The sequence below is a fragment of the Phyllobates terribilis genome, unplaced genomic scaffold, assembly GCF_046119375.1.
Source record: "Phyllobates terribilis strain yellow unplaced genomic scaffold, ASM4611937v1 Scaffold_342__1_contigs__length_2020279, whole genome shotgun sequence".
In the NCBI taxonomy this organism is placed as follows: Eukaryota; Metazoa; Chordata; class Amphibia; order Anura; family Dendrobatidae; genus Phyllobates; species Phyllobates terribilis.
In genome coordinates this window covers 679,067-822,639 of record NW_027363102.1, presented here as the reverse complement: position 1 = coordinate 822,639, position 143,573 = coordinate 679,067, and the positions used below count along the sequence as shown (strand labels likewise).

The 143,573-nt window shown below is 47.0% G+C and overlaps 22 non-coding genes and 5 pseudogenes across 22 annotated transcripts; all 27 read right to left on the bottom strand.

Annotated features, from left to right (window-relative positions):
• Positions 1–33,411: 33,411 nt before the first annotated feature.
• On the bottom strand, positions 33,412–33,610 carry LOC141222148 (U2 spliceosomal RNA). Its single transcript, XR_012290012.1, has one exon. It is a non-coding gene; the product is annotated as a U2 spliceosomal RNA (small nuclear RNA).
• A 6,097-nt stretch (positions 33,611–39,707) lies between these two features.
• On the bottom strand, positions 39,708–39,898 carry LOC141222176 (U2 spliceosomal RNA). The gene has a single exon (XR_012290026.1). It is a non-coding gene; the product is annotated as a U2 spliceosomal RNA (small nuclear RNA).
• A 1,109-nt stretch (positions 39,899–41,007) lies between these two features.
• On the bottom strand, positions 41,008–41,199 carry LOC141222151 (U2 spliceosomal RNA). The gene has a single exon (XR_012290014.1). It is a non-coding gene; the product is annotated as a U2 spliceosomal RNA (small nuclear RNA).
• A 2,439-nt stretch (positions 41,200–43,638) lies between these two features.
• On the bottom strand, positions 43,639–43,836 carry LOC141222152 (U2 spliceosomal RNA). The gene has a single exon (XR_012290015.1). It is a non-coding gene; the product is annotated as a U2 spliceosomal RNA (small nuclear RNA).
• A 2,439-nt stretch (positions 43,837–46,275) lies between these two features.
• Positions 46,276–46,493, bottom strand: LOC141222150 (U2 spliceosomal RNA; annotated as a pseudogene).
• A 6,104-nt stretch (positions 46,494–52,597) lies between these two features.
• LOC141222145 (U2 spliceosomal RNA) lies at positions 52,598–52,794 on the bottom strand. The gene has a single exon (XR_012290010.1). It is a non-coding gene; the product is annotated as a U2 spliceosomal RNA (small nuclear RNA).
• A 6,100-nt stretch (positions 52,795–58,894) lies between these two features.
• On the bottom strand, positions 58,895–59,085 carry LOC141222175 (U2 spliceosomal RNA). The gene has a single exon (XR_012290025.1). It is a non-coding gene; the product is annotated as a U2 spliceosomal RNA (small nuclear RNA).
• A 1,115-nt stretch (positions 59,086–60,200) lies between these two features.
• LOC141222215 (U2 spliceosomal RNA) lies at positions 60,201–60,391 on the bottom strand. The gene has a single exon (XR_012290062.1). It is a non-coding gene; the product is annotated as a U2 spliceosomal RNA (small nuclear RNA).
• Positions 60,392–61,509: 1,118 nt separating this feature from the next.
• On the bottom strand, positions 61,510–61,700 carry LOC141222214 (U2 spliceosomal RNA). The gene has a single exon (XR_012290061.1). It is a non-coding gene; the product is annotated as a U2 spliceosomal RNA (small nuclear RNA).
• Positions 61,701–62,816: 1,116 nt separating this feature from the next.
• Positions 62,817–63,007, bottom strand: LOC141222174 (U2 spliceosomal RNA). The gene has a single exon (XR_012290024.1). It is a non-coding gene; the product is annotated as a U2 spliceosomal RNA (small nuclear RNA).
• Positions 63,008–64,122: 1,115 nt separating this feature from the next.
• LOC141222161 (U2 spliceosomal RNA) lies at positions 64,123–64,301 on the bottom strand (annotated as a pseudogene).
• A 794-nt stretch (positions 64,302–65,095) lies between these two features.
• Positions 65,096–65,187, bottom strand: LOC141222169 (U2 spliceosomal RNA; annotated as a pseudogene).
• A 1,112-nt stretch (positions 65,188–66,299) lies between these two features.
• Positions 66,300–66,502, bottom strand: LOC141222154 (U2 spliceosomal RNA; annotated as a pseudogene).
• A 6,154-nt stretch (positions 66,503–72,656) lies between these two features.
• On the bottom strand, positions 72,657–72,847 carry LOC141222173 (U2 spliceosomal RNA). Its single transcript, XR_012290023.1, has one exon. It is a non-coding gene; the product is annotated as a U2 spliceosomal RNA (small nuclear RNA).
• A 1,115-nt stretch (positions 72,848–73,962) lies between these two features.
• Positions 73,963–74,153, bottom strand: LOC141222172 (U2 spliceosomal RNA). The gene has a single exon (XR_012290022.1). It is a non-coding gene; the product is annotated as a U2 spliceosomal RNA (small nuclear RNA).
• Positions 74,154–75,268: 1,115 nt separating this feature from the next.
• Positions 75,269–75,459, bottom strand: LOC141222171 (U2 spliceosomal RNA). Its single transcript, XR_012290021.1, has one exon. It is a non-coding gene; the product is annotated as a U2 spliceosomal RNA (small nuclear RNA).
• Positions 75,460–76,574: 1,115 nt separating this feature from the next.
• On the bottom strand, positions 76,575–76,765 carry LOC141222170 (U2 spliceosomal RNA). Its single transcript, XR_012290020.1, has one exon. It is a non-coding gene; the product is annotated as a U2 spliceosomal RNA (small nuclear RNA).
• A 1,115-nt stretch (positions 76,766–77,880) lies between these two features.
• On the bottom strand, positions 77,881–78,071 carry LOC141222158 (U2 spliceosomal RNA). The gene has a single exon (XR_012290017.1). It is a non-coding gene; the product is annotated as a U2 spliceosomal RNA (small nuclear RNA).
• Positions 78,072–79,186: 1,115 nt separating this feature from the next.
• LOC141222153 (U2 spliceosomal RNA) lies at positions 79,187–79,371 on the bottom strand. Its single transcript, XR_012290016.1, has one exon. It is a non-coding gene; the product is annotated as a U2 spliceosomal RNA (small nuclear RNA).
• A 799-nt stretch (positions 79,372–80,170) lies between these two features.
• Positions 80,171–80,262, bottom strand: LOC141222166 (U2 spliceosomal RNA; annotated as a pseudogene).
• A 1,115-nt stretch (positions 80,263–81,377) lies between these two features.
• LOC141222147 (U2 spliceosomal RNA) lies at positions 81,378–81,568 on the bottom strand. Its single transcript, XR_012290011.1, has one exon. It is a non-coding gene; the product is annotated as a U2 spliceosomal RNA (small nuclear RNA).
• A 1,112-nt stretch (positions 81,569–82,680) lies between these two features.
• On the bottom strand, positions 82,681–82,871 carry LOC141222135 (U2 spliceosomal RNA). Its single transcript, XR_012290001.1, has one exon. It is a non-coding gene; the product is annotated as a U2 spliceosomal RNA (small nuclear RNA).
• Positions 82,872–83,986: 1,115 nt separating this feature from the next.
• On the bottom strand, positions 83,987–84,177 carry LOC141222213 (U2 spliceosomal RNA). The gene has a single exon (XR_012290060.1). It is a non-coding gene; the product is annotated as a U2 spliceosomal RNA (small nuclear RNA).
• A 1,115-nt stretch (positions 84,178–85,292) lies between these two features.
• LOC141222201 (U2 spliceosomal RNA) lies at positions 85,293–85,483 on the bottom strand. The gene has a single exon (XR_012290049.1). It is a non-coding gene; the product is annotated as a U2 spliceosomal RNA (small nuclear RNA).
• A 1,115-nt stretch (positions 85,484–86,598) lies between these two features.
• LOC141222189 (U2 spliceosomal RNA) lies at positions 86,599–86,789 on the bottom strand. The gene has a single exon (XR_012290038.1). It is a non-coding gene; the product is annotated as a U2 spliceosomal RNA (small nuclear RNA).
• A 1,115-nt stretch (positions 86,790–87,904) lies between these two features.
• LOC141222177 (U2 spliceosomal RNA) lies at positions 87,905–88,095 on the bottom strand. Its single transcript, XR_012290027.1, has one exon. It is a non-coding gene; the product is annotated as a U2 spliceosomal RNA (small nuclear RNA).
• Positions 88,096–89,210: 1,115 nt separating this feature from the next.
• LOC141222129 (U2 spliceosomal RNA) lies at positions 89,211–89,401 on the bottom strand. Its single transcript, XR_012289999.1, has one exon. It is a non-coding gene; the product is annotated as a U2 spliceosomal RNA (small nuclear RNA).
• Positions 89,402–143,573: the final 54,172 nt, after the last annotated feature.

Sequence of the window (143,573 nt, the reverse complement as noted above, 5' to 3'; positions counted from 1 at the left end):
GCAGCATATACACAAGGATGGGGGGGGCAGCATATATACAAGGATGGGGGAGAAACATATATACAAGGATGGGGGAGCAGCATATCTACAAGGATGGGGGGCAGCATATATACAAGGATGGGGGAACAACATATCTACAAGGATGGGGGAGCAACATATATACAAGGATGGGGGAGCAACATATATACAAGGATGGGGGAGCAACGTATATACAAGGATAGGGGAGCAGCATATATACAAGGATAGGGGAGCAGCATATATACAAGGATGGGGGAGCAGCATATATACAAGGATGGGGGAGCAGCGTATATACAAGGATGGGGGAGCAGCATATATACAAGGATGGGGGAGCAGCATATCTACAAGGATAGGGGGCAGCATATATACAAGGATGGGGGAACAACATATCTACAAGGATGGGGGAGCAACATATATACAAGGATGGGGGAGCAACATATATACAAGGATGGGGGAGCAACGTATATACAAGGATAGGGGAGCAGCATATATACAAGGATAGGGGAGCAGCATATATACAAGGATGGGGGAGCAGCATATATACAAGGATGGGGGAGCAGCGTATATACAAGGATGGGGGAGCAGCGTATATACAAGGATGGGGGAGCAGCATATATACAAGGATGGGGGAGCAGCATATATACAAGGATGGGGGAACAACATATCTACAAGGATGGGGGAGCAACATATATACAAGGATGAGGGAGCAGCATATATACAAGGATGGGGGAGCAACATATATACAAGGATGGGGGAGCAGCATATATACAAGGATGGGGGAGCAGCATATATACAAGGATGGGGAAGCAGGATATATACAAGGATGGGGGAGCAGCATATATACAAGGATGGGGGAGCAGCATATATACAAGGATGGGGGGGCAGCATATATACAAGGATGGGGGAGAAACATATATACAAGGATGGGGGAGCAGCATATCTACAAGGATGGGGGGCAGCATATATACAAGGATGGGGGAGCAACATATCTACAAGGATGGGGGAGCAACATATATACAAGGATGGGGGAGCAACATATATACAAGGATGGGGGAGCAACGTATATACAAGGATAGGGGAGCAGCATATATACAAGGATAGGGGAGCAGCATATATACAAGGATTGGGGAGCAGCATATATACAAGGATGGGGGAGCAGCGTATATACAAGGATGGGGGAGCAGCATATATACAAGGATGGGGGAGCAGCATATCTACAAGGATGGGGGGCAGCATATCTACAAGGATGGGGGAGCAACATATATACAAGGATGAGGGAGCAGCATATATACAAGGATGGGGGAGCAACATATATACAAGGATGGGGGAGCAGCATATATACAAGGATGGGGGAGCAGCATATATACAAGGATGGGGGAGCAAGATATATACAAGGATGGGGGAGCAGCATATATACAAGGATGGGGGAGAAACATATCTACAAGGATGGGGGAGCAACATATCTACAAGGATGGGGAAGCAGGATATATACAAGGATGGGGGAGCAGCATATATACAAGGATGGGGGAGCAGCATATATACAAGGATGGGGGAGCAGCATATCTACAAGGATGGGGGAGAAATGAGATGGAGGGAGGGAGATGAAAAGGAAGAGAGGGGGGAGGAAACAAAAAATGGAAAAATACATATAAATACATGAGGACACATACAACAAAACAGATAATAACAATGACACCATGATAAATAAACCGATATACTGTTGCAAGTCGCTCCTCCATAAATGGTTGTTCATTTTTTTCTTTTTTGATTTATTTAAGGATTTTTTTTGGAATTTTTTCCTAATGTTCGGATATCAGATGCTTCAGAACTCTCCTAAACAACGATCGATTGAATATTTGTATACGTTATGGAGGAGCGACTTGCAACAGTATATCGGTTTATTTATCATGGCGTCGTTGTTATTATCTGTTTTGTTGTATGTGTGCTCATGTATTTATATGTATTTTTCCATTTTTTGTTTCCTCCCCCCTCTCTTCCTTTTCATCTCCCTCTCATGTCTGTATACTCATTTCTTATCCCTCGTATATGTGGCCGGATCTATTCACATTCCCCTTTATTCTTGTACTGCATGACAGTCTTTATTAGTACGGAGCGGTACTTCTTTAGAGTGCTGTATGGGGAACCGTCCTCGGAGTCGTACTGTGCACGTGTGCGGGGGATTCACTCCCCCTGCTCTCGCGTCGCCCATCTCTATGGCGCCGATGCGCTTCCCGGATGTAGTCTTTTGACACTTCCGGGTCACGCCGACGTCATGATGGGCGGTGCGGGACCTCGGGGGGCGTTGACTCTCCCAGTGTACGCGCCGCTCGTACCTCTCCGCTGACGGTCATCCTGAACTGTCACATGACCACACATGTGATATATTGAAGGGGCGGAGTTATACATTTAAAAAGGTCCTTGTACCCTTGTTATCTACGCCTCTTGATAAAGCACCCGCGAAACGCGCGTCGAGGCAGCCTCTCTTGACAGACACTGGCCCTCGCTTGTCTCTAGTCACGTGTGATACCTTGGGGTGAGTTTACTTTTACCATGTACTTGATATTTATTGGAATAATGATGCAACTGTGCAGGACTATGGTATATGTACTCCCCATATAATAAGTGTCACACTCTTTGAGGCAGCCCTTTTCTGGTAGATATTGGCCCTCATCTGTCCCTAGCTAGGTGTGATACTTTGGGCTGAGTTACCCCTATTATGCATTTGATACACACTGCAGCAATAGAAACATTGTGCAGGATTATGGTATTTGTGCCCTCTATACATTAAGTGTCACATTATTATTTTTTATTTTGCTCTATCTCACGACTTATTATTTTTGCTTCTTGGATCTGTTTGTCAGCACCTTACTGTCTTATTTATATATGGACTTTAAATATGAAATTATAATAAACTTTTGTATGCCATTATACTTGTGTTTCTCCTGGTTTATTATTTTAATCCAATGTATATGGGGACTGAATCTTTACTTTAAAGCTTTGCTTTTCTATTTTCTCACATAGACACTAATACAAATGGCGCCTGACCCAATACTTTAATGACATTTTTATCATATTGTGCATTTTCGCTTTAGCTTTTTCTTCCTGTCCAAAGACGAAATGCTAGAAATTCTCTCTGAGACTAAAGATCCTCTGCGGTTCCAACCACATCTAAAGAAGGGCTTTGAAGGCATCGCAAAGCTGGAGTTCCTTCCTAACCTGGACATCAAAGCCATGTACAGCACCGAGGGGGAACGCGTAGAGCTCATCCAGACCATCTCCACCTCCGAGGCTCGGGGGGCCGTGGAGAAGTGGCTCATCCAAGGGGAAGATGTCATGTTAAGGAGCATGCATGATGTTATTGCTCGGTCACGAATGGTACGGATCTACCTACAGACCAAAAGCATTAATTGGAACTAATCTAGTACTTTTATATTTGTATAAGATTATTTGGCAGCAGTGAATGATTTGTGGATGATGTATCTCATTGCTATAGAGCCAGGTAGCAGATCTTCTACCTGCAATCGGTAGAAATGAATTTGCTAGATAATACTAGTAAGGTTGTCCCTCTCTTAAATGCTTCTGTCAACGTAATTTAACTTTGTTTTTTAAAAGGCATACCCTGAGACTGCAAGAAAAGACTGGGTGAGGGAATGGCCAGGACAGGTCGTGCTCTGTGTGTCTCAGATGTTCTGGACAAGTGAAGTGCATGAAGCTATCGGCAGTGGCCCAGAGGTACGGCATAAGCTCCTTTACTGATCAAGGTTGCTTCACTATAAACAGTCATGGCCGGAAGTGTTGGCACCCTTGAAGTTGTTCCAGAAAATGAAGTATTTTTCCATGAAATTATTGCAATTGCATGTGTATTTTTGGTTATACACATGTTTATTTCCTTTGTGTGTATTGGAACAACACAAAAAAAAACAGAGATAAAAAAGGCAAATTGGATATAATTTCACACAAAACCCCAAAAATGAGCCGGACAAAATTGTTGGCATCTTTCCAAAATTGTGGGTAAACAATTTTGTTTCAAGCATGTGATGCTCTTTCAAACTCACCTGTGGCAAGTAAAAGGTGTGGGCAATATGAAAATCACACCTGAAACCCGATACAAAGGGGAAAAGTTGACTCAATCTTTGTGTTGTTACATGCCACACTAAGCAGGGAGAACAGAAAGAGGAGAAGAGAACTGTCTGAGGACTTGAGAACCAAAATTGTTGACCAATATCTTCTTTTTGTGTTGTTCCAATACACACAAATGAAATAAACATGTGAACAACAAGATGTGTAATTGTAATAATTTTCTGGGAGAAATACATATATACATTCATAGACAGACTTCATGAGTTCTCCTGCTAATAGACTGTCATACCTAGGGACGCAGCTTATAGGAGTTTCCAGGGGCGGATATACCACTGGTGCAACAGAGGTAAGGGGACCCACATTCACATCAAAAGATGCAAGTAGCTTCTTTCACAGTACGTTGTTAGACTGCGAAGAGCCCATGTACTGTTCTTGCCCAGGGGTCTTCTCCTGGGGGTTGCAGTTGTACAGCGGCTCAATATCTTGAAGGTACCCAAAAGGCTCCATAGTATTGTTGGGATTTTGCATTGATTCATGCATCTTGTCTAGAGATGAGCAACTAAATTTGCAGGACCTTGGTCTAAGAGAGCAGGTTAGTAGTCTGTGGCTGTTGGATGGGAGCCTTGCTAACCGCCTCTTACATGCCGGCATCCCTGGCTCCTCTTTTGATTAGCCGGCCAGGCGTGATGTCATTTGTGCCTCACATCACAGCTATGACATCGACATCAAAAGAGGAGCCGGAGATGCCGGTTCATGGAGCTCCAGTCCTGCGGCCGTGGAATACTGACCCGACTGTTGGACCAGAGTCCTGCAAATCCATTCGCTCATCTCTACTCTCGTCATATCTACCAATAAGGGAAGACATTGTATGGGATTTCCCATAATACCAGCATAAAATGAATCCATCTGCATTGAGTTTTCCATGCTGTTTGTGGCAGGGTTTTATAGAGGTACATCTGGGTATTTGGAGCTCTGGGTTCAATCCAGATCTCCAACTTCTATAAAGATATGTTGTAAAATTGTTGTGTACATTATAAAGTGCCTGCATATTGTGGAGTTCTCAATCTAGTCTGCAGCTTATAATCTGTATAGATTTCAGCGCCCTTGCAATATGTATGTTCTATGAATGTTTCTGCAGATGATTTTGTGGCACCCCAGGGGTCTGGTTTCCACAGTAACGGCAATGTTATGTCTGAGAGCAGGTGGGAGGTCTCTTGGTCAGGAATCCTATGCATGCCACACCTCCTGCCCAGTCCTGGGAGGGGAAGAACTTCCCCTATAAAAACCTGGGGCTGAGGCAGGGTGAGTGAGTAGAGAAGAAGTAGAGACAGAGAAGCAGATATAGGAAAAGAACATCAGGAGCTCTGTGGGAACAGTACTACAAGGAGTCAGGGGCTGGCAGCTGCAGAGCTCGCCCTGACTGAGAAGTTATCACCGGACCCGGAGTCCGAGGCTGTGGGGACTAACTCTTATCCAGCAGCAGAAACCGACCGGCAGGGGATTGCAGGTCCTCTGGCCCAGAAACCCGAAGGCACGCGTGGGACCAGCACCGCCGTCGTGGAGCGGAAGCTACTAGAAAGCCCCGAGTCACCGGCCATATGGGTGAGCACCACACGGTACACTCAGGGACGTGGGCTACTTATACCCGCTTCTAGCAAGGTAGCCAGAAGAGTATCGTTAGTTTGGGAGGCCTACAACTCCGCCTGGCCAAGGGAGATCCCATCTGCTCAAGGACTGACCAGGACCCAATCGCTAGCCAGTACTCCGGGAGGGTCTATCTTTGTCACCAGTAAAGACCCTGAACTACACCGTACCGTCTCCGAGTGGTTCCTGCTACCCCCATCATCCACGTCGGCTGCCCTGAGGCCATACCCCTCCCGTTGGGGGTTATACTATCACGCTGCACAATCCTACCACCGACCTCAGCGGTCTGCCCTGCAGCAGCAGCTCCTTAGCTGTACTCAACGGGTGGCGTAGTCGTCCAACATCTACCGCTAATACAGCGCCACTTAGTCTGACTCCCTGGGCACGGACCGGGTCACCGCCACGAGACTACAACCCTCAACAGATCCGGCTCCGGGTAAGCTCCCGCGTGCGCAACGCTGCGCGACACAGGCCCAGGGGCGCGTCAACTTTTGGCGTAGTCGGGAGGATTTCGTGCCGGCAACCACCGGGTACTGCGTGCCTGAAAAAGACTGTTCAAACTTACCTGTGGTGAAGATTCCCGCTATCCGGCGCCATCTTCCGCTTTCTTCCCGCCATCGGTGGAGTTTTCCCGCCATCCGGCGCCATCTTCGGCCTTCTTCCCGCCATCCGTGGAGTTTTCCCGCCATTGGACGTCATCTTGAGGACGCCGCGTGGGAAGAAGAGGGGCGTGGACTCCGAAAGCGCGCGAGAACTGAAGCCCCGCCTCACGTCCGGACGCTGCGTAAAGTCCTGGAAGGAGCCCAGCAGACGCCGACGTCACAGGAGCGCGACGGAAGGTCCTCAACCCTGACGATCCACTGCGGAGCCGCGGCCTACGGAAGAGGATCATCGCAAGGTAGGCCACAGTCCACTAGGGGGGAGAAGGATGTCGGATACGGAGGAGAGCTTCACCGCTCCAACCCCCGCCAGCGCCACCGCTGTTGCGGTCATGCCTTTCACCATGCCCTATATCCCGGGGGCAGCCTGGCTACCCCAGTACTCAGGGGAGTCACATACCCTGCAGGACTTTAGAGAAAAGCTGGATAGCCTCTTCCAGGTGTACCCCCTCACAGAAGAGCAAAAAGTGAGCATCCTGGTGGCCCAATTAACCGGGGCAGCCCAAAGGGAGGTAAAGTCCTGGCCACCTGGGGGGAGGACTGTCGCAGGGATACTAACCCGGCTGAGGGACACCTTTGATACCCGCACCTCAGCCGAGATCAAGCTTAGATTCTACGGGTGCAAACAGCGGGCACATGAGAGTATAAGGGACTATGCCCTGAACCTACAAGAGGCCCTGAGAGCCGTTAAACAGACCGACCCTGACGGCGTGGGAGACGAGGACAGGCTGTTGACTGAACAATTTATAGAGGGTTTATATTGCAATGCCCACCGAACCCAGTTGCGGGCAATGGCCTTACAGGACCCTCATCTGGGATTTGCACAGTTCAAGGACAGAGCCATCCGGGTGCTCCGAGAACCGGCACCGGGTGGCGTTGTGACCCACAGGCGCCCAGCTATCACTTACCACCAGGAGGCGGCGCCCTTGTCGGCAGGGCCTGTGGGGGCTGATGCGCAGGCTTTGAACAATGACCCGGCTCCAGACCTGCACCATCAGGTCCAAGAGCTAGCTAAAAGCGTTGCTGCGCTAACCCGAACTGTGCAGTCTTTACAGGTTTCCACTCCAGGGAAGATCCAGCTGGCATCCGGACCGGAGGACATCCCGTGGCTTCGACCAAGGAGGACCCCACCGGCCAGAGGAAGACCCAGCGACCGATACAACGAGGACGGACGACCCATCTGCCGCCGCTGCAATCAACCCGGACATATGGCAAGGTACTGTCCTTTAAACTGACACAACCTGGGGTAGAGGGCCAACCCCCAGGAAAAAGATCACCAGGCCCATCGAACTGGCGCGACAAATATGTGGGAGGATGTCCAGTGTTGCCTGTGGTACTGGATGGCATCCCTATGAGTGCCCTACTGGACACCGGGTCACAGGTCACCACCATCCCGTACGTGCTCTTCAAGCAGTACTGGAATGACTCGGATATAACCCGCTACCCTGACGACGACTTGAGTATTATCGCCAGCAATGGTCAACCCGTGCCGCAGATCGGATTTAAAGAGATGACCATCAAAATCGGTAGAGTCGAACTGGCAGCACAGGGACTGATCATTGTAGACATTGACAAACACGAGAGTCACCCAAAGATAACTCTAGGAACTAATGTAATTGAAAATTGTCTTGCAGAGGTGATTTTCCTTTTACAGCAGGTTGCCAAGAACGCCAGCTCCGGCCAGCAGCGAGTGCTCCAGAAAGAGATCCGGGCACTGATGCGACGGCAACAGCTAGAACTCTCCGGTGGTGAGATTGGTAGCGTAAGAATGTGTGACCCTTTCCCTATTGCCATGCCCCCAAAAAGTGAAATGATGATTTGGTGCCGGGCAGCTATTGGTCCGAGAGGTAGAGATTACCAGGCAATGGTAGAACCAGTTTACTCAGACCGTAGGCCCACCATTTTGACAGCACGGGGGGTGGTTAATGTACGCCATGGGAGGGTGCCCGTTCGCCTAATAAATATCGGGAAGAGGGAAGTATACCTACCCCGGTATGCCACGCTAGCCAAATTATATACCATCAACCAAAACTCTATACAGTCTGTGGAACCCTTGCCTCCATCTCACCCGGAGGAAGGTAACGGCTCTAAGAAAGTAATGGAGGATTGGTGTCAGCAACTACACTTGGGAACTGACTCCACTCCCTCCCACCAGAAACAGGGAGTCTACCGGGTGGTTCAAGAGTATGAGAGAGTGTTTAGTAAACACCCGTTAGACTTCGGGCGAGTCAAGGGGGTAGAACACCACATCCTCACGGGAGATCATCCTCCCATAAAAGAGAGGTATCGACCCGTACCCCCTGCACATTACCAACACGCCAAGGGGATGCTTAGAGACATGAAGGAGGCTGGGGTAATCCGGGATAGCTGTAGCCCCTGGGCAGCCCCACTAGTTTTAGTCAAAAAGAAAGACAACACTATGAGGATGTGTGTAGATTACCGGAAAATCAACCGTATCACACACAAGGATGCGTACCCTTTACCAAGGATAGAGGAGTCTTTGGCTGCTTTAAGATCTGCTAACTTCTTCTCTACCTTGGATCTCACTAGCGGGTACTGGCAGGTTCCTGTAGCAGAGGCGGACCGGGAGAAGACCGCATTCACCACCCCGATGGGACTTAGCGAGTTTACCTGCATGCCGTTTGGACTTTGTAACGCACCAGGAACCTTCCAACGATTAATGGAGTGCTGTCTGGGACACAGAAACTTCGAGACGGTCCTGTTGTACCTGGACGATGTCATCGTATATTCCAAGACTTATGAGGACCACCTGAAACATCTGGCGGAAGTGTTCGAAGCCCTGGCAAGTTACGGCCTGAAGGTGAAACCCTCTAAGTGTCACCTCCTGAAGCCAAAGGTGCAGTACCTGGGACACGTGGTGAGCGCTGACGGAGTGGCTCCCGACCCTGATAAGATCACCGCAATTAAGGAATGCCCAAGTCCCTCCAGTGTAAAGGAAGTGCGGCAGTTCCTCGGGTTGGTAGGCTATTACCGCAGATTCATCCCCGGTTTCACCAAAAAGGCAGCTCCTATGCAGGACCTCCTGATAGGCCAGTCCCGGAAGGCCAAGAGCCAGAAGCCGCCCTTCAGATGGCAGAAGTTAGAAGAAGAGTCCTTCCGCCAGCTGAAGATGGCCCTCACGGGGGATGAAATCCTGGCGTACCCTGATTACAGCCAGCCCTTTATCCTCTACACCGACGCAAGTAACATCGGGCTAGGAGCTGTGCTGTCCCAGATCCAGCAGGGGAAAGAACGAGTAATCGCTTACGCCAGCCGAAAACTGCGACCCACCGAGAGAAACCCTGAGAATTACAGCTCATTTAAGCTAGAGTTCCTGGCAGTGGTGTGGGCAGTCACCGAACGCTTTAAGCACTACCTCGCTTCTTCCCGGTTCATTGTGTACACGGATAACAACCCGTTGACACACCTGGACACAGCAAGACTCGGTGCCCTAGAGCAGAGATGGATGGCCCGTCTGTCCAAATACGAGTTCACAATCAAATACCGGGCAGGACGCTCCAATACCAACGCGGACGCCCTGTCCAGGATGCCAAATCTACCGGACGTAGGAGAAGATTCAGAGGGACTGGAAGAAGTCGAACTCCCCGCGGTCCACCGTCATGGGACTATCCAGTATTCCCACCGAGTAAGGAGTAAGCAAGCCGCTACGTTTAATCCCTTGCCTCATTACAACTGGGCGGAAACGCAAGACAGTGACCCTGCCGTCCGGCTGGTAAAGGAGATGCTGACTCGGCCAGAGGCTCGCCTTGACCCAGACGCTCCGGAGGAAGCCAAGCAACTGTGGGCTGAGAAGAGTCGACTGTTCCTTTATAAGGGGAAGTTGTGCCGCCGAATGGTTAACTCCCGGACGCATGAACTAATCTGGCAAGTAGTGGTGCCACGAAGAGACGCAGCCATGGTGATGGAGGCATACCACGACGGGGCTGGACACTTCGGATGGAAGAAGCTGGAGTTCCTGCTGCGCGGGCGGTTCCACTGGGTAGGCATGAGGGGAACCATCGAGAGGTGGTGCAGAGACTGTGGCCCGTGCAACCTAAGAAGGAAGGACCGTGCCAGCCAGAAGACTCCCCTGCAGTCCATCGTCACCTGGCAGCCGTTGGAACTGGTAGCCTTGGATCATGTAAAACTGACCCCAAGCAGAAGTGGCTACGTCTACGCGCTAACCATCGTGGATCATTACTCCCGGTTCTTGGTTGTCGTCCCCGTCAAGGACTTAACGGCTCAAACAGCAGCTAGAGCCTTCCAGCAGCACTTCTGCCGTCCACATGGGTACCCGGACCAAGTGCTGACGGACCAGGGACCTGCCTTTGAAGCGGAGGTCTTCCAGGAATTCTGCAATCTGTATGGCTGCCGGAAGATAAGGACGACACCCTATCATCCGCAAACTAATGGACTTCGTGAGAAAATGAACCAGGTGGTAATGGATCTTCTGAAAACGTTGCCCCTGGAAGAACGCAGTCTGTGGCCTGAGTAGCTGCCCGATCTGGTGGACCTATACAACCACATCCCGGTAGGTTCCACCAACTGTACCCCGGATTACCTAATGAGGGCGAGACCTGGTAAGTTACCTGTTGACCTGGAAATGGGAGTCCTGACACCCGAGGACACTTCACCAGAAGCAGACTGGGACACAGAGAGGCAGCAGCAGTACCAGAAAGTACAGGAGAGTGTGGAGCAAAGTCTCTGTCAAGCTAGGGAAAGACAAGAGAAAACTTACAACCAGTATGCTCCCGCTGTTCCCCTGGTACCCGGAGAGCAGGTCTTGAAGAGGAAAAGACGGCTCCACAAGTTGGACGACCAGTGGGAGAAGGACCCGTACACCGTACTGCCCTCAAGCCACGAGAACCCGAAGGTCTGTACCATCAGTAAAGACGGAGGGGAGACCATAGCCATTGTATCCCGGGATCACCTGAAAAAGTGTCCTGAACAGCTACGGAACCCTGAAGAGGAACAAGAAGACCATCGACCCGTAGAGGAAAGGGAAGATATGGTTAGTACTGTGCTCAGAGACTTCCCTCGGTCTTGGACTCAAGTCAATGGTGCAGTTGTGGTACCCGTACTCACCTTCCTCCAACCATCATCCCAAGCACCTACGGAGCAACAGGTAGAGCTGGAAGAACAGCCGGTCCAGGAGGCAGAAGACCCCACACCAGCAGACCAGGAGGATCAACCCTCTGCTTATAGTGAGCCTGCCATACCTCTAGTGAGCCAAAGGGCCCGTGGACAGCTGCCCAGTTTACCCTTGACAGCTCCTACACCCTGTAGTTCAGGGCCAGACAGTCAGCTCCGTAGGTCCACTAGGGCCACTAGAGGCCAGTTACCCGCACGTTGGAGGATTTGAAGTGTATAAATTGTTTTATTTGTGGTTACTTGTTTATTGTTGCTTGTGTATAATTATGTGTTTCTAGTTATTTTTAGGAGTCCTTGGTGGATTTACCGGGAATCCTTTGTGTATAGTTGGAGCGTAACCCAGGACGGACTAAAGACTGTTAAGGACTCGGGCCAGGACAGACCCCTACCTGGTTACGTCTCCTTGTTTTGGTGAAATGGACACCTTGCTTTTCTTCAAAGACTGCACCCGGTTACGGACACGCCGTGACCATCTTTATGTGTTTTTCTTATTGTATTATTATTGTTATACCTTGTTATGTTTTTCTAGAAATATGTTTAGTCCCGGAGTACTAAATTTCACTAGGGGGGAATGTGGCACCCCAGGGGTCTGGTTTCCACAGTAACGGCAATGTTATGTCTGAGAGCAGGTGGGAGGTCTCTTGGTCAGGAATCCTATGCATGCCACACCTCCTGCCCAGTCCTGGGAGGGGAAGAACTTCCCCTATAAAAACCTGGGGCTGAGGCAGGGTGAGTGAGTAGAGAAGAAGTAGAGACAGAGAAACAGATATAGGAAAAGAACATCAGGAGCTCTGTGGGAACAGTACTACAAGGAGTCAGGGGCTGGCAGCTGCAGAGCTCGCCCTGACTGAGAAGTTATCACCGGACCCGGAGTCCGAGGCTGTGGGGACTAACTCTTATCCAGCAGCAGAAACCGACCGGCAGGGGATTGCAGGTCCTCTGGCCCAGAAACCCGAAGGCACGGTCACACGCGTGGGACCAGCACCGCCGTCGTGGAGCAGAAGCTTCTAGAAGGCCCCGAGTCACCGGCCATACGGGTGAGCACCACACGGTACACTCAGGGACGTGGGCTACTTATACCCGCTTCTAGCAAGGTAGCCAGAAGAGTCTCGTTAGTTTGGGAGGCCTACAACTCCGCCTGGCCAAGGGAGATCCCATCTGCTCAAGGACTGACCAGGCCCCAATCGCTAGCCAGTACTCCGGGAGGGTCTATCTTTGTCACCAGTAAAGACCCTGAACTACACCGTACCGTCTCCGAGTGGTTCCTGCTACCCCCATCATCCACGTCGGCTGCCCTGAGGCCATACCCCTCCCGTTGGGGGTTATACTATCACGCTGCACAATCCTACCACCGGCCTCAGCGGTCTGCCCTGCAGCAGCAGCTCCTTAGCTGTACTCAACGGGTGGCGTAGTCGTCCAACATCTACCGCTAATACAGCGCCACTTAGTCTGACTCCCTGGGCACGGACCGGGTCACCGCCACGAGACTACAACCCTCAACAGATCCGGCTCCGGGTAAGCTCCCGCGTGCGCAACGCTGCGCGACACAGGCCCAGGGGCGCGTCAATTTCACCGTTACATCCTTCTTGTAGGGCCTGAAAAACTCCTATGATAATCTGCAGCTCCAGCTAAATGATATTGTGGAGCTTGTGCGAGGAGGCAAATTGTCCCAGCAGACTCGCACCACATTGGGGGCTCTCGTCACCATAGAAGGGCACGCTCGTGACCTGGTCATGGAAATGATCCAAACAGGTTTGTGCAAACATCATGGCTGGCACCAAACTTTCCAATACCATGTTCTATTTATTATACACTACATGGAGAAAGGTATTGTGCCCCCTCCACATTACACCTACAGGGGCTTTTATGGCCCCCTATTCTAAATCCATATACAGGATGTTAATATGGAGTCTGTCCCTCTACAGATATCACAGCTCAATATGCAGAGCACCTTCATACATTTCACCCCATTCCTATGTTCTTTCCATATCTATGTTATATTCCCCCCTCTTTTCTTTGAGTTTTCATAGGACACAATTGATCTTGTCACAGTAAAGCAATCTTGGGGTGTACTTACAATGACGTCTATGGGGCAGTAGTCATTTATGCATATTGAGATGGTGGTCACTATATAGGAATGTTTTGGCATCTGTAGGTGTCGGCATCCCCTGTATATGACTCATTGCCACAATTGATATTCTTTATAGTCAGTGTTTTGGATGGCCTAGGTGCGGTTTGTAATATTTTCTATCAATGGTGTGTGTGCCCTCCTCTGTGCGGTGTCCTTCCATAACCATGGATGTACTAATAAAGGGTTTTTATGTCAATTCTTTTAATGCCCTTTTGTTCGGTTTCTTTGTAGGTATTATGTAATTCTCTGAATGGTCAGCCATTCTAAGCCTGAGCAGACATATGGCAATGTAATTGATGTGTGACTGACATTGTTCTTCCCTATGTTGCGGTGACATATTTATGCTGCCATTGTGCAGTATTTTTTCTAATTAATCATCCTAAAGGTGTTTAGTGGGGTTGAGGTTGAGAACGTGTGTGAAACAGTTCTGCTCTTCTATTCCCTTAGGGTTGGAAGCTACAATTGTTTAAAATGTCTTGTGCTGAAGCATTAAGATATCTTTTCACTGGAACTAAGGGGCCTAGACCAACCCCTAAAAACAAGGCCATACCCCCACCACCGAACTGTACAGCGGGCACAATGCAGTTAATAGGGTAACGTTCTCCTGGCATTCACCAAATCCAGACTCGTCCATCAGATGCCAGATAGAGAAGTGTGATCCGTCACTGCACAGAACAGGTCTCCTCCAGAGTCCTGTGGTGGCGGCTTCACACCACTCCATCTGACTCTCGGCATCGTGCTTGGTGATGTAAGGCTGCATGCAGCTGCTCGGCCATAAAGCTCCTGGCGGGGACGCAGTGTTTGTGGTGATGTTGTTACCAATGGAGTCAGGAGAGCGTTCTGCCCTCTGCTCCTCAGCACTCAGTGACCCCGCTCTGTAATGTTCCGGGGTCTCCTGAGTTGCTGCAGTTCCTTCTACTCCTTAATAATATCACTCACATGTGATGGGGGAAGATTTAGGAGGGAAGAAATGTAATATCCAGACTTGTTACGCCGGTGGCTCCTATTACAGGACCGCGCTGGCATCAGAGAGCTCTGCACCACCAGCCGTTCTGTCATATGTTAGTAACAGCACACAGCATGGGAGGGCGGATGTTATACACCGGGGGGCGTGGGAATTGATGTTATACACTGGTGGGGGCGAGAGTCTTAATGTTATACAAGGCCGAGGGGCCAGATGTTATACCCTAGGGGTACGAGGGGCTAGATGTTATACATGTCCGAGGGCTGCATGTTATACACTGAGGGGCAAGGGGACGGATATTATACACCAGGGGCGAGGGGACGGATATTATACACCAGGGGCGAGGGGATTGATGTTATACACTGGTGGGGGGCGAGAGTCTTAATGTTATACAACAAGGCCGAGGGGCCAGATGTTATACAGTGAGGGGCGAGGGGACGGATATTATACACCGGGGCGAGGGGACGGATATTATACACCAGGGGCGAGGGGACGGATATTATACACCGGGGCGAGGGGACGGATAATATACACCAGGGGCGAGGGGATGGATATTATACACCAGGGGCGAGGGGATTGATGTTATACACTGGTGGGGGGCGAGAGTCTTAATGTTATACAACAAGGCCGAGGGGCCAGATGTTATACACTGGGGGTACAAGGGGCTAGATGTTATACAAGTCCGAGGGCTGGATGTTATACACTGAGGGGCGAGGGGACGGATATTATACACCAGGGGCGAGGGGACGGATATTATACACCGGGGTGAGGGGACGGATATTATACACCAGGGGCGAGGGGACGGATATTATACACCAGGGGCGAGGGGACGGATATTATACACCGGGGCGAGGGGACGGATATTATACACCAGGGGCGAGGGGACGGATATTATACACCGTGGGCGAGGGGATGGTTGTTATACACTGGGAGCGAGGGGACGGATATTATACACCGGGGGGGGCGAGAGGCCGGATGTTATACACCAGGGGGAGGGAGCGAGGGGACAGATGTTATACACCAGGGCTGGGGGGCCGGATGTTATACCCTGGGGGTCGGATGTTATGCAAAGGAGGGCTTGGGGTTGGATGTTATACAGTGGGGTTGAGGGGATGGATTTTATACACTGGCGGGGGGGCGAGGGGACGGATGTTATACTAAACTAGGGGCGAGGGGCGGATGTTATACATCGGGGGAGGCGAGAGGCCGGATTTTATAAACTGGGGGCTGAGAGTCCGGATGTTATACACCGTGGGCAATGGGACTAAATGAAAAAAGCAGAATTCGGTGACTAGGAGTTTTGTCCTATAATGTATGTGCATTTGCCTTCCCTTTAGAAACTCTCCCTTGTGATTCTGCAGTGTCTTAGAGGTTGACTATCTTTTCCTACATTGCTCAGGAGTTTCTCATGAAACAGACTTCCAGTGGCTTGCCCAACTCCGCTATTACTGGGAGAATGAGAATGCGAGAGTGCGAATCATCAACTGCAATGTGAAGTCCGCCTATGAGTACCTGGGCAACTCCCCACGCCTGGTCATCACTCCGCTCACTGACAGATGCTAGCGGACTCCGCTATGATGTGATGGGCTATGCTCAGAAATCTTTTTGACTTTTGTATGATGCATGAAACTTATTAGAAAGTTTATTGATATTTCATACCAGTTCTTTCATGTTTCATTGGTAGATCGGTGCTTTTTATCTAAATCTTGGTGGAGCTCCAGAAGGTCCGGCCGGCACAGGAAAAACTGAGACCACCAAAGATTTGGCCAAGGCGCTGGCCGTGCAGTGTGTGGTCTTTAACTGCTCTGATGGTTTGGACTACATAGCAATGTGAAAGGTACATACAATGTTAAGCTGCTCCATTGCAGATAATAAACTGACTCCAACCGATGTTCTGCTGACACCTTTTGATTATATAATACAGACCAAAAGTTTGGACACACCTTCTCATTTAAAGATTTTTCCGTATTTTAATGACTAAGAAAATTGTACATTCGCACTGAAGGCATCAAAACTATGAATTAACACATGTGGAATTATACACTTAACAAAAAAGTGTTAAACAACAGAAAATATGTCTTATATTCTAGGTTCTTAAAAGTCGCAGGTTAACAGCAGCTCAGATTAGAGACCAGGTCAATGCCGCACAGAGTTCTATCAGCAGACACATCTCTACAACAACTGTTAAGAGGAGACTTTGTGCAGCAGGCCTTCATGGTAAAATAGCTGCTAGGAAACCACTGCTAAGGACAGGCAACAAGCAGAAGAGACTTGTTTGGGCTAAAGAACACAAGGAATGGACATTAGAGCAGTGGAAATCTGTGCTTTGGTCTGATGAGTCCAAATTTGAGATCTTTGGTTCCAGCCACCGTGTCTTTGTGCGACGCAGAAAAGGTGAACGGATGGACTCTACATGCCTGGTTCCCACAGTGAAGCATGGAGGTGTGATGGTGTAGGGGTGCTTTGCTGGTGACACTGTTTGGGATTTATTCAAAATTGAAGGCATACTGAACCAGCATGGCTACCACAGCATCTTGCAGCGGCATGCTATTCCATCCAGTTTGCATTTAGTTGGACCATCATTTATTTTTCAAAAGGACAATGACCCCAACACACCTCCAGGCTGTGTAAGGGCTATTTGACCAAGAAGGAGAGTGATGGGGTGCTACGCCAGATGACCTGGCCTCCACAGTCACCAGACCTGAACCCAATCGAGATGGTTTGGGGTGAGCTGGACCGCAGAGTGAAGGCAAAAGGGCCAACAAGTGCTAAGCATCTCTGGGAACTCCTTCAAGATTGTTGGAAGACCATTTCAGGTGACTACCTCTTGAAGATCATCAAGAGAATGCCAAGAGTGTGCAAAGCGGTCATCAAAGCGAAAGGTGGCTACTTTGAAGAACCTAGAATATAAAACATATTTTCAGTTGTTTCACACTTTTTTGTTAAGTATATAATTCCACATGTGTTAGTTCATAGTTTTGATGCCTTCAGTGTGAATGTGCAATTTTCATAGTCATGAAAATACAGAAAATCTTTAAATGAGAAGGTGTGTCCAAACTTTTGGTCTGTACTGTATATACTTTTTTTTAGTTTTTCAAAGGGCTGGCATCATCGGGAGCATGGGCGTGTTTTGATGAGTTTAACCGTATTGAGCTGGAGGTGTTGTCCGTGGTGGCCCAACAGATTCTCCGCATCCAGAGAGCCATCCAGACGAAGATGGACATGTTCAACTTCGAAGGAACAGAACTGAAGCTTAACCCAAATTGCTTCGTAGCCATTACCATGAATCCTGGCTACGCCGGACGTTCTGAGCTGCCGGATAACCTCAAGGTAAAGAGTCCCAGTGCTTTGCATCGGGTCCTTCCACAACATTTCTATAGGATTCAGCTCAGGACTATGACTCGGCCATTCCAAAACTTTATGTTTATTCAACCATTCTTTTGTAGAACGACTTGTGTCTTTGGGCCATTGTCTTGCTGCATGACCCACGTTTTCTTGAGATTCAGTACATGAACTGATATCCTGATATTTTCCTTTAGCATTTGCTGATAGATTTTAGAATTCATTGTTCCATCAATGATGGCAGCCGTCCTTGGCCAAGTGCAGCAAAACAGGCCCAAAGCATGTTACGATTACCATCTTTGTGTTTCATAGATGATAGGAGGTTCTTATGCTGTAATGCAGTATTTTCTTTCTGCAAACATATATCTTTTCACTTAAAATCTCTATCTTGGCCTCATCCTTCCACAAAGCATTATTCCAGTTACCTATTGATGTGCCCAGGTGAGTTTTAGCAGTGACATTTTAAATCGCATTGCCGTTCTCATTGCAATCCTGCCATGCTCGCCATTGTTGTTCATTGTCCTTCTGATGGTGGACTCATGAACAATTACATTAGCTAATGTGAGGAGAGGCCTTTAGTTGCTTAGAGGTTACCTTGAGTTCCTTTGTGACCTCACAGACTGATGTAGCTTTAACCACTTCGCTCCAGAGCCTGTTTTTGCCTTCGTGACCGGGCCAATTTTTTCAATTCTGACCACTGTCACTTTATGAGGTAATTACTCTGGAACGCTTCAACGGATTCCCCTGATTCTGAGACTGTTTTTTCGTGACATATTGTACTTCATGATAGTGGTAAAATTTCTTCGATATCACTTGCGTTTATTTGTGAAAAAATCGGAAATTTGGTGAAAATTTTGAAAATTTTGCAATTTTCAAACTTTGAATTTTCATGCCCTTAAATCAGAGAGATATGTCACACAAAATAGTTAATAAATAACATTTCCCACATGTCTACTTTACATCAGCACAATTTTGGAACGAAAATTTTTTTTTGTTAGGGAGCTATAACGGTTAAAATTTGACCAGCGATTTCTCATTTTTCCAGCAAAATTTACAAAAACATTTTTTTATGGACCACATCATATTTGAAGTCACTTTGAGGGGTCTTTATGACAGAAAATACCCAAAAGTGACACCATTCTAAAAACTGCACCCCTCAAGTTGCTCAAGACCACATTGAAGAACTTTATTAACCCTTCAGGTGCTTCACAGGAATTTTTGGAATGTGGAAGAAAAAAATTAACATTTAACTTTTTTCACAAAAATGTTACTTTAGACCCAATTTTTTTTATTTTCGCAGGGGTAACAGGAAAAAATGAACCCCAACATTTTTTGTGCAATTTCTCTTGAGCGCGTTGATACCCCACCAGTTTGTAAACTAGACCCCTCAGGGAACTTATCTAGATGTGTGGTGAGCACCTTGAACCCCCAGGTGCTTCACAGAAGTATGGAACATTGAGCCGTAAATATAAAATTTTCACATTTTTGCAACAAAAATGTTTTTCAGCCTCCAATTTTGCATTTTCATAAGGGTAACAGGAGAAATTGCTCCATGCAATTGTTTGTGCAATTCCTCCTGAGCACGCTGATACCCCATATGTGGGGGAAAACCACTGTTTGGGCGCACGGCAGGGCTCGGAAGGGAAGGCGTGCCATTTGACTTTTTGAATGTAAAATTTGCTTGAATAATTAACAGACACCATGTTGCTTTTGGAGAGCCCCTAATGCGCCTAAACAGTGGAAACCCCCCACAACTGACCCCATTTTTGAAACTAGACCCCTTAGGGAACTTATCTAGATGTGTGGTGAGCACCTTGCACCCTCAGGTGCTTCACAGAAGTTTATAATATTGAGCCGTAAAAATAAAATTTTCACATTTTTCCCACAAAAAATGTTTTTCATCCCCTAATTTTGCATTATCATAAGGGTAACAGGAGAAATTGCACCATTAAATTTGCTGTGCAATTTCTCCTGAGTATGTCGATACCCCATATGTGGGGGAAAACCACTATTTGGGTACACTGCAGGGTTCGGAAGGGAAGGAGCACCATTTGACTTTTTGAATGTAAAATTTGTTTGAATAATTAGCGGACACCATGTTGCATTTGGAGAGCTCCTGATGTGCCTAAACAGTGGAAACCCCCCACAAGTGATACCATTATGTAAACTAGACCCCTTAGGGAACTTATCTAGATGTGTGGTGAGCACATTGGGAGACATAATAAACAAATCAGTAGCAGGTGAAGAATTGGTTTTATTTTTTACGCCGTTCCTCGTGCGGTATAAGTGATGAGATTACTTTATTCTTTGGGTCGGTGCGATTACAGAGATACCAGATTTATATCGGGTTTTTATGATTGACAGCTGTCACACACTAAGAGACGCTTTTTTTTTGCAAAATCTAGTTTTTGCATCGCCATATTTTGAGAGCTATAATTTTTCCATATTTCGGCTGACAGAGTCATGTGACGGCTTGTTTTTTGCGGGACGAGTTGACATTTTTATTGTTACCATTTTTGGGTACGTGACATTTTTTGATCGCTTTCTATTCCATTTTTTGGGAGGTAAAATTAACAAAAACCAACAATTCATTGTTTTTTGAGGTTTTTTTTTATGCCGTTCTGCGTGTGGTAAAAGTGATAAGGCAGCATTATTCTTCGGGTCAGTACGTTTACAGCGATACTACACGTACTGTATATTTTTTTTATGTTTTGGCGCTTTTACACAATAAAACAATTTTATAGAAAAAATATTTTTTTTGCATCACTTTATTCTGAGCGCTATAACATTTTTATTTTTCGGCTAATGGAGCTGTATGGCGGCTTTTTTTTTGTGGAACAAGATGACGTTTTCAGCGGTACCATTTTTATTTCCATTTTGCTTTTTGATCGCATTTTTTTCCACTTTTTGTTTGGCGATATGAGGAAAAAGCATAGTTTTTTGCTCCGTTTTTTATTTATTTTTAATTACGGTGTGCACAGAAGGAGTTAATTAGTGTGACAGTTTTATAGCTCGGGTTGTTTCGGACGCGGCAATACCAAATATGTGTACTTTTTTTGTTTTTGCATAAATATACGGATTTATCGGTTTAATATTTTCTTTATTTATTTTTATTTATTTTGTGAATTTTTTTTTAACAATTTCAAAACATTTTTTTTACTTTTTTTTTACATTTTTACTTAGTACCTGTATGGGAAATTAATTGTTATATTTCTGATCACTGATCTCATGTAATGTAATAGACATATATTACATTACATGAGATCTTTGCTGACTGTTTCACAGTCAGAGTCTCCTGCCAGGCTTCTGCTGCAGGCTGAGCCAGGCAGGACACCATATATGGCAGATCTGGAGGCGGTCATGTGACCTCCAGCTGCCATAGCAATGTCAGGTCCTGGAAGTATCAGGGGTCTTCGGAGAGGTAAGTATACGACCCCCTCTCCTCCTGCTGTCTTCTATATGCCGCGATCACTATAGATCGCGGCATATAGAAGACAGCAAAGGGTTAACATCACTGGGACCTGATCCAATCAGGTCCCGATGATGTTCCCTGTCAGAGCTATCGCTCTGCACCGCTCCCCCAGAACTTGCAGGACCCTCGGGGTCCTGAGCGCTGCGGGACCACTCACCGTTTTTAAACGTCGGCGCTGCACAGAGCCCAGGCAGCGCCGACGTTTATCTACAGTGGGCCGTCGCGAAGCGGTTAAGTCAAACTTATGCAGTAATACAGAAATTTTTGAGGGGTTCACAAACTTTCAAGTAAATACTAGGTTTACAAAAGAAACATAAGATTTCATCAAAGGGATTATTCTCCCCCAAACCTCTATGAGATTGTACAATCACAACACCTGATGCCCTCATTTCTGCAAGCTCCTTAATATTGATGTCCCATTCTCCTATTTTCCAAAATGGACACAGTAGAGGTGTGGAGAGAGATTTGGAAAGTGTTAAAGGAGCATTCCCATCTCCAAGATTCTATCCCAAATATGTAATAGGTGTAATAATAATATTAATAGCAAATACCTCCAATTGGAAATGTAGTATAGTTCTTCTGATTAGCTATGTTGCTTAACCCATGTGCAGGGCATAGCAGTAGCTTAGGTATCCATGGTTACGACCACTAGCAAGTAACTAACTGTTACTATGAGTGGTCGTAACCATGGATACCTAAGCTACTGCAATGTCCTGCACATGGGGGTAAGAAACATAGCTAATCAGAAGAACTATACTACATTTCTAATTGGAGATATTTGCAAACATTAATATTATTATACCTATTACATATTGGGACAGGATCTTGGAGATGGGAATACCCCTTTAACCACACTTTGACTGACTTTCCTCTGATGTGGAATAGACACATCACTTTTAGGTCTGGGGTGGAGGATAGTGTAAATGGACATAATGGGTTCCCCGGCTCTATGCCTGGTTTACAGTAATTTAGTTTCATTTGTTGACTGACCCATCTGGTTTGCGCATTTCAGGTTCTTTTCCGGACTGTAGCAATGATGGCCCCCAACTATGCTCTGATTGTGGAGATCTGCCTTTATTCTTACGGTTTTCTGCACGCTAAACCTCTAAACATTTACAAACTCCCCGTCAGCCAGCAAAAACGAGTTCACTGACAGTATCTCACTTAACTCATTCTGCAGCCGGCAATTAACAGTGCAACACAGAGGCCACATGTATTCCCTATGGAAAAACAATTCTGCAGCATATTTTAGTGCAACTCAGCAGCGTTCCATTCCTCTTTTATCATTCCTGGAAATGTAGGAATTAATTGAAATCTGTCAATAACGAGTACCCTACACAGTCTGACAATGTCACCACTGTTTGGGCACAGTCAGATTGTATAGGGTTGTCCCCTATATAGATTATATATATGACGCGCCCCCTGGGCCATGTTCAGGGGATACCCGGAGCCGGATCTGGATAGGGGTAGTAGTCCTTGTGGCGGTGACCCGGTCCGTGCCCAGGGTGTCAAACTAGGAGGCAGTATATTAGCAGTAGATGTAGGACGACTACGCCACCCGTTGAATGCAGCTATGGAGCTGCCGCTGCAGGGCAGACCGCTGAGGCCGGTGGAAGGATGGTGCAGCGTGGATGGTATAACCCCCAACGGGAGGGGTATGGCCTCAGGGCAGCCGACGTGGATGATGGGGGTAGCAGGAACCACTCAGAGACGATGCGGTGTAGTTCAGGGTCTTTACTGGTGACAAAGATAGACCCTCCCGGAGTACTTGCTAGCAATCGGGGCCTGGTCAGTCCTTGAGCAGATGGGATTTCCCCTGGCCAGGCGGAGTTGTAGGCCTTCCCAACTAACTGTACTCTTCTGGCTACCTTGCTAGAGGCGGGTAAAAGTAGCCCACGTCCCTGAGTGTACCGTGTGGTGCTCACCCGTATGGCCGGTGACTCGGGGCCTTCTAATGGCTTCCGCTCCACGACGGCGGTGCTGGTCCCACGCGTGTGACCGTGCCTTCGGGTTTCTGGGCCAGAGGACCTGCAATCCCCTGCCGGTCGGTTTCTGCTGCTGGGTAAAGATTAGTCCCCACAGCCTCGGACTCCGGGTCCGGTGATAACTTCTCAGTCAGGGCGAGCTCTGCAGCTGCCAGCCCCTGACTCCTTGTAGCACTGCTCCCACAGAGCTCCTGTTGTTTCTTCCTATGGCTGCTTCTCTTCTCTCTACTCTAGTCTCTAACCCTGCCTCAGCCCCAGGTTTATATAGGGGAAGTTCTTCCCCTCCCAGGACTGGGCAGGAGGTGTGGCATGCATAGGATTCCTGACCAAGAGACCTCCCACCTGCTCTCAGACATAATATTGCTATTATTGTGGAGACCAAACCCCTGGGGTGCCACATTCCCCCCTAGTGAAATTTAGTACTCCGGGACTAAACATATTTTTGTATACATAACAGGGTATAACAACAACAATAAAATACATTAAATGGTCACGGCGTGTCCGCAACCGGGTGCAGTCTTTGAAGAAAACAAAGGTGTCCATTTCACCAAAACAGGGAGACGTAACCAGGTAGGGGTCTGTCCTGCCCCGAGTCCTTAACAGTCTTTAGTCCGTCCTGGGTTACGCTCCAACTATACACAAAGGATTCCCGGTAAATCCACCAAAGACTCCTATAAATAACTAGAAACACAAAATTATACACAAGCAACAATAAACAGGTAAACATTAATAAAACAGCTTAAACACTTAGATCCTCCACCGTACGGGCAACTGGCCTCTAGTGACCCTAGTGGACCTACGGAGCTGGCTGACTGGTCCTGAGCTACAGGGTATAGGAGCTGTCAAGGGTAAACTGGGCAGCCGTCTACGGACTCTTTGGGTCACTAGGGGTATGGCAGGCTCACTATAAGCAGAGGGTTGATCCTCCTGATCTGCTTGTGTGGAGTCTTCTGCCTCCTGGACCGGCTGTTCTTCCAGCTCTACCGGTTGCTCCGTAAGTACTTGGGATGCTGGTTGGAGGAACGTGAGGACGGGTACCACAACTGCACCATTGACTTGAGTCCAGGACCGAGGGAAGTCTCCGAGCACAGTACTAACCATATCTTCCCTTTCCTCTACGGGTCGAGGGTCTTCTTGTTCCTCTTCAGGGTTCCGTAGCTGTTCGGGACACTTCTTCAGGTGATCCCGGGATACAATGGCTGTGGTTTCCCCTCCGTCTTTGCTGATGGTACAGACCTTCGGGTTGTCGTGGCTTGAGGGCAGTACGGTGTACGGGTCCTTCTCCCACTGGTCGTCCAACTTGTGGAGCCGTCTTTTCCTCTTCAAGACCTGCTCTCCGGGCACCAGGGGAACAGCGGGAGCATACTGGTTGTAAGTTTTCTCTTGTCTTTCCCTAGCTTGACAGAGACTACGCTCCACGCTCTCCTGTACTTTCCGGTACTGCTGCTGCCTCTCTGTATCCCAGTCTGCTTCTGGTGAAGTGTCCTCGGGTGTCAGGACTCCCATCTCCAGGTCAACAGGTAGCTTACCAGGTCTTGCCCTCATCAGGTAAGCCGGGGTACAGTTGGTGGAACCTACCGGGATGTGGTTGTATAGGTCCACTAGGTCGGGCAGCCTCTCGGGCCACAGACTGCGTTCTTCCAGGGGCAATGTTTTCAGAAGATCTATCACCACCTGGTTCATTTTCTCACAAAGTCCATTAATTTGCGGATGATAGGGTGTCGTCCTTATCTTCCGGCAGCCATACAGAGTGCAGAATTCTTGGAAGACCTCCGCTTCAAAGGCAGGTCCCTGATCCGTCAACACTTGGTCCGGGTACCCGTGTGGACGGCAGAAATGCTGCTGGAAGGCTCTAGCTGCTGTTCGAGCTGTTAAGTCCTTGACGGGGACGACAACCAAGAACCGGGAGTAGTGATCCACGATGGTTAGCGCGTAGACGTAGCCACTTCTGCTTGGGGTCAGTTTTACATGATCCAAGGCTACCAGTTCCAACGGCTGCCGGGTGACGATGGACTGCAGGGGAGTCTTCTGGCTGGCACGGTCCTTCCTTCTTAGGTTGCACGGGCCACAGTCTCTGCACCACCTCTCGATGGTTCCCCTCATGCCTACCCAATGGAACCGCCCGCGCAGCAGGAACTCCAGCTTCTTCCATCCGAAGTGCCCAGCTCCGTCGTGGTATGCCTCCATCACCATAGCTGCGTCTCTTCTTGGCACCACTACTTGCCAGATTAGTTCATGCGTCCGGGAGTTAACCATTCTGCGGCACAACTTCCCCTTGTAAAGGAACAGTCGACTCTTCTCAGCCCACAGTTGCTTGGCTTCCTCCGGAGCGTCTGGGTCAAGGCGTGCATCTGGCCGAGTCAGCATCTCCTTTACCAGTCGGACGGGAGGGTCACTGTCTTGCGTCTCCGCCCAGTTGTAATGAGGTAAAGGGTTGAACGTAGCGGATTTACTCCTTACACGGTGGGAATACTGGATAGTCCCATGACGGTGGAATGCGGGGAGTTCAACTTCTTCCAGTCCCTCTGAATCTTCCCCTACGTCCGGTAGATTTGGCATCCTGGACAGGGCGTCCGCGTTGGTATTGGAGCGTCCTGCCCGGTACTTGATTGTGAACTCATAGTTGGACAAGCGGGCCATCCATCTCTGCTCTAGGGCACCGAGTCTTGCAGTGTCCAGGTGTGTCAACGGGTTGTTATCCGTGTACACGGTGAACCGGGAAGAAGCGAGGTAGTGCTTAAAGCGTTCGGTGACTGCCCACACCACTGCCAGGAACTCTAGCTTAAATGAGCTGTAATTTTCAGGGTTTCTTTCGGTGGGTCGCAGTTTTCGGCTGGCGTAAGCAATTACCCGTTCTTTCCCCTGCTGGATCTGGGACAGTACGGCTCCTAGCCCGATGTTACTGGCGTCGGTGTAGATGATAAAGGGCTGGCTATAATCAGGGTATGCCAGGATTTCATCCCCCGTGAGGGCCATCTTCAGCTGGCGGAAGGACTCTTCTTCTAGCTTCTCCCATCTGAAGGGTGGCTTCTGGTTCTTGGCCTTCCTGGACTGGCCTATCAGGAGGTCCTGCATAGGAGCTGCCTTTTTGGTGAAACCGGGAATAAACCTTCGGTAGTAGCCTACCAACCCGAGGAACTGCCTCACTTCATTTACGCTGGAGGGGCTTGGCCATTCCTTAATTGCGGTGATCTTATCAGGGTCGGGAGCCACTCCGTCAGCACTCACCACGTGTCCCAGGTACTGCACCTTTGGCTTCAGGAGGTGACACTTAGAGGGTTTCACCTTCAGGCCGTAACTTGCCAGGGCTTCGAACACTTCCGCCAGGTGTTTCAGGTGGTCCTCATAAGTCTTGGAATATACGATGACATCGTCCAGGTACAACAGGACCGTCTCGAAGTTTCTGTGTCCCAGACAGCACTTCATTAATCGTTGGAAGGTTCCTGGTGCATTGCAGAGTCCGAACGGCATACAAGTAAACTCGCTGAGTCCCATCGGGGTGGTGAATGCGGTTTTCTCCCGGTCCGCCTCTGCTACAGGAACCTGCCAGTACCCGCTAGTGAGATCCAAGGTAGAGAAGAAGTTAGCAGATCTTAAAGCAGCCAAAGACTCCTCTATCCTTGGTAAGGGGTACGCATCCTTGTGTGTGATACGGTTGATTTTCCGGTAATCTACACACATCCTCATGGTGTTGTCTTTCTTTTTGACTAAGACTAGTGGGGCTGCCCAGGGGCTACAGCTATCCCTGATTACCCCAACCTCCTTCATGTCTCTAAGCATCCCCTTGGCGTGTTGGTAGTGTGCAGGGGGTTCGGGTCGATACCTCTCTTTTATGGGAGGATGGTCTCCCGTGGGGATGTGGTGTTCTACCCCCTTGACTCGCCCGAAGTCTAACGGGTGTTTACTAAACACTCTCTCGTACTCTTGAACCACCCGGTAGACTCCCTGTTTCTGGTGGGAGGGAGTGGAGTCAGTACCCAAATGTAGTTGCTGACACCAATCCTCCATTATTTTCTTAGAGCCGTTACCTTCCTCCGGGTGAGATGGAGGCAAGGGTTCCACAGACTCTATAGAGTTTTGGTTGATGGTATATAATTTGGCTAGCGTGGCATACCGGGGCAGGTATACTTCCCTTTTCCCGATATTTATTATGCGAACGGGCACCCTCCCATGGCGTACATCAACTACCCCCCGGGCTGTCAAAATGGTGGGCCTACTGTCTGAATAGACTGGTTCTACCATTGCCTGGTAATCTCTACCTCTCAGACCAATAGCTGCCCGGCACCAAATCATCATTTCACTTTTCGGGAGCATAGCAATAGGGAAAGGGTCACACATTCTTACGCTACCAATCTCACCGCCGGAGAGTTCCACCTGTTGCCGTCGCATCAGTGCCCGGATCTCTTTCTGGAGCACTCGCTGCTGGCCGGAGCTGGCGTTCTTGGCAACCTGCTGTAAAATGAAAATCACCTCTGCAAGACAATTTTCAATCACATTAGTTCCTAAAGTTATCTTTGGGTGACTCTCGCGCTTGTCAATGTCTACAATGATCAGTCCCTGTGCTGCCAGTTCGACTCTACCGATTTTAATGGTCATCTCTTTAAATCCGATCTGCGGCACGGGTTGACCATTGCTGGCGATGATACTCAAGTCGTCGTCAGGGTAGCGGGTTATATCCGAGTCATTCCAGTACTGCTTGAAGAGCACGTACGGGATGGTGGTGACCTGTGACCCGGTGTCCAGTAGGGCACTCATAGGAATGCCATCCAGTACCACAGGCAAGACTGGACGTCCTCCTACATATTTGTCGTGCCAGTTCGATGGGCCTGGTGATCTTTTTAGTGGGGGTTGGCCCTCTACCCCAGGTTGTGCCAGTTTAAAGGACAGTACCTTGCCATATGTCCGGGTTGATTGCAGCGGCGGCAGATGGGTTGTCTGTCCTCGTTGTACCGGTCGCTGGGTCTTCCTCTGGCCGGTGGGGTCCTCTTTGGTCGACGCCACGGGATGTCCTCCGGTCCGGATGCCAGCTGGATCTTCCCTGGAGTGGAAACCTGTAAAGACTGCACAGTTCGGGTTAGCGCAGCAACGCTTTTAGCTAGCTCTTGGACCTGATGGTGCAGGTCTGGAGCCGGGTCATTGTTCAAAGCCTGCGCATCAGCTCCCACTGGCCCTGCCGACAAGGGTGTCGCCTCCTGGTGGTAAGCGGTAGCAGGGCGCCTGTGGGCCACAACGCCACCCGGTGCCGGTTCTCGGAGCACCCGGATGGCTCTGTCCTTGAACTGTGCAAAGTCCAGATGAGGATCCTGTAAGGCTATGGCCCGCAACTGGGTTCGGTAGACATTGCAATATAGTCCCTCTATAAATTGTTCGGTCAACAGCCTGTCCTCGTTTCCCACGCTGTCAGGGTCGGTCTGCTTAATGGCTCTCAGGGCCTCTTGTAGGTTGAGTGCATAGTCCCTTATACTCTCATGTGCTCGCTGCTTGCACCCATAGAATCTAAGCTTAATCTCGGCTGAGGTGCGGGTATCAAAGGTGTCCCTCAGCCGGGTTAGTATCCCTGCGACAGTCCTCCTCCCAGGTGGCCAGGACTTTACCTCCCTTTGGGCTGCCCCGGTTAGTTGGGCCACCAGGATGCTCACTTTTTGCTCTTCTGTGAGGGGGTACACCTGGAAGAGGCTATCCAGCTTCTCTCTAAAGTCATTCAGGGTATGTGACTCCCCTGAGTATTGGGGTAGCCAGGCTGCTCCCGGGATATAGGGCATGGTGAAAGGCATGACTGCAGCAGCGCTGGCGCTGGCGGGGGTTGAGGCAGTGAAGCTCTCCTCCGTATCCGACATCTTCCTCCCCCCTAGTGGACCGTGGCCTACCTTGCGATGATCCTCTTCCGTAGGCCGCGGTTCCGCAGTGGATCGTCAGGGTTGAGGACCTTCCGTCGCGCTCCTGTGACGTCAGCGTCTGCTGGGCTCCTTCCAGGACCTTACGCGACGTCCGGACGTGAGGCGGGGCTTCAGTTCTCGCGCGCTTTCGGAGTCCACGCCCCTCTTCTTCCCGCGCGGCATCTTCAAGATGGCGTCCAACGGCGGGAAAACTCCACGGATAGCGGGAAGAAGGCTGAAGATGGCGCCGGATGGCGGGAAAACTTCACGGATGGCGGGAAGAAGGCTGAAAATGGCGCCGGATGGCGGGAATCTTCACCGATGGCGGGAAGAAGGCTGAAGATGGCGCCGGATGGCGGGAATCTTTACCACAGGTAAGTTTTAAAAGTCTCTTTTTCAGGCACGCAGTACCCGGTGGTTGCGGGCACGAAATCCTGCCGACTACGCCAAAAGTTGACGCGCCCCCTGGGCCATGTTCAGGGGATACCCGGAGCCGGATCTGGATAGGGGTAGTAGTCCTTGTGGCGGTGACCCGGTCCGTGCCCAGGGTGTCAAACTAGGAGGCAGTATATTAGCAGTAGATGTAGGACGACTACGCCACCCGTTGAATGCAGCTATGGAGCTGCCGCTGCAGGGCAGACCGCTGAGGCCGGTGGAAGGATGGTGCAGCGTGGATGGTATAACCCCCAACGGGAGGGGTATGGCCTCAGGGCAGCCGACATGGATGATGGGGGTAGCAGGAACCACTCAGAGACGATGCGGTGTAGTTCAGGGTCTTTACTGGTGACAAAGATAGACCCTCCCGGAGTACTTGCTAGCGATCGGGGCCTGGTCAGTCCTTGAGCAGATGGGATTTCCCCTGGCCAGGCGGAGTTGTAGGCCTTCCCAACTAACTGTACTCTTCTGGCTACCTTGCTAGAGGCGGGTAAAAGTAGCCCACGTCCCTGAGTGTACCGTGTGGTGCTCACCCGTATGGCCGGTGACTCGGGGCCTTCTAATGGCTTCCGCTCCACGATGGCGGTGCTGGTCCCACGCGTGTGACCGTGCCTTCGGGTTTCTGGGCCAGAGGACCTGCAATCCCCTGCCGGTCGTTTTCTGCTGCTGGGTAAAGATTAGTCCCCACAGCCTCGGACTCCGGGTCCGGTGATAACTTCTCAGTCAGGGCGAGCTCTGCAGCTGCCAGCCCCTGACTCCTTGTAGCACTGCTCCCACAGAGCTCCTGTTGTTTCTTCCTATGGCTGCTTCTCTTCTCTCTACTCTAGTCTCTAACCCTGCCTCAGCCCCAGGTTTATATAGGGGAAGTTCTTCCCCTCCCAGGACTGGGCAGGAGGTGTGGCATGCATAGGATTCCTGACCAAGAGACCTCCCACCTGCTCTCAGACATAATATTGCTATTATTGTGGAGACCAGACCCCTGGGGTGCCACATATACATTATATATCATTTACACATACATTTCCAGGAGGTATAACAGAGGGACGATACAATGTAGCGTTTTAGGAAAAGAGGTTTCATACTTATTTTTTGGAGAATACTATTCTTTACTAATACAGACATACCACAAGAACTGACTGCTCCTTTGTAATGGGGTTCTTCACTTTTAATATTGTTTCATGTCATATTGTATATGAATTATTTTATCATTTAATCCTTTTTCATTCTATTTAGCTCTTGCGGTCAATTAAGGATGTAAACGAACCCAAATTTTTGTCTCATGATATTCCTCTGTTCAATGGGATTACCAGTGACCTGTTCCCTGGCATTCAACTTCCGGAAGCCGACTATAAGGTATTAAAATATAATAGTGTCTTAAAGGGGTTTTCCAAGACTTAAAGAGGACTTGTCCCTCGCCATAAATATGTAAATGCCGCTGTTCTCCTGACTCCGGCATTGTTTTTCTTTTCTTCCTGCTCCTCTCCGTTCCTGACATCTGTCACTCTCCTCTAGCCCTTTAAGCCAACTGGGCAAGGCCTTCCTGAAGACTCCCACAGAGAGGACTTGATGACCACGCCCACTTGGCTATTAAAATTATGAACTAGATTTCTATAAAGCGGCTATATCTCAGGAATGGAGAGACGCAGGAGCAAAAGAAAAACAACACCGAATTCAGGAGAACAGCGGCATTTACACCAGGTAATAAAATTGCATATTAATGGCAAGTGATAGGTCCTATATAGCGGGCCAGCTATCATTAGGATGACAGTTATCTTTCCCGGCTCCCCCATATTCAGGAATGCTCATTCCTGTTTTCTCTAAGACAGAGTCGCTGCCAGAATCTTATGTCAGCTGCTAATTTCAGGGTCAGAAAGTAAGGATTGGGTGATTAAATTCCAACCGCCCGATTTTTATGTCCCCCAACATAATCTGTCATGAGGCCCCCATACACAGTAGAGGGTAGACCAATCCCATTGAAATCACCCAATCCTGGTCCACTGCTTTGGAATTGTGTTACATGACCTTGTCACTCATCGTCCGGTCCCATTAGTGCAACCTGGGCAGCTGCACAGGGGCACCAGAGGTAAGGGGGCTCACGTATACCTCCAATGCAGGATGATCTGATGTAGAAAAAAAATGGTTAAAACATCTGTGAGTGATTTATCGCTAGTTTAGTTGTAGGTTATGGAGACATTTTTTTTTAGATGAATGAATCGATTCGCAGGAGACTGATCCAATGGCCAGGTGTCATGGGTGCGTCAGATGTGACAGACAGTCGCCCTGCAGTTGGTTGCAGGAGATCCCTTCGTTTGGCATTACGGACATCTTCTTAGCGGTCTCACTGTAGGACCCAGCGGCTACCTCCCTCCTGTTCTAATTGACAATCAGGCCTGGGTGTTTAAATATTTCCAGGTTGCTACACAGAGGTGCCAGTGATATTCACATGACCCCTTGTGAAGGCTTGGAGCAAGTGCAGTTCTTACTTCCTCTCTGGTGCTAAGAGGATGTGTGTGCCATCTCTCTGAAGTCGACTCAAGCTAAGCTACTTCCCCTGTGTCTGTCTCCCCTTGCTGTCTTTAGTTGTCAGTGGGGATCGACTAGTGCTCACCCCCCTTCCCTATCCAGGGTCAAGCGCTAAGGAAATACAGGGATAGGTTCCTGTGCGGCAATTGGTGAGGAACCAATATAGAGTCGGTAGGGGAGACAGGGTGATTGCAGATCAGCCTAGGAGGTCTCCATTTCCCCCTTTCCCTAGTATCTGGGCTCCCTTCCCCTCATCCCTTTGTGTCGCACTTTGTCTTTCCTACACTGTGCGTGACATCAGGTCAGTGGTGGGCACTGAATGAGACCCCTGAGAGCCACCTTATTTCTTCCTGCCCCCCGTCTCTTCTTCAGATTAGCCGGCCTGGCATGACAGTATGGTTGCAGCATGATGTACACCAGGCCATATAATCAGAAGAGGAGCCGGGGATGCCGGCAGCTAAGAGGCGGCTCTCATGGGTCCTGTCCAGCGGCCACAGAATACTGATCTGGGTCCTGAAAATGTATTCTCCCACCTCTAATTGGATCCACTGTAAACAGACTGATGAAATATTTTACCTTCCTTTTGCTCAGGATTTACTGGAATGCGCACAGGAGAGCTGTGCTGGACACAACATCCAGCCCGAGAAGGTCTTCCTGGAGGAAATGATCCAGACGTATGAGATGATGATTGTCAGAAACGGGTAAGCTGTAACTACAGAAGTCCATGGGACGGGGGATTTATTCTTCGCTGTTTCCATTTTATACAATGGACCATGCTGCATTTTGTTTATCCCGTACAGTTTTATGTTGGTTGGAGAGCCGTTCTCTGGAAAAACGAAGGTCCTCCACGTCCTCGCTGATACGCTGTCTCTTATGAATGAGCGAGGGTGCGAAGAAGAAAAAGTGATTTACCGGACAGTGAACCCTAAAGCCATCACCATGGGGCAGCTGTTCGGGCAGTTTGATCCAGTGTCACATGAGGTTTGTCTATGATTGGAATTATTGTTTACTAGATGGTGGCCCGATTCTAACGCATTGTGTATTCTAGAATATGACAAAATCCGACAAACAAGCAAAATGAACAAAAAGCATTGAATTCAATTCTTTCTGATTTTAGAAACTGCATTAAAGAAGGGGTGCACCGGTCCTGGAGATACTGCAATACCAGGTCAATGCGTGGAGTGGACAGAGCAAGCTCTTTTTCCATCTCCCTGTTCTAAAAATCCATTTAATATATGGTCCCCAGATAGGGGACGTATCAGATATTAAACTGATAAGAACAGATTTTTTTTTTTTTTTTTTTTTTTTTATACTATTCAGTAAAATTTTTCAAGCAACAATCAATAGTATAAAAACTCACACTACGTTGCCCAGTCTTACATCATAATGGTACTTTCTTTATTTCATATTTATAACTTTATACTGAAACAGTTGTAAGACCTTTTGAATGGACAAAAACTATAAAAACATACCATTGTCATAAAAAATGACAGATCACAACACTTAAACAAGGACTTACTGGTACTTTACCAGTGACCTCCATTTTTTGACTTTCCAAAAACCTTGTGAATCAGAGCCACCACCGCCACGGCTATCCCATAAATAAACTATGTATAACCTTGACAAAACCATCCTAACACAATTATTAACTGAGATTATTTTCCTTTTAAATAAACACAAATTCCTAACGTCCCACAGACTTTCTATTACACATGCCATTATCAACCACAACAATCTCTCTTTCACCCGGCTACTTGCACCCATCCCAAACATTACCACTCTCCAATTTATAAAATTCACGCCCGCTAGTTCCTTGCATAAACCACCCACTCCCTTCCAAACACTCTGAGCATAATCACAATTCCAAACCAAATGCATAACAGTTTCACTCGCCCCACATCCATCCCTCGGACATACCTCTGTTCTAATCAGATCCCTCCTCTTCTGTACCTCTCTCACAGGCAAAATCTCATGCAAACTCATCCATACGATATCACGCTGCCTATTCGATATTCCTTTTATACTCAGGTTCCTCCATACACACAACGCTTCACTCGATCTCAAGCCCCTAATGTTACATTCAAACTCTCTAACTCGCATCCTTCTCCTTACATTCCTTATCACTTTGAAATCACCCATAGGAACATCCAACAAATCATGCTTGACAACAAATTTTTCAACAAACTCATACCACACTGGACATTTAAACGAAACAGGCACTCTTGCATCCCTTCTCATCCATTTCAACCCAAACAACATCCATCCAGCCATATATTTAATCATATAAGCCGTCTTGTTATCCCTACCTAACAGAACAACCACTGTTTTAATAAAATTTAAACCAAGACAAATTTCAAAATTTGGGAAATCCATTCCCCCATGTTCACGTAACTTACACAAATATTCCCTTTTAAGTTTTTCCATCTTACTTCCCCAATAAAACGTAAAAATTAGCTTCTCAATCCGCCTAAAACCCCTATAAGGGGCTGGAAAAACCACTGACACAAAAAGTAACATAGGAAGAATCACTGACTTAATAATAAGGACTTTGCCTGACAATGTCAAGTCCCGCAACCTCCAAAAATTTAACTTCTGTTCAATCCTCTTACCGCATTCATCCCATCTCTCATTCCCTTTCAGATCTTTGTTAAACCACACCCCCAAAACCTTAATAGCACCTTCTTCACATATCACACCATCCATCCTAACACTCGAATCCCCGAAACACTTAAAGCTACACTTCCCCCAATTCACCCTAAAACCAGATGCACCACAAAAGAAATCTAAAAGCAACCTTGCTCGATTCATAGCAGCCATATTATCACTCACCACAACAACATCGTCCATATACCCCATTACCTTTACAGTCTTTCCACCACTCCCTGGGATCAGAAGACCATTCATCACTTTCTCTTTCCGAATCATGCACAACAGGGGCTCAATCACACTTATAAACAGGACAGGGGACAACGGACACCCCTGCCTGACCCCTGATTTTATGCACACCTTCTCACTCAAACATCCATTCACTAACACTTCACTCACCACACCATCATACAAACACCTTATGGCATTCACAAAAACACTAGGAAAACCCATCCTAACTAACACCTCAAACATAAACGCATGCGACACTCTATCAAAAGCTTTCTCAAAATCCACACAAAAAACCATACATTTCCCCTTCCTAAACATACAATCTCCAATTACGTCCCTCAACAACAAGAGGTTATCAGTCATACACCTACCTGGCACCGCGCACACTTGATCATCACCAACCACACTTCCAATCACCCCACGCATACGGTTAGCCAGAATTTTGCTAAAGACTTTATAATCTGCATTGAGTAATGTAATCGGCCTCCAATTACGCAAATTCTTTTTCTCACCCTTCTTATATAGTAAAACAACTACTCCTTCTTTCATGGAATTACAAAGTACACCATTCATCCACATATATTGACATACCTCCACAAAATCAACACCAATCACATCCCATGCTTTTACATAAAACTCCACAGGCAACCCATCTTTCCCAGGTGTTTTATTCTTTTTCGCACCATCCACCGCCTTTTTAACCTCATCAAAAACAATATCTTCACTCAAACACTCATGTTCCCCTGATTCAAGCTGACTCTCCAACATACCTAACACATGCTTTTTCAAACCCCCATCCACCCATTTAGACTCAAATAAACTACTATAGAAACTATGTACCTCATCCAACACTTCCCTTCCAACCACAGTCATACCATTATCATTTACAACCTCATCCAACTCATCTTTTTTACTGCACATTTTTTTAAAAAAGTACCTCGTACACTTCTCATCCATATCCAAATGCTCAACTCTCGTCCTAAAAATAATTTCCTTCCCACGCTTTTCCAAAACACGCTTCATCTCATCTCTCGCTCCTCTGAGTTGATCACTAACATCAATTCCTTTCATACTCATTTTATGTAACCACTCAATCCTCATATTTAAATCTTTAAATCTGCCTCTTTCAATTGCTGCTTTTTTATAACCCCACCTCCTAAAAAAAATCTTAATTTCCACTTTCACCCAATCCCACCATACAGTCACATCCACAAAATTATTTTTCCTAGACCTCCACCATTCATACTTACTTTCGAAGTCTCTCATAACCCTAACATCCTCTAACAACCTAACATTTAGCTTCCATACCCCAACACCATGCACCATTTTTTTATCACCTTCAAACATACCCCACAAACATTCATGGTCTGTGAAAGAAAAAACATGCTGTTTAAAAAATTTACACACCAAACCTCTATTTGTATACAGCATGCGGTCAATCCTGGACACTATTCCTCCCCTATCAGCTCTATATGTGGCCGGTGGTGGCTTACTCAAAAATTCCGCTGCATCTAAAAAAGAAAAATCAGATGTAATTTGATTAAGGACCTTACCCGTGACATCAATTTCCCCTTCAGAAACACAATTGAAATCACCAACTAATAATATTGGAATCCTTCCAGGCAAAAATAAACGTATTTTCTCTAATAGTGCTAACCTATCCCCTTTGTTAATTGGACAATACACGTTAACAATTTTCACCCTCCACCCTCTCCCCTTAACCACTGCCATTATACAACGACCTGGCTCCACCACCATATAATTTTCAAAACTTAAATCCCTATTCCCCAACAAAATCCCCACACCATCATTTTTGTTTGTCATTGAACCTGACCAAATGCTATACCCATATACCCAGTCCTTTTCAGGAGGTGACTCTTCAATTCCGCACTCTTGCAGACAGTAAATATTTGCTCCAAGATTTTTTAGTTCTTCCAGTATAGCCAATCTTCTAGGCTTAGATTTTATAAGCCTTACATTTATTGACAGTACACTACAGCCCACGTTGGAGCCCATTTTTTAACCATATTCGGTAAAAAAGAACATACCCCCCACCGAAGAGTCAACCTTTCTCGTCTTGAAACTCGATTCCTGATGTTAAGCAGAGAATGCTGGCCCCCTCCTCCAAAAAAGACCTCCTAGGAGAGGCACTGTAGCTCTCGGGATAGCTCCTATCACTTAAGGGGCTGATGCTCCCAATACTGGCAGGTGAAAAATCTGGCCGGAACTTCTTTGCAGAAGACACATCAGAGTCCTCATCAGGGGGCCTCACCACAGCCCCGGTGAAGTCACCCTGGCCACCACCACCTTCATGAATTGCCTCTGAGCTTTCCAAAGCCAACACCGGCGTTGTGGAGAGTGAACCGCTCACTTCTCCCTCACCACTCACATCAAGCAGAATTGACATATCTGCAGGCTCTATCTCAACAGCGCTTCCACCAGCAGGATCGGGTGCTTGCTCCATCTCTTCCATGAAGTCCCTTACTGCCTCGATCGCCTCACCAATAGTGGCGGCAGTAGTAGGACGTGGGGACACGGCCTCTGCATATGACCTGGAACGATGGGGACAGTCCTTGAAAGCGTGTCCCTCCTCGCCACATGCATTACAAACCATGGAGTTAGTACACTCCATTGCCAGATGACCCTCTTTATTGCATTTCCCACAAAACTTCTCCACCGTGCAGTCCTCTTGGTAGTGTCCAAAGGATTTACACTTCCTGCAAAAACGCGGAGCACCAGGAAAATACATATACCCTCTATCCCTCCCGATGGCAAAACTGAGGGGAGGGTAGTGGATACCCCCAGGTCCCTGGGGGTCCTCCTGGAACCGTACAAAAAATTTGTGTTTGCCAGTCCACAAGCCCACCTCATTCCTCACCTTGTGTGAGTAGGACACATAGCTGCAATGACGGTTCAGGAATCTAGTAATGTCCTCCACATCCACAAGGGGGTTGTGCATAAACACAATAACTGGCACTTCCCCCTTAGTATACAATACCGTGAATGTAAGCCCATCAAGAGCCGGATGATCCAAGGCTTGCTGATCCTTTAGAGTCTTGAAAAGATTCTGGCAAGCTGCCATACGATCAAGGACTAAAACGTACCGGCCATTCTTTGGGAACTCCTGTAGGCAAATGATGTCTCCACGACCAACATTCAAAATCTTGAAGATGACGACTTCCACCAAGAACCGCAGGTTAAAGAAATTCCTCCTCGACTCCTCAATATCAATGCGAAAAGCATTTTTGACCCGAATATCATCGGTCCCGGCATAGCGAATCTTGACGCCCATTATCACCTCTCGTTTCCTCTGGACCCCCCCCAATAGCAGCAGGCAGCTTAAGCCACCTAAGTGGCGATGCTGCAAGGCCGAGGGGGAGACACTATAGGATCCTTCTGACCAGATACAAGATCTAAGCCAAAAGGCCGAGAAGCGATAACCAGAATTGGTTTCGGACTACGGTGCCACCCAAGGATCCTGAAAAGTCCATTTGTGGAGATGGCCACCTGGACTCCCGTTAAGAAGACATGCTGTCAACCTCTAGATCCCTCACATGCCTGCACTTTTCAGCTTGCTGCTGCTGCAATCCACGCGTTTTAGATCTGCATAACTCCACCTCTTTTAGCACAGCACCCTCACCCCCGGCTGTTCCCACCCGCCTCAACACCGTTGGAAGGGAGGAGAACCAATTAAGGCGGGGGGGGGGGTGGAACGAGCAGCTGTCTACCCTTAGCAGGAGGGTTGCTGATTACTTACCTTTCCTGCTGCTGCTGCTGGCTGTCCAGCAGCAGACTGAAGGTGGCTGCTGCTGTGCGCAGGTATATAAAGGCTCAGAGCCTATTATGACATGCGCAGCCAGCGTTCCATTGCCACATTCCATCTACTGCAGGCGGGATACCTGGATGGCTGAATGTCACTGAGAAGCTCACAGAGACCGCCATAAGCAACAGTTTAAAAGAATGCCACAGACTAATCAACCAAACTTTTTGGGTTGGTTTCTCTTTTATAGTCTGCAGGCATTAAATGAAAGAAGTCAGTGTTCCAGCAGAGGGAGACAACGTTTCACAAAAGGCATTGTAGCAAACCAAAAAAGAAATTTTAAGCGCAGCAGAGTAACCAGCTCACATACCTGTTAGCTCAGGTGAGTTTAAAAGGCTGCTGTTGATAACAAGGGCATTTGCTAAATAGATGGTGTGTGTGCAACAATATACTGAAAGGTCAATTATATTGTGCAGCTTATCTCACCACCTGTAGTTATTTAGGTGAAAGCTCCAAAATGCTTGCCTAATATGTCTGTTTATCCAAAAGGAAGTAAAGAGGGAGAGCTAGATAGATAGCATTGCATTACATTACATGGCAATGCAATGCACAGTTGCTGAAGTTGAACCAAAATGAGCTTGTCATCTGGCATCTGCAACTTTTAACATGAAAAATCCAATGAGGAGAAGAAAAGCAAAGCCAAAGAGTCCATCCCAAAATCCGACAAACAAGCAAAATGAACAAAAAGCATTGAATTCAATTCTTTCTGATTTCAGAAACTGCATTAAAGAAGGGGTGCACCGGTCCTGGAGATACTGCAATACCAGGTCAATGCGTGGAGTGGACAGAGCAAGCTCTTTTTCCATCTCCCTGTTCTAAAAATCCATTTAATATATGGTCCCCAGATAGGGGACGTATCAGATATTAAACTGATAAGAACAGATACTACACTTGATCTTAGCCAAAAGGCCGAGAAGCGATAACCAGAATTGGTTTCGGACTACGGTGCCACCCAAGGATCCTGAAAAGTCCATTTGTGGAGATGGCCACCTGGACTCCCGTTAAGAAGACATGTTGTCAACCTCTAGATCCCTTACATGCCTGCACTTTTCGGCTTGCTGCTGCTGCAATCCACGCGTTTTAGATCTGCATAACTCCACCTCTTTAAACACAGCACCCTCACCCCCTGCTGTTCCCACCCGCCTCAACACCGTTGGAAGGGAGGAGAACCAATTAAGGCGGGGGGTGGGGTGGAACGAGCAGCTGTCTACCCTTAGCAGGAGGGCTGCTGATTACTTACCTCTCCTGCTGCTGCTGGCTGTCCAGCAGCAGACTGAAGGTGGCTGCTGCTATGCGCAGGTATATAAAGGCTCAGAGCCTATTATGACACGCGCAGCCAGCGTTCCATTGCCACATTCCATCTACTGCAGGCAGGATACCTGGCTGGCTGAATGTCGCTGAGAAGCTCACAGAGACCGCCATAAGCAACAGTTTAACAGAATGCCACAGACTAATCAACCAAACTTTTTGGGTTGGGTTCTCTTTTATAGTCTGCAGGCATTAATTGAAAGAAGTCAGTGTTCCAGCAGAGGGAGACAACGTTTCAGAAAAGGCATTGTAGCAAACCAAAAAAGAAATTTTAAGCGCAGCAGAGTAACCAGCGCACATACCTGTTAGCTCAGGTGAGTTTAAAAGGCTGCTGTTGATAACAAGGGCATTTGCTAAATAGATGGTGTGTGTGCAACAATATACTGAAAGGTCAATTATATTGTGCAGCTTATCTCACCACCTGTAGTTATTTAGGTGAAAGCTCCAAAATGCTTGCCTAATATGTCTGTTTATCCAAAAGGAAGTAAAGAGGGAGAGCTAGAAAGATAGCATTGCGTTACATTACATGGCAATGCAATGCACAGTTGCTGAAGTTGAACCAAAATGAGCTTGTAATCTGGCTTCTGCAACTTTGAACATGAAAAATCCAATGAGGAGAAGAAAAGCAAAGCCAAAGAGTCCATCCCAAAATTCGACAAACAAGCAAAATGAACAAAAAACATTGAATTCAATACTTTCTGATTTTAGAAACTGCATTAAAGAAGGGGTGCACCGGTCCTGGAGATACTGCAATACCAGGTCAATGCGTGGAGTGGACAGAGCAAGCTCTTTTTCCATCTCCCTGTTCTAAAAATCCATTTAATATATGGTCCCCAGATAGGGGACGTATCAGATATTAAACTGATAAGAACAGATTTTTTTTTTTTTTTTTTTTCCAAACACTCAGAAATTAAGTTTTATAATCTTAAATCATATATCACCAAACTCAAGATTTTAGTTCCATCATCGTGTTTAGATATTATATTTATATTTTTTCATTTGAATTAATATATATAAAGTTAAACATAACAATTCGTTTGCAGTTTCAACAGTTTCCAAACAAATCACAACTGACATTACTTCACCCGGTTTCCCAAACTAAATATCCCCTTTTTCTCTTTTACTTTCCTCCCAACAAAACCCCTTAACTTCTTTTCTTCCTCCTCATGCTCTAACCGCATCTGTTCCCAATCATACTCTTCCTCATCATCTCTGAAAGTCACCACCTTCTCCAACACTTTACCCTTTTCCTCTTTTACTTCTTTCTTTTCACCAGATACTTTCCTTGATCCACAATTTTCCTGTACCGTTACCTTTTTCTTCAATTTCACCTTTAAACTTTCAACTTCTTTTCCCTGCTTATTCTCCTCTATAATTATCGCATCAACTTCCTTCTTCATTTTATCACCAATATCTTCCTTTTGTCCTCCAAAGTTCTTTTCAAAAGTTCCTTTGCTGCTTTCCATGTAACAATACCCAGAACTCCCGTTTACCATAATCCTCCCATTATGCAAATTTTCTTCTCCTGTTGTCCACACCAAAAAACGTCTCTTTCCGTTCCAAATACCAACTTTGTTCCTGTATAATTTCTGAAACTTTACCATCTTACATTTAGATTCCAAAAAAACCATTATCTCCTCTATTTCCACAAACGGATTGTCCATGTAAATTATCACACTCTTCGGTTTCCCCATGAATGATGCACTTACTCCAATTTTCCCAGAATCCTCTTCACTCCAGCCTTTGAAAAAATGAATGCACTTTTCCTCAGAAACTAGAGTCACATCACAAACTTTACCTTGCTTTATTTCTTGCATACAGTAGATATCCTTCTCCAAAACTTCATATTTCCTCAAAATTTCCAGAATCCATTTTTCTTCCAAAAAAGTTTCTTCCGTCTCCCGTTTCACAAAAAAACGTAAGCATCTCTTCTTTTTCCAAAACTCCATCTCAACGATCCGTTTTCCTTCCGTTTTTTCCTTTTAATCCTCCAAATGTTGCCACCACAGCTATGTGTGGCGACAGTTGCCCCCCACAGCTATGTGTGGTGACAAGGTGATCGCCTCTCGTTGCCCAGGGACTAATCCGACTCCCTAATAGCAGCAGGGGGGTTTAGCTCCACCGATAAGTGTAGCGATCCCCCCAGGCCAAGGAGCCGGGTACCCCAAGCGCCTCCCAGCCAAGACCAAGGCAGAAACCGCTAGATCACTGCACTTGATCTTAGCCAAAAGGCCGAGAAGCGATAACCAGAATTGGTTTCGAACTACGGAGCCACCCAAGGATCCTGAAGAGTCCATTTGTGGAGATGAGCTCCTGGACTCCCGTTAAGAAGACATGTTGTCAACCTCTAGATCCCTTACATGCCTGCACTTTTCGGCTTGCTGCTGCTGCAATCCACGCGTTTTAGATCTGCATAACTCCACCTCTTTAAACACAGCACCCTCACCCCCTGCTGTTCCCACCCGCCTCAACACCATTGGAAGGGAGGAGAACCAATTAAGGCGGGGGGTGGGGTGGAACGAGCAGCTGTCTACCCTTAGCAGGAGGGCTGCTGATTACTTACCTCTCCTGCTGCTGCTGGCTGTCCAGCAGCAGACTGAAGGTGGCTGCTGCTGAGCGCAGGTATATAAAGGCTCAGAGCCTATTATGACACGCGCAGCCAGCGTTCCATTGCCACATTCCATCTACTGCAGGCAGGATACCTGGCTGGCTGAATGTCGCTGAGAAGCTCATAGAGACCGCCATAAGCAACAGTTTAACAGAATGCCACAGACTAATCAACCAAACTTTTTGGGTTGGGTTCTCTTTTATAGTCTGCAGGCATTAATTGAAAGAAGTCAGTGTTCCAGCAGAGGGAGACAACGTTTCAGAAAAGGCATTGTAGCAAACCAAAAAGGAAATTTTAAGCGCAGCAGAGTAACCAGCGCACATACCTGTTAGCTCAGGTGAGTTTAAAAGGCTGCTGTTGATAACAAGGGCATTTGCTAAATAGATGGTGTGTGTGCAACAATATACTGAAAGGTCAATTATATTGTGCAGCTTATCTCACCACCTGTAGTTATTTAGGTGAAAGCTCCAAAATGCTTGCCTAATATGTCTGTTTATCCAAAAGGAAGTAAAGAGGGAGAGCTAGAAAGATAGCATTGCGTTACATTACATGGCAATGCAATGCACAGTTGCTGAAGTTGAACCAAAATGAGCTTGTCATCTGGCTTCTGCAACTTTGAACATGAAAAATCCAATGAGGAGAAGAAAAGCAAAGCCAAAGAGTCCATCCCAAAATCCGACAAACAAGCAAAATGAACAAAAAACATTGAATTCAATACTTTCTGATTTTAGAAACTGCATTAAAGAAGGGGTGCACCGGTCCTGGAGATACTGCAATACCAGGTCAATGCGTGGAGTGGACAGAGCAAGCTCTTTTTCCATCTCCCTGTTCTAAAAATCCATTTAATATATGGTCCCCAGATAGGGGACGTATCAGATATTAAACTGATAAGAACAGATTTTTTTTTTTTTTTTTTTTTTTTTTCCAAACACTCAGAAATTAAGTTTTATAATCTTAAATCATATATCACCAAACTCAAGATTTTAGTTCCATCATCGTGTTTAGATATTATATTTATATTTTTTCATTTGAATTAATATATATAAAGTTAAACATAACAATTCGTTTGCAGTTTCAACAGTTTCCAAACAAATCACAACTGACATTACTTCACCCGGTTTCCCAAACTAAATATCCCCTTTTTCTCTTTTACTTTCCTCCCAACAAAACCCCTTAACTTCTTTTCTTCCTCCTCATGCTCTAACCGCATCTGTTCCCAATCATACTCTTCCTCATCATCTCTGAAAGTCACCACCTTCTCCAACACTTTACCCTTTTCCTCTTTTACTTCTTTCTTTTCACCAGATACTTTCCTTGATCCACAATTTTCCTGTACCGTTACCTTTTTCTTCAATTTCACCTTTAAACTTTCAACTTCTTTTCCCTGCTTATTCTCCTCTATAATTATCGCATCAACTTCCTTCTTCATTTTATCACCAATATCTTCCTTTTGTCCTCCAAAGTTCTTTTCAAAAGTTCCTTTGCTGCTTTCCATGTAACAATACCCAGAACTCCCGTTTACCATAATCCTCCCATTATGCAAATTTTCTTCTCCTGTTGTCCACACCAAAAAACGTCTCTTTCCGTTCCAAATACCAACTTTGTTCCTGTATAATTTCTGAAACTTTACCATCTTACATTTAGATTCCAAAAAAACCATTATCTCCTCTATTTCCACAAACGGATTGTCCATGTAAATTATCACACTCTTCGGTTTCCCCATGAATGATGCACTTACTCCAATTTTCCCAGAATCCTCTTCACTCCAGCCTTTGAAAAAATGAATGCACTTTTCCTCAGAAACTAGAGTCACATCACAAACTTTACCTTGCTTTATTTCTTGCATACAGTAGATATCCTTCTCCAAAACTTCATATTTCCTCAAAATTTCCAGAATCCATTTTTCTTCCAAAAAAGTTTCTTCCGTCTCCCGTTTCACAAAAAAACGTAAGCATCTCTTCTTTTTCCAAAACTCCATCTCAACGATCCGTTTTCCTTCCGTTTTTTCCTTTTAATCCTCCAAATGTTGCCACCACAGCTATGTGTGGCGACAGTTGCCCCCCACAGCTATGTGTGGTGACAAGGTGATCGCCTCTCGTTGCCCAGGGACTAATCCGACTCCCTAATAGCAGCAGGGGGGTTTAGCTCCACCGATAAGTGTAGCGATCCCCCCAGGCCAAGGAGCCGGGTACCCCAAGCGCCTCCCAGCCAAGACCAAGGCAGAAACCGCTAGATCACTGCACTTGATCTTAGCCAAAAGGCCGAGAAGCGATAACCAGAATTGGTTTCGAACTACGGAGCCACCCAAGGATCCTGAAGAGTCCATTTGTGGAGATGAGCTCCTGGACTCCCGTTAAGAAGACATGTTGTCAACCTCTAGATCCCTTACATGCCTGCACTTTTCGGCTTGCTGCTGCTGCAATCCACGCGTTTTAGATCTGCATAACTCCACCTCTTTAAACACAGCACCCTCACCCCCTGCTGTTCCCACCCGCCTCAACACCATTGGAAGGGAGGAGAACCAATTAAGGCGGGGGGTGGGGTGGAACGAGCAGCTGTCTACCCTTAGCAGGAGGGCTGCTGATTACTTACCTCTCCTGCTGCTGCTGGCTGTCCAGCAGCAGACTGAAGGTGGCTGCTGCTGAGCGCAGGTATATAAAGGCTCAGAGCCTATTATGACACGCGCAGCCAGCGTTCCATTGCCACATTCCATCTACTGCAGGCAGGATACCTGGCTGGCTGAATGTCGCTGAGAAGCTCATAGAGACCGCCATAAGCAACAGTTTAACAGAATGCCACAGACTAATCAACCAAACTTTTTGGGTTGGGTTCTCTTTTATAGTCTGCAGGCATTAAATGAAAGAAGTCAGTGTTCCAGCAGAGGGAGACAACGTTTCAGAAAAGGCATTGTAGCAAACCAAAAAGGAAATTTTAAGCGCAGCAGAGTAACCAGCGCACATACCTGTTAGCTCAGGTGAGTTTAAAAGGCTGCTGTTGATAACAAGGGCATTTGCTAAATAGATGGTGTGTGTGCAACAATATACTGAAAGGTCAATTATATTGTGCAGCTTATCTCACCACCTGTAGTTATTTAGGTGAAAGCTCCAAAATGCTTGCCTAATATGTCTGTTTATCCAAAAGGAAGTAAAGAGGGAGAGCTAGAAAGATAGCATTGCGTTACATTACATGGCAATGCAATGCACAGTTGCTGAAGTTGAACCAAAATGAGCTTGTAATCTGGCTTCTGCAACTTTGAACATGAAAAATCCAATGAGGAGAAGAAAAGCAAAGCCAAAGAGTCCATCCCAAAATCCGACAAACAAGCAAAATGAACAAAAAACATTGAATTCAATACTTTCTGATTTTAGAAACTGCATTAAAGAAGGGGTGCACCGGTCCTGGAGATACTGCAATACCAGGTCAATGCGTGGAGTGGACAGAGCAAGCTCTTTTTCCATCTCCCTGTTCTAAAAATCCATTTAATATATGGTCCCCAGATAGGGGACGTATCAGATATTAAACTGATAAGAACAGATTTTTTTTTTTTTTTTTTTTTTTTTTTTTTTAACCACTCAGGTTTAGATATAAGCAAACAGTTAACCAGACTTCGTCATAAGTTATACTGCCACTTCATAAACATCATTGTGGTTTCTTTATTAAAGTATTATTCAACAAAAATACAAACAAGTAATCCTATGCCAGAGACATTTCCAGAAAAAATATCAACGGTATTTAACCATATCCTGCCACTTAAGGTATTTCCACACACCTTCAGAATCTGTTCCACCACCACCACCTTCTCTTGTATCCCACAAATAGATTACATATAGTTTTGCTAAGATCAACCTAATGCAATCATTTACTGTTAAATTTACCTTTTTAAACACACACAAATTTCTCACATCCCATAAGCTCTCCTGCACACACACCATAATAAACCACATCATCCTTTCTTGGCCACGACGACTAGCACCAAAACCAAACATAGCCACTCTCCAATCAATAAACTTCACACCAGCAATCCCTTTACACAGTCCACCCACACCTTTCCACACATCATACGCAAAATTACAATCCCACATAAGGTGCCTCACCGTCTCATTCGCTCCACAACCATCCCTTGGACATACTGCAGATCTTATGAGATCTCTTTTCTTCTGAAAATCCCTCACTGGCAAAATATTATGAAGGCCCATCCAAACTATATCTCGCTGTCTATTCGACACACCTTGAATGCTTAACTTCTTCCATACCCGCGCAACTTCCATAGAACGCAATCCCACCACATTACTCTCACACTCATTCACACACATCTTCCCCATCACCTTCTTAACAAACGTAAAGTCTTTCATTGCAACTGCTAACAAATCATTCTTCCTCACAAACTTCTCAATCAAACCATACCACTCAGGACACTTAAAAGCAACAGGCACATTCTTATCACGCTTCACCCAATTCAGACCATACAGCATCCATCCAGCCAAATACTTACACATAAATGCCCCTTTATTATTCTTCCCAATCAAAATGACCGTAGTCTTAATAAAATGCAATGTTAGAAACACTTCAATATTCGGAAACTTCAGTCCCCCATACAAATATTGCTTAAACAAAATCTCTCTCTTAAGTCTTTCCATCCTACTGCCCCAAAAAAACACAAAAATTAGTTTCTCCACTTTTTTAATTTTCCTATAGGGCACTGGAAAAATACAAGAAACATAAAGCAAAATAGGGAGAATAACAGCCTTAATAATAAGAACCTTCCCTACCAAAGACAAAGAACGTAACTTCCAAAAATTCATCTTCCGCACAATCCGCTCACCACATTCATCCCAACTCTCATAACCTTTCAAATCATCATTAAAAAAAACTCCCAACACTTTAATTGCACCATCCACACCAGCCACACCATCCATCTTAATCCTATTGTCACCAAAACATTTAAACATGCATTTGTTCCAATTCACACGAAACGCTGACGCGCCACAAAAAAAATTCAACAACAATTTTACTCTCTCCATAGAGGCCACACTCTCACTCACCACTACTACATCATCCATATATCCTAAGACTTTCACAGTCATTCCACCACTCCCTGGCACTAACAAACCACGCACCACTTTCTCTTTCCGAATCATACACAGCAGTGGCTCAATCACACACACAAATAATACCGGCGACATGGGACAACCTTGCCTCACACCAGACCTAATACACACTTTCTCACTCAAAAACCCATTCACCAGAAATTCACTCACCACCTCCCCATACAATCCTCTCACGGCACGCACAAATTTCTCCGGAAAACCCATTCTACGCAAAACCTCAAATAGAAACACATGAGACACGCGATCAAACGCCTTTTCAAAGTCAACAGCCATCACCATACACTTCTGCTTTCTTACTTTACAATCCCACAACACATCTCTTAAAAGACACAGATTATCCGTCATACATCTACCAGGCACTGCACACACTTGATCTTTACCAATCACATCAGCTATAACCACACGCATCCGACACGCCAAAATTTTACTGAATACCTTGTAATCGGCGTTCAGAAGCGTAATTGGCCTCCAATTACTCAAACACCTTTTATCCCCTTTCTTATGGATTAAGACCACCACTCCCTCCTTCATTGAACCCGCAAGCATCCCATTCTCCCACATAAACTGACACACTTCCACTAAATCCATACCCATCACTTCCCACATCATAACATATAGCTCCACAGGCAAACCATCCTTCCCAGGCGTCACATTTTTCCTTGCACCAAACACCGCTTTCTTAACTTCCTCCTCAATCACTGCCTCACATAGACCAGAACATCCATCCTTATCCACCTTACAATCCAAAGTCTTAAGCACTTCTTCTTTCAAACTCTCATCCACCCACTTCCTGCCAAACAACTCAGCATAAAACGTGACCACTTCCTTCATTACATCCTCCCCACTCACACAAACACCATCCACATCAAAAATCTCCTCCATACCCTCCTTCTTACCATTTATTTTTTTAAAGAAATATCTTGAACACTTTTCATCTTTATCAAGATGGACCACCTTTGACCTAAAAATTATTTCCCTTCCCTTCCTCTCCAAAGTCCTCTTCAAATCCTCTCTCGCACTTCTTAACAAATCATCCACATCCACACCACACATCCTCATTTTCTCCAGCCATTCCACCCTCATCATTAAATCTTTATATTGACTCCTAACCATGGCAACCTTTTTATAGCCCCATCGACGAAAAAACTTTTGCACTTCATGCTTCATCCAATCCCACCACACCAACACACTTTCAAACTTACTCTTTTGAGATTTACACCAACTATATTTTTTCTTAAAATCATTCACAATTCTCTCATCCTCAAGCAAACTCACATTCAATTTCCACACACCTCTCCCATGCACCCGCCTTAAATCCCCTCTAAACTCACCTTTCAGGCACACATGGTCCGAAAAAGGAACTGAAAATTGAGAAAAACCATCACATATTATATTTTTAGAAAAAAACATCCTATCAATCCTAGATGTTATCCCACCCCTGTCAGCTTTATAGGTTGGTGGTGGTGGCTTCCCCAAATAAACCTCAGCAGCATCAAAAAAGAAAAAATCAGAAATAATGTTTGCCAATTTTTTTCCTGAGGCATCAACTTTCCCCTCAGTTACACAGTTAAAATCACCTGTTACTATCACAGGGATCCTACCAGGTAATTCTAAACATAATTTATCTAATAAACTTAACCTGTCTTCTTTTTTTGTAGGACCATAAATATTTATAATTTTAACTTTCCACCCCCTCCCACACACAACTGCAGAGATGCAACGACCCACCTCTATTACCTTATAATATTCAAAAACAAAATTTCTATTATTTAATACTATCCCAACTCCATCATTTTTATTCCCACTAGAGCCAGACCAGATATGCTGGCCATATGGCCAATCAGCGTCTTCCAGGGGTTCTTCTATACCACACTCCTGTAGACACATAATATCAAAAGAATGGTTATGTAAGAAGTCCAGAATCACAGATCTTCTAACTCTAGACTTTAAAAGTCTTACATTAAGGGACGCAATGTCCCAATTTGGTTTAGAGACCATTCTTTGGCTCAAAAACCAGAAACACCAGTCTCAGCAAAAAAACATGCCTTCCTTATCCTTTGTCATCCGGCGAACTCCCACTTAGCTGAAAGATAGTGGACTCCAAATTCTCCTCCAGGTAAGCCGTTGACGCAGGAGAAAGAGAAACCACTGGGTAATCCCGCTCACTCACTGGACTTGCCACGCATTGGCTACTTGATGGTTCAGACAACCGGGCCCTTTTATTCTTAGCGCGGTCCGGTTCCTCAGAAGACCTCACCCCAGTCTCAGTGAAGTCTCCTTGACCTCCAGCTCCCTCTTCATCCATACTTTCACTGCTCCAACTGAGAGCCGGGTCCCCTGGGATTTCCAAGGCTCCCTCACGTTCTTCACAAAAGGAGTCAATGAAACCCCCCTGATAGGAAGAAATGTCCATCTCAGCTGCCAGAACCTCTTCCACTCTCCCGGGCTCCACCAGTAGGTCAGCAGACGCCCTCACTGGAGCAGTCTCCACACGCTGTTCCACTACCTTCACCCTGGAAGAAACTGCGGCCTCAGGTGCCACACTCTTAGGCCTCGGAGAGTTCGAGACCACCTCAGAGTATGCCCTTGCCTTGCCCTCGTTCGCACGACGAGTACAATCCTTAAAGGCATGCCCCTCCATACCACAAGCATTGCAAACAATTGGATTGGTACAGTCCTTAGCAACATGCCCACTTTGGTTGCACTTGGAGCAAACAGGCACAGCAGTACAAACCTCTTGTAAGTGTCCGTACTTCTTACATTTCCTGCAAAAAACTGGGGCCTCAGGAAAGAAGAGAATACCCCTATCTCTCCCGATAGAGAAACTTTGGGGAGGGTAATGAACACCTCCAGGCTCCGAAGAACTTTCCCCAAATCTGACAAAATATCTGTATTTGCCAGTCCATAAGTTCTCCTCGTTCATGATTTTGTGACTGTTGCTCACAAAGTCACAATGCCTCTTAAGAAAAGTCGCAATGTCATGTTCGTGCACAAAGGGATTATACATAAATATGACTAGGGGAACATCACCTTTGGAGTACAAGACTGTAAAAGTCAAACCATGCAAGGTTGGATTCTTCTCCTGCTCCCTCAACTTCTTATACAGGTTCCGGCAAGCCGCCATAGATTGTAGCACCAAGACATACCGTCCTTCTTTCCGGGATTCCTGCAGGCAGACGATGTTTTCTCTTGTCACTTCCAGGATTTTGAAGATCACCTCGTGCACCATATACGACAGATTGAAACGCTCTCTGACAGCAGCATCAACTTCAATGCGGAATGCATTGCGAACCCGATTGTCATCGGTCCCAGCATAGCGTATCTTCACGCCCATTATGATCACTCTCTCGTTCCTCCTCGTTCTCCCCCTAAAGCAGCAACCGGCTTAAGCCATCAAGATGGCGATGCCGGAAGGCCAAGGGAAAACACTCAAGGACCCCAGACAAGACACTTGGTCTTAGCCAAAAGGCCGAGAAGCGATAACCAGAATTGGTTTCAAACTACGGAGCCACCCAAGGATCCTGAAAAGTCCATTTGTGGAGATGAGCTCCTGGACTCCCGTTAAGAAGACATGTTGTCAACCTCTAGATCCCTTACATGCCTGCACTTTTCGGCTTGCTGCTGCTGCAATCCACGCGTTTTAGATCTGCATAACTCCACCTCTTTAAACACAGCACCTTCACCCCCTGCTGTTCCCACCCGCCTCAACACCGTTGGAAGGGAGGAGAACCAATTAAGGCGGGGGGTGGGGTGGAACGAGCAGCTGTCTACCCTTAGCAGGAGGGCTCCTGATTACATACCTCTCCTGCTGCTGCTGCTGCTGGCTGTCCAGCAGCAGACTGAAGGTGGCTGCTGCTGTGCACAGGTATATAAAGGCTCAGAGCCTATTATGACACGCGCAGCCAGCGTTCCATTGCCACATTCCATCTACTGCAGGCAGGATACCTGGCTGGCTGAATGTCGCTGAGAAGCTCACAGAGACCGCCATAAGCAACAGTTTAACAGAATGCCACAGACTAATCAACCAAACTTTTTGGGTTGGGTTCTCTTTTATAGTCTGCAGGCATTAAATGAAAGAAGTCAGTGTTCCAGCAGAAGGAGACAACGTTTCAGAAAAGGCATTGTAGCAAACCAAAAAATAAATTTTAAGCGCAGCAGAGTAACCAGCGCACATACCTGTTAGCTCAGGTGAGTTTAAAAGGCTGCTGTTGATAACAAGGGCATTTGCTAAATAGATGGTGTGTGTGCAACAATATACTGAAAGGTCAATTATATTGTGCAGCTTATCTCACCACCTGTAGTTATTTAGGTGAAAGCTCCAAAATGCTTGCCTAATATGTCTGTTTATCCAAAAGGAAGTAAAAAGGGAGAGCTAGAAAGATAGCATTGCATCACATTACATGGCAATGCAATGCACAGTTGCTGAAGTTGAACCAAAATGAGCTTGTAATCTGGCTTCTGCAACTTTGAACATGAAAAATCCAATGAGGAGAAGAAAAGCAAAGCCAAAGAGTCCATCCCCAAATCCGACAAACAAGCAAAATGAACAAAAAACATTGAATTCAATTCTTTCTGATTTTAGAAACTGCATTAAAGAAGGGGTGCACCGGTCCTGGAGATACTGCAATACCAGGTCAATGCGTGGAGTGGACAGAGCAAGCTCTTTTTCCATCTCCCTGTTCTAAAAATCCATTTAATATATGGTCCCCAGATAGGGGACGTATCAGATATTAAACTGATAAGAACAGATTTTTTTTTTTTTTTTTTTTTTTATACCATTCAGTAAAATTTTTCAAGCAACAATCAATAGTATAAAAACTCATACTACGTTGCCCAGTCTTACATCATAATGGTACTTTCTTTATTTCATATTTATAACTTTATACTGAAACAGTTGTAATACCTTTTGAATGGACAAAAAACTATAAAACATACCATTATCATAAAAAAGACAGATCACAACACTTAAACAAGGACTTACTGGTACTTTACCAGTGACCTCCATTTTTTGACTTTCCAAAAACCTTCTGAATCAGAGCCACCACCGCCACGGCTGTCCCATAAATAAACTATGTATAACCTTGACAAAACCATCCTAACACAATTATTAACTGAGATTATTTTCCTTTTAAATAAACACAAATTCCTAACGTCCCACAGACTTTCTATTACACATGCCATTATCAACCACAACAATCTCTCTTTCACCCGGCTACTTGCACCCATCCCAAACATTACCACTCTCCAATTTATAAAATTCACGCCCGCTAGTTCCTTGCATAAACCACCCACTCCCTTCCAAACACTCTGAGCATAATCACAATTCCAAACCAAATGCATAACAGTTTCACTCGCCCCACATCCATCCCTCGGACATACCTCTGTTCTAATCAGATCCCTCCTCTTCTGTACCTCTCTCACAGGCAAAATCTCATGCAAACTCATCCATACGATATCACGCTGCCTATTCGATATTCCTTTTATACTCAGGTTCCTCCATACACACAACGCTTCACTCGATCTCAAGCCCCTAATGTTACATTCAAACTCTCTAACACGCATCCTTCTCCTTACATTCCTTATCACTTTGAAATCACCCATAGGAACATCCAACAAATCATGCTTGACAACAAATTTTTCAACAAACTCATACCACACTGGACATTTAAACGAAACAGGCACTCTTGCATCCCTTCTCATCCATTTCAACCCAAACAACATCCATCCAGCCATATATTTAATCATAAAAGCCGTCTTGTTATCCCTACCTAACAGAACAACCACCGTTTTAATATAATTTAAACCAAGACAAAATTCAAAATTTGGGAAATCCATTCCCCCATGTTCACGTAACTTACACAAATATTCCCTTTTAAGTTTTTCCATCTTACTTCCCCAATAAAACGTAAAAATTAGCTTCTCAATCCGCCTAAAACCCCTATAAGGGGCTGGAAAAACCACTGACACAAAAAGTAACATAGGAAGAATCACTGACTTAATAATAAGGACTTTGCCTGACAATGTCAAGTCCCGTAACCTCCAAAAATTTAACTTCTGTTCAATCCTCTTACCGCATTCATCCCAACTCTCATTCCCTTTCAGATCTTTGTTAAACCACACCCCCAAAACCTTAATAGCACCTTCTTCACATATCACACCATCCATCCTAACACTCGAATCCCCGAAACACTTAAAGCTACACTTCCCCCAATTCACCCTAAAACCAGATGCACCACAAAAGAAATCTAAAAGCAACCTTGCTCGATTCATAGCAGCCATATTATCACTCACCACAACAACATCGTCCATATACCCCATTACCTTTACAGTCTTTCCACCACTCCCTGGGATCAGAAGACCATTCATCACTTTCTCTTTCCGAATCATGCACAACAGGGGCTCAATCACACTTATAAACAGGACAGGGGACAACGGACACCCCTGCCTGACCCCTGATTTTATGCACACCTTCTCACTCAAACATCCATTCACTAACACTTCACTCACCACACCATCATACAAACACCTTATGGCATTCACAAAAACACTAGGAAAACCCATCCTAACTAACACCTCAAACATAAACGCATGCGACACTCTATCAAAAGCTTTCTCAAAATCCACACAAAAAACCATACATTTCCCCTTCCTAAACATACAATCTCCAATTACGTCCCTCAACAACAAGAGGTTATCAGTCATACACCTACCTGGCACCGCGCACACTTGATCATCACCAACCACACTTCCAATCACCCCACGCATACGGTTAGCCAGAATTTTGCTAAAGACTTTATAATCTGCATTGAGTAATGTAATCGGCCTCCAATTACGCAAATTCTTTTTCTCACCCTTCTTATATAGTAAAACAACTACTCCTTCTTTCATGGAATTACAAAGTACACCATTCATCCACATATATTGACATACCTCCACAAAATCAACACCAATCACATCCCATGCTTTTACATAAAACTCCACAGGCAACCCATCTTTCCCAGGTGTTTTATTCTTTTTCGCACCATCCACCGCCTTTTTAACCTCATCAAAAACAATATCCTCACTCAAACACTCACGTTCCCCTGATTCAAGCTGACTCTCCAACATACCTAACACATGCTCTTTCAAACCCCCATCCACCCATTTAGACTCAAATAAACTACTATAGAAACTATGTACCTCATCCAACACTTCCCTTCCAACCACAGTCATACCATTATCATTTACAACCTCATCCAACTCATCTTTTTTACTGCACATTTTTTTAAAAAAGTACCTCGTACACTTCTCATCCATATCCAAATGCTCAACTCTCGTCCTAAAAATAATTTCCTTCCCACGCTTTTCCAAAACACGCTTCATCTCATCTCTCGCTCCTCTGAGTTGATCACTAACATCAATTCCTTTCATACTCATTTTATGTAACCACTCAATCCTCATATTTAAATCTTTAAATCTGCCTCTTTCAATTGCTGCTTTTTTATAACCCCACCTCCTAAAAAAATTCTTAATTTCCACTTTCACCCAATCCCACCATACAGTCACATCCACAAAATTATTTTTCCTAGACCTCCACCATTCATACTTACTTTCGAAGTCTCTCATAACCCTAACATCCTCTAACAACCTAACATTTAGCTTCCATACCCCAACACCATGCACCATTTTTTTATCACCTTCAAACATACCCCACAAACATTCATGGTCTGTGAAAGAAAAAACATGCTGTTTAAAAAATTTACACACCAAACCTCTATTTGTATACAGCATGCGGTCAATCCTGGACACTATTCCTCCCCTATCAGCTCTATATGTGGCCGGTGGTGGCTTACTCAAAAATTCCGCTGCATCTAAAAAAGAAAAATCAGAAGTAATTTGATTAAGGACCTTACCCGTGACATCAATTTCCCCTTCAGAAACACAATTGAAATCACCAACTAATAATATTGGAATCCTTCCAGGCAAAAATAAACGTATTTTCTCTAATAGTGCTAACCTATCCCCTTTGTTAATTGGACAATACACGTTAACAATTTTCACCCTCCACCCTCTCCCCTTAACCACTGCCATTATACAACGACCTGGCTCCACCACCATATAATTTTCAAAACTTAAATCCCTATTCCCCAACAAAATCCCCACACCATCATTTTTGTTTGTCATTGAACCTGACCAAATACTATGCCCATATACCCAGTCCTTTTCAGGAGGTGACTCTTCAATTCCGCACTCTTGCAGACAGTAAATATTTGCTCCAAGATTTTTTAGTTCTTCCAGTATAGCCAATCTTCTAGGCTTAGATTTTATAAGCCTTACATTTATTGACAGTACACTACAGCCCACGTTGGAGCCCATTTTTTAACCATATTCGGTAAAAAAGAACATACCCCCCACCGAAGAGTCAACCTTTCTCGTCTTGAAACTCGATTCCTGATGTTAAGCAGAGAATGCTGGCCCCCTCCTCCAAAAAAGACCTCCTAGGAGAGGCACTGTAGCTCTCGGGATAGCTCCTATCACTTAAGGGGCTGATGCTCCCAATACTGGCAGGTGAAAAATCTGGCCGGAACTTCTTTGCAGAAGACACATCAGAGTCCTCATCAGGTGGCCTCACCACAGCCCCGGTGAAGTCACCCTGGCCACCACCACCTTCATGAATTGCCTCTGAACTTTCCAAAGCCAACACCGGCGTTGTGGAGAGTGAACCGCTCACTTCTCCCTCACCACTCACATCAAGCAGAATTGACATATCTGCAGGCTCTATCTCAACAGCGCTTCCACCAGCAGGATCGGGTGCTTGCTCCATCTCTTCCATGAAGTCCCTTACTGCCTCGATCGCCTCACCAATAGTGGCGGCAGTAGTAGGACGTGGGGACACGGCCTCTGCATATGACCTGGAACGATGGGGACAGTCCTTGAAAGCGTGTCCCTCCTCGCCACATGCATTACAAACCATGGAGTTAGTACACTCCATTGCCAGATGACCCTCTTTATTGCATTTCCCACAAAACTTCTCCACCGTGCAGTCCTCTTGGTAGTGTCCAAAGGATTTACACTTCCTGCAAAAACGCGGAGCACCAGGAAAATACATATACCCTCTATCCCTCCCGATGGCAAAACTGAGGGGAGGGTAGTGGATACCCCCAGGTCCCTGGGGGTCCTCCTGGAACCGAACAAAAAACTTGTGTTTGCCAGTCCACAAGCCCACCTCATTCCTCACCTTGTGTGAGTAGGACACATAGCTGCAATGACGGTTCAGGAATCTAGTAATGTCCTCCACATCCACAAGGGGGTTGTGCATAAACACAACAACTGGCACTTCCCCCTTAGTATACAATACCGTGAATGTAAGCCCATCAAGAGCCGGATGATCCAAGGCTTGCTGATCCTTTAGAGTCTTGAAAAGATTCTGGCAAGCTGCCATACGATCAAGGACTAAAACGTACCGGCCATTCTTTGGGAACTCCTGTAGGCAAATGATGTCTCCACGACCAACATTCAAAATCTTGAAGATGACGACTTCCACCAAGAACCGCAGGTTAAAGAAATTCCTCCTCGACTCCTCAATATCAATGCGAAAAGCATTTTTGACCCGAATATCATCGGTCCCGGCATAGCGAATCTTGACGCCCATTATCACCTCTCGTTTCCTCTGGACCCCCCCCCAATAGCAGCAGGCAGCTTAAGCCACCTAAGTGGCGATGCTGCAAGGCCGAGGGGGAGACACTATAGGATCCTTCTGACCAGATACAAGATCTAAGCCAAAAGGCCGAGAAGCGATAACCAGAATTGGTTTCAAACTACGGAGCCACCCAAGGATCCTGAAAAGTCCATTTGTGGAGATGAGCTCCTGGACTCCCGTTAAGAAGACATGTTGTCAACCTCTAGATCCCTTACATGCCTGCACTTTTCGGCTTGCTGCTGCTGCAATCCACGCGTTTTAGATCTGCATAACTCCACCTCTTTAAACACAGCACCTTCACCCCCTGCTGTTCCCACCCGCCTCAACACCGTTGGAAGGGAGGAGAACCAATTAAGGCGGGGGGTGGGGTGGAACGAGCAGCTGTCTACCCTTAGCAGGAGGGCTCCTGATTACATACCTCTCCTGCTGCTGCTGCTGCTGGCTGTCCAGCAGCAGACTGAAGGTGGCTGCTGCTGTGCACAGGTATATAAAGGCTCAGAGCCTATTATGACACGCGCAGCCAGCGTTCCATTGCCACATTCCATCTACTGCAGGCAGGATACCTGGCTGGCTGAATGTCGCTGAGAAGCTCACAGAGACCGCCATAAGCAACAGTTTAACAGAATGCCACAGACTAATCAACCAAACTTTTTGGGTTGGGTTCTCTTTTATAGTCTGCAGGCATTAAATGAAAGAAGTCAGTGTTCCAGCAGAAGGAGACAACGTTTCAGAAAAGGCATTGTAGCAAACCAAAAAAGAAATTTTAAGCGCAGCAGAGTAACCAGCGCACATACCTGTTAGCTCAGGTGAGTTTAAAAGGCTGCTGTTGATAACAAGGGCATTTGCTAAATAGATGGTGTGTGTGCAACAATATACTGAAAGGTCAATTATATTGTGCAGCTTATCTCACCACCTGTAGTTATTTAGGTGAAAGCTCCAAAATGCTTGCCTAATATGTCTGTTTATCCAAAAGGAAGTAAAAAGGGAGAGCTAGAAAGATAGCATTGCATCACATTACATGGCAATGCAATGCACAGTTGCTGAAGTTGAACCAAAATGAGCTTGTAATCTGGCTTCTGCAACTTTGAACATGAAAAATCCAATGAGGAGAAGAAAAGCCAAGCCAAAGAGTCCATCCCAAAATCCGACAAACAAGCAAAATGAACAAAAAACATTGAATTCAATTCTTTCTGATTTTAGAAACTGCATTAAAGAAGGGGTGCACCGGTCCTGGAGATACTGCAATACCAGGTCAATGCGTGGAGTGGACAGAGCAAGCTCTTTTTCCATCTCCCTGTTCTAAAAATCCATTTAATATATGGTCCCCAGATAGGGGACGTATCAGATATTAAACTGATAAGAACAGATACTACACTTGATCTTAGCCAAAAGGCCGAGAAGCGATAACCAGAATTGGTTTCAAACTACGGAGCCACCCAAGGATCCTGAAAAGTCCATTTGTGGAGATGAGCTCCTGGACTCCCGTTAAGAAGACATGTTGTCAACCTCTAGATCCCTTACATGCCTGCACTTTTCGGCTTGCTGCTGCTGCAATCCACGCGTTTTAGATCTGCATAACTCCAACTCTTTAAACACAGCACCTTCACCCCCTGCTGTTCCCACCCGCCTCAACACCGTTGGAAGGGAGGAGAACCAATTAAGGCGGGGGGTGGGGTGGAACGAGCAGCTGTCTACCCTTAGCAGGAGGGCTCCTGATTACATACCTCTCCTGCTGCTGCTGCTGCTGGCTGTCCAGCAGCAGACTGAAGGTGGCTGCTGCTGTGCACAGGTATATAAAGGCTCAGAGCCTATTATGACACGCGCAGCCAGCGTTCCATTGCCACATTCCATCTACTGCAGGCAGGATACCTGGCTGGCTGAATGTCGCTGAGAAGCTCACAGAGACCGCCATAAGCAACAGTTTAACAGAATGCCACAGACTAATCAACCAAACTTTTTGGGTTGGGTTCTCTTTTATAGTCTGCAGGCATTAAATGAAAGAAATCAGTGTTCCAGCAGAAGGAGACAACGTTTCAGAAAAGGCATTGTAGCAAACCAAAAAAGAAATTTTAAGCGCAGCAGAGTAACCAGCGCACATACCTGTTAGCTCAGGTGAGTTTAAAAGGCTGCTGTTGATAACAAGGGCATTTGCTAAATAGATGGTGTGTGTGCAACAATATACTGAAAGGTCAATTATATTGTGCAGCTTATCTCACCACCTGTAGTTATTTAGGTGAAAGCTCCAAAATGCTTGCCTAATATGTCTGTTTATCCAAAAGGAAGTAAAAAGGGAGAGCTAGAAAGATAGCATTGCATCACATTACATGGCAATGCAATGCACAGTTGCTGAAGTTGAACCAAAATGAGCTTGTAATCTGGCTTCTGCAACTTTGAAGATGAAAAATCCAATGAGGAGAGGAAAAGCAAAGCCAAAGAGTCCATCCCAAAATCCGACAAACAAGCAAAATGAACAAAAAACATTGAATTCAATTCTTTCTGATTTTAGAAACTGCATTAAAGAAGGGGTGCACCGGTCCTGGAGATACTGCAATACCAGGTCAATGCGTGGAGTGGACAGAGCAAGCTCTTTTTCCATCTCCCTGTTCTAAAAATCCATTTAATATATGGTCCCCAGATAGGGGACGCATCAGATATTAAACTGATAAGAACAGATACTACACTTGATCTTAGCCAAAAGGCCGAGAAGCTATAACCAGAATTGGTTTCAAACTACGGAGCCACCCAAGGATCCTGAAAAGTCCATTTGTGGAGATGAGCTCCTGGACTCCCGTTAAGAAGACATGTTGTCAACCTCTAGATCCCTTACATGCCTGCACTTTTCGGCTTGCTGCTGCTGCAATCCACGCGTTTTAGATCTGCATAACTCCACCTCTTTAAACACAGCACCTTCACCCCCTGCTGTTCCCACCCGCCTCAACACCGTTGGAAGGGAGGAGAACCAATTAAGGCGGGGGGTGGGGTGGAACGAGCAGCTGTCTACCCTTAGCAGGAGGGCTCCTGATTACATACCTCTCCTGCTGCTGCTGCTGCTGCTGGCTGTCCAGCAGCAGACTGAAGGTGGCTGCTGCTGTGCACAGGTATATAAAGGCTCAGAGCCTATTATGACACGCGCAGCCAGCGTTCCATTGCCACATTCCATCTACTGCAGGCAGGATACCTGGCTGGCTGAATGTCGCTGAGAAGCTCACAGAGACCGCCATAAGCAACAGTTTAACAGAATGCCACAGACTAATCAACCAAACTTTTTGGGTTGGGTTCTCTTTTATAGTCTGCAGGCATTAAATGAAAGAAGTCAGTGTTCCAGCAGAAGGAGACAACGTTTCAGAAAAGGCATTGTAGCAAACCAAAAAAGAAATTTTAAGCGCAGCAGAGTAACCAGCGCACATACCTGTTAGCTCAGGTGAGTTTAAAAGGCTGCTGTTGATAACAAGGGCATTTGCTAAATAGATGGTGTGTGTGCAACAATATACTGAAAGGTCAATTATATTGTGCAGCTTATCTCACCACCTGTAGTTATTTAGGTGAAAGCTCCAAAATGCTTGCCTAATATGTCTGTTTATCCAAAAGGAAGTAAAAAGGGAGAGCTAGAAAGATAGCATTGCATCACATTACATGGCAATGCAATGCACAGTTGCTGAAGTTGAACCAAAATGAGCTTGTAATCTGGCTTCTGCAACTTTGAACATGAAAAATCCAATGAGGAGAGGAAAAGCAAAGCCAAAGAGTCCATCCCAAAATCCGACAAACAAGCAAAATGAACAAAAAACATTGAATTCAATTCTTTCTGATTTTAGAAACTGCATTAAAGAAGGGGTGCACCGGTCCTGGATATACTGCAATACCAGGTCAATGCGTGGAGTGGACAGAGCAAGCTCTTTTTCCATCTCCCTGTTCTAAAAATCCATTTAATATATGGTCCCCAGATAGGGGACGTATCAGATATTAAACTGATAAGAACAGATACTACACTTGATCTTAGCCAAAAGGCCGAGAAGCGATAACCAGAATTGGTTTCAAACTACGGAGCCACCCAAGGATCCTGAAAAGTCCATTTGTGGAGATGAGCTCCTGGACTCCCGTTAAGAAGACATGTTGTCAACCTCTAGATCCCTTACATGCCTGCACTTTTCGGCTTGCTGCTGCTGCAATCCACGCGTTTTAGATCTGCATAACTCCACCTCTTTAAACACAGCACCTTCACCCCCTGCTGTTCCCACCCGCCTCAACACCGTTGGAAGGGAGGAGAACCAATTAAGGCGGGGGGGTGGGGTGGAACGAGCAGCTGTCTACCCTTAGCAGGAGGGCTCCTGATTACATACCTCTCCTGCTGCTGCTGCTGCTGGCTGTCCAGCAGCAGACTGAAGGTGGCTGCTGCTGTGCACAGGTATATAAAGGCTCAGAGCCTATTATGACACGCGCAGCCAGCGTTCCATTGCCACATTCCATCTACTGCAGGCAGGATACCTGGCTGGCTGAATGTCGCTGAGAAGCTCACAGAGACCGCCATAAGCAACAGTTTAACAGAATGCCACAGACTAATCAACCAAACTTTTTGGGTTGGGTTCTCTTTTATAGTCTGCAGGCATTAAATGAAAGAAGTCAGTGTTCCAGCAGAAGGAGACAACGTTTCAGAAAAGGCATTGTAGCAAACCAAAAAAGAAATTTTAAGCGCAGCAGAGTAACCAGCGCACATACCTGTTAGCTCAGGTGAGTTTAAAAGGCTGCTGTTGATAACAAGGGCATTTGCTAAATAGATGGTGTGTGTGCAACAATATACTGAAAGGTCAATTATATTGTGCAGCTTATCTCACCACCTGTAGTTATTTAGGTGAAAGCTCCAAAATGCTTGCCTAATATGTCTGTTTATCCAAAAGGAAGTAAAAAGGGAGAGCTAGAAAGATAGCATTGCATCACATTACATGGCAAAGCAATGCACAGTTGCTGAAGTTGAACCAAAATGAGCTTGTAATCTGGCTTCTGCAACTTTGAACATGAAAAATCCAATGAGGAGAAGAAAAGCAAAGCCAAAGAGTCCATCCCAAAATCCGACAAACAAGCAAAATGAACAAAAAACATTGAATTCAATTCTTTCTGATTTTAGAAACTGCATTAAAGAAGGGGTGCACCGGTCCTGGAGATACTGCAATACCAGGTCAATGCGTGGAGTGGACAGAGCAAGCTCTTTTTCCATCTCCCTGTTCTAAAAATCCATTTAATATATGGTCCCCAGATAGGGGACGTATCAGATATTAAACTGATAAGAACAGATACTACACTTGATCTTAGCCAAAAGGCCGAGAAGCGATAACCAGAATTGGTTTCAAACTACGGAGCCACCCAAGGATCCTGAAAAGTCCATTTGTGGAGATGAGCTCCTGGACTCCCGTTAAGAAGACATGTTGTCAACCTCTAGATCCCTTACATGCCTGCACTTTTCGGCTTGCTGCTGCTGCAATCCACGCGTTTTAGATCTGCATAACTCCACCTCTTTAAACACAGCACCTTCACCCCCTGCTGTTCCCACCCGCCTCAACACCGTTGGAAGGGAGGAGAACCAATTAAGGCGGGGGGTGGGGTGGAACGAGCAGCTGTCTACCCTTAGCAGGAGGGCTCCTGATTACATACCTCTCCTGCTGCTGCTGCTGCTGGCTGTCCAGCAGCAGACTGAAGGTGGCTGCTGCTGTGCACAGGTATATAAAGGCTCAGAGCCTATTATGACACGCGCAGCCAGCGTTCCATTGCCACATTCCATCTACTGCAGGCAGGATACCTGGCTGGCTGAATGTCGCTGAGAAGCTCACAGAGACCGCCATAAGCAACAGTTTAACAGAATGCCACAGACTAATCAACCAAACTTTTTGGGTTGGGTTCTCTTTTATAGTCTGCAGGCATTAAATGAAAGAAGTCAGTGTTCCAGCAGAAGGAGACAACGTTTCAGAAAAGGCATTGTAGCAAACCAAAAAAGAAATTTTAAGCGCAGCAGAGTAACCAGCGCACATACCTGTTAGTTCAGGTGAGTTTAAAAGGCTGCTGTTGATAACAAGGGCATTTGCTAAATAGATGGTGTGTGTGCAACAATATACTGAAAGGTCAATTATATTGTGCAGCTTATCTCACCACCTGTAGTTATTTAGGTGAAAGCTCCAAAATGCTTGCCTAATATGTCTGTTTATCCAAAAGGAAGTAAAAAGGGAGAGCTAGAAAGATAGCATTGCATCACATTACATGGCAATGCAATGCACAGTTGCTGAAGTTGAACCAAAATGAGCTTGTAATCTGGCTTCTGCAACTTTGAACATGAAAAATCCAATGAGGAGAAGAAAAGCAAAGCCAAAGAGTCCATCCCAAAATCCGACAAACAAGCAAAATGAACAAAAAACATTGAATTCAATTCTTTCTGATTTTAGAAACTGCATTAAAGAAGGGGTGCACCGGTCCTGGAGATACTGCAATTCCAGGTCAATGCGTGGAGTGGACAGAGCAAGCTTTTTTTCCATCTCCCTGTTCTAAAAATCCATTTAATATATGGTCCCCAGATAGGGGACGTATCAGATATTAAACTGATAAGAACAGATTTTTTTTTTTTTTTGAAAGCCCGAATTCGTGTACAAAACCCGAGTGCGCTTAAAAAAGTGACAAGTGCCACAAAAAAAGTGCACTAGGATGCTGGTCTTCTTGAAACCCTCTCCAAAAGGAGAAGGGTCCCCCAAACCATTCCCTGTCCCTCCGAGCCAAAAGGCCACAGCGAGGAACAGGGACAAAAAGCCACCTCCAGCCGAAGCCAGAGGCGACCCAATCTTACCCCCAGCACCTGCCCGAGTTCTCACCCGAGCAAGGCACTGGGAGCCAAAGACTGTGCTCCCCTCCCGGAAGAGGGGAGCCAACAACGCTCTCCTCCCGAAAGAGGAGAGCCAGGGGGGTTCAGGGGGGAGCGGAACCTGATGGCCACACACTCCCCCCCTAGACCTGCCAAGAGAGGAACCCGTAAGGGAACCGCATCCCGACAAAATCCTAGTAGGACGTGACACACGTGAATAAGTGGACACACAGTGACAAAGAAATTAAATAAATAGTGAAGGTTTCACAGTATAATACTGCCCGGACCTTCGACCGGGAATTGAAAAATTCCCCATCCTAAGGCCAGAAGGCCCGGAATAAGGGTGTGTGCGAAGAAAGAAAATTTGAAGTGCTTGTGCAAATGTGCCATAAACTCAAGTGGGGTTCCCAATCCCAGTGAGTTAAGGCACCCCAGGGTCACCACTCCTGGGGCACTTCACACTTCGGGCTTTCGATCTTCCCCGGCCCAATGGCGTCGATCCTGTGTGGCCATGCTTTCCACCAGATGACTATATTAGCCACCTGGCGTACTAACAAGCGCCTAAACCCCAGTGTGCATAATGTATCAATCTACTAGGCCGGCCAACATCCAAAACCGCCTTTTCGAAAGATACTACACTTGATCTTAGCCAAAAGGCCGAGAAGCGATAACCAGAATTGGTTTCAAACTACGGAGCCACCCAAGGATCCTGAAAAGTCCATTTGTGGAGATGAGCTCCTGGACTCCCGTTAAGAAGACATGTTGTCAACCTCTAGATCCCTTACATGCCTGCACTTTTCGGCTTGCTGCTGCTGCAATCCACGCGTTTTAGATCTGCATAACTCCACCTCTTTAAACACAGCACCTTCACCCCCTGCTGTTCCCACCCGCCTCAACACCGTTGGAAGGGAGGAGAACCAATTAAGGCGGGGGGTGGGGTGGAACGAGCAGCTGTCTACCCTTAGCAGGAGGGCTCCTGATTACATACCTCTCCTGCTGCTGCTGCTGGCTGTCCAGCAGCAGACTGAAGGTGGCTGCTGCTGTGCACAGGTATATAAAGGCTCAGAGCCTATTATGACACGCGCAGCCAGCGTTCCATTGCCACATTCCATCTACTGCAGGCAGGATACCTGGCTGGCTGAATGTCGCTGAGAAGCTCACAGAGACCGCCATAAGCAACAGTTTAACAGAATGCCACAGACTAATCAACCAAACTTTTTGGGTTGGGTTCTCTTTTATAGTCTGCAGGCATTAAATGAAAGAAGTCAGTGTTCCAGCAGAAGGAGACAACGTTTCAGAAAAGGCATTGTAGCAAACCAAAAAAGAAATTTTAAGCGCAGCAGAGTAACCAGCGCACATACCTGTTAGCTCAGGTGAGTTTAAAAGGCTGCTGTTGATAACAAGGGCATTTGCTAAATAGATGGTGTGTGTGCAACAATATACTGAAAGGTCAATTATATTGTGCAGCTTATCTCACCACCTGTAGTTATTTAGGTGAAAGCTCCAAAATGCTTGCCTAATATGTCTGTTTATCCAAAAGGAAGTAAAAAGGGAGAGCTAGAAAGATAGCATTGCATCACATTACATGGCAATGCAATGCACAGTTGCTGAAGTTGAACCAAAATGAGCTTGTAATCTGGCTTCTGCAACTTTGAACATGAAAAATCCAATGAGGAGAAGAAAAGCAAAGCCAAAGAGTCCATCCCAAAATCCGACAAACAAGCAAAATGAACAAAAAACATTGAATTCAATTCTTTCTGATTTTAGAAACTGCATTAAAGAAGGGGTGCACCGGTCCTGGAGATACTGCAATACCAGGTCAATGCGTGGAGTGGACAGAGCAAGCTCTTTTTCCATCTCCCTGTTCTAAAAATCCATTTAATATATGGTCCCCAGATAGGGGACGTATCAGATATTAAACTGATAAGAACAGATTTTTTTTTTTTTTTTTTTTTTTTTTTTTTTTCTCCTCAGACGAGGAAATTCCACAGTCTATGGAAACCAGACAAAGGAAAATTCCATCAAAACAGCTGCGTCAAATCCAATACGCAATTTGCTGTCCCCATCATCATCGGAAATATTTATTTCATATTTCAAAACAACAATAACAAAAATCAAGAGGTACTAACAATATATCTCCACTTTTTAACTTTCCATATTCCCTCCGCATCCACTTCCCCTCTCCTCTTTTTGTCCCATAGGAAACACACATACATCTTCCCCAAAATCACCTTCACACTATCCTTTACAGCAATTTCCTTCCTTTTAAACACATACACATTCCTCACATCCCATAACACTTCCTTTATACATGCAAGCATCAACCACAAGACTCTTTCCTTCGTCCCATCACATATTCCCAAACCAAACATAAACAACTCAAAAGACAACAAATTCACACCACACAATTCTTTACACAAAGGCCCCATTCTCCCAATCACATCTCTAGCATACTGGCAATTCCAAAAAACATGCAACACACTTTCCCTTCCACCACAGCCATTTCTTGGACACATTTCACTCCTCACCAAACCTCTATTCCTCTGAAACTCTCTCACAGGTAATACTCCATGTAAAGACTGCCACACAACTTCACTCTGTTTGTTGGTCATACCACTCATCCGCACTTTCTTCCAAACCTTCTGCACATCACCACCCCTAACCATATTTATTCCACATTCTACCTCTCTACATTCAATCATCCTATACACAGCCTTCTTATTCTCCAGCAATCTCACATCTGCATCACACAGTTCATACCTCACCAAAAACTTATAAACCCACACATACCATACAGGCACCTCAAAAGCAATCGGACATCGCAAATCCCTTTCTTGCCACTTTAAACGAAACAAATACGCTCCAAATAAATACCTACACATAGATGAAAACTTTCCATCCGCCCTAATCACTTTCAAAACAAACACAACGATATTCACACCAAAAAACACGTCCAAATTCGGAAAACCCAAACCACCTTTTTCCACTCTTTTAACCAAAATTTCTCTCCTAGCTCTCTCCATTTTCGAGTTCCACAAAAAAACAAATAAAATTCTATTCAAGCTTCTCATACACATATATCCTGGTGGAAATACTACCGCAATATATAAAAATATTGGCAACACCACACTCTTAACAATTAAAATCTTCCCAAAAAAGGATGAACTCCTCAATTTCCAAAAATTCAACTTCTGCTCAACTTTTCCTTTCGCATCATCCCAACTTTCTTTCCCATCCAAACTCTCTGAAAACTTCACACCCAAAACTTTAATAGGTCCATTCACTACATTCACACCTACATCCCTACTTAAACTTCCGCCTCCAAAACCCTTACACTCACTCTTTTCCCAATTCACTTTAAACGAAGATGCACCACAAAAAATAGACACTAACAACTTCACCCGCCTCACCGAACATTCAGAATCACATAATACACACACGTCATCCATATAACCACTCACTTTCCATTCTTTTCCTCCACCTCCCGGCACTTGCACACCACGAATTACCTTATCTTTCCTCAGCATACACAACAATGGCTCAATTGCACAAATAAATGCTACAGGGGACAAAGGACACCCCTGTCGCACACCCGAAAACACATTCACTTTCCTACCCACATACCCATTCATTAAAACACAGCTATAAACACCCGCATACAAACTTCTCACTCGCCCAACAAAATCAGCCGGAAAACCCATTTTTAACAACACTCTGAACAAAAAACCATGCGACAACCTATCATAAGCCTTTTCAAAATCCAAACTTAACAAAAATACACTCTTCTTACGACCCATGCAATCCCATAGACAATCTCTTAACATACACACACACTCATGAATCCGCCTCCCAGGTACCGCACAACACTGCTCATCCCCAATCACACTCTCTATCACATCACGCATCCTATTAGCCATAAGTTTTGCATAGATTTTATAATCACAATTAAGTAACGTTATTGGCCTCCAATTCCTCAGACTTTTCAAATCCCCTTTCTTAGGAATTAACACAACCATACCTGCACGCATACTCTCAGCCACCTCCATGTTTCCCCACATATACTTACATACATCCACAAAGTCCTTACCAATCACACCCCACATCACACGATAAAATTCTACTGGGAGGCCATCCTCCCCCGGCGTCTTATTCAAAGCCATACTACACATAACCTTCCATACCTCATCACCAGTCACCTCACCCATCACTCTCTCTCTTTCTGCTTCACTCAACTTACTCTCTAACACACTCAAAACATCATTCTCCAAACATTCATCCCTCTGTTTCACTGCATACAGATCCTCATAAAACTTAGCCACCTCTTCACACATATCCTCTCCACTCACCTCACTTCCATCTGCTCCATACACCACGCTCATACTCTGTTTCTTTCCAAAAACTTTTTTAAAGAAAAACCGAGAACATTTCTCATCCTGCTCCATCTTATCAATCTTTGCCCTAAACACTATGCTTCTCCCTCTCTCCAACAAAAACTCACTAATCTCCTTTTTTACCTCTAAAATATCCTCCTCCACCTCAACTCCTCCTTCCCTTAACTTATACAAAACGCTCAACCGCGCGTTCAGTTTAACAAAACTCTCTCTTTTAATTGCTGCATACTTGTATCCTAAATTTTTAAAGAACATTTTTGTTTGTTTCTTCACCCAGTCCCACCACTCACAAACATTCCCAAACTCATTTTTATGCTTACACCATTCTTCATACCGCCTTTCATACTCCTTTCTCACATCTTCATTCTCTAACAGTTTAACATTTAACTTCCACAATCCTCTCCCAAACACTCCATCAACTTTTATATCCAACTCACACAACATACACACATGATCTGAAAAAAGAACGTTTTCCTGCCTATAATTAACAGAAACCATATTTTTAGAAATAAAACAATAATCCAATCTGGATTGTACCCTACCACTCTCAGAAAAGAAAGTGTTCAACAAAGGATTCATGTTACACACGCGCTGCATATCACACAACCCAAAATCATTCACTAACTCCAATAATGCTTTCCCAGACACATCCACATTCACTCTCCCCACATCACAGTTCATATCACCCACAATTACCACAGGTATTCTTCCTGGAACAAAAAGCTTAATTTTTTCAAATAAATTTTTGCGCTCATTTTTTTCAACTGGCGCATAAACATTAATAACACAAAACTTTACATTCTTGTATACAAAATTAGCAAGGATACATCTCCCCACCTCAATAACCAAATAATCACTCAAAACAACCTCCCTTCCTTTAACCAAAATACCCACACCATCATTCTTATTACATGCACTCCCCGACCACACAGACGCTCCATAAGACCATTCATCCCCTTTCACACCATCCACTACCCCACATTCTTGTAAACAAAAAATAGATGCATTTTGCATAGCTAAAAACTCAAAAATAGCAGCTCTTCTTACTTTACTTTTAAACACTCTTACGTTTTGGGACACTATGGTAAATCCCATAATACTTCTACTCCTTCACCAATTACACAAAGAAATAGCCTTTGGCCTAAACCAAAGCTCACAAGAGGACAAAAAGAAAAAACATTTACAATATTATATGGTGACACTATCCAGCACCACCACTATCCTCCTCCGCCATCAGAACAGAACAGCTGGTTTCCGACCCGCTGGCTTCACCAGCCACACTCCTCATTCTGGCAGTTCTGATCTTCCTCTGAGGCTCACTAAAAACTGCATCATCACTGCCCCCACCATCCTCCCTACGACTCTTCTTTGCACCCCTATCATCCTCCGAAGAAAAATCTTCAATGTTTTCAGGACCCGAAGGGTGTTCAGGACTGTCGGGTTCCGAGATTTGCACTTCACATCCTGTTGCATCCATTGCCTCTCCAAAAGTCATCATCTCAGGCAGCTCTGCTTCCACCACTTTCCTAGATATTCTCGCAGACACTGCCTTTTTCTCCACCTTTGCCACTTCCCTCCAGAACTCCTTTTCTTCCCTCCGCTTCTTCCTCATTTCTTCAGCAGAAGAAGAACATGGTCTCAGGGACACCTCCTCTGGCGCCGTAGAGGGAGAGGCTCTACCAGTTTCCTGCCTCCTTCCCTCTCTCTCCTCCCTCTCCAATCTTTCCAGCACTTTCAGTGCGCTTGCCATCTGCCTCCTCTCCAGCTCCTCCTCCTTCTGTTCTTTATCAGAACGTCTAGGTGCACTCATAGGACAGTCCTTATACATGTGATCACTACTCCCACAGACATCACAGGACTTGGCCTCTGGACACTGGTTGGCCATATGCCCCTCCTTTCTGCAATTTCGGCAACACTGCCCTTTAAGGCATGTTACCATGGTATGTCCGAAAGAAAAGCATCTACGGCAAAACATGGGCTGGCCTGGGTAAAAGAGGAAACCTCTATGGCCTGCAACGGAAAAATTTGATGGAGGGTGTCTAAAGCCCCCCACACTGTCAGGATCCCTTTTCAATTTCACACGGAATTTATACTGACAGTTAAAGATTCCTAGACAATTGACTTGCTTCACTCCCTTCCGCACATATTCACAGTAGCGAGAGAGGAAGCACTCCAGCAGCTCAGGGTCTGTAAAAGGGTTATAGACAGTCACAGTCACCTCCTTTTCTTGCAGACCAAACAAAGGTTCCCATCTAACTCCTTCCAAGCAGGGGTCACTAGAGTGACCACGGAGCCATTCAAAGACATTAAGGCAAACATCCTGGTCCATAAAGGTAACGTCATAATTACCTTGACGTGAAAATTCGTTGACACTGAAGATCTCAGAACGTCTTGCTCCAGCTTTGCCTTCAACGATGTCTTGGACAATGAAAACCACGTTGTTCTTGTTCTGGTCAGATGGATCCACGGACAACGGATGGTGTTCTTCACAAAAGACATCTTGGATTCTGTCGGTATGGAATACCACAGGAAAAAGCAGAAAATCCTCCACAAAAGGGTCCGGATTCCTCCAGGAGACTCGCACCAATCAAGGTACAGTCATACGATCGCAGCCAAAAGGCCGAGAAGCGATAACCAGAATTGGTTTCAAACTACGGAGCCACCCAAGGATCCTGAAAAGTCCATTTGTGGAGATGAGCTCCTGGACTCCCGTTAAGAAGACATGTTGTCAACCTCTAGATCCCTTACATGCCTGCACTTTTCGGCTTGCTGCTGCTGCAATCCACGCGTTTTAGATCTGCATAACTCCACCTCTTTAAACACAGCACCTTCACCCCCTGCTGTTCCCACCCGCCTCAACACCGTTGGAAGGGAGGAGAACCAATTAAGGCGGGGGGTGGGGTGGAACGAGCAGCTGTCTACCCTTAGCAGGAGGGCTCCTGATTACATACCTCTCCTGCTGCTGCTGCTGCTGGCTGTCCAGCAGCAGACTGAAGGTGGCTGCTGCTGTGCACAGGTATATAAAGGCTCAGAGCCTATTATGACACGCGCAGCCAGCGTTCCATTGCCACATTCCATCTACTGCAGGCAGGATACCTGGCTGGCTGAATGTCGCTGAGAAGCTCACAGAGACCGCCATAAGCAACAGTTTAACAGAATGCCACAGACTAATCAACCAAACTTTTTGGGTTGGGTTCTCTTTTATAGTCTGCAGGCATTAAATGAAAGAAGTCAGTGTTCCAGCAGAAGGAGACAACGTTTCAGAAAAGGCATTGTAGCAAACCAAAAAAGAAATTTTAAGCGCAGCAGAGTAACCAGCGCACATACCTGTTAGCTCAGGTGAGTTTAAAAGGCTGCTGTTGATAACAAGGGCATTTGCTAAATAGATGGTGTGTGTGCAACAATATACTGAAAGGTCAATTATATTGTGCAGCTTATCTCACCACCTGTAGTTATTTAGGTGAAAGCTCCAAAATGCTTGCCTAATATGTCTGTTTATCCAAAAGGAAGTAAAAAGGGAGAGCTAGAAAGATAGCATTGCATCACATTACATGGCAATGCAATGCACAGTTGCTGAAGTTGAACCAAAATGAGCTTGTAATCTGGCTTCTGCAACTTTGAACATGAAAAATCCAATGAGGAGAAGAAAAGCAAAGCCAAAGAGTCCATCCCAAAATCCGACAAACAAGCAAAATGAACAAAAAACATTGAATTCAATTCTTTCTGATTTTAGAAACTGCATTAAAGAAGGGGTGCACCGGTCCTGGAGATACTGCAATACCAGGTCAATGCGTGGAGTGGACAGAGCAAGCTCTTTTTCCATCTCCCTGTTCTAAAAATCCATTTAATATATGGTCCCCAGATAGGGGACGTATCAGATATTAAACTGATAAGAACAGATACTACACTTGATCTTAGCCAAAAGGCCGAGAAGCGATAACCAGAATTGGTTTCAAACTACGGAGCCACCCAAGGATCCTGAAAAGTCCATTTGTGGAGATGAGCTCCTGGACTCCCGTTAAGAAGACATGTTGTCAACCTCTAGATCCCTTACATGCCTGCACTTTTCGGCTTGCTGCTGCTGCAATCCACGCGTTTTAGATCTGCATAACTCCACCTCTTTAAACACAGCACCTTCACCCCCTGCTGTTCCCACCCGCCTCAACACCGTTGGAAGGGAGGAGAACCAATTAAGGCGGGGGGTGGGGTGGAACGAGCAGCTGTCTACCCTTAGCAGGAGGGCTCCTGATTACATACCTCTCCTGCTGCTGCTGCTGCTGGCTGTCCAGCAGCAGACTGAAGGTGGCTGCTGCTGTGCACAGGTATATAAAGGCTCAGAGCCTATTATGACACGCGCAGCCAGCGTTCCATTGCCACATTCCATCTACTGCAGGCAGGATACCTGGCTGGCTGAATGTCGCTGAGAAGCTCACAGAGACCGCCATAAGCAACAGTTTAACAGAATGCCACAGACTAATCAACCAAACTTTTTGGGTTGGGTTCTCTTTTATAGTCTGCAGGCATTAAATGAAAGAAGTCAGTGTTCCAGCAGAAGGAGACAACGTTTCAGAAAAGGCATTGTAGCAAACCAAAAAAGAAATTTTAAGCGCAGCAGAGTAACCAGCGCACATACCTGTTAGCTCAGGTGAGTTTAAAAGGCTGCTGTTGATAACAAGGGCATTTGCTAAATAGATGGTGTGTGTGCAACAATATACTGAAAGGTCAATTATATTGTGCAGCTTATCTCACCACCTGTAGTTATTTAGGTGAAAGCTCCAAAATGCTTGCCTAATATGTCTGTTTATCCAAAAGGAAGTAAAAAGGGAGAGCTAGAAAGATAGCATTGCATCACATTACATGGCAATGCAATGCACAGTTGCTGAAGTTGAACCAAAATGAGCTTGTAATCTGGCTTCTGCAACTTTGAACATGAAAAATCCAATGAGGAGAAGAAAAGCAAAGCCAAAGAGTCCATTCCCAAATCCGACAAACAAGCAAAATGAACAAAAAACATTGAATTCAATTCTTTCTGATTTTAGAAACTGCATTAAAGAAGGGGTGCACCGGTCCTGGAGATACTGCAATACCAGGTCAATGCGTGGAGTGGACAGAGCAAGCTCTTTTTCCATCTCCCTGTTCTAAAAATCCATTTAATATATGGTCCCCAGATAGGGGACGTATCAGATATTAAACTGATAAGAACAGATACTACACTTGATCTTAGCCAAAAGGCCGAGAAGCGATAACCAGAATTGGTTTCAAACTACGGAGCCACCCAAGGATCCTGAAAAGTCCATTTGTGGAGATGAGCTCCTGGACTCCCGTTAAGAAGACATGTTGTCAACCTCTAGATCCCTTACATGCCTGCACTTTTCGGCTTGCTGCTGCTGCAATCCACGCGTTTTAGATCTGCATAACTCCACCTCTTTAAACACAGCACCTTCACCCCCTGCTGTTCCCACCCGCCTCAACACCGTTGGAAGGGAGGAGAACCAATTAAGGCGGGGGGTGGGGTGGAACGAGCAGCTGTCTACCCTTAGCAGGAGGGCTCCTGATTACATACCTCTCCTGCTGCTGCTGCTGCTGGCTGTCCAGCAGCAGACTGAAGGTGGCTGCTGCTGTGCACAGGTATATAAAGGCTCAGAGCCTATTATGACACGCACAGCCAGCGTTCCATTGCCACATTCCATCTACTGCAGGCAGGATACCTGGCTGGCTGAATGTCGCTGAGAAGCTCACAGAGACCGCCATAAGCAACAGTTTAACAGAATGCCACAGACTAATCAACCAAACTTTTTGGGTTGGGTTCTCTTTTATAGTCTGCAGGCATTAAATGAAAGAAGTCAGTGTTCCAGCAGAAGGAGACAACGTTTCAGAAAAGGCATTGTAGCAAACCAAAAAAGAAATTTTAAGCGCAGCAGAGTAACCAGCGCACATACCTGTTAGCTCAGGTGAGTTTAAAAGGCTGCTGTTGATAACAAGGGCATTTGCTAAATAGATGGTGTGTGTGCAACAATATACTGAAAGGTCAATTATATTGTGCAGCTTATCTCACCACCTGTAGTTATTTAGGTGAAAGCTCCAAAATGCTTGCCTAATATGTCTGTTTATCCAAAAGGAAGTAAAAAGGGAGAGCTAGAAAGATAGCATTGCATCACATTACATGGCAATGCAATGCACAGTTGCTGAAGTTGAACCAAAATGAGCTTGTAATCTGGCTTCTGCAACTTTGAACATGAAAAATCCAATGAGGAGAAGAAAAGCAAAGCCAAAGAGTCCATCCCCAAATCCGACAAACAAGCAAAATGAACAAAAAACATTGAATTCAATTCTTTCTGATTTTAGAAACTGCATTAAAGAAGGGGTGCACCGGTCCTGGAGATACTGCAATACCAGGTCAATGCGTGGAGTGGACAGAGCAAGCTCTTTTTCCATCTCCCTGTTCTAAAAATCCATTTAATATATGGTCCCCAGATAGGGGACGTATCAGATATTAAACTGATAAGAACAGATACTACACTTGATCTTAGCCAAAAGGCCGAGAAGCGATAACCAGAATTGGTTTCAAACTACGGAGCCACCCAAGGATCCTGAAAAGTCCATTTGTGGAGATGAGCTCCTGGACTCCCGTTAAGAAGACATGTTGTCAACCTCTAGATCCCTTACATGCCTGCACTTTTCGGCTTGCTGCTGCTGCAATCCACGCGTTTTAGATCTGCATAACTCCACCTCTTTAAACACAGCACCTTCACCCCCTGCTGTTCCCACCCGCCTCAACACCGTTGGAAGGGAGGAGAACCAATTAAGGCGGGGGGTGGGGTGGAACGAGCAGCTGTCTACCCTTAGCAGGAGGGCTCCTGATTACATACCTCTCCTGCTGCTGCTGCTGCTGGCTGTCCAGCAGCAGACTGAAGGTGGCTGCTGCTGTGCACAGGTATATAAAGGCTCAGAGCCTATTATGACACGCGCAGCCAGCGTTCCATTGCCACATTCCATCTACTGCAGGCAGGATACCTGGCTGGCTGAATGTCGCTGAGAAGCTCACAGAGACCGCCATAAGCAACAGTTTAACAGAATGCCACAGACTAATCAACCAAACTTTTTGGGTTGGGTTCTCTTTTATAGTCTGCAGGCATTAAATGAAAGAAGTCAGTGTTCCAGCAGAAGGAGACAACGTTTCAGAAAAGGCATTGTAGCAAACCAAAAAAGAAATTTTAAGCGCAGCAGAGTAACCAGCGCACATACCTGTTAGCTCAGGTGAGTTTAAAAGGCTGCTGTTGATAACAAGGGCATTTGCTAAATAGATGGTGTGTGTGCAACAATATACTGAAAGGTCAATTATATTGTGCAGCTTATCTCACCACCTGTAGTTATTTAGGTGAAAGCTCCAAAATGCTTGCCTAATATGTCTGTTTATCCAAAAGGAAGTAAAAAGGGAGAGCTAGAAAGATAGCATTGCATCACATTACATGGCAATGCAATGCACAGTTGCTGAAGTTGAACCAAAATGAGCTTGTAATCTGGCTTCTGCAACTTTGAACATGAAAAATCCAATGAGGAGAAGAAAAGCAAAGCCAAAGAGTCCATCCCCAAATCCGACAAACAAGCAAAATGAACAAAAAACATTGAATTCAATTCTTTCTGATTTTAGAAACTGCATTAAAGAAGGGGTGCACCGGTCCTGGAGATACTGCAATACCAGGTCAATGCGTGGAGTGGACAGAGCAAGCTCTTTTTCCATCTCCCTGTTCTAAAAATCCATTTAATATATGGTCCCCAGATAGGGGACGTATCAGATATTAAACTGATAAGAACAGATACTACACTTGATCTTAGCCAAAAGGCCGAGAAGCGATAACCAGAATTGGTTTCAAACTACGGAGCCACCCAAGGATCCTGAAAAGTCCATTTGTGGAGATGAGCTCCTGGACTCCCGTTAAGAAGACATGTTGTCAACCTCTAGATCCCTTACATGCCTGCACTTTTCGGCTTGCTGCTGCTGCAATCCACGCGTTTTAGATCTGCATAACTCCACCTCTTTAAACACAGCACCTTCACCCCCTGCTGTTCCCACCCGCCTCAACACCGTTGGAAGGGAGGAGAACCAATTAAGGCGGGGGGTGGGGTGGAACGAGCAGCTGTCTACCCTTAGCAGGAGGGCTCCTGATTACATACCTCTCCTGCTGCTGCTGCTGCTGGCTGTCCAGCAGCAGACTGAAGGTGGCTGCTGCTGTGCACAGGTATATAAAGGCTCAGAGCCTATTATGACACGCGCAGCCAGCGTTCCATTGCCACATTCCATCTACTGCAGGCAGGATACCTGGCTGGCTGAATGTCGCTGAGAAGCTCACAGAGACCGCCATAAGCAACAGTTTAACAGAATGCCACAGACTAATCAACCAAACTTTTTGGGTTGGGTTCTCTTTTATAGTCTGCAGGCATTAAATGAAAGAAGTCAGTGTTCCAGCAGAAGGAGACAACGTTTCAGAAAAGGCATTGTAGCAAACCAAAAAAGAAATTTTAAGCGCAGCAGAGTAACCAGCGCACATACCTGTTAGCTCAGGTGAGTTTAAAAGGCTGCTGTTGATAACAAGGGCATTTGCTAAATAGATGGTGTGTGTGCAACAATATACTGAAAGGTCAATTATATTGTGCAGCTTATCTCACCACCTGTAGTTATTTAGGTGAAAGCTCCAAAATGCTTGCCTAATATGTCTGTTTATCCAAAAGGAAGTAAAAAGGGAGAGCTAGAAAGATAGCATTGCATCACATTACATGGCAATGCAATGCACAGTTGCTGAAGTTGAACCAAAATGAGCTTGTAATCTGGCTTCTGCAACTTTGAACATGAAAAATCCAATGAGGAGAAGAAAAGCAAAGCCAAAGAGTCCATCCCCAAATCCGACAAACAAGCAAAATGAACAAAAAACATTGAATTCAATTCTTTCTGATTTTAGAAACTGCATTAAAGAAGGGGTGCACCGGTCCTGGAGATACTGCAATACCAGGTCAATGCGTGGAGTGGACAGAGCAAGCTCTTTTTCCATCTCCCTGTTCTAAAAATCCATTTAATATATGGTCCCCAGATAGGGGACGTATCAGATATTAAACTGATAAGAACAGATACTACACTTGATCTTAGCCAAAAGGCCGAGAAGCGATAACCAGAATTGGTTTCAAACTACGGAGCCACCCAAGGATCCTGAAAAGTCCATTTGTGGAGATGAGCTCCTGGACTCCCGTTAAGAAGACATGTTGTCAACCTCTAGATCCCTTACATGCCTGCACTTTTCGGCTTGCTGCTGCTGCAATCCACGCGTTTTAGATCTGCATAACTCCACCTCTTTAAACACAGCACCTTCACCCCCTGCTGTTCCCACCCGCCTCAACACCGTTGGAAGGGAGGAGAACCAATTAAGGCGGGGGGTGGGGTGGAACGAGCAGCTGTCTACCCTTAGCAGGAGGGCTCCTGATTACATACCTCTCCTGCTGCTGCTGCTGCTGGCTGTCCAGCAGCAGACTGAAGGTGGCTGCTGCTGTGCACAGGTATATAAAGGCTCAGAGCCTATTATGACACGCGCAGCCAGCGTTCCATTGCCACATTCCATCTACTGCAGGCAGGATACCTGGCTGGCTGAATGTCGCTGAGAAGCTCACAGAGACCGCCATAAGCAACAGTTTAACAGAATGCCACAGACTAATCAACCAAACTTTTTGGGTTGGGTTCTCTTTTATAGTCTGCAGGCATTAAATGAAAGAAGTCAGTGTTCCAGCAGAAGGAGACAACGTTTCAGAAAAGGCATTGTAGCAAACCAAAAAAGAAATTTTAAGTGCAGCAGAGTAACCAGCGCACATACCTGTTAGCTCAGGTGAGTTTAAAAGGCTGCTGTTGATAACAAGGGCATTTGCTAAATAGATGGTGTGTGTGCAACAATATACTGAAAGGTCAATTATATTGTGCAGCTTATCTCACCACCTGTAGTTATTTAGGTGAAAGCTCCAAAATGCTTGCCTAATATGTCTGTTTATCCAAAAGGAAGTAAAAAGGGAGAGCTAGAAAGATAGCATTGCATCACATTACATGGCAATGCAATGCACAGTTGCTGAAGTTGAACCAAAATGAGCTTGTAATCTGGCTTCTGCAACTTTGAACATGAAAAATCCAATGAGGAGAAGAAAAGCAAAGCCAAAGAGTATATCCCCAAATCCGACAAACAAGCAAAATGAACAAAAAACATTGAATTCAATTCTTTCTGATTTTAGAAACTGCATTAAAGAAGGGGTGCACCGGTCCTGGAGATACTGCAATACCAGGTCAATGCGTGGAGTGGACAGAGCAAGCTCTTTTTCCATCTCCCTGTTCTAAAAATCCATTTAATATATGGTCCCCAGATAGGGGACGTATCAGATATTAAACTGATAAGAACAGATTTTTTTTTTTTTTTTTTATCGAAAGCCCGAATTCGTGTACAAAACCCGAGTGCGCTTAAAAAAGTGACAAGTGCCACAAAAAAAAGTGCACTAGGATGCTGGTCTTCTTGAAACCCTCTCCAAAAGGAGAAGGGTCCCCCAAACCATTCCCCGTCCCTCCGAGCCAGAAGGCCACAGCGAGGCACAGGGACAAATAGCCACCTCCAGCCGGAGCCAGAGGCGACCCAATCTTACCCTCAATACCTGCCCGAGTTCTCACCCGAGCAAGGCACTGGGAGCCAAAGACTGTGCTCCCCTCCCGGAAGAGGGGAGCCAACAACGCTCTCCTCCCGAAAGAGGAGAGCCAGGGGGGTTCAGGGGGGAGCGGAACGTGATGGCCACACACTCCCCCCCTAGACCTGCCAAGAGAGGAACCCGTAAGGGAACCGCATCCCGACAAAATCCTAGTAAGGACGTGGACACACGTGAAAAAGTGGACACACAGTGACAAAAAAAAATTAAATAAATAGTGAAGGTTTCACAGTATAATACTGCCCGGACCTTCGACCGGGAATTGAAAAATTCCCCATCCTAAGGCCAGAAGGCCCGGAATAAGGGTGTGTGTGAAGAAAGAAATATTGAAGTGCTAGTGCAAATGTGCCATAAACTCAAGTGGGGTTCCCAATCCCAGTGAGTTAAGGCACCCCAGGGTCACCACTCCTGGGGCACTTCACACTTCGGGCTTTCGATCTTCCCCGGCCCAATGGCGTCGATCCTGGGGGGCCATGCTTTCCACCAGATGACTATATTAGCCACCTGGCGTACTAACAAGCGCCTAAACCCCAGTGTGCATAATGTATCAATCTACTAGGGCGGCCAACATCCAAAACCGCCTTTTCGAAAGATACTACACTTGATCTTAGCCAAAAGGCCGAGAAGCGATAACCAGAATTGGTTTCAAACTACGGAGCCACCCAAGGATCCTGAAAAGTCCATTTGTGGAGATGAGCTCCTGGACTCCCGTTAAGAAGACATGTTGTCAACCTCTAGATCCCTTACATGCCTGCACTTTTCGGCTTGCTGCTGCTGCAATCCACGCGTTTTAGATCTGCATAACTCCACCTCTTTAAACACAGCACCTTCACCCCCTGCTGTTCCCACCCGCCTCAACACCGTTGGAAGGGAGGAGAACCAATTAAGGCGGGGGGTGGGGTGGAACGAGCAGCTGTCTACCCTTAGCAGGAGGGCTCCTGATTACATACCTCTCCTGCTGCTGCTGCTGCTGGCTGTCCAGCAGCAGACTGAAGGTGGCTGCTGCTGTGCACAGGTATATAAAGGCTCAGAGCCTATTATGACACGCGCAGCCAGCGTTCCATTGCCACATTCCATCTACTGCAGGCAGGATACCTGGCTGGCTGAATGTCGCTGAGAAGCTCACAGAGACCGCCATAAGCAACAGTTTAACAGAATGCCACAGACTAATCAACCAAACTTTTTGGGTTGGGTTCTCTTTTATAGTCTGCAGGCATTAAATGAAAGAAGTCAGTGTTCCAGCAGAAGGAGACAACGTTTCAGAAAAGGCATTGTAGCAAACCAAAAAAGAAATTTTAAGCGCAGCAGAGTAACCAGCGCACATACCTGTTAGCTCAGGTGAGTTTAAAAGGCTGCTGTTGATAACAAGGGCATTTGCTAAATAGATGGTGTGTGTGCAACAATATACTGAAAGGTCAATTATATTGTGCAGCTTATCTCACCACCTGTAGTTATTTAGGTGAAAGCTCCAAAATGCTTGCCTAATATGTCTGTTTATCCAAAAGGAAGTAAAAAGGGAGAGCTAGAAAGATAGCATTGCATCACATTACATGGCAATGCAATGCACAGTTGCTGAAGTTGAACCAAAATGAGCTTGTAATCTGGCTTCTGCAACTTTGAACATGAAAAATCCAATGAGGAGAAGAAAAGCAAAGCCAAAGAGTCCATCCCAAAATCCGACAAACAAGCAAAATGAACAAAAAACATTGAATTCAATTCTTTCTGATTTTAGAAACTGCATTAAAGAAGGGGTGCACCGGTCCTGGAGATACTGCAATACCAGGTCAATGCGTGGAGTGGACAGAGCAAGCTCTTTTTCCATCTCCCTGTTCTAAAAATCCATTTAATATATGGTCCCCAGATAGGGGACGTATCAGATATTAAACTGATAAGAACAGATACTACACTTGATCTTAGCCAAAAGGCCGAGAAGCGATAACCAGAATTGGTTTCAAACTACGGAGCCACCCAAGGATCCTGAAAAGTCCATTTGTGGAGATGAGCTCCTGGACTCCCGTTAAGAAGACATGTTGTCAACCTCTAGATCCCTTACATGCCTGCACTTTTCGGCTTGCTGCTGCTGCAATCCACGCGTTTTAGATCTGCATAACTCCACCTCTTTAAACACAGCACCTTCACCCCCTGCTGTTCCCACCCGCCTCAACACCGTTGGAAGGGAGGAGAACCAATTAAGGCGGGGGGTGGGGTGGAACGAGCAGCTGTCTACCCTTAGCAGGAGGGCTCCTGATTACATACCTCTCCTGCTGCTGCTGCTGGCTGTCCAGCAGCAGACTGAAGGTGGCTGCTGCTGTGCACAGGTATATAAAGGCTCAGAGCCTATTATGACACGCGCAGCCAGCGTTCCATTGCCACATTCCATCTACTGCAGGCAGGATACCTGGCTGGCTGAATGTCGCTGAGAAGCTCACAGAGACCGCCATAAGCAACAGTTTAACAGAATGCCACAGACTAATCAACCAAACTTTTTGGGTTGGGTTCTCTTTTATAGTCTGCAGGCATTAAATGAAAGAAGTCAGTGTTCCAGCAGAAGGAGACAACGTTTCAGAAAAGGCATTGTAGCAAACCAAAAAAGAAATTTTAAGCGCAGCAGAGTAACCAGCGCACATACCTGTTAGCTCAGGTGAGTTTAAAAGGCTGCTGTTGATAACAAGGGCATTTGCTAAATAGATGGTGTGTGTGCAACAATATACTGAAAGGTCAATTATATTGTGCAGCTTATCTCACCACCTGTAGTTATTTAGGTGAAAGCTCCAAAATGCTTGCCTAATATGTCTGTTTATCCAAAAGGAAGTAAAAAGGGAGAGCTAGAAAGATAGCATTGCATCACATTACATGGCAATGCAATGCACAGTTGCTGAAGTTGAACCAAAATGAGCTTGTAATCTGGCTTCTGCAACTTTGAACATGAAAAATCCAATGAGGAGAAGAAAAGCAAAGCCAAAGAGTCCATCCCCAAATCCGACAAACAAGCAAAATGAACAAAAAACATTGAATTCAATTCTTTCTGATTTTAGAAACTGCATTAAAGAAGGGGTGCACCGGTCCTGGAGATACTGCAATACCAGGTCAATGCGTGGAGTGGACAGAGCAAGCTCTTTTTCCATCTCCCTGTTCTAAAAATCCATTTAATATATGGTCCCCAGATAGGGGACGTATCAGATATTAAACTGATAAGAACAGATACTACACTTGATCTTAGCCAAAAGGCCGAGAAGCGATAACCAGAATTGGTTTCAAACTACGGAGCCACCCAAGGATCCTGAAAAGTCCATTTGTGGAGATGAGCTCCTGGACTCCCGTTAAGAAGACATGTTGTCAACCTCTAGATCCCTTACATGCCTGCACTTTTCGGCTTGCTGCTGCTGCAATCCACGCGTTTTAGATCTGCATAACTCCACCTCTTTAAACACAGCACCTTCACCCCCTGCTGTTCCCACCCGCCTCAACACCGTTGGAAGGGAGGAGAACCAATTAAGGCGGGGGGTGGGGTGGAACGAGCAGCTGTCTACCCTTAGCAGGAGGGCTCCTGATTACATACCTCTCCTGCTGCTGCTGCTGCTGGCTGTCCAGCAGCAGACTGAAGGTGGCTGCTGCTGTGCACAGGTATATAAAGGCTCAGAGCCTATTATGACACGCGCAGCCAGCGTTCCATTGCCACATTCCATCTACTGCAGGCAGGATACCTGGCTGGCTGAATGTCGCTGAGAAGCTCACAGAGACCGCCATAAGCAACAGTTTAACAGAATGCCACAGACTAATCAACCAAACTTTTTGGGTTGGGTTCTCTTTTATAGTCTGCAGGCATTAAATGAAAGAAGTCAGTGTTCCAGCAGAAGGAGACAACGTTTCAGAAAAGGCATTGTAGCAAACCAAAAAAGAAATTTTATGCGCAGCAGAGTAACCAGCGCACATACCTGTTAGCTCAGGTGAGTTTAAAAGGCTGCTGTTGATAACAAGGGCATTTGCTAAATAGATGGTGTGTGTGCAACAATATACTGAAAGGTCAATTATATTGTGCAGCTTATCTCACCACCTGTAGTTATTTAGGTGAAAGCTCCAAAATGCTTGCCTAATATGTCTGTTTATCCAAAAGGAAGTAAAAAGGGAGAGCTAGAAAGATAGCATTGCATCACATTACATGGCAATGCAATGCACAGTTGCTGAAGTTGAACCAAAATGAGCTTGTAATCTGGCTTCTGCAACTTTGAACATGAAAAATCCAATGAGGAGAAGAAAAGCAAAGCCAAAGAGTCCATCCCCAAATCCGACAAACAAGCAAAATGAACAAAAAACATTGAATTCAATTCTTTCTGATTTTAGAAACTGCATTAAAGAAGGGGTGCACCGGTCCTGGAGATACTGCAATACCAGGTCAATGCGTGGAGTGGACAGAGCAAGCTCTTTTTCCATCTCCCTGTTCTAAAAATCCATTTAATATATGGTCCCCAGATAGGGGACGTATCAGATATTAAACTGATAAGAACAGATACTACACTTGATCTTAGCCAAAAGGCCGAGAAGCGATAACCAGAATTGGTTTCAAACTACGGAGCCACCCAAGGATCCTGAAAAGTCCATTTGTGGAGATGAGCTCCTGGACTCCCGTTAAGAAGACATGTTGTCAACCTCTAGATCCCTTACATGCCTGCACTTTTCGGCTTGCTGCTGCTGCAATCCACGCGTTTTAGATCTGCATAACTCCACCTCTTTAAACACAGCACCTTCACCCCCTGCTGTTCCCACCCGCCTCAACACCGTTGGAAGGGAGGAGAACCAATTAAGGCGGGGGGTGGGGTGGAACGAGCAGCTGTCTACCCTTAGCAGGAGGGCTCCTGATTACATACCTCTCCTGCTGCTGCTGCTGCTGGCTGTCCAGCAGCAGACTGAAGGTGGCTGCTGCTGTGCACAGGTATATAAAGGCTCAGAGCCTATTATGACACGCGCAGCCAGCGTTCCATTGCCACATTCCATCTACTGCAGGCAGGATACCTGGCTGGCTGAATGTCGCTGAGAAGCTCACAGAGACCGCCATAAGCAACAGTTTAACAGAATGCCACAGACTAATCAACCAAACTTTTTGGGTTGGGTTCTCTTTTATAGTCTGCAGGCATTAAATGAAAGAAGTCAGTGTTCCAGCAGAAGGAGACAACGTTTCAGAAAAGGCATTGTAGCAAACCAAAAAAGAAATTTTAAGCGCAGCAGAGTAACCAGCGCACATACCTGTTAGCTCAGGTGAGTTTAAAAGGCTGCTGTTGATAACAAGGGCATTTGCTAAATAGATGGTGTGTGTGCAACAATATACTGAAAGGTCAATTATATTGTGCAGCTTATCTCACCACCTGTAGTTATTTAGGTGAAAGCTCCAAAATGCTTGCCTAATATGTCTGTTTATCCAAAAGGAAGTAAAAAGGGAGAGCTAGAAAGATAGCATTGCATCACATTACATGGCAATGCAATGCACAGTTGCTGAAGTTGAACCAAAATGAGCTTGTAATCTGGCTTCTGCAACTTTGAACATGAAAAATCCAATGAGGAGAAGAAAAGCAAAGCCAAAGAGTCCATCCCCAAATCCGACAAACAAGCAAAATGAACAAAAAACATTGAATTCAATTCTTTCTGATTTTAGAAACTGCATTAAAGAAGGGGTGCACCGGTCCTGGAGATACTGCAATACCAGGTCAATGCGTGGAGTGGACAGAGCAAGCTCTTTTTCCATCTCCCTGTTCTAAAAATCCATTTAATATATGGTCCCCAGATAGGGGACGTATCAGATATTAAACTGATAAGAACAGATACTACACTTGATCTTAGCCAAAAGGCCGAGAAGCGATAACCAGAATTGGTTTCAAACTACGGAGCCACCCAAGGATCCTGAAAAGTCCATTTGTGGAGATGAGCTCCTGGACTCCCGTTAAGAAGACATGTTGTCAACCTCTAGATCCCTTACATGCCTGCACTTTTCGGCTTGCTGCTGCTGCAATCCACGCGTTTTAGATCTGCATAACTCCACCTCTTTAAACACAGCACCTTCACCCCCTGCTGTTCCCACCCGCCTCAACACCGTTGGAAGGGAGGAGAACCAATTAAGGCGGGGGGTGGGGTGGAACGAGCAGCTGTCTACCCTTAGCAGGAGGGCTCCTGATTACATACCTCTCCTGCTGCTGCTGCTGCTGGCTGTCCAGCAGCAGACTGAAGGTGGCTGCTGCTGTGCACAGGTATATAAAGGCTCAGAGCCTATTATGACACGCGCAGCCAGCGTTCCATTGCCACATTCCATCTACTGCAGGCAGGATACCTGGCTGGCTGAATGTCGCTGAGAAGCTCACAGAGACCGCCATAAGCAACAGTTTAACAGAATGCCACAGACTAATCAACCAAACTTTTTGGGTTGGGTTCTCTTTTATAGTCTGCAGGCATTAAATGAAAGAAGTCAGTGTTCCAGCAGAAGGAGACAACGTTTCAGAAAAGGCATTGTAGCAAACCAAAAAAGAAATTTTAAGCGCAGCAGAGTAACCAGCGCACATACCTGTTAGCTCAGGTGAGTTTAAAAGGCTGCTGTTGATAACAAGGGCATTTGCTAAATAGATGGTGTGTGTGCAACAATATACTGAAAGGTCAATTATATTGTGCAGCTTATCTCACCACCTGTAGTTATTTAGGTGAAAGCTCCAAAATGCTTGCCTAATATGTCTGTTTATCCAAAAGGAAGTAAAAAGGGAGAGCTAGAAAGATAGCATTGCATCACATTACATGGCAATGCAATGCACAGTTGCTGAAGTTGAACCAAAATGAGCTTGTAATCTGGCTTCTGCAACTTTGAACATGAAAAATCCAATGAGGAGAAGAAAAGCAAAGCCAAAGAGTCCATCCCCAAATCCGACAAACAAGCAAAATGAACAAAAAACATTGAATTCAATTCTTTCTGATTTTAGAAACTGCATTAAAGAAGGGGTGCACCGGTCCTGGAGATACTGCAATACCAGGTCAATGCGTGGAGTGGACAGAGCAAGCTCTTTTTCCATCTCCCTGTTCTAAAAATCCATTTAATATATGGTCCCCAGATAGGGGACGTATCAGATATTAAACTGATAAGAACAGATACTACACTTGATCTTAGCCAAAAGGCCGAGAAGCGATAACCAGAATTGGTTTCAAACTACGGAGCCACCCAAGGATCCTGAAAAGTCCATTTGTGGAGATGAGCTCCTGGACTCCCGTTAAGAAGACATGTTGTCAACCTCTAGATCCCTTACATGCCTGCACTTTTCGGCTTGCTGCTGCTGCAATCCACGCGTTTTAGATCTGCATAACTCCACCTCTTTAAACACAGCACCTTCACCCCCTGCTGTTCCCACACGCCTCAACACCGTTGGAAGGGAGGAGAACCAATTAAGGCGGGGGGTGGGGTGGAACGAGCAGCTGTCTACCCTTAGCAGGAGGACTCCTGATTACATACCTCTCCTGCTGCTGCTGCTGCTGGCTGTCCAGCAGCAGACTGAAGGTGGCTGCTGCTGTGCACAGGTATATAAAGGCTCAGAGCCTATTATGACACGCGCAGCCAGCGTTCCATTGCCACATTCCATCTACTGCAGGCAGGATACCTGGCTGGCTGAATGTCGCTGAGAAGCTCACAGAGACCGCCATAAGCAACAGTTTAACAGAATGCCACAGACTAATCAACCAAACTTTTTGGGTTGGGTTCTCTTTTATAGTCTGCAGGCATTAAATGAAAGAAGTCAGTGTTCCAGCAGAAGGAGACAACGTTTCAGAAAAGGCATTGTAGCAAACCAAAAAAGAAATTTTAAGCGCAGCAGAGTAACCAGCGCACATACCTGTTAGCTCAGGTGAGTTTAAAAGGCTGCTGTTGATAACAAGGGCATTTGCTAAATAGATGGTGTGTGTGCAACAATATACTGAAAGGTCAATTATATTGTGCAGCTTATCTCACCACCTGTAGTTATTTAGGTGAAAGCTCCAAAATGCTTGCCTAATATGTCTGTTTATCCAAAAGGAAGTAAAAAGGGAGAGCTAGAAAGATAGCATTGCATCACATTACATGGCAATGCAATGCACAGTTGCTGAAGTTGAACCAAAATGAGCTTGTAATCTGGCTTCTGCAACTTTGAACATGAAAAATCCAATGAGGAGAAGAAAAGCAAAGCCAAAGAGTCCATCCCCAAATCCGACAAACAAGCAAAATGAACAAAAAACATTGAATTCAATTCTTTCTGATTTTAGAAACTGCATTAAAGAAGGGGTGCACCGGTCCTGGAGATACTGCAATACCAGGTCAATGCGTGGAGTGGACAGAGCAAGCTCTTTTTCCATCTCCCTGTTCTAAAAATCCATTTAATATATGGTCCCCAGATAGGGGACGTATCAGATATTAAACTGATAAGAACAGATACTACACTTGATCTTAGCCAAAAGGCCGAGAAGCGATAACCAGAATTGGTTTCAAACTACGGAGCCACCCAAGGATCCTGAAAAGTCCATTTGTGGAGATGAGCTCCTGGACTCCCGTTAAGAAGACATGTTGTCAACCTCTAGATCCCTTACATGCCTGCACTTTTCGGCTTGCTGCTGCTGCAATCCACGCGTTTTAGATCTGCATAACTCCACCTCTTTAAACACAGCACCTTCACCCCCTGCTGTTCCCACCCGCCTCAACACCGTTGGAAGGGAGGAGAACCAATTAAGGCGGGGGGTGGGGTGGAACGAGCAGCTGTCTACCCTTAGCAGGAGGGCTCCTGATTACATACCTCTCCTGCTGCTGCTGCTGCTGGCTGTCCAGCAGCAGACTGAAGGTGGCTGCTGCTGTGCACAGGTATATAAAGGCTCAGAGCCTATTATGACACGCGCAGCCAGCGTTCCATTGCCACATTCCATCTACTGCAGGCAGGATACCTGGCTGGCTGAATGTCGCTGAGAAGCTCACAGAGACCGCCATAAGCAACAGTTTAACAGAATGCCACAGACTAATCAACCAAACTTTTTGGGTTGGGTTCTCTTTTATAGTCTGCAGGCATTAAATGAAAGAAGTCAGTGTTCCAGCAGAAGGAGACAACGTTTCAGAAAAGGCATTGTAGCAAACCAAAAAAGAAATTTTAAGCGCAGCAGAGTAACCAGCGCACATACCTGTTAGCTCAGGTGAGTTTAAAAGGCTGCTGTTGATAACAAGGGCATTTGCTAAATAGATGGTGTGTGTGCAACAATATACTGAAAGGTCAATTATATTGTGCAGCTTATCTCACCACCTGTAGTTATTTAGGTGAAAGCTCCAAAATGCTTGCCTAATATGTCTGTTTATCCAAAAGGAAGTAAAAAGGGAGAGCTAGAAAGATAGCATTGCATCACATTACATGGCAATGCAATGCACAGTTGCTGAAGTTGAACCAAAATGAGCTTGTAATCTGGCTTCTGCAACTTTGAACATGAAAAATCCAATGAGGAGAAGAAAAGCAAAGCCAAAGAGTCCATCCCCAAATCCGACAAACAAGCAAAATGAACAAAAAACATTGAATTCAATTCTTTCTGATTTTAGAAACTGCATTAAAGAAGGGGTGCACCGGTCCTGGAGATACTGCAATACCAGGTCAATGCGTGGAGTGGACAGAGCAAGCTCTTTTTCCATCTCCCTGTTCTAAAAATCCATTTAATATATGGTCCCCAGATAGGGGACGTATCAGATATTAAACTGATAAGAACAGATACTACACTTGATCTTAGCCAAAAGGCCGAGAAGCGATAACCAGAATTGGTTTCAAACTACGGAGCCACCCAAGGATCCTGAAAAGTCCATTTGTGGAGATGAGCTCCTGGACTCCCGTTAAGAAGACATGTTGTCAACCTCTAGATCCCTTACATGCCTGCACTTTTCGGCTTGCTGCTGCTGCAATCCACGCGTTTTAGATCTGCATAACTCCACCTCTTTAACACTAGAACTACTGATGGAGTCATTTTGACTCCTTTCGTTTTTTATTTCTCTTCTGTGACTACATTTTTCAGAATTCCGGCTTGAAACTCGGTGACTTTTCCTCAAATATGATGTGAAAAAAGATTTTGTGAGAATAAATAATTTTGGTGAAAAATTTGCGCGTTTTTTTCAAAATTTACCAAGAACTTCTGAAGGGAGTCATTTTGACTCCCTACTATATTTTGAGGTCCTTTTGTCACTAAATGTTGCTATAAAGTTTTGTGCATAATTTTTTCACTCTGTCTTATTTACCCTGATGTTCATATAGATGTAGTTCAATTTACATGTCAACTTTTCACATTTTCCATGTGTTTTACCTGCTTGTATTACTGTGTAATGCTGAACAAAATAGCTTGTTTACTCTCGGCTCTTATCTTATGCTAATGAAGGGTGGTGTTTTTCTAAGGTCCTAGCAGGAGACAGTATTCTGGATAGTATCTTAACTTTCAGTTCAGCTGAAGAGACAAAGAGAACAGACACAGACATACGAGCTCTGAAGACTCATACAGGTATGAATTGTTATGAAATAGTTTAGCTGTCTGTCAACTGATTCAGCCCACCTACTTTTGAAGGTGGCAGAACAGTTATTATTTCTTTTAGTTTTCATTTCATTTCTATTTTTCAGCAGGGAACTATATAGAATTATGGAATTTGTGAGGAATATGGAGAGAAGACGTTTGATAAAGCCTCAGGATATTCTGGCTACTTTGCAATCCATACCGGAGGATGAATCGGAATCCGAATTGCAGGAACATGTATTTGATTCTGACAGTGATGAAGATTTCATTCCTCAGAACATATCAAGTGAATCTGAAGACTCAGAAGGAACAAATCCAGAAGGTAAGTAGTTATGTGTATTTATTTGTTCTTCCACACACTGAGTTAGGGCCTGTGCACACTAGCAGAATTCTGGCTGAATAGCCATCTGGATATTCTTGCCGCAATACAGGCCGTACCTGCCCGCTCATGCCTGAAGCTCCGCTCCGAACCCCGGGCTGGAGCCGCTGTCAGGGACAGAGCAGCGCTTGCTTACGCGCGAGCACGGCTCCGTCCCAGACAGCGGCTCCAGCCCAGGGTTCGGAGCGGAGCTTCAGGTATGAAACTCCGCTCTGTACCTGAGCGGGCAGGTACGGGCCGGATTGTGGTGAGAATATCCGGTCGGATATTCCGCCGCTAATCCAGCCAGTGTGCACGGACCCTTACAAAACAAAAATTCTAAATATTCATCAACTTTTTTCCAGATATTCCAAGCACATCAACTGGGGATCGGGCTCATGCAGTTATGTTGCCTCGTGACCATCCTCCTGGTCGTGGACAGAAAAAATCAGCAAAACGTCCCAGAAATGAAAGAACAACAGATAACGATGGCGGCGAAGGTAATGCAACAACAAACACCAGAGAAGGCGAATCTGAAGGAATACTAGTTTCAGCGGATGGTATTCAATGGAAACCTGTTGAAATTGGAGAACACTTGCCTGGTAGGCGTGACAGCCAAAATATTCTTCGAGAAGCACCTGGCCCTACAGGATACGCCAGAAGAAATATCATTATCGATAGTCCTTTGAGCGCATGGCGTTTATTTTTTGATTCATATATATTGACACATATAAAGAACTGTACGCTTGCAGAAGCATGCAGGAACAATAATTTACAGTTTACTCTATCTGATGAGGAGCTAGATGCATTCATTGCGATATTCTATGCTCGTGTAATATCTGGCACGAACCGTCACTCGATTAGCAGTATTTGGTGTAATGACTGGGGAATACCGTTTTGCAAAGCGACAATGTCTAGGGACCGCTTTGTTGAAATTATGAGGTTTCTCAGATTTGATGAGAAATCTACTCGATCGGAGAGACTGCAAACGGACAAGTTTGCTCTATTTTCTACTGTGTGGGACAGGTTTATTGAAAATTGTATTGCGTGTTACAAACCTGGCCCATACATAACGGTGGATGAGCAACTTTTCCCAAGCAAAACTAGGTGTCCATTCACGCAGTACATGCCTTCCAAACCAGATAAATAAGGCCACAAATATTGGCTAGCTGTTGATAAGAGGAGCAAATATCTGGCAAATGGCTTCCCTTATCTAGGCAAAGATGACACACGCCGTGCTGAGGACCGTTTAGCTGATCATGTGGTAATGAAGTTATTGGACCCGTTTTTGAAAAAAGGTCGCAATGTTACAACCGATAATTATTTTACTTCAGTAAAATTAGCTAAACAGCTAAAAAGCAAAGGAACAACCATCGTGAGAACACTGAACAAGATAAGGCGAGAAGTGCCTAAAGAAATAAAATCCATGAAAGAGGAATTGTACAACACTAAAGTGTTTAGAAATGAAGACAATTTTACACTTACAGTATATCAAGGAAAGCCCAACAAAAATGTTGTCATTTTGAGTTCCGTCCATCCAGATGTTGTTGTTGCGTCTGATTCCGCTAAAAAAACTCCAGAAATGGTAAAGTTTTACAATGAAACAAAATATGGAGTAGATGTAGTGGATCAGATGGCACGAAAATATACCACACGAACATGCACAAGGAGATGGCCTGTTCATGCATTTGAAAATGCCTTAGACTTTGCGGGTATAAATGCATGGATAATATTCAAGGAGATTACCCACCAAAAAATGTCACGCAAGGCATTTTTGCAAACGCTTGTGAGAGAGTTGAGTGGTCCTTATGTCACAGATAGGGAAAAGGGTTCCACGTCCCAAGTTTCTACATGCTCAGAAGTGATGGTTCAAACAAAATTTTGCCAGATCAAAGAAAAGTGCAAGAAAAATAGATCTGTCGGAAATTGTAAGACTTGTGGTAAGTCTTTGTGTGGGCAATGTACTGCCATAAATCAAAGGCAATGCCTAAAATGCGAAACACCAAATGTTTAGAAGGTGAATTCTGCGCCATATTTTCATTTTTATGCTCCTCCACCTACATTTTCTCTGCTTTTTGTTCTTCAGTTGTTGTTTATATGTGTGCACTTGAATAAAAAAAAATGTTTGAAAAACGTCTATTATAATTATTGTTATTTTCTGTAGAAAAATAAGAAAAGCAGAAAAAAAACAATCAAAAGCATTACTGTTGGATCTCACAATAATAATACATTACAAAAAATATAATTATTAATAAATAACCACAAATGAAACTCTAAAAATAAACGAAAACAAGCAAGGAGTCAAAATGACTCCTTTCAGTAGTTCTAGGCGGGGTCACGAGTCCAGTAGTCCTAGTGTTAATTCATCTTGGTGTTCCATGCTCTTGCTGATTGCTTAAGACCATAGAGAGATTTTTGTAGTTTGCAAACAAGATTCTCTTCACCTCCTTTTACATAACCTTCAGGTTGAGTCATGTATAAGTCCTCCTCAATGTCACCATTTAAAAAGGCAGTTTTTATATCCAAATGTCTGACATACATCTTTTGTACAGCAGCTACAGCTAACAAAGCTCTGAACGTGGTCTGTTTAGCGACTGGAGCAAATGTAGCATCGTAATCTTCGCCATACTTTTGAGAATATCCTTTTGCGACCAACCTTGCTTTGAATCTGTGGACTTTACCTTCAGAGTCATATTTGGTTTTGAAGACCCACTTGCACTTGATTGCCTTTTTGCCCTGTGGTAGCTTGGTGAGTTTCCAAGTTTGGAGTTGATGAAGCGATTTGATTTCCTCATTAGCGGCATCGATCCACTTTGTTCTTTCATGGACAGGTAGTGCTTGCATTTCATCCCATGACTGCGGCTCTGATTCAGGTAGTGTCTTGACAATGTAGGATAGACGTTTAGCTGGTATACCTTTGTTTGATCTTGACGATCTCCTGATTTCAGATTCACCTGATTTTTCTGTTGTTCCTTCATTAGTTGAAGAATCCAGCCAGACCTCTACATCCTCTTTGTTGCTGTCTTGTAATTGTGACTTCAGCTGGACTACTGGCGTGTTGTCACAAAACTTAGGTGATACAAAGTTTTCATCAATCACTACATCTCTACTTATTGTGACCTTGTTTGTTTCTGGGTGTAGAATCCTATAACCTTTCTGGGTTTCGCTGTAGCCTACCAGGATACCTTCCTTAGCGTGAGATTCCCACTTAGTTCGCTTTTCTTTGGGAACATGTACAAATGCTTTACTTCCGAATATTCTTATGTGATGTAGTTTTGGCTTTCTGCTATTCCATTGCTCAAATGGAGTTTTCTCTGTAGCTTTACCTGGTAGTCTGTTCTGAAGATAGCAAGCTGTCATGATTGCTTCACCCCAATATGCTGTGGGCAGATTTGCATCAAATAACATGCTTCTTCCACTTTCACATAGTGTTCGGTTCCTTCTTTCCGCGACACCATTTTGCTCTGGGTTGTACAGTACAGTGGTCTGAAATAGGATTCCATTTTTCTTGAAAATGCTCTGTGTCTCATTACTTGTATATTCAGTCCCATTATCTGCACGTAGAATCTTTGGCATTCTTCCAAATTTATTATATACTTCAGCTAGGTATATTTCAAGTTTCTCTGGAACTTCCTTCTTGCTGTGAAGCAGGTGGACAACTGTATATCTTGAATGATCATCAATAAATGTGAGAAAATATCTCTTCTTCCCTGGAGTCAGAGTGCTCATTGGACCACAGACATCTGTGTGTATTAAATCTAGTGGCTGTGCTGTTGTTGTACTAATTCTCTTAGGAAAAGCTTTCCTAGACATTTTCCCTTTGATGCAGCTAGTACACTTCATTGTCTGGTTACATAGATCAATTGTAATATCCTCAGCTAGTTGCTTTTGGACTAACTTTCTTATTGCTTCTGGGTCTCTGTGTGCCAGACGCCTATGCCACACATGTATACAGTTTTTATGCTCTTCTTGTTGCGCTGTATACACACACTCTTTGCATTTCAGCTGATAAAGTTCATCTGTGATGTTTCCCTCTGCTAGTGAGTGGCCTTCCTTTGAGATGATGCAGTTATCATGCTTAAATGTAACTTCATTTCCTTGTTTTGTGAGTTTCTTCACAGATAGTAGATTACTTTCAAGACTAGGCACATACAGCACATCCTTTACTGGGATCTTCCTGCTTTGTGTTGGTGAGATTTGACAATCAATATAACCATCTCCTATGCCTTCTGAAGTCATGTACTGACCATTAGCCATAATCACTTTCTCTGATTTACTTTGGTCAAGCTTAGAAAAGAAGTCTCTGTTATTAGTCATGTGACTAGTTGCTCCAGAGTCTATACACCATGCATGCTTTGATGTATTTGCACTGACAGTAAATGCAGTTTCAGTATTCACAGAACCATTTTCTCCAGATACAGCACTTTTAACCCTTTGATGACTGCTTTGCTTTTTCAGCTGATTCATTCTAGCTTTCCAGACTCTGCAGTCAGCTTTCAAATGTCCTGATTTCTTGCAAACAAAACATTCACGTGTTTCTTTTGTGTGCTTCCTGTTATCAGTTAGGTTTTGTGTCTGTAAAGCAGATTCTGTGCTGCATATCCTACTGTTTATACCTTCTGCCTTTCGCTTATATTCATCTATGAGCTTCCTCCTGACATACTCCAGTGTAAGTGACGCGCCCCTGGGCCTGTGTCGCGCTGCGTTGCGCACGCGGGAGCTTACCCGGAGCCGGATCTGTTTAGGGTTGTAGTCTCGTGGCGGTGACCCGGTCCGTGCCCAGGGAGTCAAACTGGATGGCAGTCTGTTAGCGGTAGAAAATGGTTGATGACTACGCCACCCGTTGAATGCAGCCAGGGGGCTGCTGCTGCAGGGCAGACCGCTGAGGCCGGTGGAAGGATGGTGCAGCGTGATAGTATAACCCCCAACGGGAGGGGTATGGCCTCAGGGCAGCCGACGTGGATGATGGGGGTAGCAGGAACCACTCAGAGACGGTATGGTAGCGTTCAGGGTCTTTACTGGTAACAACGATAGACCCTCCCGGAGTACTTGCTAGCGAACGGGGCCTGGTCAGTCCTTGAGCAGATGGGATCTCCCCTGGCCAGGCGTAGTTGTAGGCCTCCCAAGCTGACTGTACTCTTCTGGCTACCTTGCTAGAAGCTGATGTAAGTAGCCCACGTCCCTGAGTGTACCGTGTGGTGCTCACCCGTATGGCCGGTGACTCGGGGCCTTCTAATGGCTTCCGCTCCACGATGGCAGTGCTGGTCCCACGCGTGTGACCGGGCCTTCGGGCTTCTGGGCCAGGGGACCTGAAATCCCCTGCCTGACGGATTCTGCTGCTGGGTAGAAGTTAGTCCCCACAGCCTCGGACTCCGGGTCCGGTAAAGAATCTTCTTAGTCAGGGCGAGCTCTTTAGCTGCCAGCCCCTGACTCCTTGTGACTCTGCTGCTTCCTATGCTGCTCTTGTCTCTACTCTTCCTGGACTCACTAACCCTGTCTCAGCCCCGGGTTTATACAGGGGAAGTTCTTCCCCTCCCAAGGCTGGGCAGGAGGTGTGGCATGCACAGGATCCCTGACCAAAGGACCTCCCACCTGCTCTCAGACGTAATATCTCTATCACTGTGACAACCAGACCCCTGGGGTGTCACACTCCCCCCTAGTGAAATTTAGTACTCCGGGACTAAACACTTTTTAGAAAAATATAACAAGGTATATCAAAGAACAATAAAATACAATAAGGAAACACAATAAGATGGTCACGGATGTCCGCAACCGGGTGCAGTCTTTGAAGAAAAGCAAAGGTGTCCATTTCACCAACACAGGGAGACGTAACCAGGTAGGGGTCTGTCCTACCCCGAGTCCTTAACAGTCTCTAGTCCATCCTGGGTTACGCTCCAACTATATACAAAGGATTCCCGGCAAATCCACCGAAGACTCCTAAAAACAACTAGAAACACAAAATTACACACAAGCAACAATAAACAGGTAAACATTGTAAAACAACTTAAACATTTAGATCCTCCAACGTGCGGGTAACTGGCCTCTAGTGGCCCTAGTGGACCTACGGAGCTGACTGTCTGGCCCTGAACTACAGGGTGTAGGAGCTGTCAAGGGTAAACTGGGCAGCTGTCTACCGGCTCTTTGTCTCACTAGGGGTACGGCAGGCTCACTATAAGCAGAGGGTGGATTCTCCTGTTCCGCTTGGGTGGAGTCTTCTGCCTCCTGGACCGGCTGCTCTTCCAGCTCTACCCGTTGCTCCGTAGGTTCTTGGGATGATGGTTGGAGGAAGGTGAGTACGGGTACCACAACTGCACCATTGACTTGAGTCCAAGACCGAGGGAAGTCCCCGAGCACGGTACTAACCATATCTTCCCTTTCTTCCACGGGTCGATGGTCTTCCTGTTCCTCCTCAGGGTTCCTCAGTTGTTCGGGGCACTTCTTCAGGTGGTCCCGGGATACAATGGCTGTGGTTTCCCCTCCGTCTTTACTGATGGTACAGACCTTCGGGTTCTCGTGGCTTGAGGGCAGTACGGTGTACGGGTCCTTCTCCCACTGGTCGTCCAACTTGTGGAGCCGTCTCTTCCTCTTCAAGACCTGCTCTCCGGGTACCAGGGGAACAGCGGGAGCATACTGGTTGTAAGTCTTCTCTTGTCTTTCCCTAGCCTGACAGAGACTTCGCTCCACGCTCTCCTGTACTTTCCGGTACTGCTGCTGCCTCTCTGTGTCCCAGTCTGTTTCTGGTGAAGTGTCCTCGGGCGTCAGGACTCCCATTTCCAGGTCAACAGGTAACTTACCAGGTCTTGCCCTCATTAGGTAAGCCGGGGTACAGTTGGTGGAACCTACCGGGATGTGGTTGTATAGGTCCACCAGATCGGGCAACTTCTCAGGCCACAGACTGCGTTCTTCCAGGGGCAACGTTTTTAGAAGATCCATTACCACCTGGTTCATTTTCTCACAAAGTCCATTAGTTTGCGGATGGTAGGGTGTCGTCCTTATCTTCCGGCAGCCATACAGATTGCAGAATTCCTGGAAGACCTCCGCTTCAAAGGCAGGTCCCTGGTCCGTCAGCACTTGGTCCGGGTACCCGTGTGGACGGCAAAAGTGCTGCTGGAAGGCTCTAGCTGCTGTTCGAGCCGTTAAGTCCTTGACGGGGACGACAACCAGAAACCGGGAGTAATGATCCACGATGGTTAACGCGTAGACGTAGCCACTTCTGCTGGGGGTCAGTTTTACATGATCCAAGGCTACCAGTTCCAACGGTTGCCGGGTGACGATGGACTGCAGGGGAGTCTTCTGGCTGGCCCGGTCCTTCCTTCTCAGATTGCACGGGCCACAGTCTCTGCACCACTTCTCGATGGTTCCCCTCATGCCTACCCAGTGGAACCGCTCGCGCAGCAGGAACTCCAGCTTTTTCCACCCGAAGTGTCCAGCTCCGTCGTGGTATGCCTCCATCACCATGGCTGCGTCTCTTCGTGGCACCACTACTTGCCAGAGTAGTTCATGCGTCCTGGAGTTAACCATTCTGCGGCACAACTTCCCCTTGTAAAGGAACAGTCGACTCTTCTCTGCCCATAGTTGTTTGGCTTCCTCTGGAGCGTCTGATTCCAGGCTAGCCTCCGGGCGAGTCAGCATCTCCTTCACCAGTCGGACGGCAGGGTCGCTGTCTTGCGTTTCCGCCCAGTTGTAGTGAGGTAAGGGGTTCAACGTAGCAGCCTGCTTACTCCTTACCCGGTGGGAATACTGGATAGTCCCATGACGGTGGAACGCAGGGAGTTCAACTTCTTCCAGTCCCTCCGGATCTTCTCCTCCGTCCGGCAGGTTGGGCATCCTGGACAGGGCGTCCGCGTTGGTATTGGAGCGCCCTGCCCGGTATTTAATTGTGAACTCGTAGTTGGACAGACGGGCCATCCACCTCTGCTCCAGGGCACCGAGTCTTGCCGTGTCCAGGTGTGTCAGCGGGTTGTTATCCGTGTATACGGTGAACCGGGAAGAAGCGAGGTAATGCTTAAAGCGCTCGGTGACTGCCCATACCACGGCCAGGAACTCTAGCTTAAATGAGCTATAATTCTCGGGATTCCTTTCGGTGGGTCGCAGTTTTCGGCTGGCATAGGCGATTACTCGCTCTTTCCCCTGCTGAATCTGGGACAGTACGGCTCCTAGCCCGACGTTACTGGCGTCGGTGTAGAGGATGAAGGGCTGGCTATAGTCCGGATACGCCAAGATTTCATCCCCCGTGAGGGCCATCTTCAGCTGGCGGAAGGACTCTTCCTCTAGCTCTTCCCATTTGAAGGGCGGCTTCTGGTTCTTGGCCTTCCGGGACTGGCCTATCAGGAGGTCCTGCATAGGCGCCGCCTTTTTGGTGAAACCGGGAATAAACCTTCGGTAGTAGCCTACCAACCCTAGGAACTGCCGCACTTCTTTTACGCTGGAAGGGCTTGGCCATCCTTTGATTGCGGTGATCTTATCGGGGTCGGGAGCCACTCCGTCAGCGCTCACCACGTGTCCCAGGTATTGCACCTTTGGTTTCAGGAGGTGACACTTGGAGGGTTTCACCTTTAGGCCGTAACTCGCCAGAGCTTCGAACACCTCCGCCAGGTGTTTCAGGTGGTCCTCATAAGTTTTGGAGTATACGATGACATCGTCCAGGTACAACAGGACCGTCTCGAAGTTTCTGTGGCCCAGACAGCACTCCATTAATCGTTGGAAGGTTCCTGGGGCGTTGCAGAGTCCGAACGGCATGCAGGTGAACTCGCTAAGTCCCATCGGGGTGGTGAATGCGGTCTTCTCCCGGTCCGCCTCTGCTACAGGAACCTGCCAGTACCCGCTAGTGAGATCCAAGGTAGAGAAGAAGTTAGCAGATCTTAAAGCAGCCAATGACTCCTCTATCCTTGGTAAGGGGTACGCATCCTTGTGTGTGATACGGTTGATTTTCCGGTAATCTACACACATCCTCATGGTGTTGTCTTTCTTTTTGACTAAAACTAGTGGGGCTGCCCAGGGGCTACAGCTATCCCGGATTACCCCAGCCTCCTTCATGTCTCTAAGCATCCCCTTGGCGTGTTGGTAATGTGCAGGGGGTACGGGTCGATACCTCTCTTTTATGGGAGGATGATCTCCCGTGGGGATGCGGTGTTCTACCCCCTTGACTCGCCCGAAGTCTAACGGGTGTTTACTAAACACTCTCTCATACTCTTGAACCACCCGATAGACTCCTTGTTTCTGGTGTGAGGGAGTGGAGTCAGTACCCAGATGTAGTTGCTGACACCAGTCCTCCATGTCTTTCTTAGAGCCGTTACCTTCCTCCGGGTGAGATGGAGGCAAGGGTTCCACAGATTGTATAGAATTTTGATTAGTGGTATATAATTTGGCTAGCGTGGCATACCGGGGCAGGTACACTTCCCTCTCCCCGATATTTATTATGCGAACGGGCACCCTCCCATGGCGTACATTGACCACCCCCCGTGCTGTCAAAATGGTGGGCCTACTGTCTGAGTAAACTGGTTCTACCATTGCCTGGTAATCTCTACCTCTCAGACCAATAGCTGCCCGGCACCAAATCATCATTTCACTTTTTGGGGGCATGGCAATAGGAAAAGGGTCACACATTCTTACGCTACCAATCTCACCGCCGGAGAGTTCCACTTGTTGCCGTTGCATCAGTGCCCGGATCTCTTTCTGGAGCACCCGCTGCTCGCCGGAGCTGGCATTCTTGGCAACCTGCTGTAAAAGGAAAATCACCTCTGCAAGACAATTTTCAATTACATTAGTTCCTAGAGTTATTTTTGGGTGACTCTCATGTTTGTCAATATCTACAATGATCAGTCCCTGTGCGGCCAGTTCGACTCTACCAATTTTGATGGTCACCTCTTTAAATCCGATCTGTGGCACGGGCTGACCATTGCTGGCGATGATACTCAAGTCGTCGTCAGGGTAGCGGGTAATATCCGAGTCATTCCAGTACTGCTTGAAGAGCACGTACGGGATGGTGGTGACCTGTGACCCGGTGTCCAGTAGGGCACTCATGGGAATGCCATCCAGTACCACAGGCAAGACTGGACGTCCTCCCACATATCTGTCGCGCCAGTTCGATGGGCCTGGTGATCTTTTTCCTGGGGGTTGGCCCTCTACCCCAGGTTGTGCCCGTTTAAAGAACAGTACCTTTCCATATGTCCGGGTTGATTGCAGCGGCGGCAGATGGGTCGTCCGTCCTCGCTGTATCGGTCACTGGGTCTTCCTCTGGCCGGTGGGGTCCTCCTTGGTCGACGCCACGGGATGTCCTCCGGTCCGGATGCCAGCTGGATCTTCCCTGGAGTGGAAACCTGTAAAGACTGCACAGTTCGGGTTAGCGCAGCAACGCTTTTAGCTAGCTCTTGGACCTGATGGTGTAGGTCTGGAGCCGGGTCATTGTCCAAAGCCTGCGCATCAGCTCCCACAGGCCCTGCTGACAAGGGCGCCGCCTCCTGGTAGTAAGTGGTAGTGGGGCGTCTGTGGGTCACAACGCCACCTGGTGCCGGTTCTCGGAGCACCCGGATGGCTCTGTCCTTGAACTGTGCAAATTCTAGATGAGGGTCCTGTAAGGCCATTGCCCGCAACTGGGTGCGGTGGGCATTGCAATATAAACCCTCTATAAATTGTTCGGTCAACAGCCTGTCCTCGTTTCCCACTCCATTAGGGTCGGTCTGCTTAATGGCCCTCAGGGCCTCTTGTAGGTTGAGTGCATAGTCCCTTATACTCTCATGCGCTCGCTGCTTGCACCCGTAGAATCTAAGTTTAATCTCGGCTGAGGTGCGGGTATCAAAAGTGTCCTTCAGCCGGGTTAGTATCCCTGCGACAGTCTTCCTCCCAGGTGGCCAGGATTTTACTTCCCTTTTGGCTGCCCCAGTTAGTTGGGCCACCAGGATGCTCACTTTTTGCTCTTCTGTGAGGGGGTACACCTGGAAGAGGCTATCCAGCTTTTCTCTAAAGTCATGCAGGGTATGTGACTCCCCTGAGTACTGGGGTAGCCAAGCTGCTCCCGGGATATAGGGCATGGTGAAGGGCATAACTGCAACAGCGGTAGCGCTGGCGGGGGTTGAGGCAGTGGAGCTCTCCTCCGTATCCGACATCTTCCTCCCCCCTAGTGGACCGTGGCCTACCTTGCGATGATCCTGTTCCGTAGGCCGCGGCTCCGCAGTGGATCGTCAGGGTTGAGGACCTTCCATCGCGCTCCTGTGACGTCGGCGTCTGCTGGGCTCCTTCCAGGACCTTACGCAACGTCCGGACGTGAGGCGGGGCTTCAGTTCTCGCGCGCTTTCGGAGTCCACGCCCCTCTTCTTCCCGCGCGGCGTCCTCAAGATGGCGTCCAATGGCGGGAAAACTCCACGGATGGCGGGAAGAAGGCTGAAGATGGCGCCGGATGGTGGGAAACTTCACCGATGGCGGGAAGAAGGCTGAAGATGGCGCCGGATGGCTGGAATCTTCACCGATGGCGGGAATCTTCACCACTGGTAAGTTTGAACAGTCTTTGCTTTTCAGGCACGCAGTACCCGGTGGTTGCGGGCACGTGATCCTGCCGACTACGCCAAAGTTGACGCGCCCCTGGGCCTGTGTCGCGCTGCGTTGCGCACGCGGGAGCTTACCCGGAGCCGGATCTGTTTAGGGTTGTAGTCTCGTGGCGGTGACCCGGTCCGTGCCCAGGGAGTCAAACTGGACGGCAGTCTGTTAGCAGTAGAAAATGGTTGATGACTACGCCACCCGTTGAATGCAGCCAGGGGGCTGCTGCTGCAGGGCAGACCGCTGAGGCCGGTGGAAGGATGGTGCAGCGTGATAGTATAACCCCCAACGGGAGGGGTATGGCCTCAGGGCAGCCGACGTGGATGATGGGGGTAGCAGGAACCACTCAGAGACGGTATGGTAGCGTTCAGGGTCTTTACTGGTAACAACGATAGACCCTCCCGGAGTACTTGCTAGCGAACGGGGCCTGGTCAGTCCTTGAGCAGATGGGATCTCCCCTGGCCAGGCGTAGTTGTAGGCCTCCCAAGCTGACTGTACTCTTCTGGCTACCTTGCTAGAAGCTGATGTAAGTAGCCCACGTCCCTGAGTGTACCGTGTGGTGCTCACCCGTATGGCCGGTGACTCGGGGCCTTCTAATGGCTTCCGCTCCACGATGGCAGTGCTGGTCCCACGCGTGTGACCGGGCCTTCGGGCTTCTGGGCCAGGGGACCTGAAATCCCCTGCCTGACGGATTCTGCTGCTGGGTAGAAGTTAGTCCCCACAGCCTCGGACTCCGGGTCCGGTAAAGAATCTTCTTAGTCAGGGCAAGCTCTTTAGCTGCCAGCCCCTGACTCCTTGTGACTCTGCTGCTTCCTATGCTGCTCTTGTCTCTACTCTTCCTGGACTCACTAACCCTGCCTCAGCCCCGGGTTTATACAGGGGAAGTTCTTCCCCTCCCAAGGCTGGGCAGGAGGTGTGGCATGCACAGGATCCCTGACCAAAGGACCTCCCACCTGCTCTCAGACGTAATATCTCTATCACTGTGACAACCAGACCCCTGGGGTGTCACATAAGCTCATCATCTGGACGCGCATCTAGTGCGGTTACAAGTGTATCATAGCTCTCTGGAAGGCCACTAAGCAGTAATGCGACCACATGGAAGTCCTTTAGATCTTCCCCAATGCCTCTCAGGCGTTCTACAACTTCCAGAACACTTCTTATGTAATCCTGCATATCATGGCCTTTCTGTAACTTAGACTGGTACAGCTTTCTCATGAGATAGAGCTTATTGCTTTAATTTATCCTCTCATGTACCTTTTGCAACTGCTCCCACATTTCCTTTGCAGTATTACATTTACACACATGCACAATCTGGTCATCATCTATACTGAGTGATATGGTACTTTGTGCTTTCTGATCCATCTCTGTCCACTCCTGTGGCACTGGGTCAGGTATAGGCTCCTGTGTGTATTTCCACGTACCTTCTCTTATCAGCAGCATTTTCACTTTGAATTTCCAGGATTGATAATTCTGGTTAGTGAGACTTGGCACTGTAAATTTCATGGAGCTGCTGCTGGTGGCCATCTTTGCTTCTTCTCAGTTTGCTGTCTTTCTTTCTTTTCTTTCCTCTGTGTTCTGGGGATCTGTGACTCTGGGAACTCTGGGGACTTTGGTACATCTGGTACATCTGGGCCCATAACCTGTTAGCAGAGTATTAATCCGCGTGACATCCAGAGTTTAGAACACAGAATGTAGGTTTATTCATATCCAGCATAGGCACAGCATGGAGTCTGGTGATACTGCAGCATGAGGAGAAACAAAACATATATCAACAATACAGGAAGAGAAGGAGGGGGCATCCTGTCTGTGTGAGTTTTTTTTTTTTAAAACACAACTTTGTTAACAACCTCACAATATGCACAACATATGAAACAGCACACAGTAGTTGTTGCAATACACATACAGATTAATATGTATTATTCCAACATTAATGACGGTTTCCTCTTATCTTTACTGCTGGTGAGTAGACAAGCCGGGACTAGGGTATTGGCTAAAAGTGGAAGTCCGGGCAGCCTGGAAGCAAGTAAAGAATCCTCCTTGCCAGGTGAAGTTGGAGGCCTTCCCTTTCCAATAAACTCTTTGGCTCTGCTACTTGTAGCTGTGCGGTGGCCCTCGTCCCTGAGTGCAACGGTTCTGTGCTCACCCGTATGGCAGGCAGCTCGGGCCTTGCTGGTGCGTTGCTCCCACGTGGCGGTGCTGGGCCCTGCAGTGCTGCTGAGCCTCCGGCCGTCTGATGGGGCCAGGAGACCTACAATCTCCTGCCCTCCGGTTTCTGCTGCTGGGCCTTCAGTGCCCCACAGCCTCGGACTCCGGTGTCCGGTTCTTCTGTGCTGGTCCTTCTGGGGTGAGCTGCCGTGCAGCTCCAGTCCCCAGCTCCTCTCTCTTCGACGTCCTGACTTCAACTCCTCACACTAGGTCTCACTAACCCCGCCTCCAGATCCCAGTTGCCAAGTGGAGGAACTCCCCTTGCTGGTCTTGAGCCAGGAAAGTGTTGCATGCTTAGCAAAACCTGATTAGGGGACCCCTGCTTACTTCCAGGCATGGCATAACCTCTTGTGAGGGAGGCAATGCCACTGTGGCAACCGGACCCCTGGGGTGCCACATTCCCCCCTAGTTAACTTCACTACTCCTGGACTGAGGATACCTTTAAAATTAACAATTAACAATTTAAACAGGTTACAACAGTCAAAAATTACAAAAACCCAACAAAATTTGAAAGCAGTCACTACGGCGCTTAGTCTTTACGCCACAATCCTGGTAACTGTAATTTGGCTGGTGGGAACTGCATCAACCCACTTTGTGTGTCGTCCCTGGGCATGGCTTCGGGGCACTCTTTCGTTGGGCCTGGTCTTCAGCCACGCCTGCGGTTTATTTTCTAGGCCTGTTAGTAACTATATCCAACATTGTCCTGACCACACCTAGTCCTGTGGTCCAATTGTCCATAAATTTAACAAATATACTTTTCCATTTTATTTAACGGGTACAACTATATACAACATACACTTTTATTCTCTTACACTTTAGTTTCTGCAGCGGGCATGGAGCTGACCTTTTGAACTTCTGGTCGATGTACGTAGTACGTTAGTTGTCACTACTCTACCCTGGTCCCTAGTGTCTACCCCTGGTGTGGTGGGTTCTGTGTGAACTACCCTACGGGTAGTTTGAGGTAACACAGGTAAGCTGGGTAATCTCCTACGAATTCTTTGGCTCACCCTGGGTACGACAGGTTCACTGCTAGCAGAGGGTAGATTCTCCTGGTCTGCTGATGATGAAACTTCTGTCTCTGGGACCGACTGGTCTTCCAGCTGTTCTGGAACTTCTGCAGCTTCCGGTGAGGCCGCTTGGAGAAAGGTAAGGACCGGTACTATAATTGCACTGTTCACCTGCATCCATGACCGGGGAAGTTTTCCGAGTACTGTTTGGACCACTTCCTCCACTCCTTCTGTGGGCTGAGTGTTGTCTTGATCTTCTTCTGTGTGTTTCAACTGTTCAGGACATATCTTCAAGTGATCTCTTGAGACTGCCGCTGAAGTTTCCCCTCCATCCTTACTGATGAGGCACACTTTGATGTTATCGTAATTGGAGGGTAGGACTGTGTATGGCTCTACCTCCCACTGGTCATCTAATTTGTGGAGTCATCTCTTTCTCTTAAGTACCTGTTCTCCAGGTGACAAGGGAACGGCAGGTGCGTGCTGATTATAAGTTTTCTCTTGCTTCTGTCTCACCTGGAACAAACTTCTCTCAACACACTCTTGCACCTTGCGGTATTGCTGCTGCCACTCGGTATCCCAATCCGCATCTGGTGATGTCGTCTCTGGTGTTAAGACTCCCATGTCTAAGTCGATGGGTAGCTTACCAGGTCTTGCTCTCATCAGGTAAGCGGATGTACAGTTGGTGGAGTTCACCGGGATGTGATTATATAGGTCCACCAAATCTGGCAACTTCTCTGGCCACAGGCTACGTTCTTCAAGGGGCAAAATCTTCAACAGGTCTATCACCACCTGGTTCATCTTTTTACACAACCCGTTAGTCTGGGGATGATACGGCGTCGTTCTGATTTTCTTGCAGCCATACAAGTTACAGAATTCCTGGAACACTTCTGCTTCAAAGGCTGGACCTTGGTCGGTAAGTACCCGTTCAGGGTAACCGTGCGGGCGACAAAAGTGCTGTTGGAACGCTTTGGCTTCCGTCTGAGCCGTCTGGTCTATCACTGGCTCTACTACCAAGAACCGGGAGTAGTGGTCTACTATTGTGAAAGCGTAGACATAGCCTGACCGGCTTGGGGCTAGCTTCACGTGGTCCAAGGCTACCAGTTCAAGTGGCTGTTTGCCGATTATGGGCTGCAGGGGAGCCCTCTTGCTGTCACGGTCTTTTCGTCTCAGGTTGCATGGACCACATTCTCGACACCATCTCTTAATTCCTTTCCTCATGCCAGCCCAGTAGAATCTCTCACGTAGCAGGACTTCCAACTTCTTGCACCCGAAGTGTCCTGCTCCATCGTGGTACGCTTCTACGACCATTAACGCATCCCGCCTCGGGACTACCACCTGCCAGACCAGTTCATGTGTCTGGGAGTTGATGCTTCTTCGACACAGCTTTCCTTCGTAGATGAACAGTTTGCCCTTCTCCTTCCACAACTGTTGGGTCTCCTGTGGAGCATCTGGATCAGGGTGCGAGTCAGCTTGCATCAGCAACTCCGTGACTAGGCGGACAGCGGGTCGCTATCCTGCGTCTCTGCCCATTCATGGTGGGGCAATGGGTTGAACATGGCCTCTCTGTTGGCGGGGCGCTTGTCCCTCACACAGTGGGAGCACTGGGTCACCCCATGACGATAGAAAGCGGGTATCTCTATCTTCTCCAGCTCTTCTGGGTCTTCTCCCCCATCTGGCAAGTTGGGCATCCTGGACATCGCATCAGCATTTGCATTTTTTTGCCCCGCCCGATACTTGATGGTAAACTCGTAGTTAGACAGTCGGGCCATCCATTGTTGTTCTAGGGCACCAAGCTTCGCAGTCTCCAGGTGCGTCAGCGGGTTGTTATCTGTGAAGACTGTAAATCTGGAGGAGGCGAGATAGTGTTTGAAGCGCTCTGTTACAGCCCAGACTATGGTGAGAAACTCCAACTTGAAGGAACTGTAGTTGTCAGGGTTCCTTTCCGTGGGCCAGAGCTTCCTGCTGGCGTATGCAATCACTCGCTCTCTGCCTTGCTGTACCTGGGACAGCACCGCTCCCAATCCCACGTTGCTGGCATCGGTATGAAATATAAAGGGTTGGCCATAGTCGGGGTAGGCCAGGACTTCATCTCCGGTCAGAGCCATCTTCAGTCGGGTGAAGATTCGTCTTCTGGTTTATCCCATTTGAACGGAGGTTTCGGGTTCTTGGCCTTTTTGGACTGGCCTACCAGGAGGTCCTGCATGGGTGCTGCTATCTTGGTGAAACCCTTGCTAAATCTTCTGTAGTAGCCTACCAGCCCGAGAAACTGCCGCACTTCCTTGATAGTGGAGGGTCTTGGCCAGTCCTTGATTACGGTGACTTTTTCAGGGTCTGGCGCTACACCTTCGGCGCTTACCACATGACCTAGGTACTGCACCTTGGGCTTCAACAGGTGGCATTTGGACGGCTTTACCTTCAGCCCAAAACCAGATAGGGCTTCGAACACCTCGGCCAGGTGCTCCAGGTGGTCTTCATATGTCTTTGAGTAGACAATTACGTCGTCCAGGTAGAGCAGGACAGTTTCGAAGTTCTTGTGTCCTAGGCAGAACTCCATTAACCGCTGGAAGGTTCCTGGGGCGTTGCAGAGCCCGAATGGCATGCAGTTGAACTCGCTGAGGCCCATTGGCGTGGTAAACGCAGTCTTTTCTTTGTCCGCCTCTGCCACAGGAACCTGCCAGTACCCACTGGTGAGATCCAAAGTGGAGAAATAATTAGCAGATCTTAGTGCAGCTAATGACTCCTCAATTCTGGGTAATGGGTAGGCATCATTATGTGTAATGCGGTTAATTTGCCTGTAATCAGCACACATCCTCATGGTACCATCCTTCTTTCTAACGAGAACTAATGGAGCTGCCCAGGGGCTACAACTATCTCTGATCACCCCAGCCTCCTTCATCTCCTGCAACATTCCTTTGGCACATTGATAGTGAGCTGGGGGTACAGGCCAGTACACGAGTCCTCATGAACAGTTGAACAGTTGCATTTAATGAAGCCACATGTGACGCGCCCACTGGGCCTTGGGGTACCCGGTGCCGGGCCGGTAGATGCTGGGGGATGTCACAGTGGCGGAGACCCGGTCCGTGACCCAGGGTGGTCAATAAAAGGGGTTTATTTATAGGGGATTTATAGTGTTTGTATAAAGTTTGTGACGCCACCTGTGGTATGCGGCTACAGGGAGCCGCCGCTGCGGAGCAGGTCCTCTGGAGCTGATGTTAGTGCAGCAGGGATTGTGTGGCTCTCCACGGGTAGAGCTTAGCTCCAGGGCAGTGAGGATGTTATAGGTGGTGCTGGGCATTGTAGTGCAGGGGTTGATGGCACAGCAATAATCAGTCCACAACTTAATGACGGTTTCCTCTTATCTTTACTGATGGTGAGTAGACAAGCCTGGACTAGGGTACTGGCTAGAAGTGGAAGTCCGGGCAGCCTGGAAGCAAGTAAAGAATCCTCCTTGCCAGGTGAAGTTGGAGGCCTTCCCTTTCCACTAAACTCTATGGCCCTGCTGCTTGTAGCTGTGCGGTGGCCCTCGTCCCTGAGTGCAACGGTTCTGTGCTCACCCGTATGGCAGGCAGCTCGGGCCTTGATGGTGCGTCGCTCCCACGTGGCGGTGCTGGGCCCTGTAGTGCTGCTGAGCCTCCGGGCGTCTGATGGGGCCAGGAGACCTGCAATCTCGTGCCCTCCGGTTTCTGCTGCTGGGCCTTCAGTGCCCCACAGCCTCGGACTGTGGTGTCCGGTTCTTCTGTGCCGGTCCTTCTGGGGTGAGCTGCCGCGCAGCTCCAGTCCCCAGCTCCTCTCTCTTCGATGTCCTGACTTCAACTCCTCACACTAAGTCTCACTAACCCCGCCTCCAGATCCCAGGTGCCAAGGGGAGGAGCTCCCCTTGCTGGTCTGGAGCCAGGAACGTGTTGCGTGCTTAGCAAAACCTGATTAGGGGACCCCTACTTACTTCCAGGCATGGCATCACCTCTTGTGAGGGAGGCAATGCCACTGTGGCAACCGGACCCCTGGGGTGCCACACATGGCCAGTGCAATTTAAGTCTCTTGAGCAACAGATTCCAGTAACAAACAGTTTCATCTTAAAGGCACATTAACAAACAGTCTTTCTTACTAGCACAGTACATCACAGATCAAGTCTCTTTAGCAGCACACTTCTATGCCCCATAACAGTAATGATCCCACCAGCAGTCCCCGGTCCACTGTGTCATAGGCTTTAGCCTCTAGTGCAGTGAGGTACGAGTGATGGTTAGAACGCAAGGATGAGTCCGGTCCTCAGATGTGGTGTTCAATCCTTGCTTCTGCTAAACAACAGTTAACTCCTTTCTCCACTACTTTCTCTTGTAGATACCACTAGCAATTAAAAGGCAGTCACAGTGGGAGAGTCCCAGAACCCTCATCAGCCTGGTGAAGAGGTCTGTATCTTTTAAAGGGTTTGTCCACTACTTTCATATTGATGCCTTATCTGTAGAATAGGGCATCAATGTATGATCGTCTGGGGTCCTGCACCCGACACCCCTGCCGATCGGCTGTTATTGGTGGCGGCAGCCGCCGGCAGGAAGTGCTTACCTGGCCATCAAGTTACAGTGGCCAGTGCTTGTTACTGCACATCTGCCTTCTATTCAATTCAATGGGAGGTGGATGTGCAGTATCCCGCGGCGGCCACTACAGATGGACGGCCAAGCACCGCAGGTAAGCATTTCTGGCCGGCGGCGGCACCGATGACAGCTGATCAGCAGGGGTGCCGGGTACGGCATCACGGCCGATCATACATTGATGACCTATCTTTTGGATAGGGCATCAATGTGAAAGTAGTGGACAACTTCTTTAAGCTCGCTCTCCAGCTCAGAACTGACACTACCCAGTCTCACTGGGGCAGTCCTGACCACTCCCCTTAGCTGCACCCTGTTAACCCCCCTAGTTGCTGGATGCTTAAAGCGCACCTGCCAGCAGGATTGTGCTTAGTAAATTACATAGACTAACAGGTGGACTCCGTTACACTGAGTAAAATGATACCTTTCATGATGAAATCCGTCCAGCGGTTCTTTTATAATCTTTATTTTCAGTTCTGCCATAATGATATGCATGTGCTCTGGTGCTCTCATTATGTATTCATGTATTCCTATCTCTGGCCTCTGACAGGTCACTGTGCTTTCAGTGACCTGCCTACTATTTTAAATACTGACTGTGTAATTTCCCTGCCCATGTGAAATTTACATATCCCAAAATGGCCGCCCGATGCCCGTGCAGTAGCATCTTTCGGTTGCCGAGAGATGCTACTGCGCACATGCAGCGCCATATTTCTGCACCCACGCTCTTTTTCCAAAAGCAAAATGGTGCTTGTGCGTGCGCAGTAGTATCTCTTGGCAACCGATAGTTGCTACAGCGCATGCGTGGGTGTTGGGCGGACATTTTGGGATATGTAGATTTCACATGGGCAGAGAAATTACACAGCCAGTATTTAAAATAGTAGGCAGGTCATTGAAAGCACAGAGACTTGTCAGAGGCCAGAGATAGGAATACATGAATACAGAAGCAGAGCACCAGAGCACATGCATATCATTATGGCAGTACTGAAACTAAAGATTGTAAAAGAACCACTGGACGGATTTCATAATCAAAGGTATCATTGGCACCCACCTGACAGTGTATGTAGTTTACTAAGCACAATTCTGCTGACAGGTACGCTTATCAACACCTTATGTAATATCTACCTGTCACACTCTTCCCTCCTTTTTGAATGTCGTCCTCGACGTTTGCCTTCTACCTGGTTACCTTAACCAGCCTCTTGGAGTTGTGGTAGTTCTCCCCTAACTATCCTCAGATAGTGTTCCCCCAATACTGCCTCTTTACTTAAAGGTGAGTTGGTAATTAGGCACTATGGACCCCTTTAAGCAATTTACACATACAGCACACTTACCCTATCTACATCTCTTGTCAATCGGTCTCCTGCAAGAAATACACAGATTTAACCACAATTTTAACCAACAACTATTCTTCAGCTGGAGCTTTTTGCTCGTCTTCAACCGGCTCTCCCTAACTACCACTAAACATTTTTCAAATTCAAGTGCAAAAATGTTAAATATAGCATAGTCTTTGTAAAATATTTGGCATGAAATAGAACACATATATTCAACACAACCCATTTTCTTGAGAGAGTGCGCCACTTTAAGAACACAGTCCTTTGTTTCTTAAGGCACGGGGTCCTCGGTCCTTCTAGGTAAGGACCCTGGAACAGGCAAGGGAGACAGTCCTTTAAAACGGGGGCAGAAACAATGTCCGTTTCTTGTAAACATCTAAGGCACAGTCCATAAAGTGAAATTTGGAAAACAGTTCCTGGACAGGATATGGCACAGTCCATAAGTTGAGAGTGAAGACTCCCCAACTCGCTTGAGGTGCCCGCATATCCAGCAGAAAAGGACACAACAGGTGCAAATGAAAAAAATAAGGCAAAACCAAAAATAAATATCAACTTGTCCAGCTACTACCGTAGTTTTTAATATACCATAGGCCTATCCGGCCTTAACAGGGAAGCAGTAGCGGTCCTTCTACTGTGGTCACAGTCTCTGGTGGCTTTACCAGCCTTCAAGGAAAGAACACATCACATTACCTAGGCAGAGATGAGGAACTATCACTGGAACACGGCGTGCAACCAACACAACTCGGTGATTTTTTTTCTTTTTGAGAGAGAGCAACACTGTCCTAGTCCTTTTTATTCTTTGGTTGGCACCAGTCCACAGTAAATGGACACTGCGCGGCATTGATAGTGGGGAGTTGAACTGATGCTGGGAGGGGTTCCTCTCTTGCCACCCCAGCAGAAGTGGCCCCCTCCTTGGTTGTGGCCTGTGGGACAGGTTTGCTCTCCCAGTTGGGACGAATCCTGAAGCGGGGCCCAGTAGAGATGGGGAAGAATCCTCTCATTTGACACGAAGCTCTTGGTTCTTCTGCATCTGCCCAATCCTCGGGGTGGTACTACTCCATTTCAACTATGCGGGAGACTGAAATGGCGTACCAGCCCCGAGGTCCCCACATCTTTAAGAATCTGACCTTGTCTCCTGGCCAGAGACTCCGGGTCCGTCCTAGGGCATAATCCCTCTCCACCGACCTCCTGTTGACAAATATGTCCAGGCGAAGCCAAATCCCTTTAGCTGATAAAAATTTATGACCGTACCTCTGATCATCCGATCCTCCAGGCAGTCCCTTCCCGGGTACTTTCTCCACTCCTGGGCACACTCCTCCATCCGTCTCTTCTCCTGGATGATCTTTTCTTTCCATGCAGCCAGGCGTTGTTGGAAGTTGTATTCTTTCTGTTCTTCTTTGGAGATGATGGGCACAGGAACAGACCTTTCAGCCTGGCCAGGCTGAGCAACAACATCGGCAGGTGGTAGGATAGGTGCCCCCGGTGGAGTAGGTGGTAGGGTAGGTACTGGTTTCCTGGTGTTGATAGGCAAGGGGAACGCATATGACTCCTGTTTCCTCCAGGCCCCCATCCTTTCACCTCCTCTGGCTATCCAGGCTATATCATGTATTTCCCGGATCCATCCCCTCACTCCCCCATACTTGGGATTCACACAGTAGGCCCTAGGGGGTAAGAATGGACCCCGTGGAGGTGGCAGTTTGGTCATCCACTGCTCTCCAGGTAATGATAACAGAGAGTAATCCAACTCCTCTTCCTCCGCTGGCGGCTTTACGACCGGTCCCTGCTTGGTGGTGACCATCATATGGGTATGGAATGAGGCCGGGGGTTCCCTCACCCTTGCGCTGGGTGAGTGGCGGTCCGAGCGGATCATCACTACTGGTATCAGTTGGAGAGCGGGGGCTAGTGACTCACCGGCAGGAACACAGAGCGCCGCCATCTTCCTTCCGGTCCCGCTGTGCACGCTGGTCCCGACCAGAAGTCCCGTCCCTCTCTCGAGAGCGGAGGTCGGGGCGGACGTCACGGCCCCAGTGGTGGCTTCCAGTGCGGTGGGCCGGGTCACGGTCAGGGTACCTGTGGGCAGCAGGTCCTCCGGTGAGTCCGGTACTGGTCGGAATCGTTCTGGAACGAGCAGCGGTCCTTCAGGTGGGTCCGGTGCTGGGCAGGATTACGCGGTGGCCTGCGGCGGGATGACAGCCGGGGCTCCGGACATCGGCTCACGGTCCACAGTTGGTGGTGGGATGGGCACAGGGTCCGACGGCAGACCTCGGGGTCCCAACTCCTGCCTTCGGGCTGCCTCCGGATTCTGATGAGGCGGTGCGGCCGTGCCCTGGCCTGGCTGGGTATTGCCCGGTACCTCGCGGTTGTGGGTGAGGTGATGAAGGGCTGCGTCCTCCCCTGCTTCTCTTCTTGCTGCAGACTGCTGGGACATAGCACACCTTCCTAGCTCCGACATACTGGCAGGCACTATGACTCGCACTCTCCTCTCCTTTTCACTCCTGACCAGAATGGAGTTCTTCTGGCCAGAAGAGCTCCAGCTCACTCTTACTCCTCCTCCTCTGGGACAGTACCTCACTGGCCATTGGTCCAACATGCTGGTGGTTGGGGTGTCTTTTCTCTGAGGCCAGCCTTCCCCAGCTTGTTCCACTGCAGGAGGTTTGGCCCTGTTTGGCGCTCTTTTATCATATACTCCTACAAGATGGGATGTCCTTCTTCTTCCCCACTGTGCTTTTAACAAAAACAGACACCATTTTAACTGTACAACATGTGTCAAGTCTTGCATTTTGCAGGTGCCTGTTTCTCTGTATTTTATCTCCTTATTTCTTCCCAGTCATCACTGGCTGTCTTCCCTTTTCACTGGTATACCAGGGTTGAATTGAGGTGCTTTGCTGCTATGTTTTTCCAGACACTTTGCCTCTTCTCCCTCCTATACGCTAATTCCCGCTCAGGAATCCCCGTACGGGCCACCAATGTTACGTGCACACCGCTAGGTTTAGATAGCGGAGAGACAGGTTCATGAATTCTTTCGAATCCTGGGCGAACCGTTACTCAGGGTGACCATATACTGCAGTTTCTCTCAGTCATACAGGGGCATTCACCCTCAGGCACAGACATACAGCTGGATTCACTTGCTGACCAGACACATTTGACACGAGTCCTCATGAACAGTCGCATTTAATGAAGCCGCACGGCCAGTGCAATTTAAGTCCCTTGAGCAACAGGCTCCAGTAACAAATAGTTTCTTCTTAAAAGCACATTAATAAACAGTCTTTCTTACTAGTACAGTGCAGCACAGATCAAGTCTCTTTAGTAGCACACTTCTATACTCCCACAACAGCAATGCTCCCACCAGCAGTCCACGGTCCACAGTGTCACAGGCTTTACCTTCTAGTGTTGTGAGGTACGATGGGGCGATTAGAATGGAAGGATGAGTCCAGTCCTCAGATGTGGTGTTCAATCCTTGCTTTTGCTAAACAACAGTTTACTCCTTTCTCCACTACTTTCTACTATAGATACCACTAGCAACTAAATGGCAGTCACAGTGGGAGAGTCCCAGTATCCTCATCAGCCTGATGAAGAGGTCTGCATCCTTAAGGATATGTGCCCACGATGCCCAGCTCACGGTACACTACACCGAAGGACCTGCCGTCACATGACTATGATGTCAGCGCAGGTCCTTCAGTCCACCGCGATCTGCCGGCAAGTGAAGACGATCGCAGCGGGGGCCATCAGAAGGTAAGTATAATATATATTTTATTCTTTCTTTTACAGGTTCTATGGTACCTGGGTCTGGAGGAGAGTCTCCTGTCCTCCAGACCCTGGTACCATCCGCACACTGAAACGTTTGGACTCCGCATCTACAGATGTAGTGATGTGGATTCCATGCGTTCCAATGAAAGTCAGTGGCGGCAAAAACGCTGTGCTTCCGCAAAATATTTGGTAGTGCTGCGTTTTTTCCCACAATGATAACCCGCAGCGGAAATTTCCGCAGCATGTGCAAAGCACATGCGGATTACCATTGGGGAACATGGCAGGCTTTCTACCATGCATTTTTGCAGCGTTTTTGCCGCTGCGGAAACGCTTAAAAAACGCATCGTGGGCACACAGCCTTAAGCTGGCTCTCCAGCTCAGAACTGACACTACCCAGTCTCACTGGGGCAGGCCTGACCACTCACCTTAGCTGCACCCTGTTAACCACCCTAGTTGCTGGATGCTTAACAACATCTTATGTAACATCTACCCATCACAAGTTTACCAGTAATTCAATTTGCGTTGAATACATTTGCCGCAAATCACATTTTCTGGCCGAATTCAAGTGAATTTGTCTCATTGAATTTTAGCAGTTTGACGCATCTCTAGTAGAGAGATAAATAGACACTCAGACATGAAGTACAGACAGATAGATGATAATAGATAGATGGATAGATGGATATTTTCTTTGTTTTTGCAACTACCTTTTAATAGTTTCCTACAACTCTACTGTAGTTCTAATACAGTATAATATCCTCAAAGCCCCCAATACTCAGTATAATGCTCTCTACACCAGGATGTCCGCATAGCTCCCATATCTATATATATAATCGTCTTATCCCGTCTGTCTGTCTGTCTGTCTGTCCAGGAAATCCCGCGTCGCTCATTGGTCCGGCAGCGGCCAATCAGCGCCGGGGGATTTCTAAAAAAGGATGGCGGCCGTTAGCGGCTCATCTGCGGGACAGAGCTGAGCGGCGATGCAGCCGGGAGATGAGCACCGCGAGGCGCTCATCTCCCGACCGGCAACAGCAGAAGGAACCCGACCGCCGGACCCATCTGCGGGACGGAGATGCAGCCGGGAGATGAGCGGCGCGGCCGCTATCAGCGGAAGGACCGCCGGCGCCGCTGACCTCCATGCGGAAGGGAGGACCGGGGAGCGGCGCTGCGGGTCGGGATACTTCTGCTGCGAGCGCCCGCGATGTCCCGGGTTCTCGCAGCGTAAGTAGCCGCACAGGCAGCGCCGCTCCCCGGTCCTCACCAAGACGATTCGATGATTGGTCGCGGTCTTCGGACCCGACCAATCACTGATCTTAGCGCAAAACTTAAACACTGCTGTGCTGATTGGTCGCCGACGCTGGCCGCGACCAATCACCGATTTGGGCGCCAAATTTAAATAGCGTCCGCGACCAATTGGATGTCAGCAACCACCGGCCGCGACCAATCTGCGCTTTTTGTGCCAAATTTAAACACCGCTCTGCTGATTGGTCGCAGCCGGCGACCAATCAGCGATTTTGGCGCCAAATTTAAACCTCGCTCTGCATCGCTCTGCTGATTGGTCGCGGTCGCCGGCCGCTAACAATCAGCGCTATTGTCGCCAAATTTAAACACCTCTTTGCTGATTGGTCGCGGTCGCAACTAATCAGCGATTTTGGTGCCAGATTTAAACACCGCACTGCTGATTGGTCGCGGCCGCCATCCGCGACCAATCAGCGAGATTGGCGCCAAATTTAAACAACGCTCTGCTGATTGGTCGCAGTCGCTGGCCTCGACCAATCAGCGATTTTGGCGCCAAATTTAAACAACACTCTGCTGTTTGGTCGCGGCCGGCGACCAATCAGCGATTTTGGCGCCAAATTTAAACCCCGCTCTGCATCGCTCTGCTGATTGGTCAAATTTAAACAACATTCTGCTGTTCGATCGCGGCCGGCGACCAATCAGCAGTATTGGCGCCAAATTTAAACACCGCTCTCCAGTCCTCACTAACATGGTTTGCTGATTGGTCGCGGCCGCCGCCCGCAACCAATCATCGATATTGTAGCCAAATATAAACACCGCTTTGCTGATTGGTCGCGGTTGCCGAACGCGACCAATCAGCGATTTTGGCCCCAAATTTAAACACAGCTCTGCTGATTGCGCCCGGTCGGCCGCATACTTATTCTAGAATACCCGATGCATTAGAATCGGGCCACCATCTAGTATACACTATAATGGCCCACATCTTCTGTGTACACAGTATAATACTCCTCACACTGTATGATAGCCAACTATACTAGTACTAACATTGTGTACTGCCCACAAAGCCCCCAATTCTAGCCGCAGAAGGCTTATTACGATCTGACTTTACAGGACGCAAAGGAATACGCCAAATTAAAAACCAAAATATTGGCACGCTCAGGAGTGACTATGTCTGTCAGAGCACAAAGGGTCCACCACTGGGCGTATGCTGGCGACAGATCTCCACGCTCATAGATGTTCGACTTGTTACATCTTGTACAAAAATGGCTGCAGCCAGTGTCTTCCTCTCCTGCCCAGATGGTTGAGTGTGTGGTGATGGACAGGTTCATCAATTCCCTAACCAGGCCGATGCAGACCTGGTTTGCCCAAGGTGACCCCCGGACGCAGACAATCTCGTAGGTCTGGTAGAAAGATACCAAGTGGTCGAAAAATCCCTGGGGAAACCCGACATAGCCACCTACCCTTACTGGAGTGCCCAAAAGGGGATAGGTTCACCATGGAAGGAATTCAGAGCTACAACTGATGGCATTCCATTTCCACTGAAGAGACTGCAAGGTCTGTTGTGAAGGATGTGATTTGTTGGCGATGTCGCAGTCCGGGACACGTAGCCGCCCAGTGTCATACATCTGCTGAGCCTAGGCAGATGATGTTCATACTATGCTTACCCAACATGCAGTGTGGACTGTCGACACGGCGAGGGGCCGCAGGGGTGTGCCATGTCCGTTAATGGAGTGATGGGCTGTTGGACTCCAGGAGTCTGGTGACCTTGATCAGGGATAGTGTTCTGGTTCTCATTTCCACTGTCGAAAGTAAGTTCCTGGCCAAGTGGCAGGGCCCATATGAGGTGGTGGAGAAACTCAGTTAAGTGAACTCCGAGTCCACCAGCATGGCTGAAGAAAGCCGCACCAAGTATACCATGTGAACTTGCTCAAGCTGTGGCGGAACCGGGAGCCTGTGGAAACTCCTTGCCTGGGAGCCACTCCCGAAGGCAAGGTGGAAGAGGTCACTATTTCAGAGACTCTATTGCCAGCCCAGAAGCAAGAGTGTCGAGAACTACTATAGTGGAATCGGGAGCTGTTCTCAGAGTTGACGGAGCATACTCAGGTGGTAGAGCATGACGAGTTAACAGAACCACATGTAAGAGTGAATCTGAAGCCGTATCAGGTTCCGGAAGCACGCCGGGAAATGATCTCGGCCGAGGTTAGACCTCGATGTGATAGAGGAGTCAAAGAGTGGGTGGTCGAGCCCAATCGTCCTCGTACCAAAACCCAACGGAGAGTGGAGGTTTTGTAATAACTAGCGCCGGCTGAATGAGGTGTCCAAGTGTGATGCGTACCCGATGCCCCGCGTTGACGAACTCATCGAAAGGCTTGGACCGGCGAGATACATCACCACTCTCGACCTGACGAAGGGCTATCGGCAGATCCCCATGTCCCAGGTGGCCAAGGAGAAGACGGTTTTCTCTACACCCAGATGGGTGCTTTCAATACACTTGGATGCCATTTGGGCTACAGGGGGCCTCAGCCACCTTCCAGAGGGCTATGGATCGGATCATAGCCCCACATAAGAAGTATGCCGCAGCCTACCTTGACGACATTGTAGTTTTTAGCCCAGACTTTAGAACTAAACTACAGCCCATTCTGGATGCTCTAAGGAAGGCGGGATTTGCAATAAATCTGAAAAAATGCACCTTTGGAAAAGAGGAGGCCAAGTACTTGGGCTATGTCGTCGGGAGAGGCGAAATAAAGCCGCAAGTTAATAAAGTGGAGGCAATCCAGACCTGCCCGCAACTGCTCTCCAAGAAGCAAGTGAGAGCATTCCTGGGAATGGTGGGATATTACCGGCAGTTTAACCCAAATTTTGCCATGATGGCTGCACCACTGACGGATCTCCTAAAAGACACCAGGTCAACCATGGGGAAGTGGACGGAGAAAACAGAGACCACGTTCCAACTATTGAAGTCAGCACTGTGTAAACAACCGGTCCTGGTCGCACCAGACTTTAACCCCTTTACGACATAGGGCGTATTAGTACGTATCTGTGCCCTGGGCCTTATGGACCAGATACGTATTAATACGCCCTATCTTTAATGCGGCACCGCGACCGAAGTCGCGGTGATAGCATTAAAATTCCGGTGCCATCTTACCTTAGGTTAGATGGCGCCAGCATCTTAGGGGTGTCGCCGCCCCTTCACACCCACGATCGCTGTGATTGGCTGTTCAATTCTGAACAGCCAATCACAGCATTTCTCACTGTTTCCGGCAATCAGATTGCCGGAAACAGTGATGTGCAGCCTAGGATCGGTGCTCCTAAGAGCACTGATCCTAGGCTGTTGCCTAGTAACCCTGCCTGTCACCTCCCCATGACCCCCTGTGATGTCAAATAAGCCCCAGCCAGGTCTGATTGGAGCGATCGATGATGACATCGATCGCTCCAATCAGAGTACCTGAACACAGGTGACAGGGCGGTCACAGGGCGATGACCGGCTTGTGACCTGCCTGTCACCTCTTTGTGACCCCTTGTGATGCTGCCCAGGCCCCTGCCATCTCTGATTGGTGCGATCGATGTCATCATCGATCGCACCAATCAGAGTACCTGACCGGGAGGTGACCGGGTGGTGACCAGCCGGTGACCTGCCTGTCACCACCCTGTCACCCCCTTGTGACCGCCCTGCAGATCCTCACACTTGGTGAGGATTTCTACAGAGCGGTCACGTCTGATCTGCGCTGTGCTGGGCCTTGTAGTGCCACAGAATCTTCTGTTACACTACAAGACCTTTCTCCTACCTGCTCCAGTCACTGCTGCTGCTCCGGCATCCTGCTGCGGTCTCCAGGGTCCTGGATCTCCTGCTCCGGCATCCTGCTGCTGTCTCCAGGTTGCTGGGTCTCCAGCTTCGGCGTCCTGCTGCTGTCTCCAGGGTCCTGGGTCTCCAGCTCCTTATCCAGCTGCTGCGGATCCTGCTCCAGAGCCTCTTCCAGAACCTGCAGCTGATCCTGCTGAAAGAAGAACAGAGAAGACTTTGGTAAGTCCATCTCTTTTCTCCCCTCATTCACCCCTCTCCCCCCCTCCTCCCCCCCCTCCTTTTACCCCCAATCCTCCTCCCCCCCAGTTTTTTTTTTTACGTGTGTCCTGCAGCGGCCGAGCGCTGAGCAGTGTCTATGTCACTGATCAACGTCCGTGCTCGCTGCTTTTCAGGACTTTTTCTTGCCCCTGTCAATTCTCCCGCCCCACCTTTGCACCACATCCGCGCACACACCCATCAGCTGCCGAGAGTTGATAGGTGACATAGTTCACCGATCCGCACTCGTGCTCGCTGTTTGCACCACCTACGGTAGTTCCTTTTTTTCTCTTTTTTTTTTCAGAAAAAAAAAATTCACACCAAGCACACTGACACACACACACTCTAAATAAAGTACTGACACACACGCACCACATACACGAGAAAAAAAAAATGTCCGGCTCATCCCAAACTTGCTATTCAGCGGAGGAGGCATACGCTATTGTTGCCTCCGACACTGAGACTGACAGCGAGGGCGAGGATCCCACATTTCTTTACTTTTCCGACGCCTCATCTTCCTCCTCTTCCTCCTCTTCTTCCTCCTCTTCCTCCTCAGGTGCTGCTGGACCGCCCCGCAGTCGTCGCAGGAGAGAAGATGTTCCAGCGCCCCCCACTACTGACCCCATATGGACCTCGCCCCCCGAAAATGTTGAGCCACTGATTCCTGATTTCGTGGCGGAATCAGGAATCAAGTTTGACACCACCGGCCTCACAGAAATAGACTTTTTCAAAGTCTTTTTCTCTGAGGATTTTATAAACCTCATGGTGGGCCAAACTAATTTGTATGCTCATCAATTTTTGGAACAAAACCCCTCTTCATCATTTTCTAACTGGTCTCCTGTAGACGCAGAAGAAATGATGAAGTTTTGGGGCCTGGTCCTTCATATGGGGATCCTGAAAAAAACAGAGGTTCGTCAATACTGGAGTGTTGACGTTTTGTATAACACTCCAGTGTTCCGAATGGTCATGACCCAGACACGTTTTGAGGCCATCCGCAAGTTCTTGCATTACCAAGATAATGCAATGTGTCCTGCATGCGATGACCCAAACTTTGATCGTGTTTTCAAAGTTCGGCCGGTCATCGAGCACTTCAACAAGTTTGGTGAAGTGCACGTGCCCCAAAGGGACATCTGCGTGGATGAGTCCTTAATTTCTTTTAAGGGGCGGCTTGGATTCCGGCAGTACCTGCCCAGTAAAAGGTCCAGGTACGGGATCAAGCTGTATAAACTTTGGGGGAGTACCTCAGGGTACACTCACAAGTTTAGAGTTTATGAAGGGAAGGACTCCTGGATTGAACCCGCTGAATGCCCCCCTGTTCTGGGACTGAGTGGGAAAATTGTGTGGGACTTGGTGCACCCACTGCTGGATAAAGGTTATCACCTGTACGTGGATAACTTTTATACAAGTAACCCGCTCTTCAAGTCCCTCTCTGCGCGACATACCGCAGCTTGCGGTACTGTCCGCAAAAATCAGAAAGGCCTCCCAAAGGCGCTAAGTGGGCAGCTGCTCAGAAGGGGTGAGAGCAGAGCCCAATGTAGCGACCACCTGTTGGTGGTCAAGTACAAGGACAAGAGGGATGTCCTTCTCTTGACCACCATACATGGTGATGGCAGCACCCTCAGCACTGTAAGAGGCTCCACTACACAGGTCGCCAAACCAGACTGTGTAGTGGGGTACAACAAGTACATGGGGGGAGTTGATCTCTCCGATCAAGTCCTCCAGCCGTACAGTGCTTTGAGAAAGGCCAAGGTATGGTATAAGAAGCCGGCCGTGCACATTGTTCAGATGGCAATGCACAACGCTTTCCTTCTGTCAAAATGTGCAGGCCAGACTTCTACGTCGTACCTTCACTTCCAGGAGACAGTTATCAAGGCCCTGATATTTGGCAGTGGTGGTGGAGCGGGCCCCTCTACTTCTGGAACTGAAGGACCTAGAATTGTACCTGGCCAGCATTTCCTGGGGCAGATCCCTCACAGCGGAAAAAAAGGTAAGTCACAAAAGAAGTGCCGAGTGTGTTACCGAAGGGGAATACGCAAGGACACCATTTACCAATGTGACACCTGCCCCGACAAACCTGGCCTCTGCATGAAAGACTGCTTCAAAAGGTACCATACTTCCATGGACTATTGAATTAATTTCTGATGTATGACAACCTGACAAACACTACACAGCTGACGTAATGTTCGTCAGGTTGTCATACTTCAGTTGTGTAGTGTTTGTCAGGTTGTCCTACACAACTGGCGCATAACACTACATTATAAAATTGACAAATCAGGTATCTTCCAAAAAGGGGGCACTTGTTGGGCATTTCCACTGTTTAGGCACATCAGGGGCTCTGAGAACGTGACATGACGCCCGCAGACCATTCCATCAAAGTCTGCATTCCAAAGCGTCACTCCTTCCCTTCCGAGCCCTGACATGCGCCCAAACAGTAGTTTTCTCCAATACATGGGGTATCAGCGTACTCAGAAGAAATTGCACAACAACTTTTGGGATCCAATCTCTCCTAGTACCCTTGTGAAAATAAAAATATTGCGGCTAAAAGAGCATTTTTGTGGAAAAAAAAAATATTTTTTTTCACGGCTCTACGTCATAAACCTTTGCCAAACACTTGGGGGTTCAAAGTGCTCACCACACATCTAGATAAGTTCCCTGAGGGGTCTAGTTTCCAAAATGGGGTCACTTGTGGGGGACATCCAATGTTTAGGCACACAGGGGCTCTCCAAACGCGACATGGTGTCCGCTAACAAGTTGAAACCATGTCTCGTTTGGAGAGCCCCTGTGTTCCTAAACATTGGAGTTCCCCCACAAGTGACCCCATTTTGGAAACTAGACCCCCAAGGCACCTATCTAGATGCATATTGAGCACTTGGAACCCCCAGGTGCTTCACAAATTAATCCGTAAAAATAAAAAAGTGTTTTTTTTTCCACTTTTTCATTTTTACGAATCAATTTGTGAAGCACCTGGGTGTTCCAAGTGCTCACTATGCATCTAGATAGGTGCCTTGTGGGGTCTAGTTTCCAAAATGGGTTCACTTATGGGGGAGCCCCAATGTTTAGGCACACAGGGGCTCTCCAAACGCGACATGGCGTCCACTAATTATTCAAGCAAATATTCCAATCAAAAAGTCAAATGGCGCTCCTTCCCTTCCAAGCCCTGCCGTGAGCCCAAACAGTGTTTTTTCCCCACATATGGGGTATCTGCATGCCCAGGGGAAATTGCACAACAAATTTTGGGGTCCATTTTTTCTTGTTACCCCTGCAAAAATATAAAAATTGGGTCTAAACTAACATTTTTGTGAAAAAAGTTAAATGTTCATTTTTTTCTTCCACATTCCAAAAATTCCTGTGAAGCACTTGAAGGGTTAATAAAGTTCTTGAATGTGGTATTGAGCACCTTGAGGGGTGCAGTTTTTAGAATGGTGTCACTTTTGGGTATTTTCTGTCATAAAGACCTCTCAAAGTGACTGCAAATGTGATGTGGTCCCTAAAAAAATGGTTTTGTAAATTTTGTTGGAAAAATGAGAAATCACTGGTCAACTTTTAACCCTTATAGCTCCCTAACAAAAAAAACATTTGGTTCCAAAATTGTGCTGATGTAAAGTAGACATGTGGGAAATGTTACTTATTAACTATTTTGTGTGACACATCTCTCTGATTTAAGGGCATAAAAATTAAAATTTTGAAAATTGCAAAATTTTCAAAATTTTCGCCAAATTTCCATTTTTTTCACAAATAAACGCAAGTGATATCGAATAAATTTTACCACAATCATGAAGTACAATATGTCACGAAAAAAGTGTCTCAGAATCAGGGGGATCCATTTAAGTTTTCCAGAGTAATTACCTCATAAAGTGACAGTGGTCAGAATTGTAAAAATTGGCCTGGTCATTAACGTGCAAATCACCCTCGGGGGTAAAGGGGTTAAGAAAGAGTTTGTGGTCCAGACAGACGCTTCAGAGCTTGGTCTAGGAGCTGTTCTCTCTCAAGAGATAAATGGATAAATGGGGAAGAACATCCCATTCTCTATCTGAGCCGGAAGCTGTCCTCCTGCGAGAAAAACTACGCAATAGTAGAAAAGGAGTGTTTAGCCATAAAGTGGGCCGTAGATACATTAAGATACTACCTACTAGGCCGGAAGTTTAAGTTGGTGTCAGACCATGCCCCGTTGAGATGGTTGAGGGAAAAGAGGGGTAACAATGCCAGGGTAACTAGATGGTTCCTAGCTCTTCAGGACTTCAACTTTCACGTAGAGCATAGGCCTGGGAAGTTACATGGGAACGCTGATGCCCTTTCCCGTTTTAGGTCAATTAGGATTACCATAATTTTTAATATTTGCCAAATGCCAGAATAAGGAGAGAGAGAATGTATTAAGGCATTTAAAAAAACGGGAAAGGTTTATTCTGATTTCATGTCAGATATTGAGAGAAACATGCATATGTGTCTTTTTATATAGTGTATGTAAACTTCTGGTCTCAACTGTACATCTTGGGCCTCTTCCTTGTATAATGTGCTCTATTCTGCGCCCTTTCCTGGTATAATGTTCCCCATCCTGAGCACCTTCCTGGTATAATGCACTACATCATGAGCACCTCCTGGTATAATGCACTCCATCCTGGGCATCTTCCTGGAATAATGTACCCAATTCTCAGCACATTCCTGGTATAATGTACCCCATTCTGAGCACATTCCTGGTATAATGTCCCCCATCATGAACACATTCCTGGTATAATGTCCCCCATCCTGAGCCCTTTCCTGGTATAATGTTCCCCATCCTGGAACCCTTCCTGGTATAATGCACTCCATCCTGGGACCCTTCCTGGTATAAGCACCCATCAGCCCACGGGTGCTTTTAATTAGTGTTGGTTTCTACCTGCCCACTTAAATTTGTAGGTTTCTCTCCTAAGAGAGGCATGTTTGCCCATTTATATTGTAGGCTTATAGCCCAAGAGAGGCATTTTTAAGAGGTTAGTTAACCATCATGCGGAGGCTACCTTGTCGTGGTTGATGGGCATACATGAATTGGCCAATTTGTGCGCTAAGAGCCTTCATTTTTTGTAAGTACATTTTATTTAGCAATAATGCAGTTTAGCTCTTATGTTCTCAGTGTCAGCATATGTATTGTCCCTTGCAGTGTGTTGCTGTGCTTTCTTATTGTACCCTTCCTGGTATAATGTCCCCCATCCTGTGCCCCTTCCATTAATAATGTTTGCTGTTCTTCTCCAATACATTTAAAAATAAATAAATTATTCTTCTTCCCTTCCTCCACTCCCACAACTCGCAGCGTATTCTTCTATAGCACTTGAAGGAACTGGCATCTAACTTCGTCTTGCTGGCATGGTGCATGACGTCACGGTCATGTGCCGCCTGAGACTGGCACACCAACGTCAACAGCCGGCCTCTGATTGGCTGGCAGGGTGTATTGCGGTGCAGGGACACAGATGGTCTCTGCGTCTCAATACATTTCAGCTAAATGTGTGTCCTTGCATGCACCTCTAACTGAAATAGGTGCTGGTGGCGGCCGACCCCCCTCCTGCACGGGCCCGGTCGCACCCTCTGTGACCGATGTCGTTCCGCTACTGGAAGGGATATGCTGATGTTTACTATTGGATTCTATCATGTATGTGAGAATAAAAGGCTTCTTGAGATTAATGACACTGCCATATCTAGCAGCCAAGACTTCTCAATAATAGCGGACAATTGAGGCTGCTGGGATCTAGATCAATCACACAACGACACATGTACAATGCAATAGTGTTTTTATTAGCAAAATCATAAGAATCATTAACCTGAATTACATCGTGATTTACCAATAAAGAAGGTCAGCTCCTGATTTTACATAATGGAACATAATAGCCAAATTGTAAAATCCAGGACCTGGAGCATTTATTCAAGATTAATAGATTATTATTAAGTAAGTAAAATTGTGAAGGCTCCGGCTTATTTACGGATAATAATGGACTTTGAAGTGAAAAAACAAGATATATATGATGTTTAAGTCCTGGAATTCGGACATGTCCACATGTGTAATGGAGGCCTCCACCATCCAGGTGCCTAAACTGTAAACAGGAAAATTATGTGCAAATTAATCAATATGGCAAAAGTCTGAAATATTCTATCTGCTGACAAGAGCGGTTTATCTCCAGTTTACCCAGTACAGAGAAAATGCCGCCAGTGATCAGTAATGGCGCCATCATCCCATTCTCTCACACATTTACACTGCTGCACTGCCATCTAGTGATGAAAAAAAAAGTACTATACCAACACAGTTTATTGTCACTATTGGTGGGATCATATTATTAACACGGCTCATTATAGACTGCAGGTTATTTACAAGTTAATGAACGTTACAGAATATAATAACTAAACTATTGTACATGGCTTTATCAGTGAAGAAGGGTCCTTGTACATACCTCACAAATAAGAAAGAGAGCGAGTGTATATTGCTGGGACCCTAATCTCACCTGCTCCTTTATATGTGCTCACACAGAAATATTCTCCTAATGAAGCCATGCTGGTTCAGTATGCCTTCAATTTTGAATAAATCCCCAACAGTGTCACCAGCAAAGCACCCCCACACCATCACACCTCCTCCTCCATGCTTCACGGTGGTAATCAGGCATGTAGAGTCCATCCGTTCACCTTTTCTGCGTCGCATAAAGACACGGTGGTTGGAACCAAAGATCTCAAATTTAGACTCATCAGACCAAAGCACAGATTTCCACTGGTCTAATGTGCATTCCTTGTGTTCTTTAGCCCAAACAAGTCTCTTCTGCTTGTTGCCTGTCCTTAGCAGTGGTTTCCTAGCATCTATTTTACCATGAAGGCCTGCTGCACAAAGTCTCCTCTTAACAGTTGTTGTAGAGATGTGTCTGCTGCTAGAACTCTGTGTGGCATTGACCTAGTCTCTAATCTGAGCTGCTGTTAACCTGCAATTTCTGTGGCTGGTGACTCGGATAAACTTATCCTCAGAAGCAGAGGTGACTCTTGGTCTTCCTTTCCTGGGACGGTCCTCATGTGAGCCAGTTTCTTTGTAGCACTTGATGGTTTTTGCAACTGCACTTGGGGACACTTTCAAAGTTTTCCCAATTTTTCAAACTGACTGACCTTCATTTATTAAAGTAATGATGGCCACTCGTTTTTTTTTACTTAGCTGCTTTTTTCTTGCCCTAATACAAACTCTAACAGTCTATTCAGTAGGACTATCAGCTGTGTATCCACCAGACTTCTGCACAACACAACTGATGGTCCCAACCCCATTTATAAGGCAAGAAATCCCACTTACTAAACCTGACAGGGCACACCTGTGAAGTGAAAACCATTTCCGGTGACTACCTCTTGAAGCTCATCAAGAGAATGCCAAGAGTGTGCAAAGCAGTCATCAAAGCAAAAGGTGGTTACTATGAAAAACCTATAATATAAGACATAATTTCAGTTGTTTCCCACTTTTTTGTTAAGTATATAATTCCATGTGTTAATTCATAGTTTTGATGCCTTCAGTGTGAATGTACAATTTCCATAGTCATGAAAATACAGAAAAATCTTTAAATGAGAAGGTGTGTCCAAACTTTTGGTCTGTACTGTATATATATCAGCAGCCGCGTATATATATATATATATATATATATATATATATATATATATATATATATATACGCGGCTGCTGATGTTCTCGGCTGTCCCCATCAGTCCCATAGACACTGAATGGAGTGTGGCAGTGCGCATGCCTGGCAACGGCTCCATACTATTTCCTCCATAAGAGAGGATAGGGATCCCCACTCTAGTGATTGGTGGGGTTCCCAGTAACTACCATCACCGATCCTGCAGATCCTTTCTCCTGTCGATAGGTTTTTTATGTTTTACATGGTCCAATAGAGAGATCAGAGGTGCGATATAGTGAACTAACACATGCAAAGCCTAAATTATATAAAATGTGAAACCACCAGACTGTGACCGTAGCCAAACATCTTCTAACCTTCCTTACAATTCCTAAAATTGTTGACCAATGTTTTTCTTTAAAGGGGTTCTCCAACCATAGACACTTATGACATATATACTTCAAAAACTCTTACCAACACTTATCAACCATTTGCAGTCCAAAAAGACCCTCAGTGGCCAAGAAAGTAAGGAGAAAGTTTGGCCAGTTTTAATGGCCTGTCTCCAATAGGTGGATGTCCCCAGGTAAATATCATTACTGGCAGATAAACCCTTTTACCACTTTGAAAACCTAACACTCAGAGCAGCGATTCATCCGCAAAACAATTTTATATTACATCCATTTATAATCTACATAATAAATTGAGCAACTTTGTTACTAGATAGAATTGCTTGTCTTGCACTGGCCCTGAGTTATACCTTATTCTCTTCCACATCTACATTGATCATTCTTAATTTTACTGCATAGCCTGCTTGTTCAGTGTCTGGACAGCAATTATGCTCTTTACTTTATTTGTATTCTTGGCATCATACAGTCATCTGATGTGTTAGAAGGGGCATCATTAAGTCAGTTATTCGGGGAAATAAAATTCAATGCTGGATCCCTGCGGATCCATTGCCATATGGCACCCCTGGATCCCATTGACGCAAGCCGCTGAGTGGTCTTCGAGGTCTGCATTGTTTGGATGGTAGGAATAGCGCTGCATGCTGCACCTTTTTTGCCATGAAAAGCAAATGAATGCATAATGGACCTCCCATGAACACAGCTGGCCATGGGAGGAAGCAAAAGAGTATACAGACAGGACAGCACAGGATGGCAGCTGATTCTGTGAGGTAAAACATTTCCCTGCCTGTTTAAAAACTTGTTTTACCTCACATAAAGAATCGGCTGTGATCCCCTGCTGTAATGTCTGTATACTCTTTTGCATCCTCCTCGTCCAGGAGATGAGGTATGTTCAGACCATGTTCCTGTACGGTCAGACATTACACAGTACACAGCAGGGGCATATTTCTAAGATTATCTCAGCACAGGAACATTTTATTTAAACACATCCAATTGTGGAACTTATTATTATTCCAAGATCTATTGATTAAAATGAATTTTGTTTGTGGGAAAACCCCTTTAAATAATTGAAAGAGGGTTACAATTGCTCCTTTGAAACTTGATGCAGGTAATCTTATATGAGAGTAATGGCGTATTCACACATCTGTGTGTCATAGATCGTGATGCACAAGCTGTTTGCGAGTCTCCTGCCCCGATCTTTGACAGCCTCATATACGTCTATTAGGCCACATTGGCAGAAATGGAAGCTGGCACGTTTAGGTGGGCTGCACTGTGGGAATGAAGAGCCTTGGGATTCCCAAACGTTTTTTATTAATATCAATGCGTTTCTGCAATGGACCAGGGCCTTTCTCAAGGTATAAAAAAAACAAGCTCTTCACTCCCGCAGCACAGCCCACCTAAATGTGCCAGCTTCCATTTTTGCCATTCCACCTCTTGAAGAACCTTTCCTCCAGCCACAGGGCAGCAGCGGCTTTCTACACCATTATAGCTGTGGTGACTGCACACAACACCTCTAGGTGAGCGCTGCCATCAATTATCCCGACCCCTTATCAGACGCTATTGCCCTATTTTGTGAGCGCTCCTGTCCTTCTCCACAGCGTCTCTATTTGGCACCTTCACACGTTCAGTAAGTTTCATCAGTGACGTGTTTCTATTATACTTTTCCTCTAATTGTTCCACTCCTGGTTTTGGCTTCCTAATACTGAGGTAAAATACTGACCAAATTACTGAATGTATGAACATGGCCTTAAGCTCTTAAGTTCGGGTCAAGAGGCCAGCAACTAATCTTAGAATCATTTTGTGCTCAGACCATGACACGCCTTAATGTGTAGAGTCACTTTCATCTTACAACTAAATAAAAACTACGTATTGTTTTAAAGGGGTATGCTACCACTTATCAATTAGGAGAAGGCATCAATATAAGTCAGTAGTATCAGATTGATAGGTGTCAAAATCCTAACACCACCAATCAGCTGTTACCAGCTCCAGCATGGGATCAATGGGGTGGCAGAGTGTTGGAACTCTACCAATCTGATCTTGGTGGTCCATCCTAAGTATAAGTGATCAATATCATAACAGTGAACACCCCTTTTAACTTTTTTTTGCAAATACTTGCTTCTCTCATCCTGAAATGCAGCATGTTTTTGGATCAAATCACATGTGGCATTTTTGTTGCATACATTTTTTCGACTAAAATTCAATTCTTACATTTAAAGGGGTTGTCTCATCCTAAAGAGGACCTGTCACCAAATTTTTCATGTTTTTTTTTTCTATTTTATCTTTCATTTGCGGAGATATTAGCAATGAAAGTATTTGGCGCCAAATGAGTTAAAAAAATTAAGTCATAGAATCATAGAATGGTAGAGTTGGAAGGGACCTCCTGGGTCATCTGGTCCAACCCCCTGCTCAAAGCAGGATTCACTAGATCATCTCAGACAGATGTCTGTCCAGCCTCTGTTTGAAGACGTCCATTGAAGGGGAACTCACCACCTCTCGTGGCAGCCTGTTCCACTCATTAATCACCCTAACTGTCAAAAAGTTTTTTCTAATATCTAATCTGTGTCTCCTCCCATTTAGTTTCATCCCATTGCTTCTAGTCTTTCCTTGTGCAAATGAGAATAAAGATGATCCTTCTACAATGTGACAGCCCTTGACATATTTGTAGACAGCTATTAAGTCCAAGTAGATGTTATCAGAGTTTTCACTGGGGGTGCGAAATTCTTCTCCCTGCATGATGCTGACCAATTATAAGCAGACGACAGCACTGAAAAGAAAGATGATCACATCCCCACCATAGCTTAGAGCAGATTTCTCAGTGTCTAAGATGTAAGGATACAGACCTGGTCTCCTGGGCTAACCTCCTGCATGATTAGAGCACACAACTGACTAATACCTGTCAGTTAAGGTCTCTGTGGGTGAAGGGGCAGCACAAGAGAGTTTAGTTGTGCAACATTACAAACCTTTCTAACAGCTCTCCTCCTCTTATGGCACTCTCACCTCTGCTGTACTGCGCCTATCCCACACTGCCTGTCCAGAAATGAGAGCACAGTGTCAGTGTCACACTTAGATCCGTTGTGCTCAACTTGTACTCATTCTGCAGTGAGATTAGAGCAGACTGTCATTACATTTCACCATAGAAGTAACCCAGAACACACTGCTCCTGTGTGAGGTGTAATAACAGCCTAATATCACTGCAGAGAGAATACAAGTTGCTTTAGCACAGAAGACATAAGTGTGATACTGGTGACGCGCCCCCTGGGACATATTCCTTTTTGAGGGGAATACCCGGCACCGGATCAGATGGGGGGGGTTGTAGTCTCCGAGCGGCTGTGACCCGGTCCCGTGCCCAGGGCGTCAAGCTCAGTGTGATGTGGCAGTTCTACAGATGTTACTAAAGTTCTTTTGTGTCGACTACGCCACCCGTTGTGATGCAGTCACTGTGGCCGCCGCTGCAGCAGGGTCCGCTGAGGCTGATGGTGGGTGCGCAGCTTGGTGGGATAACCCCCAACGGGAGGGGTATAGCCTCAGAGGGGACAGGCGCAGAGGATGGGGGTTGTGGTGGTGTAGTGCAGACGGCAGTGAAGACAGAGTCGGGTTGTGCAGTTAAGGGTGTTTACTTACTGCAGATGTTGTACTGGTCACTCCAGCTGCTAGTGACCACCCGAGCCGTGCTGCGTCCACCAGGTCCTGGATCCAGCCAACCCCCAAACAAGTCCGGAGCGTGGCCCTGAGCTCTCCCTCTGTCCTTTCTTCAGCCGTCCCCACCAGTGATCCACCTAGGTCCAGCTCCCTCGGGCCTTCTGTTGGGACACCCTTGGCCCTGGGTTCCCTGACCCTTCATGTGGTGTGCCTTCGGGGTGAATGTGGTGGGTGACCGTGACAGACACTGCCCACGGTCTCCGGTCTCTGGCTGGGGATTGTTTTTACCCCCACCAGCTTGGGTTCCGGTACCCTGATGCTGACTCCTCACCCGGTGCTCTGATTTGGGTTCTTGGGTCCCTTCTCTTCTGTGCTCTGGGTCTTTCTCTTTTCTCCTCTCTCACTCTGGGTCTTGGTCTTTCTTCTCTCCTCTGCTCCTGACTTGTTCCCTGCAACTGACTGACCCTGATTCTAGTTGGTGCCCACCTTATATATCCCTCTATGTGTGAGCTCAGGTGACCAGCACCCAATGAGCTCCTATCTTTACCCAGGCTGCTCCCCCTATCTGCCCCTACACTACATGGGATGTTCCACCCCCCTCCCACTCCAGCCAGGAACAGACTCGGTCGTACCTGCACATTTCTAAGTGGGAGTACCGTCGGCCTGTTCCTCGGAAATGGGATGTATGTAGTGCATGCAGCCTACCGAGCTCAGTTCCACACTCCATCCTTACCCGGGAGTGGAATATCACACCTCTGGGTTGAGGTGCAATACCCCTGTAGCAGCCGAATCCTCAGGGTGCTACATTCCCCCCTGGTAAATCACAGCACGTCCTCGGGCTGTAAGACAAAAACACCAAAACATACAAAATTTTTTCATATAAACATTCTCGTCGTCTCTGGTTTCAGGTTCCTCCTCCGGACACTGTGCACCGTGTGTCCGGGAAAAGTGCGACAGTCTCTTAGAAAATCTGGTTTTCTATAAAACCGGTAGGGGGCGCTTTAGGAAGCGCAACTATTTACAAGGGAAGTTGGCCGCTCTCAGTCCTCGGCCAGGTAGAGGGAAGGGAATGGCTGCTCACAGTCCTCAGCCTGTGGGATTAAGGGGTTAACGGGTAAACAGTTCACTCAGCTGGTCCCAACGGGGACTATATATATATGTATCAACAGTTTCTTTGGTACCCGGTCGGGTAACTATTTACATCACTTGCTCTGCCGCACTCAACGGCGTCTTCCTCCTGCTCTTTGCTTACAGCTGGTTGTTACTTCAGACCCGTCCGGCCATGTGAGCTGGCTGAACAAGTCCTCCCCCAGGTGTGGCACCCTTGGTTTTACGGGCGCGGGCGCGGTGGTGGTGGCGCCCGGGTTGCCCAGGCCTTGCGGCCAGGCCTGGGGCACCTGGAAGGTGAAGGGCACCGTTAGGACGGCGGCGCCCTGGGCTACTTGGCCTTGCGGCCAGGCCGGAGGCTCCGCGGAGGTAGGGGGCGCTGTTGGTGATTCGGCGCCCGGGGGTACTAGGCCTTGCGACCAGGCTGGTGGTATTTCCTGCTTTGTCACGCTCCGGGTCGAGGCGCGTGACGTCACAGGGGTCGCTGCGGCGGCTTCCGGTCGGGGCCTAGTCCATAGCGGTGACATGGCGGCTACGGGCACAGCAGGGGGACTTTCGGGCTCTGCGACGGGGAGCTGGGGCAGGTTAGCGGTGTCACGGCTTGGGGTATAGGCGTCCCCTTTACCTGCCTCCATGCGTTCGGCTCCCTCCTCGGCGCCGTCTCCGGCCTTGGGTCCTCCCGCGCCATCCTCAGAGGCGGTCTCCTTCCTCATCTCGGCTGGCGTGCTCCGGGTCTTGGTTTCAGCTTGCGTCTTGGTTTCAGCTTGCTGGGCCATCTCCCGGCTCCACTCCGCCAATATCTCGCGCTGTACCCGGGCCATCCTCCGTGCGAGGCCCTCCAGGGCAGTCTGTGCACACTCCCGGTCTCGGGGGAGCTGTGCAGGGACCTCCACTAGGCCTAGTGGGGTCGTGGTGTCTAGCGGGCTCCTGACCAACGGGTCGGTGCTGCTCTGCTCTTCTTCCAGCAGGCTCCTGGCCAGCGGGCCGGTGCTGCTCTGCTCTCCTTCCTCGGTCTTTAGCAGACTCCTGGCCAGCGGGCCGGTGCTGTTCTGCTTTCTCTCCATATCCGGGTAAACTTCTCCGCTACTCCTCGTTAGACTTCTTGCCTCCGGGTGCGCTCGCTCCAGACTGCTCCAAGCGGCACCCATCTTTTCTCTTCTCTTTCGTCTCCTCCCACTTTGAGGGCGGTCCCGGGGCAACTCGGTGACTGTCAGCTCCAGGGGGAGTTCTTTCACGCTGACAGACACCTCCAGCATCACAGTCTCTGTTGGTGGGGGCGGTTTCCACTTTTGGCGCCATTTTCTGTCCTGGCCCACGATGGGAGGTGGCCTCTTGCCCTCCTTTGGCACGCCCATAATGGCGTCCGCTGCTCTTCCAAGGCGGGAAATCTGCGGTTTTGGCGGGAAGCGTCGCCCAGTGGCGGGAAACTCTGCAGATGGCGGGAACAAGTTGGAAATGGCGGACAATCGGCGGGAAACGACTGGTGATGGAGTCCGATGGCGTGGACCCTCCGGAACCGGCGGGAGACTTCTTTCTGAGGTAAACTTGCACTTTTCTTCAGGCACGCAGTACCCGGGTGTTGCGGGCACGTAATCCTGCCGACTACGCCAAAGTTGACGCGCCCCCTGGGACATATTCCTTTTTGAGGGGAATACCCGGCACCGGATCAGATGGGGGGGGTTGTAGTCTCCGAGCGGCTGTGACCCGGTCCCGTGCCCAGGGCGTCAAGCTCAGTGTGATGTGGCAGTTCTACAGATGTTACTAAAGTTCTTTTGTGTCGACTACGCCACCCGTTGTGATGCGGTCACTGTGGCCGCCGCTGCAGCAGGGTCCGCTGAGGCTGATGGTGGGTGCGCAGCTTGGTGGGATAACCCCCAACGGGAGGGGTATAGCCTCAGAGGGGACAGGCGCAGAGGATGGGGGTTGTGGTGGTGTAGTGCAGACGGCAGTGAAGACAGAGTCGGGTTGTGCAGTTAAGGGTGTTTACTTACTGCAGATGTTGTACTGGTCACTCCAGCTGCTAGTGACCACCCGAGCCGTGCTGCGTCCACCAGGTCCTGGATCCAGCCAACCCCCAAACAAGTCCGGAGCGTGGCCCTGAGCTCTCCCTCTGTCCTTTCTTCAGCCGTCCCCACCAGTGATCCACCTAGGTCCAGCTCCCTCGGGCCTTCTGTTGGGACACCCTTGGCCCTGGGTTCCCTGACCCTTCATGTGGTGTGCCTTCGGGGTGAATGTGGTGGGTGACCGTGACAGACACTGCCCACGGTCTCCGGTCTCTGGCTGGGGATTGTTTTTACCCCCACCAGCTTGGGTTCCGGTACCCTGATGCTGACTCCTCACCCGGTGCTCTGATTTGGGTTCTTGGGTCCCTTCTCTTCTGTGCTCTGGGTCTTTCTCTTTTCTCCTCTCTCACTCTGGGTCTTGGTCTTTCTTCTCTCCTCTGCTCCTGACTTGTTCCCTGCAACTGACTGACCCTGATTCTAGTTGGTGCCCACCTTATATATCCCTCTATGTGTGAGCTCAGGTGACCAGCACCCAATGAGCTCCTATCTTTACCCAGGCTGCTCCCCCTATCTGCCCCTACACTACATGGGATGTTCCACCCCCCTCCCACTCCAGCCAGGAACAGACTCGGTCGTACCTGCACATTTCTAAGTGGGAGTACCGTCGGCCTGTTCCTCGGAAATGGGATGTATGTAGTGCATGCAGCCTACGGAGCTCAGTTCCACACTCCATCCTTACCCGGGAGTGGAATATCACACCTCTGGGTTGAGGTGCAATACCCCTGTAGCAGCCGAATCCTCAGGGTGCTACACTGGCACACTCCATAATCAGGAGAGTCAATAAAAGGGTTTGTAATGTGACACAGAGAAACTCAGCTGTGCGGCTCCTTCCTTGTCTTAGAGCTCTTATCTCTGCTTTCTAATCATGCAGAAGGTTAGACCAGGAGATCAGGACTCTCCATCATTATACATCTTAGGCTAGGTTCCCACGTTGAGCTTTTGGTGAGTTTTTGATGTTGTAGAATTTCTGCACCCATTAAGATAGGTTACTTGTATTATTTCTAAAATATGCAGCGAAAAAACTCACTAAAAACTTATTGTGAGAACGTAGCTTTATACCCTAAGAAACCCGCTTTGAGCTATGGTGGGGGCGTGTTCTTCTTTTCTTTGAGTGTTGCTGCTTGGTTATGATTGGTCAGCATCATACAGGAGAAATCTGCAGCATATTTAAGGATTTCTCACAAGCCTCATTCGGGTAAATGCAAAAAGGTAAATAAAATGACCAAAATTTCCACAACAAAAGTGTAGCTCTACCTACAGCGTATTCACACCCAGACTATAAGATTATGGCCGGTCTCTGGGTGGGTGTTTTTTTACACAGTAGTCAGAACCTACAACATTGTGGTGCTGTGCATTACATGGGCTATACTAAGGGAGCGCCTGTCAGCATAGAGCGAATACGTCCATATACCGACCAGCAGAAAGTGTAAGAGAAGAACTATAGAAGGATGGACCATAGTGGAGCATTCCGGACTGGAGCAACATAAGGAGCCAGAAGGCTTCCCCCCGGTATTCCATGCTATGTGCTCCTTATAAAGTGACATCTCTCCATAGACCCCTCTGTGAAGACCACCCCCTTATCCAGATGATACATTCTCACTTCCACCATATATAATGCAGACTGGCCATTTTTTTTTTTTTTTTTTCAGAAAATCACCAATTTTGGGTCGTCAGCTGTAAAAGAAGAAATGCTTTACACCAGTGCTGGGAACCTATGGCAGCGTGCAGAGGGGGCAGCAGAGCCCTCCTGGGGGGCACCATGGCCGCAGCACTAGCGCTACTTGATCGGGCCGGCGGGGGAGAACTCTGAGCCGCCGAGTGCCGGCACCAGCTCCGCTACTGCAGCTAGATGTGCGATCTCTCTCGGACGGAAACACATCGAGCTGAAGTGTATTGAAGCGCAAGTACTAGCCAGGCCCGTGCGCTGCAATACACGCTGCCGGCCAATCAGAATCCAGCGGCGGGCGGCCAATCAGAGGCGAACATGACTTCGGCCGGCCAATCAGCGGCTGCCGGCCAATCAGAGGCCAGCATGACTTCGGCCGGCCAATTAGAGGCCAGCGTCTGCTGGCCAATCGACGGGGCATGTGATGTTGGCCGGCAGCGTGTACTGCAGCGCGCTCGGGCCTGGCTAGTACGTGCGCTGCAATACACTTCAGCTAGATGTGCCGACCACAGGAGAGGACGCTGCGCGGGAGAAGAAGGAAGGTGAGGAGGAGGGTTTATTATGTTTTTTTTTTTGTTTGTTTTTTTTTTATTAATATGTGATGCACAGTGACTGGGGGGGGGGAGAGGGAGCATATATACCAGGATTGAGGGGAGGGCCAGCATATATACCAGGATTGAGGGGAGGGCCACCATATATACCAGGATTGAGGGGAGGGCCAGCATATATACCGGGATTGAGGGGAGGGCCAGCATATATACCAGGATTGAGGGGAGGGCCAGCATATATACCAGGATTGAGGGGAGGGCCAGCTTATATACCAGGATTGAGGGGAGGGCCAGCATATACATCAGGATTGAGGGGAGGGCCAGCATATATACCAGGATTGAGGGGAGGTCCAGCATATATACCAGGATTGAGGGGAGGGCCAGCATATATACCAGGATTGAGGGGAGGGCCAGCATATATACCAGGATTGAGGGGAGGGCCAGCATATATACCAGGATTGAGGGGAGGGCCAGCTTATATACCAGGATTGAGGGAAGGGCCTGCATATATACCAGGATTGAGGGGAGGACCAGCATATATGCCAGGATTGAGGGGAGAGCCAGCATATATACCAGGATTGAGGGGAGGGCCAGCATATATACCAGGATTGAGGGGAGGACCAGCATATATACCAGGATTGAGGGGAGGGCCAGCATATATACCAGGATTGAGGGGAGGGCCAGCATATACACCAGGATTGAGGGGAAGGCCACCATATATACCAGGATTGAGGGGAGGGCCAGCATATATACCAGGATTGAGGGGAAGGCCAGCATATATACCAGGATTGAGGGGAGGGCCACCATATATACCAGGATTGAAGGGAGGGCCAGCATATATACCAGGATTGAGGGGAGGGCCAGCATATATACCAGGATTGAGGGGAGGGCCAGCATATATACCAAGATTGAGGGGAGGGCCAGCATATATACCGGGATTGAGGGGAGGGCCAGCATATATACCGGGATTGAGGGGAGGGCCAGCATATATACCGGGATTGAGGGGAGGGCCAGCATATATACCAGGATTGAGGGGAGGGCCAACATATATACCAGGATTGAGGGGAGGGCCAGCATATATACCGGGATTGAGGGGAGGGCCAGCATATATACCGGGATTGAGGGGAGGGCCAGCATATATACCGGGATTGAGGGAAGGGCCAGCATATATACCAGGATTGAGGGGAGGGCCAGCATATATTCCAGGATTGAGGGGAGGGCCAGCATATATACCAGGATTGAGGGGAGGGCCAGCATATATACCAGGATTGAGGGGAGGGCCAGCATATTTACTAGGATTGAGGGGAGGGCTAGCATATATACCAGGATTGAGGAGAGGGCCAGCATATATACCAGGATTGAGGAGAGGGCCAGCATATATACCAGGATTGAGAGGAGGGCCAGCATATATACCAGGATTGAGGGGAGGGCCAGCATGTATACCAGGATTGAGGAGAGGGCCAGCATATATACCAGGAGTGAGGGGAGAGCAAGCATATATACCAGTATTGAGGGGAGGGCCTGCATATATACCAAGATTGAGGGGAGGGCTAGCATATATACCAGGATTGAGGGGAAGGCCAGCATGTATATCAGGATTGAGGGGAAGACCAGCATATATACCAGGATTGAGGGGAGGGCCAGCATATATACCAGGATTGAGGGGAGGGCCAGCATATATACCAGGATTGAGGGGGGGAGCATATATACCAGGATTGAGGGGAGGGCCAGCATATATACCAGGATTGAGGGGAGGGCCAGCATATATACCAGGATTGAGGGGAGGGCCAGCATATATACCAGGATTGAGGGGAGGACCAGCATATATACCAGGATTGAGGAGAGGGTTATTGTGTGTGGCCACCTTAACTTGTGTGTGCAAGTCACAGATGACCACAGGTATTTAGACTCTTTGCAGTGTATGAGCAGCACTGTAGAATTGGTGTCTGGATGCACCATTATGTATTTTACACTTTTTCAGAGAGTGAGAAATATTCTGTATGTAGTATGTGGTAATTGTATATCCTGTACTCCATGTGTGTATGTGTAAGTAGTAGCTGTGCATAATATAAATATATATGGTTTTATCTTTATTAAAGGCTATGGAGTCCCACATTTCTTCCATGGTATGCATCACCTTCTCCAGGGAAAACTCCTAATAAGAAAACACAGAAACTTTTCACTAGTAGCAGATTCCTCTTTGTTCCGACAAAGATGGGGGAGCAGCATATATACAAGGATGGGGGGCAGCATATCTACAAGGATGGGGGAGCAGCATATATACAAGGATGGGGGAGCAGAATATATACAAGGATGGGGGAGCAACATATATACAAGGATGGGGGAGCAGCATATATACAAGGATGGGGGAGCAGCATATATACAAGGATGGGGGAGCAGCATATATACAAGGATGGGGGAGCAGCATATATACAAGGATTTGGGGGAGCACATACAAGGATGGGGGAGAAGCATATATACAAGGATGGGGAAGCAGGATATATACAAGGATGGGGGAGCAGCATATAAACAAGGATGGGGAGCAGGATATATACAAGGATGGGGGGTAGCACATACAAGGATGGGGGAGAAGCATATATACAAGGATGGGCAAACATATACCAGGATGGAAGGGGGAGCATATTTTTTCTATCTGCAGTCTCATACCCCTGCTGCTGTTTGTGGCTGCTTTCGGTTCCCCTCGCCTGCTCTATGTATGAGTTGTTTTTCTAAACTAAAACCTCAGCATTCTGGTTAAATGACCGTGTTGGCACTATGGGATAAATAAGTGGGCTTTGGGTTGCAGTTTGGGCTCTCGGTCTGTAAAAGGTTCGCCATCACTAACCTAGGATATTTTGGAGATATTGTCACTGCAGTATTCAGGTGTCACCATCTAGAGGTCGAAATGCAAATTACTACATGGATTCTTAAATTAAGAAATAGGGAGTCACATAGCAAGAGTGATTTGTATCATACTATCAAAAAATACTGCATCTTTTTGTAAAAGCATCTCATATACAGTACAGTGCAAAAGTTTTAGGCAGGTGTGGAAAATATGCCGCAGAGTAAAAAGCTTTAAAAATAGAAGTGATAATAGTTTATTTTTAAGAACAGTTATTAGGCTATGTTCACATGCTGCGTTTTTTCAACCCTTTGCATAACTAATAATCTTTATAATAATAATAATCTTTTTATTTATATAGCGCCAACATATTCTGCAGCTCTTTACAATTCAGACAATTTACAGCCATTCTGGGCGCTGTCCCCATCAGGGCTCACAATCTACATTCCCTATCAGTATGTCTGATACAAATGGAAGCAAGGGGACCCTCTGGGTTCTGTTATAGGACGGAAAATAATACTCCAATATCATAGAATCATAGAATGGTAGAGTTGGAAGGGACCTCCTGGGTCATCTGGTCCAACCCCCTGCTCAAAGCAGGATTCACTAGATCAGGGGTCTCAAACTCGGCTGGGTATATGGGCCGCAAATGGAAAAAATTTGAATTTGGGGGGCCGCATTTTTTGTTCAATGTGACATTTTTAGTGATACCATTTTTTTTTGTATACACCTTTTGAACATTTTTGCCCTGTTTATTTTTTTATAGCTTGGGTCCTTATGGATGTGGCGATAATAAACGTGTACTTTTTTGTGTTTACTTTAGTTTACATATAAAATAGCATTTTTAGCGCCCAATATTTTTTCATGCTTTATTTTTATTTTTTTGATTTTTACAATTTTGTTTCCCCCAATTGGCCACATACAGTAAAATTGTCTTACAATTAGCATCATATAGTAATAATGGCAAACATCTTGTAGTAATGTCCCCATCTTGTACTAATGTGCCCCAACCAGGTCCCTATCCTGTGGCTATGTGCCCCATCCAGGTCCCCATCCTGTGGCTATGTGCCCCATCCAGGTCCCCATCCTGTGGCAATGTTCCCGATCCAGGTCCCCATCTAGTGGCTCTGTGTCCCATCCAGGTCTCCATCTTGTGGCTATGTGCCCCATCCAGGTCCCCATCCTGTGGCTATGTTCCCCATCCAGGTCCCCATCTTGTGGCTATGTGCCCCATCCAGGTCCCCATCTTTTGGCTATGTGCCCCATCCAGGTCCCCATCTTGTGGCTATGTGCCACATCCAGGTCCCCATCTAGTGGCTATGTGCCCCATCCAGGTCCCCATCTTGTGGCTCTGTGTCCCATCCAGGTCTCCATCTTGTGGCTATGTGCCCCATCCAGGTCCCCATCCTGTGGCTATGTTCCCCATCCAGGTCTCCATCTTGTGGCTATGTGCCACATCCAGGTCCTCATCTAGTGGCTCTGTGCCCCATCCAGGTCCCCATCTTGTGGCTATGTGCCACATCCAGGTCCCCATCTAGTGGCTCTGTGCCCCATCCAGGTCCCCATCTTGTGGCTATGTGCCCCATCCAGGTCCCCATCTTGTGGCTATGTGCCACATCCAGGTCCCCATCTAGTGGCTCTGTGTCCCATCCAGGTCTCCATCTTGTGGCTATGTGCCCCATCCAGGTCCCCATCTTTTGGCTATGTGCCCCATCCAGGTCCCCATCTTGTGGCTATGTGCCACATCCAGGTCCCCATCTAGTGGCTCTGTGCCCCATCCAGGTCCACATCTTGAGGCTATGTGCCCCATCCAGGTCCCCATCTTGTGGCTATGTGCCCCATCCAGGTCCCCATCTTTTGGCTATGTGCCCCATCCAGGTCCCCTCTTGTGGCTATGTGCCCCCTGTGCTGTTCTTCACACACATAAAAAAAAAAAAAGATGATTCTCACCTGTCCTCCGTTCCCTCGGCGTCCTTCCTGCAGATGTGGCCGCAGGCACCACAGAGTCAGACCCTTTGACGATCCCGACCTGGTCCAGGAGGAGCCGCCGACAGCAGCGCTGCATTGCCGCACACAGACTGTCTCCCAGCACAGCATTTCCAATGCCAGCCGCCGGCCAATCAGAGGCCAGCAGCTGACATCAGCGTACGGCAATGACGTCATACTCACTGCGCCGACACGCAGATATCAGCTGCTGGCCTCTGATTGGTCAGCGGCTGTCATTGGAAATGCTGTGCTGGGAAACAGTCTCTGTGTGGCAATTCAGCGCTGCTGTCGGCGGCTCCTCCTGGACCTGCTCAGGATCATCAAGGGGTCTGTGCCTGCGGGCCGCATAAAGCAGCCTCAGGGGCCGCATGCGGCCCGCGGGCCGCGTGTTTGAGACCCCTGCACTAGATCATCTCAGACAGATGTCTGTCCAGCCTCTGTTTGAAGACGTCCATTGAAGGGGAACTCACCACCTCTCGTGGCAGCCTGTTCCACTCATTAATCACCCTAACTGTCAAAAAGTTTTTTTCTAATATCTAATCTGTGTCTCCTCCCATTTAGTTTCATCCCATTGCTTCTAGTCTTTCCTTGTGCAAATGAGAATAAAGATGATCCTTCTACAATGTGACAGCCCTTGACATATTTGTAGACAGCTATTAAGTCTCTTCTCAGTCTTCTTTTTTGCAAGCTAAACATTCCCAAATCCTGCAACCGTTCATCATAGGACATGGTTTGCAGACCAGTCACCATTCTGGTCACTCTTCTCTGAACTTGCTCCAGTTTGTCTATGTCTTTTTTAAAATGTGGTGCCCAAAACTGTACACAGTATTCCAGATGAGGTCTGACCAAAGAGGAGTAAAGACCGATAATGACTTCACGTGATCTAGACTGTATGCTTCTGTTAATACATCCCAGAATTGTATTTGCCTTTTTTGCTGCTGCATCACACTGTTGACTCATGTTCAGTCTATGATCTATTAGTATACCTAAGTCTTTTTCACATGTTGCTTAGCTCTATTCCTCCCATTCTGTATATGCTTTTTTCATTTTTATTGCCCAGATGTAGTACTTTGCATTTTTCCCTGTTAAAAACCATTCTGTTGGTTGCTGCCCACTGCTCCAGTTTATTTAGGTCTTTTTGAATCCTCTCTCTCTCTTCTCTAGTATTAGCTATCCCTCCTAGCTTTGTGTCATCAGCAAATTTAATCAGTTTACCCTCAATTCCTTCATCTAAATCATTGATAAAGATGTTGAACAATACAGGTCCCAGGACGGAGCCCTGTGGTACCCCACTTGAGACATTCATCCAGCTGGATGTGAAGCCATTTACAACCACCCTTTGAGTCCGATCACTAAGCCAGTTATGAATCCACCTAACAGTTGCCTGGTCCATTGCATACTTGGTCATTTTTTCAATAAGGATGGTGTGAGATACTTTGTCAAATGCTTTGCTGAAGTCAAGATATACTATATCTACAGCATTTCCCTGATCCACCCAGTCAGTGATTCTGTCATAGAAGGAAA